At 44.0% G+C, this 142,498-nt stretch overlaps 4 protein-coding genes and 1 long non-coding RNA gene across 12 annotated transcripts; 3 read left to right on the top strand and 2 right to left on the bottom strand.

The window, feature by feature from the left end:
* The first annotated feature begins 1,286 nt into the window (after positions 1 to 1,286).
* BHLHE23 (basic helix-loop-helix family member e23) lies at positions 1,287 to 2,078 on the top strand. Its single transcript, XM_009474996.2, has one exon. The coding sequence runs from the start codon at positions 1,392 to 1,394 to the stop codon at positions 2,064 to 2,066; it is 675 nt and encodes a 224-aa protein (XP_009473271.2). The 5' UTR covers positions 1,287 to 1,391; the 3' UTR covers positions 2,067 to 2,078.
* A 42,668-nt stretch (positions 2,079 to 44,746) lies between these two features.
* SLC17A9 (solute carrier family 17 member 9) lies at positions 44,747 to 65,923 on the bottom strand. Its single transcript, XM_087749743.1, has 13 exons — positions 65,750 to 65,923; positions 56,821 to 57,018; positions 55,353 to 55,492; positions 54,567 to 54,666; positions 53,651 to 53,781; positions 52,727 to 52,823; positions 51,701 to 51,797; positions 49,426 to 49,513; positions 49,080 to 49,114; positions 48,397 to 48,512; positions 47,851 to 47,906; positions 47,457 to 47,486; positions 44,747 to 47,347 (listed from the first exon to the last, which is right to left on the bottom strand). Exons 1-13 carry the CDS (start codon positions 65,866 to 65,868, stop codon positions 47,184 to 47,186), a joined length of 1,371 nt encoding a protein of 456 aa, XP_087605869.1. The 5' UTR covers positions 65,869 to 65,923; the 3' UTR covers positions 44,747 to 47,183.
* Positions 65,924 to 69,744: 3,821 nt separating this feature from the next.
* Positions 69,745 to 77,983, bottom strand: GID8 (GID complex subunit 8 homolog). Of its 5 annotated transcripts, XM_087750223.1 has the most exons (7): positions 77,851 to 77,982; positions 76,489 to 76,618; positions 75,130 to 75,326; positions 74,432 to 74,629; positions 73,382 to 73,558; positions 72,742 to 72,758; positions 69,745 to 70,211 (listed from the first exon to the last, which is right to left on the bottom strand). In XM_087750223.1, exons 2-5 carry the CDS (start codon positions 76,604 to 76,606, stop codon positions 73,385 to 73,387), a joined length of 687 nt encoding a protein of 228 aa, XP_087606349.1. In that variant the 5' UTR covers positions 76,607 to 76,618; positions 77,851 to 77,982; the 3' UTR covers positions 69,745 to 70,211; positions 72,742 to 72,758; positions 73,382 to 73,384. The 5 variants fall into 5 exon arrangements, with proteins under 5 accessions (XP_087606349.1, XP_087606350.1, XP_087606347.1 ...); XM_087750224.1 differs by lacking the exon at positions 73,382 to 73,558 and having other exon boundaries at positions 77,851 to 77,983; XM_087750221.1 differs by lacking the exon at positions 72,742 to 72,758.
* A 2,401-nt stretch (positions 77,984 to 80,384) lies between these two features.
* On the top strand, positions 80,385 to 82,437 carry LOC148056555 (uncharacterized). Its single transcript, XR_015702947.1, has 3 exons — positions 80,385 to 80,450; positions 82,109 to 82,245; positions 82,402 to 82,437. It is a non-coding gene; the product is annotated as an uncharacterized LOC148056555 (long non-coding RNA).
* A 2,675-nt stretch (positions 82,438 to 85,112) lies between these two features.
* On the top strand, positions 85,113 to 141,674 carry DIDO1 (death inducer-obliterator 1). Of its 4 annotated transcripts, XM_087749845.1 has the most exons (18): positions 85,113 to 85,281; positions 90,001 to 90,184; positions 99,518 to 99,719; positions 101,980 to 102,090; positions 102,418 to 103,336; positions 103,661 to 103,979; positions 106,955 to 107,167; positions 107,956 to 108,181; positions 121,958 to 122,423; positions 123,392 to 123,551; positions 124,260 to 124,376; positions 124,599 to 124,706; positions 125,173 to 125,308; positions 125,424 to 125,970; positions 126,829 to 126,982; positions 128,054 to 128,143; positions 128,818 to 129,013; positions 136,494 to 141,674. In XM_087749845.1, the coding sequence occupies exons 3-18, from the start codon at positions 99,623 to 99,625 to the stop codon at positions 139,880 to 139,882; spliced, it is 7,248 nt and encodes a 2,415-aa protein (XP_087605971.1). In that variant the 5' UTR covers positions 85,113 to 85,281; positions 90,001 to 90,184; positions 99,518 to 99,622; the 3' UTR covers positions 139,883 to 141,674. The 4 variants fall into 4 exon arrangements, with proteins under 4 accessions (XP_087605971.1, XP_087605970.1, XP_087605973.1 ...); XM_087749844.1 differs by lacking the exon at positions 90,001 to 90,184; XM_087749847.1 differs by lacking the exons at positions 85,113 to 85,281; positions 90,001 to 90,184 and adding an exon at positions 97,920 to 98,099.
* Positions 141,675 to 142,498: the final 824 nt, after the last annotated feature.

Raw genomic sequence — 142,498 nt, 5'->3', positions numbered from 1 at the left:
TATGCAGCTCTCACCTTTAGCAGTGGCTGCCCTGGATTCTCCGTGAGATTTCTCCGTGGGCCAGACACTCCACCAGTCACGGGAAGGATTCCCCCTCAGTGACGATTTCTCACACGCTGCAGGCCATTACGTGGAGGGGTTTGTTTCCTTTCCGAGCTTAGCACTCAGTTACTGGTACCCACAACTGGGAAGGGCAGGGGGTCCCTTCAGAGCTGGACCGAGTCACCAAGGATCAAATTCCTTTTCCTGGCACACAGAAGGGAGGAGCAGAGGGAGTCTCTGAAGAAAATGGAAATAGACGGGGCCTTTGCCTTGGAAATCTCTCTGCACAACAGGTGCCGCCTCTGTCACCCCCACCTAAATCAAAGCGACCTGACCAGCAAGCCGTGCCCATGGCCGTCGAGACCTTGCATGCCTTTGCCTCCCATCGCAACACCCACCACCAGTGGTCCCTGGTCCCGTGTCTGGGCGGGAGGAGCGTTCACTTCTCCCGTTTTCCCTGGGAATGACGCTAGAAAACTCTCCAGAAAATATTCTGGTTCCCTAATCAATTCTTTATTTGCTTTGGGGCTAACCCGGGCTAGGTGAGAGGCAGTCTGAAGCACCAGCTCAACCATCGCCTTTTCTCGTTAATTTTAGGAAGGGAAACTCAGCTTTTAAAAGCTTCTCCAAGCCTGGAGTTCAGTGCAGCCACCTTTAAGAGCTGAACCTGCTCTCACGTCTCCGGAGAGTGGAGAGGCTGCGAGCCGGGGGCTGGAGGAGGAGGCGGCGGCTCCTTCCCGGCCCTTCCCGCGCCCGGGGGCGGCTTCGGTGAAGCGACTTGGCTGCTGTGCCGTCCGTGTCGGCAGCCTCCCCTCCGCCGCCCCCTCCCAGCCAGCAGACGCAAGTCCCGAGAGCGCCACGGCGATTCATCTCCACTCCCGCTCACTTCCCGGAGCTGCTTTGTCCCGCCGCTCCTCAGGCAGCGCCTCCTTTCACCGCCCATCGCGGGGTGTCTGTCGCCCCCAACGGACCCCGGGAGCCCTCCGCCGGGCGCATCTTCTCTCCCCGCGGTGGCGGGCCGAGGGGAGAGGCGGACCGGACCGGACCGGCCCTTCCCTTCGGGGCCGGCCCTGCTCCCGGCGCCCCTTTCCTCCCGCCGCCGCCGCCTCAGGCTCTGCCCGCCGCCGGCCGCCCCGCGCCGCCGCCGCGGCCCCTCTGATTGGGCGGCGGGGGAATCCCAGCGGCCCCTCTCCGCCATAAAAGGGGCGGCGGGGCCGGCGCCGCGCTCACTGCCCGCCCCCAGCCCGGGCGCAGCGCGGGCAGCGCGGCGGTGCGTTCTCCTCGTCCTCCCTCTCCTCAGCAGCGAGGCGGCGGCGGAGCGCGGCTCCCCCTCGCTCCTCGCCAAGGCGATGGCCGAGCTCAAGTCGCTGGGCGGCGAGGGGTACCTGGCGCTGGCCCCGGGCTACGGCCCGTCGGCTTTCCCTTACGGGGCTGTGCGCGGCGGTGCCGAGAGCCCGCGGGGGACCTACCCGGGGGGCGGCGGGGCGGACTTTCACCCCGGGACGCTGGGCAAGTCGGCGGAGAGCAGCGGCGAGCAGAGCGGCGACGAGGAGGACGGCTTCGAGGCCGGGGTGAAGGGCGGCGCGGCCTTCGAGCGGGAGGGCAAGCTGAAGGGGGGAGCCCTGGGCAAGAAGCCCAAGGAGCAGCGCTCGCTGCGCCTCAGCATCAACGCGCGGGAACGGCGGAGGATGCACGACCTGAACGACGCCCTGGACGGGCTGCGCTCGGTCATCCCCTACGCCCACAGCCCCTCGGTGCGGAAACTCTCCAAAATCGCCACCCTGCTCCTGGCCAAGAACTACATCCTCATGCAGGCGCAGGCCCTGGAGGAGATGCGGCGGCTGGTGGCCTACCTCAACCAGGGCCAGACGCTGAGCACCCCGCTGCCCGCCACCCTCAACCCCTTCGGACAGTCGGCCGTCTACCCCTTTGGCGGCACGGCCTTGCCCGGCTGCCCTGAGAAATGCACTGCCTTCACAGGAGCCGCTTCTGCCCTCTGCAAACACTGTAATGACAAGCCTTGACTTCTGGCTTCTTTGGGCTTTCTGGTTTTGTTTTCTTTTTTTTTTTTTTTTTTTTTTTTTTTTTTTTTCCTGTGCACTCTTCTTTCCACTACCATCAGCCCTGGCTTCCTACCATCAGTTAAGTCTGGGTTTTCTTTTTGTTTGCTTTTCTTAAATACCCCCTCCCCGTACCCCATTTGGAAGTATTTGGCAGTTTACATGGACCCCAAAAACACCCACTCTCAACTTTGTTTAGTTACCCCCCACATGCAACTCCATCTGTAGAGTTATTGCCTTCCCAGCGTGTTAATGGACTGTGAGCATAATGTTGCTTTTCTGCTTGCTCTGATCTACAAAGTTTCTGAGCGGTTTTTAAACTAAACTATAGAAAACCAGGGAGGGAGAGAGATGTGGAAGCAGAAACCTCGTGAGTTTTCTTTGGTATGATCAAGCTGTGTTAAAAGTAGCTTAAAAGCAGAGGGGGGGGGAGCAAAATCCAGCTGCAAAACTATGCAATGTTTCAGAATCATGGGGGGGTCCTGCGTAGCCAGCTGGGGTCGGACTGCAACCGCGAAGCCAAATGAAAATGTCATTTGGTCAGCTCCTGGGGGGGCAGGGCGAAGTTCGGTGCTCTTGATAAAACAATAGATGCTTCAAAATGAGATGCTTCTTATTTTTTTGCTTTAGGAGGAAAAAAAAAAAGAGAAATGAACCCGTTCTTGAACTGAGAGGAACCTGTGATTGTATGCTAATGCTTGCTTTTTGCCTGTTTCTCAGCTTGGTTACGTTTTCCAGATGATTTTCCAAAGTTGTTGCTCATCATGACAAACAAAGCAAAAGGTCACGTAACATATTTATATGTATTTATAATAAATAAAAGACATGAATAACCACTTTCTCTGTCCTACATGTCTCTCAAACCAGCTGGCAGTCAAAGCAAAACCCCTGCTGAAGTAAGGTAAAGCGGAGACGGACGTGGCAGTCCTTTGCGGAGGAGCAGCGTAGTGAAGTTAGGCAAATGATCAGAATACTTGGAAAAAGCTTGTGGACGTTCAGCTCCTTATCAGCAGGGATTTGCTTTTTCTCCAGTTTCTCATGAATCATGAGCGCACAAAAAAATGTTGTTTATGCCTGACATTTAGAGTTAAGTAGGTAGAGATTTAGCTTGTGTATTTTGACACTTGCTGGAGAATGCTGTGCTCTGAAAGTGCTGTTTAAAAGGGGTTATTGTAGCATCGAGCTTAGCTCCGAGGACATCCATGTAAAACATGGCAGGGAAGGAAATCGCTTAAAGACTCTGCTTATCCCTTTGGCTCAGTTTTATGTTATATTTACGGCTTGACCATAGACCTGTGTGTGGGGTTCGGGCTATTTAATACCATGACTAAACTAATAATCTCTTGCCAAGTATTAACTGTGTTAGTACAAGTTACAAAGCGAGTCCCTCGCTGGCTAAGTTTTTGATGTTGCTTGTGTTGGTTTACTTTGGTTTTCTGGTTTATGATGTTTAATGCTTTGGTGCCTTGTATGCTTCACTAGTCATTATATAATAATAATAATTGAGGTGCATTCGGTGATTTCTGTCCAGATTGGAATACCCACCCAATGTCAGCGCAACCGCATAAACTGGCACAGTCGCAGCCTGAGGGGCTAGAGCTGTCCGTGGCCATTTGTGTTAGGAGTGGGGTGTAACTATTTAGGGTTATTAAACCAATTTCCATGCCTGTCGCTAGTGTTATGCTAATTTGAAAAGGACTGCCATCCCTCTAAAGCCGCTTGTCTGTGGCACTTAATTTTAATTAATACAATTCCGAAAGGCTTTTTTGTGTTTGGAAAACGAAGTGTGTGATTAAGCTTCATTCATAAAGACATATGTTGAAAACTGGTTCCTGCTCATTTCCATTTTTGTATCTTCATTTCTTCTTTTTTTACAGAATAGTTTTACAGAACAGTTTATCTGTTGTACCTTTTTCCGTAAAAGAAAATCTTGAAAATACTCTTAAAAGGCATCTGATGAAGCAAAAGCCGACCAAAACCACTACGGAAGCAAAAATGACTGGAAACTGCAAATCAGCAAAGATCATTTAAAATTTTGCAGACTGAGTTGTTGCTAGATAATATTTTGAAAAAAAGGTCAGCTTAATGGAGAATCACGATTTTTAGGTAAATGTTTATTACTTCTGGTTAGAATTATAGAAGATTGAGCAGTTGGGAATATTTAAATGGAGATTAGTTTCACTGTTCATTTTTCACCAAAACTTAAATAGCTGGAGAATAAAGTATTTAACAGCTTGATACTAAATATGAGTTTGGTTTGGCTAAAGCCACTGGCAATAATGGAATTTATAACTACTTTTTTCTCAAATAATTATGGCAAAAAATGTGGCTCACTAATTTCAGAGCCTAAAAAAGTCCTCATAGTCTTAGAGACAAGCTATTTTTGGAACAATGGTTTTTAGCACGATGATTGTTTAATTCTTCTCCTATGATTTACGTGAGCAAAAAGCTTGCTCATATTACCCTATCTACCTAGAATCCTAAAAATCCACCTTCTGAGAGTCCTTGAAATATTCAGAAGGCTCTTTGAGAGCCCACTTTGAATTAAACGATCTCAGGAGGCTAAATGTGGCATTTCAAATGCAGAAGATAAGACCTGCATTACAGAAAATTTTGATAGAAAAAGTAGCAAGCTTGAGTATCTACGTACTGTTAAAAGGCTAGGTATTAAAAACAGAAGGGAAGAACTTATCAAAGCAATACTAGAGGAACTTGTAAATCACTGTTAAAATCAGCCTTAAAGTACAGGTTTGTTAATTCAAAAGTAAAAAGAAGTCCAATCATAACTTTTCCTGCAACAAGCAAATTAATATTAAACTAAAACACAGTGGACTAACTCTCGGTGAATCTGAAGGTTCAATCCTGTGAGTTGCTTCCAGCCACCACGGACTTTAGGATCTGAACTCTTCTCATTCAGACTTGAAACCCGTGCGGAGCCCTTTGCCTTGCCCGTTGGCAGGAGGGCATCTCTTCCGCTGTGATTTACGCTTTGTGCTGAGCTGCTGCTAAAACCGCTGCCAAGCGAATGCCTAATGCCACTGGAAAGATGATTTTGTTGGGAGGGGATAAACTAGCGTCTGATTATTGCATTTGTGCGCATGAAGGATCGGTGCTAACCTTGCAAACGTGCACGGTTATCCTGGGGATGAGATCCCGTAACTTGTCATTTGTTTTTCCCTTTCTCTGGCATATGGAAAAAAAAAATTATTTTGTGTACCGTGTAAGGTGTTAAGTGTCTGCTTCCAGCTGGTGTTTCACAGAATATGAAGGGAGGACTTCAAAATGCTGAAGATCTGTTTTTCTGCTCAAATGTTCTTGTTATGATGCCTGCTTTTTTTCCAAGATGGATTCACGGTGTATGCTCAGATGGAACTGAAATACAGATCATGTGTTCTAATGTACTCGTTATCCTGGTATGTTCATACTTCAAAGAAAACATAATGCCAACTTTTAATTAAAGATAATATATTGTTTTCTAACCTCATTTAGTTTTTCTTTAAACTTCAAGAACGATCAGCATGAGGCGTCATTAGGAAGAGACACAAAGAGGAGATGCTGTTCCAGTGCCCGTTGCTTTTTTAAGCTCTGTAATTCTAGTCACTAACCAAAGCTGATGGTTTACCTACCAGTATAACCTTACTAATAGGGGGTTGGAAACTGCTGTCCATTTGCACTGCGTCAATCCAGATTTAACATTAGCAGTCTTGAGCTTGTGAGGTAAAATCTTATTTAACCAAATACAGGGAAGCAACAGGTTTGAAGATGGAGCTCCCGGAAGGCAGGTGTCTACTTCAGATACCAGCAAAAAGTTAAATCAGCTGGAGTTCTGAGAAAGAAGCCCTGAGAATCATGCAGTTTTCCTTGTTCTTTAATCCGTATCGCTGATTTTCTGACGTATCGTCACAGTATCTGCCTATTGCTGCATTGCCAAGCTTGTTTCCGAGACTTTAGAAAGCGATGGGTCATTGTTCTCAGATCATTTCGGGATTGTTCTTTACAGATGTGTTTCTATAATTCCCTTTCTAAAACGGTAGTTGACGTCTTACAAGGGTGAAATGAACGTAGGGTCCGATCCTGCTGCTGTTTTACTAACTGGCAGCATTTCTGGTGATGCTAGTGACAGAAAGATGGGGCCTGATGCTTCAGAGCACAGCAGTGGTTTCCGAAACCAGCACAACGCTGCCTTCTTTGAGAGGCTCCAGTGGACCAGAAAAACCTGTACAAGCTTTATCCCTTTACTGCATCGGCCCTGCAGCAGAACTGTAGAGCGTTGGGCACGGTGGATAAAGACCTCACTGAAACGCTTTCGCGGTTCTCCAGACCGAGCCTGCTTATTGCCAGCTCAGCAGCGAGGGAGTCGCGGCGCGTGTCCCGCAAGGTTGAGTTCTCACGTACGGCAGGCTTCTAGTCGAGTTTTCCACAACTCGGATTATTTCGCTTACGGTTCAGGAGAACAAAACCAAGCATTCCACATTGTGCTTTTCCCTCCTGCTTCTATAGCGTATGTTCGAACAAGTGTGTTTCCTGGACGCGCTCCTGAAAATAAGAGGTCAGACTTTGCAGCGTTACTGAAATTTATTTTTACCTATGCTTGTTGCCTGCCATGTGAATTATCAGGAGAGAAATCATTGCTCTGATCTCAAATAGGTGAAAATACTTTTAAAGAATACTAGAATAGAGCAACCGATATTTTTCATTTTTAAAACTGCTTTTACTCTGTTACCTGTCATTTGATAGAATTTTGATGAGTATTGCACAGTAGAAAAGTTGGGTTTTTTTTGTTTTCACTAATCCTGATTAAGGCTAGAAAAGACTCTTGATTACAGTAATTTTAATAATGTAAATTTGTGATATGTCTTTAGTCTTTAATCCCCTTTGGCATGCCGTTCAAAGGGAGATGTAAAATTCGGGGATTTATAACATTTACATCAGTCATTCTGTGAATGCTTCTCAGGCAGTTTTTCTCCTACCTGAAAAAAAATACCTAGTGGGTATAGAACAAAGTATTTTGCTACCAAATTAGAAATGTTTGCATGTTTTTTGTAGGAAAATAGCTTAATATCAAGCATTTTCTCTTTACAATAAAGCATATCTGCATAAAAGAAAATGGAAGCAATTATCAAAACAAAGAATATATTTGAGAGGTCTTTGTCATTCATTCAGATGTTTTGACGTATGATTTTCACCATGAACTTTACATAATCTTCTCATAGTCAAAATTCATCATTCTTTTACCTGTTACCTCAAAATCTTATTTCTATTTGTATTTATAAATACATATAGTTTTAAAATGATCCAGTTAATTTTTTTAAATATTCTTAGCTTCATTTAACAACAGTAACATTTGAGTTAATGTTTAGTCCTGAAGCGCGAAACAGTTTTGAGCACAACTCTCCATTTCTTGAAGGACAAACAGATTAATCTTAAGTGTTAATGTTCAAATACATAAACTTGTAGAGATATTTAGGCAAGCTGTTTCAGACAAGAAAATGGGTTTTCATTTTTTTGCTATACTTAAGGTAGTGAAATTCGCAGAACAAAGACTTGCAGAAGACAAACCGCAAGTACGTAACGTCTTACACAGCAGAGGAGGAGAGCGTGCTGGGTTTCAAACTCCCTGCCCTAGTGAAACAGTTAAAATATATTTTTTTGTCTTTAAATTATTTAACAGCTTATTGTCATTTTTAAGTCTTCCATTTCATTGGAGATTCACGTTCATTAAAATCTGTTTCGTTAATGCCATTCGTATTTGCTTAATTTCTGTTTCCCCAAGCTAACACTGACGTTTTGTGTGCTTGTGTACACTGATATGGAATTGTGCTATGAATATAACCCAGCCTCCCTCAGCTACCAATGGGAAAAAAACTATCTGCTCTTTTGCCTTAAGTATTTCAAAGGGAAAAACATGGCTGAGCAAAAAACCATCACCCCAGTTTTTCCTCCAAGCCCACTTTTGTCTAAAGTAATGAGGCCATAGTCAGTTGGCTCCGAAAAGCGTTGTGATTTAGTGTGACGTACAGTGAATCAGTGCAGATCCATTCGGACTGCATTCGTTATTTTAATGAGACAGAGGCAAATCTGGTTTTTGGCCGCAAACCTTAAGATGCAAGCATAATGCGAAATGTTTGTTGATTGCCACAAGGCAACTGACATTACAGATTTTTATCGCCATCATTATGTGGCTTAAAACTCGCCACATCCCAAGATATTTAGCCCCTTCCCTTTGCTCCTGCAAATGATGGGAAAGTTACACCCCTGACATTTAAAAGCAAAAAGCTCACCTATTTAATTTCTGCTCTTATTAAAACCTTACGTTGAGTCCTAGGGCCTGCACTTTTTTTTATTCACACATTCCCAGAGGAGCAGGAAAACCCCCCACCGCAACGCGGTCACCCAAAAAAGGTCACATTCAGTTGGGCGACAGCGGCGCTAGGTCCCCACCAGCCTCTGCTTGATGTAGTATAAGAAATGACAATGAGGCGGGCATATCTTTGCACAAACAGTAATCACAGTAATGGTGCTCATCCGAATTTACTAGTGCCGAACTTTTCTGTAGTCTGTAGTAATGTTTCCTCTGCCGTGATACCAGTAAGGAATTTATTGTGCTTGTATTTGCCTTCAAGAAAGCAGCAGTCAACTGATTATTGAAGAAAAAACCTCAAAATTAGGCTACGCTGCTGTGGTGGCATGTGCGGGCGTGTTGATCTGTGTAAAATGCACATCCACATGCATGATCTGTTGATGCACATTTATAATGTCTTCACGTATATTGCACCTGTGCACGCATGAACGAATATGTCTATAATTTATTTACCTGATGTGTCTTTCTTCCATCGATTGTTGGTAGCTTTAGTGCAATGCTTTTATCATGTTTGCATGAAACTTTGTCCATCATTTGACCGTAGCACAGAAAGCGTCATTGCATAAAAACCACCGGTCTCCTGAAAAATTGCTTTGACCTGTTCAACCTGACAAACCCATGAATAATATTTGTCATCATTTTATTTTACCCTTAAAAAAGAAAGCGATGTCTCGGGACTGGACAGGGGGTTAGTTTCCCATTCTGCCGTCGGCAGCTTTGCGGGAAGAACGACGGTGAACCGCCATATCTTGGCTTTCACTGGTTTCCAAAAGCATGCACCCTATTTTTATTGATTTGCTGAAAGTAAAAGTAAACGCCACGCGTTGCGCTCTTCACGGAGATGTCATGAAGAAATCCTTATGCCACCAATTTGAGATTTACGTTACCTTAAGTATTTTTTATCTCCTGGCAGCTTCAGTGTAAAGCAAACGACGCAGCTGACAGCCGTGGTGGGTGCGCTCCGTGTTTACAGCAGAACTGAGGCTGTAGGGGAAAAAGAGGAAAATCTCTCGCAAAATGTTAAAATGGCTGCTGACTTGCAGGCCTCTGGGTTAGTTTTACATCCTTTCCAATGTCCAAGAAAATACAATTTTACTTCTCACAAGTTTTCTCCCCTTGGCTCTTTCCCTCTCTTGCCTCAATCAGTTTCCTGGAAGATTTGAGGACAGAAAACGCTTTAGTTACAGGAGCTCTATTACTCCTAACGGTCCTTTTTGCAATTGAATGTGGCACCGCGTGGAATAATCTCGGTACTGGGAGATCGTACAGCATAGGGAAGCATATTCCTGTATGACTTGACTCCTCTTTCAGGTGCTCGCTTGTAGCAGTTCACAAATACCCTTTTCTGGGGGCCAAGCAATGCTGCAAAAAGCACCTTTTCTGAAATGCTTCTCTCCTTTGCAGATGTTTGGGGTCCATCTTGCATTTGCTTTCATCGAAAGCAAAACCAAAATCTCTTCTTGGGCAAAAGATTTTCCCTTCCTTTTTGAGCTCTCGTGTGCACTTGTTAGGACCAGACTGCTTGTTGAAGTTCTCATTCTTGCAAATTATCTCCCCTGTAAATGCTTCTGCCCTCGGTGGGGTTCTGATGCTGCCTGCAAACAGAATAGTTTCTATATAAATATGTGAAAAATTAATTCTTGACCACACTGAGTGTGCATGTCTATAGATATTTACTTGCTTTTGTTTTTAGAGTTAAACCAAATTTAGAAGCAGCGCCTGATCATTTGAGTGAAATTCTGTTGCTTTTGACTTCCCTCTCCAGTTGCCTTGCCCTGAGGCACAGAAAAGATCAAGGTGTTTGCCCATGGACACACACTGACTTGAGTGAGTGGCTCACCGTATTTGAATTCAGATGATCTTAGCTTGCTGCTTTCCTAAGGAAGCCGCGCGCTACGCTGCCTCCTCGGCAGCATCGGCGCTGACATTTTCTCTCTCTCTCTCCCCGCACGCTCGGGGTCCCTGGGAAGACTGAGTCTCCGTTGTGGCGGTGGTGTCACCCAAGCCACCTCCTGGTTCCTTCTGGAGCAGTGACAGCCAATGGAAAAGGAGGTGTAGCTACATCTTGGCTATTTTCTAGTCATCTCCTGCCGCTCCGCTAGCCCAAGGCAACTTGCACCTACCCCAGGGACCAGCCAGTCCCCAGCTGCTTCCAGAGTGGAGAAGCATAAAGGTGGCTTCAAGCCACCTTTGTTCTCCAATCCTCGTCTTGCACCGAGCGCAGTCGAGTCGTAGGGGAGAATCTGGGCCAGAGTTTGTGAAATACTTTGCTACAGAAACATGCCCTCGCTGCAAAACGCGGCTTTCTGGTTCTCTGAGCTCCTGTCTCAACGCCCTTCGCTTCTTGCCCTGAAACGGGGGAGATGGCAAAGACTCCAGCCGAGACCCTGGCTCTGCCTGTGAAAGCACCAGTCTGTAACACGAAGTGTCATCGCAGGGCTGTCCCTTGCTGCTCTCTCTGCGTCTCTGTCGCTGTTGGAGCCACGGGCTGCTGCCTCCGAGGGAGTCCTGCACAGAGCTGGTAGCCCCGGGAAGCAAGACCCATACACGGTGGGAGGAGGTGCTGTCCTGGCTGAACGGCTCGTTGTTTTTCTTTTTACAAGGAAAACAGGCACTTCTAACAGGGATTTTTTTATTCGTATAGTCACATCCCTACTTTAGCCTTCGGTTTTGAAGCAGCCCCGGTTTGCTTTCACTGGTCGTGAGAGGATGATGCTTACAACCTGTAATTCCCCTCCCAGTTTGACACCCAACCTTTGGTTTTCATTCCACAGAGCTAATCCATTTCTTACACTAATTTTTCACCAGTATCCCTCTCCTAATGTCAGGGAGCCTTCTCATTTTCAAATGATACAAGTGCCAGCCTCATAAAATTCACTTTTTGTGATCAGCATTATTTGGGCAGTTGACTTCTGGCACTTCATTTCCATTCTCTGGCCCTTTCCAAGATTTCCTTCGTGACACCGACACTGCTGATGACACACACGTTTCTGCTGGCTGAAACACCTGTAATGGCTGGGTGTAGTTGTCTGAAATGAAAGAACTCTTTTCGCCTTCCCGATGGCATTAAAGACTCTGCTAGGAAACGACACGAGGAGCGCTCTGGTCAAAAGGAGATGACCCAGGTGACCAGGTAAGGCACAGAGGATATTGTATTCAACCCAGCCGAAAAGGTGTCTCTGCTCATTTGCTGAATGTGGCAGTTGTGCTCCACAGGAGTCTGATGCTCCCATCAGGTCCTGCAGTAGTAGGAACGCTCATCTTTTGCACTTTAATATAATCTAAAAACTTCTAAAAGCTCCTCCAAGGCGCTGCGAGTTGGGATTTGGCCAGCAGAAAGTGCCTCAGCCTGGTAGTGATGTGAGGGGCATCTGCTCGGACAAGGATGGCCCGTAACCAGTCCAGTCATGGAAAAGGCCAATATTTTTTCGTCACAAATCTTCTGATGACTCTCCAATGACTTCCAGTCTGTTTGCTACACTGGCTTATGATTCATTCACCACATGATTCTAGCTGCTGGCATGAAACACTCTATTTGAGTTAGACCAAAAGTTTGTTCTGATCTCTATTTCCATTCATTTTACCCCAAGTTCGGGGTTTCATTTGGCCCAGCTGTTAAAATTCAGGCTCGGCATACCCCAAATTTGGAGACACAGGATGGTGGAGTTTAACCCAAATATGAAAAACCCCACTGTGATCATTAATTTTGAGATAAAAAGCATTAATAGCGTGGGGTAGACTGGAGACCCTCTGTTCACATAAACTTCGTCACCACAATTGAGTGATCTTGATTTCTAGTATCTGTCTAGATAGCCATGGACAGGGCAGACAGAGTATCTTCATTCATTCAGGAGTTAAGAAGTGGAAATTACATGTCTTTCCTCTTCATTTTCTCTGGGAAAATCTTTTAACTAATTTATGGAGTAGTTAATCTGGTTTCGCACGTGTACAAGTAAATGAGCACGTCATGTGTCTTTGCGTGCAGGAGAAAAAATTATTTCCTGATGGCAAGATAATGGAAACATATTGGGGGTGAGAGAAGGGGTTCATTAGAAAAGCACAGCTTCACAAATACGATTCTTGCATACGAATCGTGACTCATCTGCTCCAGACCGAAAAAAAAATCACTGGGAGTCAGATTATTGTACCTAACTCAACATCTAAAAGTCAGACTACTAATTAAGCTTGGGCTGTCTCCAGACTGAGGAATAATAGATAACGGTTTCCCAAGGGTGCTTCATGTCACTGTAGAATAGGTGGACACGTCGCCTTCTGGGGACGCCTATCTCTTGACATTGACTGCAGAAGCTTCGCAGGTAGCTTAGAATAGATCCCAGTTTCCAGACACATAAACAGAGTGAGAGAAACCCCTGCCTTACCGCCGAGTGCTAGGACTTGAAGTGAGAGCTTAAAAGGTTGCTGTTTCCTAGCAGTCAGAACAACCTGGCCCCAATAAGAAGCAGCCCATCAGCAGCCAGAATAACCCAAGGCAATGTGAAATTAAAAGCAGCTTTCATTAAAGCTGCCGAGGGAAAGTGTTTATATCTGTGGGAAGCAAGTGTGGTCACTAAATAATATGGGATAATAACAATGAAAGAGATAAATGAATAGGGGTAAGTGGAGTAAATCATGCTGGCAAACCTCAGAGCTAAGCTCTTAAAGTTGAAGGTTGCGGACAGTGTCTGCGATCAGGAAAAGTCACGTTAATCCAGGTGAGAGCCTCTCTCAGAGGCCCGTTGAAAAGACCTACTGAATAACGCAAACTGAATTTATCACGCAAGATATTTGGGGGGGTGAGGTCAAATGTGTACTTCTCTGTTGCCCAGGGGCTGTGAGCTGAACACGGTGATGTTGTTTGCTGTGCGAAGATGATGCACAGACCCACTGCAAAAATCAGGCAGCACGAACCTAGTGAAAAGTCCCGATTCCATAGTTATAAGGCGGAAAAAAAGCACTGCACATACAAGGTGGCATTTTGTACCTGAGAACACAGCAAATAATAATGCGTTTCTGAAATGCGTAGTATGGCACTGCATTATACGCTTAAATCTGATTCATGTAATGTGAAAGTGGCCTAACGCAGTATGTTATTTGTCCTGATATATTCTGGAGCTTCCGTGAACAAATATTAAGGAAGCTGTGAAGCTGTCACGCTTTGTAAAGGCTACTCAAAGGTTGTAGATTTAGTAGCTACAATTCTAAAATGCAATTGTGTTTTTAAAGCATTTCTTTTCCCTGGGTAGAGCCTTCGCAGACACCCAGAAGATTTTTCAACTGACGTCTGTAACTCTTCCCTGGTTTAAGTAGGGCAGCAGAGAGGGCGCTGATCCACAGTTGCACTGTGGTTTACTATCAAGGCTTGACAGCAGTATTCCATACGTAACTACTGGAAAATACTCTTAATTTCCCCTCAAACACAGCAAGTCTGCCTTCCGAGAGATCTACAAATCCTGAAATGCAGTGATGGAGTGAGGGTGGAGAGAGTCATGGCGTTTAACCCGTGACTACCGCATTTTTCATCCTTACAAGGACGTTAGACGCAATAAAATGAATTCTGGTGGAAGTGTGTGTCTCCCTGAAGTGGGCAAATGATAGGTTAAGAGAAAGCAAATGAAAGGTAAGATTAATAGCATTTATCATGGCAGATAGACTAGCAGTTTGCTAATTAAAGATGTTAGAACATAGAAGCAGCCAAGGATCAGTGGCTTTTAATGAGGATGTTGTAGGGTGATTTAGGTCTAATTTTCTGCTTAATAAGGCTGGTTTAAAAAGTAATTTTGTTGGGATGTGACTCTCCTAAACCTGTTCATTATCAGTGATGGGACTTCACTTCAACACTCCAGGAAATGTTGTGTTTAATTAATATTGTGTCGGCAAGTGGATATGCTGACAGATGAGAAAAAAATTGATGAAGAACTTTCAAGGACATTGACTTCATTACACAGCTTCATTATAGCCTGAATAACTGGCTAAATATGTCATTGGAAAGATAATGTGCCACTTTTAACTCTTCTCTGTGTGTTGTTCATGTAAGCAAGCAGAGTATATTTTCAAAATAGCCACTATTGGAAAAAAACACCATCGAGTTCTATGACATTTTCTTGTTGCTTCATTCTCTTTATGAAATTTCTAACTGATGGTGGACTATTTAAAGCAAAATACTGTAGATTATTTACATTAATTCATCAACCATTTTGCTTGGACAGAATAAGACTTTAGTAATGACATTCTTCACCATCGGGTAATTTTCCACAGCACCCCTGAGACAAGAGTAGAAATGGATTTAGAAGATTTTTATTTCTCTGCACAAAATAACATCCTGAGGTATAGTGATGGATTGATCAGTGTCTCAATGTATCTGCTGATGGAGATATGTTCACACCTGTATGGCCCGTTTGTCAGCACGACGATGAATGTTTGTCTGCTTAAAGCCCACGATCTTGTATACACACATACACTTTATGCAACTGGGCTTATTGAAGCAAAAATTGTGTCCCAAAAGATCCTAAATACTTAGCCTCTACACGGAGGGGGATCAATGTTGGCAGTTTGAGTGAATCGCAGGAGGGTGGCACACAGGCAGGGAAGCCTTACCCTGCCATGAGAGCTGAGGGAGACGGGTCCTTACTGGCACTGGTACTTGAGCCAGGAACGCTTTTACTATCTGCCCTGCAAAAAACTGGGTACCTGGGAGGGATCTCAACTAAATCTTTTCGTCTCAGATCAGAAGAGCCACACAGCAATCTTTATTACCCACCAAGAAACACTAGTTTTAGCCCTGAGTTAGTGGGTTACTTGCATCCTGAACTGGCAGCCTTTGCTTCTGCATCATCCTTTAACTCTTTGATGGTTGTCCTTGCAGACTCATCTTTCCCCTGGCTGAGGTTAAGCTATGAGAAAATCACCCTATGGAACAGTTGGAAAAAGAGAGTCTACTACGTTCAATTAATTTTTGGACCAGGGGCCACTGTAGCAGTTTGCAGTTGTTTGCAGACCACCCCCCACCACCTCACCAAACTTTCAACCAGAAAATATTTTTTGTATATTTATAACACAGCAATGAAAGCTGTTTCAGACTAGATGATGTGACCCAAGTGTGACCTTAGCGACTTCGGGTTGGGCTCCTCAGGTCTCTATTATAAGGCTTTTTGCAGCAAGAAAAAAAATGCTTCAAATCTGATCTTTTAAACAGGGGTTGGGAGAGAAAAAGAAAAGTACTGAGCACAGGGTCTGGAGAAGTGTTTACCTGGAGGATAGAGAAAAGCATCCCAAAGGTGTCTCACAAGCTTTCTAGAGAAAAACAGGTCAAGCAGCAAACTGCTGACTTTTCCTCGGTTCCCGTTGCCTCTTCTTTGAGAAATAAGGCTGTTTAAAGAAGGAAGAAAGGAAGAAAAACAAAGATCAACCTTTGAGGCTGAAAGCAAAAGAAGAAAAAAAATGTTTTCAATCTTAATCATTAGGGATATTAGCCAAGAGAAGAGGGCCAGACAGGGGAAAGAGAAGAGGCGCTGACTGGAGGCGACAGCTGGAGTGTATCTGATGCGTCAGTTCTCTTTTAACACCTCCATTTTGTGGCTGCTGTCACCTTCAGATGAGTACTTTTACAGAATGGGATTCACTAAAGCATTCTGCCGTATCAGCCCCGTTACACACCGGAGAGCTTTGTCCCCGTAGCAGTATTTGCATTTCCGTCCCTATTTCCCGTAGCGACAGGGAGACCCACACACGGGAGCACGTCTGTGGCCGTGTAGCCACGGGCATGTGCGTAACTTGGCCTTCACCCAGCACCTGTGAACTTTGCCCGCATGCCAGCAACCGTTAATAATGACTCATTATTTTTTTACCCTCGGTAATAAGGAAAGCAACACTCAGCCCAACTGTTCAATGAAAGAGTAGCAGATAGCGTCCTGTCATCGTCGCAAAGCTGAATCCACTCCAGCACCGTATGTCTAGAGAAACGCAGTAGATATCCTGGGTTTGGAAAAGAGGAAGGGACTAATCAAAACCGTCAATCTCCACCCAGGTTTGCTGTGTCGATCCATGTATAATGACCTCCCTAATGGGTAATTGCGGGATTAGAACCTCAGAGTTTAAATATCGCACAGGGACATCTGTCATTGAAGGAAACCATCGCCTGGCAGTGGTACGATGCTCTTAGACGCTTATATGGATCAGCCCACAGGAGGGAAGGTGCCTGGGAGATGTAACGCTGCCTAAGCCTGTTAAACATGCAGATCCTGAGAAAGTGGCTGTAACTGTCCACTTGCAGGCACAGCTGCCCGATTCTTGCACGTGAGCATGGAAAGATGGCGTGCAGACCCCACGCGTCTCGGGTGCACATCACCCTTGTCAGGCACCCCTTGGGAAAGCAGGGACCTTGGTCCATAGTGGCAGCAGGGAATAGCTGGGAAGTGGCATATCTGGGTGCCATTAAATGTGCCACTAGATATGCTGTCATCTGTCAGTGATCTCTGGTGAAATCACACCTACTGTGGAGGACAGCAAGGGCCAAACAGCTTCTAGATGAAAGCTCAAGTCATATCCAACTTGCCTCCTACAGATACCCACCTCGAACACCACAGCTTCTTCTCTCTTCTGTGTCAGGACAGACTCAGGGTCGTGCACCTTCGGTAGCAGACATTTTCTCAATTGCTCATCTTTCAGCATTTTGGGTGGCATGACAAGCACAAACCCTTAGCCATAGAGGCGATCACCCAGTCCAGTCCTTCATATTCATCCCCACAAAAATGCTATTGGCCAAAAAGGGATTAAACAGCCTGTAAATGAGGCTCAGGGAATAGTTTGTGGCTTTAGTGGAAAACATATTTCTTTTTAAGGGCTGGGGTAATCTTCCCAAGGAACCTTTTCGTGGTGCTCCGGCAATTTCGGAGACCACCTCATCTCGTGACAGTAGCTTTGGGCCATCCCCTTCAAGAAGTATCTGTTGAAGTTATCAGAGCAGTGTCATTGCCTACGGGGTTCCCCATCCGTGTGCTCTGCCAACACCCACAGATGGAAATCACTGCGTGCTCAAGTGCTGGGGCATTACCATTGATGTCTAAATAACGAAAGCAGTCCACCTCTGTCTTAGCCGCCTAATGCACCTTGTCTCCTGTGATTTAGTTGGTTATGTGGCATCCTGGGTGAAATTCCACCCACATGGGATTTGGTCCTTGGTTTTCCAATGGTTGAACAGCCAGAAATATCACAAAGACTTCTTCTAAAATAACATCCTCCCTTACCGTGGTCCATGGAGAGATATGCCTTACCTATTTACCTGCATTTAATTGCATTGGTTATGTATTAGTGCTGGTGCATGCTCTGATGTAAATTATGCGCAGCGTATGGCTCCCCATTCTCTGCGGATGTCTTGTTTTTAATAGCTTTATCTGTGCTACTTGTGTAAATAATGAAAGCCAGGGCCCGGTCATTGATCCGGGCTAGCCAGCCGGAGAAGGCTCCATCTGTGCTCCCTCTCTCCTGAGCCAATTGTCGGGGCAGAGTAACCACCTCGTCCCCATTCCAGGACCTGGCACCCTGGCATTAATCTCAGGGCGACAAGTTCAGCCTGTGTTTTCCGACAAGCCCTGTAGTTACCACCTGCAACACCCATTTCGTCTGTGCTTTTATCACATTGCCCGGTACCTTCTGAGCTAAGCCAAACCAATGTATAAACCATGCCCAAGGGCAGAGACACTGATGTACCTCCGTGGGTCCATCAAGCTGCTCCGCTGCTTTCTCCAGTTATATGTTATACTTACCTACAGCAGGTCCATGTCTTAAATACCCAGCACCTTTTTTTCTGTGAATCCTCAGCCATAGACACCAGTAAATGTGTCAGATCTCAGGGTTACACGTCCAGTGTCGAGTGCCAGCCTTTTCCCAGGTGTAACCTTCACCTGCAAAGTGTGCAGCTTTCTTCTACCTCCCACTTAATTGCTGGTGAAAAATCCGGCTCCTTCTGCTTCTGGTTGCCTGATGCCTGCTGCAGGCAAAGAAGAGCCCAGATTTGCTTGGAAACAAATGGTTTACGGAGGGGAACGTCATTCCCAGGCTAGCACAGCTGAGAAGTAGATGCAAAAGTTTTTCAGAGCCTGTTAAGCTCAACATGGGTTGAGATCCACTGGAAACGTTAGCTCTCTCCATGTGGGCATGTATGTGGCTAAAGCTGTTTAAAATTTGGATAAATAAGTGGGATGTGGGGAGCTGATCCAAACCTTTGCTCGGGGCTGCAGCGACACAAAGACCCGACTGTGTGGATGCCCCACCGCAGGCACCGCTCTCCGGCTGGGATGCGAGATGCTCATCTCAGGGACTGCTGGCTTCTGTCTGACAGCCAGAAGGCTCAGGGTTTTATTCTGCTTTGGCTTTTCTTGTTCCTGAGCTTGCCTCTCAATTGTTCTCTGACAAAGGGGCTAATTAATTCATGTGCAGGGCGATTAAAAGACATTGGATGTGATCAGTTTTGCAGCACTGACAATGAGGAGGTACAGACAGCAGCCCCCAACCGGGGAAAAGACGCATTCCCACTTGCCTTCTGATCTCGTCCCAAACGGAGCTGAATCCCCAGGGTGTGAGACAGGTTCAGGCTGAGCTCGGGCAACTCGGAGGAGGCCACATTTTTGGAGATGAGCTGCTCAGTTCATCCTCACTCCTGCCCTGGGCTTGGCAGGGGGAAGCTTAGTTTTGTTATTGAAATCGAGATCTCATCTGCGGGGCCAGAAAATGAGAAACCCCATCCTCTATGCAGGGCATTTACTGGTTCTGCTAACAGTGTCTTGGGTCATCTCCTGCGACCGGGTACGTTGGCTTCGTGGTACCATCTGACGGGGAGGAGGTGAGGTGCCCAGGGCCAGCGGGGAGGTCAGCGGCAGAGCAGGGCATCATCTCCCACCTGGCTGGATCACGTAGGTATGAACTAAATAACGAAGCAGGTGTAAGTTTGGAAGCAAAGGGTGGTAGCAACCCAGCAACGGCAGCAGCACGTGCATGGCAGCAGCACACACACTTGTTCACAAGAAGAGCCTGTTGCTCGTCTGTGTGGTTTCTGGCGTATCTCAGCTGAGCGTTCACCTTCGGGGCTGGAACGGCGAGTCCCTCAGCACACGCTCTGTAAATATTTAGATGGACTTTTCAAACCAAATGCTATTAGAAATTTGGCTATTTGTAGGCTGTTGTATAATCCAGTACAATGCACAATTATATAATTGTCAGATATCCAAGAGTTTAATATTTTGTAACATGCCAAAATCAAAAATGTGCTCTTATTACCATCCCAAATGTACAAAGTGTTTAGTAAATACTGGAAGATACATTTCTTGCCCCAGAGAACATACAGTCTGAAGAATTAACATCGATTCTAGACAAATCAATGTTTGCTTACTAAAATCATGTACGGAATACTTTATAGCACCCGCACAGCTGCAGGGATATTGCAAGCTCTGTCCCTGCAATGCCATGAAACACAGCGCGACTCTGTATGCAAGGCTTCACCTTATCGTGCAGCTTTAAAATCGTGGCAATAATGTTACTCAACAACGTCTCCCGTCACTCATAGTGAAGGTAAAAAAATCAGACTTTTTCTGCAGGTCCCCAGTGGGTTTCTTTTAGGCAAGGACTATGTACATTAATACAAATCATATTTTATGTTACTCACAGGACATAGAGATAATCAGAAAGCTATCTTCATAAACAGAGGGTTATTCATAATCCCTCACATGGCATTTCAATTATCAGTCTGATGACGATGTGACATTATGGATGAGGTTGTGATTAAATTTTCTTGTGTAATGACCCTAAGTAAATCTTTGCAATTTTCATTTTGCAGAGATTTAATATAGATTGGTGGCCTGTTGTTTGGCCCCTGTTTAATCCAAAATCGCTCATTAAATTGGGACCAGTAAACATCTGATGATTGCATTTCATGGGCTGAGCTATGAATTTAACATATTAAATCTACATTCCAGATGGATATAAGCATCTGTTCTCATTATGGTTATTGGTGTTAATCTGAAACCCTGACCTGTTTCTCCTAACATTACTCATATTAAATTCCATCCCAAATTCTAACAAATATTGGCATAAGGGCAGAAGACAGCTAAAATACCTTCACGTGCACATAATCCGGTGAAAGATTAACAGCAGAAATTAGAGGACAAATAACATGAACTTCTTTCTTGTTCTCAGAAGGTGGCTTTCATTGCTGCAGTGTGTAAAACAACTGCTTTTGTGTTCTAGCATTGAAAAAAAACCCTGAAAAACCCCGGCAGCCAATTCTATCTGACCGTGTACTTGCTAATCACCAGGCTTGAGCCGTATCCTTTACAGAGCGACACATCCCTAATTTGTAAATCTGATTTGTCACTAAATCTCCGCGGAGTTTGACCCAGCATCTTGCAGGCACTTGCCTGGCAGTAGCCAGGCTCCTCTGCTTCAGAGCCAGTCAGCTGAAAGTCAAATTAATCGGTGACTTCCAAAGACCATTAGGAAGGAGATATTTGTTACAGGACTGCTGAGAGCTTCTCCGCACTGAATGATTCATGTTTATTGCAGCCAGGGCATTTATTTATTAGATTGCTCAGTGTAATGGGAAATTTAGAATGACACACATTGTATTACAGGGAGGCTTAGCAAAATATTATCTCCCTGTTATTGTAAATCAAACAATTCTCAATGTCAGCTCAGATCACCTTTGCTCAGCAGAAGTTTTTCCAGAGGGTTTGGTTAGTTCCTTAGGTTTTTTTCGTGTACCTTTAAGCAAACGTGGCCTCTTCCCAACCTGATGTGTGAGACCAGCTGCACGGCTCAGTGCCGCAGCCTGTGTTGGGATGCTGACTGTAATCCTGGACTTACTTGGGTCTTCACACCCAGGTCCTGCATAAAAGGAATCAGACAATTCAGCCTCGTGGTAAAAAAAAAATGAGCCAAAAGGGTGGATATAGTTTTTGCCTTGAAAAGGAGGAAACCAGTCAAGGTTTTAAAGGAGCAGAAGTAGACCTGTTCTAGCCACCTTGTACCAAAAGGCACAGCCCCCCTCCCGATGCCTCGGTAGCTGGTGGCCCAGGGTTTTCCTGGCTCGTTGGGGAGGGGAGCAGGAAGGATCCAGCCTCCAGGGTGGCGGGAGAGGGAAAAACAGTCAGGGAAACTGTAAATACCAGAAAAACCTGGCTGAATACTAGTGAAGCTGGGCTGGAGCCAAACATCTGAACTAAGCCCATCACTGGAGTTTGCGCTCCTGTAGCACCTTCCCCTGGTCAAGGCTCTCTGCGTGCAGACCGTAAGTGACTGATAGCAGGAATAAGGGTTAGGGGAAAGGCTTTGCTGGTTTTTAAGCACCAAATATTCACCTGCGACATATAAACACTGTCACTGCAGGACAAAGAGTTGGGAAATGTATAAAAGCCCTGGTTGTCAGTTAAGCAGTGAGATGTAGCGTTTCCCGATGGCTGCTCCCTGCGCTGGGCAGTCGCTCATCTGCAAAATTTCCCTGTAATTTTAACAGGTTGAAAAGTGCAGAAATGCAAATATATTCTTTCTAATGTGAACTGAAGTTTGTACATAAAACAAGCAAAAAAGAGATTTAAACATGTAATAGGTATTAGAAAGTGCACATCTACACGCAAAAAGCTCTGGTGCAGCCTCCTGTACCCGTTTCACAATGGGGGGAAAAAAGTCTGATCTCTCAAATACCATCTCAAAGACCACAAAAAGAAAGGAGGAAAAGGGACTGCAACATTCAGCGACTGAAAATGCCCACTGAGGTGTGTATTTGCCATCACTTGCGGTTGTAACAGAAGGACAAAAAAAAACCCCAGCCCTGTCATTAGTAATTAAGCTTGCATCATTCATGGGAGAGCTGTTGTGTGTATGCAATGAGGCTAATTATCTCCAAAGTACTGTCTGATTTAAAAGAGTTTGGTTCACGGGAACATGCAGAGGGGCTCACACAGCTAGGCTGGCCGCACTTCAGTCGGAGCAGTTTGACTTCGGCTCCTCGCCCTGACGTGGGGTTCGGAGGCGGCGGAAAGGGTTGTTACCGCTCATCAGCGTCTGCGGCTCCTGACAGCCGCAGCCGCGGGAAGGATGGAGCGCGGCGTTGGGATGACGGCAGCGGGTGCGCAAGTGCAACTTGAGGAGATGCTGCCTGAAACGACCGACCCAAATTGATTTTTACTCCAGAATATTTATTTTTCATACCCCAGTGTGGCTGCACCAGGTTTTTGCCTGGTTGCTCCCAGCAGCAGCGGTTTGGGTGTGTGGACACCACCAAGAGGGTCACCAGCTTGCAGGCTTGGGGGAGAGGGGTCCTGGAGGAGCTTCGCTGGCAGAGGGGGTCACAGCAAACGTGCGTGCACAGGCTGCCCAGGCTTAGTGACGAGACAAAGTGATGTTTGTTTGGGTGATTGTATCTAACGGTGCTTCCCACTGGCTGCAGACCACGGCCCCAGCACTGTGTGCGTGCAGGAGCAGACACGTAAGTGGTAGAACCTCTCATCACCTAGAGACTTCCACAGCACAACCATGGAGCTAGAGATAATCAGAATCAAAAATACCCTCCCCGAGAACAGATTCACACCATTTTAAGTAGAGGAAGAAGCCATCCATGCCAGGGAGGGTGGTTACTGAAATTCCCCCAGCCTCCAAAATGAAGATTTTTAAGAGAGGATAATGCTGAACGATGGCTCTGGGGAACTATCCTGTAGCTTCCAGCACAATGGACCGAAGATTTTAATTGCCTGTTAACTACTATTGTCGCACACAAGTTAGCAAAGCTGAAACCGTCTGACATAAATCACATGTATCAGCCCAATAAATCTTCTCCTGAAATGACAGCTTTGCAGACAGCACTAAATTAGAGCGGCCGTTGCCACAGACCTGTACTTACAACTGCCGCCTGCAAACCGGTGACAGATCTGTTGAGACCAAAACACTTGGCATTCTGCTAATGTCTGTCATTACCGTGATTGATACAGCCCCTCTATCACATTCTGCAGTTGTCTGCATTTGCAAAGCTTTATTAAATTACCATGTCTCCCAACTGTTATCCGGCATCGGTACAAGGAAATGACCAAGAGCAGTCAGGGACAACTTGAGGTTTTTCAGCTCCAAAGATCTGGGGAGGTGGAAGTGGTGAAAGCTGGGGGTTTGATGGCTTTTCTCTAACTAAAAAACTGAGTACAGAACTATTTGTGTGCTTACGGACGGGAGCTGACAGTGTCCCCACGTTTGGTAGTGGAGGGGTTGCTCATGATAAAAGAAATAGTTTACACTAACAACTCCCTCTCTACTGCTCAAGCCTTGGCAGGACCAAGGGACTTTCTGCTTCCTTCAATGTATTATAACTATAAAGGTTGAAGGATTCATTTTGCAAGCCCTGGTGCTCTCGGGGCCGGGGTTATCTTAATGACTCTCCTGCAAGTGTTCCCCTTGACCTACCTTTACTGCAAGCCCCAGTAACAGGTGCCATTACCATATATTCCGCCCCACTGAAAGTCCTGTCTTCATGGAGACTTTAGGAGGAAGAAGATACAGATATATTGTTTCTATAAATCCCCTGATATTATCTTTTATCGGTAGTAATAAATGTCCATATTAATTAACTTAATGGTTTTAACTGCAGTAATGACTTTGTATTAAACTAGTGTGCTTTCATGTCCTGTATAAAAGCTGCAATAATAAAATTTGTCTGCAGTATTTTTTTCAACTTCCATTGTGCTGAAATAAAGCAAACCCATTGCTGGAATATTCCAGCCGCCAAGGCCGGCAGATGAATCAAGCTTGGTGTAAATCACTTCCATTTTAAAATGAAAGTATATTCAAATTTGGAAAGTTTTAAGCAAGCCACAGATAGAATAGAAACAAAACAGGGCAACCACTTTTATTTTTTTTTTCTGTATTTTGCTAATAAACGAGTGAATCAAGTACTCGGTCTTTTTTGATCTGTTGCTGTGAATATACTGGGTATTCCCATAAATATTTGAGAATAATCATGGGCTTTTGCAATCGTTTTAGAATATATGTCAGTGCCAGAGAAGGCGCTGGCTGCCAGTAAGGGAGCAGGAGTTACTGTGTGTGGTGAGAGCAGCAAGTGAATATCAAAGAAATATCTTCAAAATTTCATTTGCATTCTCCAGGCTGAAGTTTCTTTACATTAAATGTGAACTTCTGCAGCTGGAAAGGTGGAAAATGGTGATTATCCACTGCCAGGGCAGTGGTGGAAGAAAAAAAAATTATCTCCATAAATTGACATCTGTGAAGAGTTTTTATTCATTCTACCAGAGCTATGCCTGAGCCAATTTTAGTCATTGGTTTTGCTGTGGACTTAAAACAGCATGACTGTCTTCACCATCTGTGTGAACTGGCCCCATTTTATAAGGGACTGTTACAAATGTTTTCCCCAGCTTTAACCCACTCAGGCAGATGCGTTTGTTCAAGGTTCCTAAACCCTCCTGAGAAAGCCTGAGACCCCTCCTGGCGTCCCAACGCCACCTACACGATTCCTTTCAAGCAGTCCTTATGTGCTTCTGAAATTGGAGATAAAGTCTCTAAAGTAGAGTTTCTTGACACGTAGTGCTGCTTTCCAGAGATAGTTTCTCTCTTGCATTTGATTTGGGAGATAAAAAAGGGGGTGCACCGGAGGGAGAGGTCAACAAATGGAACCCAGCATCCATTCACAAGGATTTTCTTCACAGCTGAATTGCACTGGAGAATGACTGAGGCTGGGTATAAACAGGTTTAAATTTTGCGCCATAACAGCAATGGATCTTTGCAAATTAAAACTTTTCCCCTAAGCTTCTTCATGCTTTCTAACAAACGCACATTGCTGGCACAAGCTGGTTAAAACAAAAGTGGAAGCCATGCTCAGAGCCAGGTCACAGGGAAAGCTTTCTAGTCTGGTCAATAATCCCAAGTTTCTTAAAGTGCAAATTAATCTCTAAAACCTTTTCCAAGAAGAAATTGCTAGATTGAATTGGCCTTTACAAGCAACAAAGTGAATTGAGAGGCAGTTGCCAGCCCTTTGCATGGCCACCAAAAATCAGATCCCATTCCTCCTGCTCTAACCACTGAGCCAAGCTGCTCTCCATGTCACGTACTTCTTCCTGGATTTTAAGCTCAGAAAGTCCTAATTTTTGTGTGCAGGGAGAGTACTTGCCGATAAGCTTATGGTGCAGCAAGCAACAAGGCTTTCCTGCTCTATCAAGATGGTTTTGAGCTTTTCTGAGCAGCTTCAAACAAACTCACACTGACTCCAGAGCATCTTCTCCCATCTCCTCTGAGAAAAAGGTCAGAAAACATTCAGGCTTTTGACAACTTCCTTAGGTCCTGATGCTTTTTAATCCCAAGGGCTGCAGCTGTGGTTGTAGCAGTTTGCAAGTCTAAGCCGCGGTTGTGCTCTGCAGCCTGGGGCAGCTGAGCTGGGTCAGTGGGCATCACCCCAAAGCCAGCTCCGAGCCGCGGTGCCCCGTGGCCGGGCCGCGCTGGCGTGCCGGGAGGCTTGCTTGATGGCTCCCTCTGCGAGCGTTGGTTATCCTGCAAGCTTTATGTAAATATTTTTAAGTGGCACATCTGTCTGAATTACAGCCATGCCCTCCTGGATTGCTAATTGTAGGTTTTAATTCAGCTCTGACGACCAGTTTACATAAATTAGGGAGCTGGCAGTAAGCAAGCTTTGAGGAGATGGGATATGGATTTAGTGAGGGCTGATTTTTTTCTCTCTGAAATGCTTCTCCTCCCAAGCGAGTGCCTCTTCCCGTAGCTTGAATCATTGTGGGGAAGAAAGAGTAATTCAGCTCTGCTTGCTGAAGGCATGCAGCACTGTTTTGTCTTTACCCCAGTGCTGGTGTGCCCAGCTCACACCAGTAGTCTAATTGACTTTAATTGGCTATATAAAAAGAAAAGGATTTGGCATTTAATTTCTATGGCATACCCATTTGGCAAGAGTCTGAGCCAGTGTAACTTGGCATGGCTCTGCTGGCTTGCCGAGGTGAGGCTCTGGCTGACGCCAGCGTGGCGTGCGTGTTCCCCAGGCAATCAGTGCTGGATCAAGGATGCACCAACCAACAGGTTGTTAAATGATCAATAAAAGTCTTCCAGCCCTTCCTCAGCTGCGTGGGCTACAGCACTGGTGTGCCCAAGCCAGCACTGGCAGTCAAATAAAGCACAGCCAAACTGGTTCAATATACAGCTGCATCCCCTCTGCAAAAGGGGCTGGGACTACCCACAAAGGCTTTAAAATCACCATTTGTTTTCCTGGCTCTTCCCTGTGCTGGAAGCATTAACACTCCCTCATGCACATTCTCGATGTGGGAAACTTTAAATTAAAAAAATTTTTGCACCAATTTCCAGCAATCATCAAGGTAGATCTTCTGAAATTAATGTGAGGAGGGACGGCTGTCTGCTTGGAAGCAGAAGTTTGCTCAACGCAGGGGTTTGAAGGGGATGTGGAAATATCCCTCCCAGCAGCCCAAGTCTCAAATTCGCGGGAACCAGATTTCACCAGGGAAGTCTACATCACTTGATTTGTATGTTGTCAGCCCCTGAGAGGTACCACACCACTGGGATGGATGCAAGCTGTGAGTCGTCCTAGTCCTTATTCTTGAGGAAAATATCTAAGCCCTTATATTAAATGGCAGCTGAGGTTTTATACCTGAGTGGGGAAATGGTCCTTTAATACAGATTAGTGCCCAAAATACAAGCAAAGACTAGAATACTAGATTTCTTTTTCAGAACTAAGCCATCTGATCGCGTTTCTTACTACCAGCAACCGAGCACGCAGAAGGCTTGTGAGCTACAATGCACGTTGCGTTCTCAGTTACATATTGGGTAGTTTAAGCTTCAAGCAGAGATTAACCAAGCAGGTGAGCATTCATTTTCTCCAAACTCTGGCCTTAGGACTGGAATGTCTTTGCCTGATATTCTTATCCACGTCATCCCCTGTCTTCTGCCTGAAATTAATAGGGTCATGAGCCATTTTTCCTCTGTCACATCCTCCTGTTCTTCCAAGCAATCACGCATTTAACACCACAACCACTGACACAACTGATGCAGCTGTTTAAGCATCAAGACGCGCAGGATTTGTCCCAAAGCCTATCAAGGGTCCCTTGATTGGATGGAAGCTGTGCTACAGCTATAGACAGGAAAGTCCAAGTTTCCTTCAGCAGCATATGCTTGCAAATAAAGTATTGCTGCCTTCAAGCAGCAGTAAACATGTATTGCCTGCTGGGGGAAAAAATCAATGGCTTTCCAGTAAATATGTGTATTCTGCAAATGAAACGAGCTGTTTTTTATTGTTGTCTGCCTCTTGCTTGCTTGAAACTCTCCTTTCCTCAGATATTTAACAACTTAATCCTGAGACTTACAGAAATACCCCAAAACGTGCTAGTAGAGATTCCTCTTTCTCAGTGAAGATGGATATGCAGTCACCTACCCATACTCTGTGTAAGACCATCATGCTGCACCTACAAAAAAATCCATCTGCCACCTGGCATCTCCGACCATAAACACCATAATATTTACTGTACCGTTAGAACCAGCTTTGCAAGAGAAAAGGAGAAACCCATGATTAATAGCCACGTATTTTATGGGTGGCTCTTTAGAAAGGTCAGTGGTCAGGCAGGAAGAGTTCAGGACTGGATTCAGATTAAAGGAAGGAAAGAGTATGAGAAGGACAGGCTGGAAATCTACTGAGATAATCAACCTGTTCAGATGCACACATGCTTAAACTGTAATTGTCTAATTAACTAAAATAGTTGCTGCAAGCGTATTTTGTGCTGTGGCTTTGTCTCGTCTCAATTAGATACTTCAGAGCTTCTAGATGGTTGGAGAATAAGAGGAATATGGCACCTCCTTGAAAAATGTCAACCTGGAAAAGCAAAACTAAATAAAAATGTGGAATTTGGAAATGTGGTTATTCATTTTGTCCTGTCTGAGATGAGACTGCCAGCTCCTCCAAGCGATGGCATCCTCCAAGCGATGCCTGCTTGCTTGCTTTTTCCTCCTGTAAAATGCCTGCCACGCTGTTGGGCCTTCTATTATAGTAAGAACATCCAGATCCCCATCCTTGCTGCCACTGTATGTTTTCTCACATCCCAGACAGAGCCTTAAAACAGAATATTGTCTTAAATCCAAGGAGCCAAACCCACCACTGATGCGATGGATCTGAACAGCACTGCAGCCGGTTGGATTTTTGACCCTTTCTTCCCAACACATACACTAAGAACGATGAATTTCATCCACTTCAGTGACAGTTCAAATGCATCCAGGCTGGTCCAGAGCTCATTAAAGCTGGCAGGAGTCTTTCCATTGCTTCAACAGACGCTGGAGCAGGCCTGCTGCCATGTGCATTGCAAGCGGGTGCCACCGTTGCTGAAGCGCGATCACGATACATCGCCACATCCAGCAACCAGACCTTCCAGAACAAAAGCTTTAGGTTTGTTTTTTTTTTCTCTGGCTGGCTGATATTTTTTATGGAATCACTCAAGGGCCAGGTTGTAGTTCTGTAATTGTACAGGGCTGTCATCCTCATAAATATTAAACACCACTTCCAAGTGAAACTGCAGCTCCTTTTATTGCACAAAGCGATGGATATCCCAGCTGAAACCATTCTGCTTCCTTGCTGGTGCCTGCTGAAAAGTGACTGTGGTTCAAAATATTTATCGATGCTTTGTTGTATTGGGAGAATGCTCAGTGACAGATGGACACTCTCTTTAAAACCTCAACGTATGCAAATCTCCATACAAAAGAGCCCAGGATGTTTTTAATATCACACACTTGCCTCAGGACATGTTTTTAAATCCCCACTTACCAAGGGCCCTGGCTTTTTATCAGTCAAACGCCTTAAGCACTATGTCAACGTGGACATCTGGCCGCGTGTTTAAAAAATTTTTTATTTGCTAAAATATTTAGTGATGTGACAGGGGTTTTAACTGGGGACATCAGGTCTAATGGCATATGTTTCAACCCAACTGCTCAGAGAGGAAAAACTAACGAGGTAGCTGTTCAGGGCAGTTTACCATTTGGTGTGTAGTAAGCCCCAGAAAAAAGGGAGAAGACCAAAACCAGGCATTATTCCTGACTAGTGCAGGGGTGTAAAGAATTGGGGTTAAATACACTGAAATAGCTCATTGGGATTATTCTGATTCCTCTCCATCACTTTGACGTGCAAGAGAAAGTCTCGTAAGGATGCCTGTGGGTTTTAAGAGCGTCTCCCTCGTTTTCAGGCTGTTGAGGTTGGCCAAGGAGGCTGGCTTGAACTGTTCCCACGTGGGAGCCTGAGCAGCAGTGATAAGGGGTTTGGGACTGGTGGGGATGGGTGGGAGAAGGTTACCAAGGAGTAAATGAGTGAAAAATAACAGACAGAAAAGTGTCATGAGTCTTTCAGGTTTCTTTCAAACCTCTCACACTTAACGCTGAGCTACTCAGCAGTGACAATTCCCACCCAACACCATCTGGAGAGCGAGTCGCAAAACTTCTCGCAGGTTTTGGTACTGCATCAGCACCCAGACCATGAAAAGGAGTTATGATCCCAGAAACACCAAGCATCAACCTTTCTTTCGTCCAACTATTCCTAGCAAGTACTCCTTGAAGGACATTGTCAAGTTGGGAACTGAACAGAAGGTGTTGAACAAAAACCAGCACCCTACAGTCAGTGATGCCAGGGCTGCTCACTGGAACTCTTCTGGAGCAATGAGTGCTAACGCCATGTCCCAGCCTGGTACCAGCAGCCCTTTTGCTTCCAGAACAGCCATCTTTTAGCTTTAAAAATTAGATATGCAAAAGTAATTTCCAGCCTACTATGCATGGATGTGCCATGGTACGTTTTATAAAAGCAGGAGCATCAGCTAATTGTTACTCACCTGCTAGAGCCATTCTACTCTCAATTAACACCCCTATTATTAGAAAGTTACCACATGTGAATTGAAACATTAGGCATGTTTGCCTTCTGCATGGGCAACCAGGCAGCCTGAATTGCTTAGAGAAATCCAGGCTTCCTCACCTCAGTGCTAATGCGAAATCCAAGGACAGTCATTTAATACTGCCATTAACCATTTCGTTGCTGTCACTTCAAAAGGAGTTGATGCGACACTGCTGCTGCTACAAAATGAGCTCGTGAAGGAAGAAAGTAATGTGGGTCATGTCACTGTTGTCATGTTTGATGGTAGGGATTGAAGGATCACTTCATTTGAGGGCAAAAGTTTCCTTTTCCTTCATTCAAGGAGAAAAACCAACCAGAAGAACCAACCCACTGTCTGACCCTTTGTCTTGTCTATATGTGATACCTGCACTTTATGTCACTGCATTATTCATGTTTACATTTGATTAACTAAGACCCCTTGGGGTTTAATGGTATTCAGTGCAGCTGCAGATATGTCAGTGTGCCGCAGAGTTTCAGGTCAATATGTTAGAATAAATGAGGCCACTTTCTCTTAAAAAAAATGCTGGCTTTTGTACTGGCTGGCGAATGTTGCATCACTCCATTTCTCTTGCAAAATGAATGTGAAAATAAATTTGGCGGAAGAGCTGCATATTACAATGCAATGTGATGATGTAAGGCTAATGAACAGTGAAATCAATGAATTTCAGCTCATTTATGCAGAAAAGACCAAACTGTGTCGGAGCCAAGCTCCATCCATATTGGTATCCAGCGGTGACCAGAACTCTGCTGAAGGTCCAACAGCCCCCAAAATGCTGACGTGATAAAGTCAGGTGCTGCAAAGCTGGTGTGAAATCTCAACAGGCCACCACCAGAAATAGGTTTGAATCCCGGAGCATAAGGTTCTTCTCTCCTCCAGAGCGCTGTTTATTGTGACCATTGAGGGAAAAAACGTGATTTAAATGGAGTTTATCAAACCTATTTTTACCTGGGAGGTGCGTACATATTACAGTGAAGCCTAAAAGGTCTGACAGGAGATACCTGGACCCTTATCTGACACCTCTTGTGACTGTAGAAAAGCAGGGTTTCTGCAGGGATGACCCAGCAGAAGACAACTGCCTGGAGAGCCAGTCCCTGCTCCACGCCGTCCTTGTGGTCCTCCAGGCATCTTCTGGGTTTGGTGCCTACCACTGCGGACTTCCCAGTTCTGCATCTGCTCTCCCCTTGGAGGGAAAGATTTCGGCTTTACCCTTTTTCTCTTCTGGAAAGAGACAAAACGTCAGGTCCAGATCCAAGGCACATCGAAAGAATGAGACACCATGGTAGGCACCAAGTGCTATGCTAGGTTTGCTGCTTGTTTTCCAAACAAGATGGTGATATAGCTCTCCTGAAGTTAAAGCTTTTTAGCAAACCCCTAAATTGCTTCCTTTTTAAAATAAAAAGTTATTTTTCTCCAGCATACATTACTTTCTTTGTGTCATGTGCTTGTCTTTGCTGCATTTCTCCTGAGAACAGTTGGTCACTCTATTTCTATGAAGTATTAATACCCCACCAGTGATATTTATGTACCCAGATCTTTTTTTTTTTACCTTTAGATGTTCAACAGCATGAATATTCTTATTTTTTATTTAAAACTAATTTGGAGTTCTCGCTCTCTAAGGGGTTTCTAATCACCAAAAAGTGCCCGAGGCTAAAACTGATTGACAGGAAAACGTTGTGGCTTCTGAAAAGTAAATTGGCTATTGACAGAGCAGTATACAAAGGAAAATGCTAAATGCTTATTATTTATGAGCTATTAGGGAAAACGTTATTAGCATCTGTTTCCCACATGGGCAAAAACACCTGTCAGACATCAGGAAACTATAAAACGATGCACAGTTAATAGTTACTTTGTTTAAAAAGTCATTAAAATTGAATGTCAGCTAAAACTTAGGAAAACATTATTCTTCAAACAACTTTTAATCTTGCTGTTCAAAAACAAAAAAAAAAAAAAAGAAAAGAAAAAACCTTGCCACATTTTAATTTCTGGGAGCAGAAAGGAAGAAGACGTTTGATTTGAAAGTGATGAGGTGACTTCTGGTACACAACAAATAAGGTATTAAAAAAAAAAAAGCAGAGGAAAAAAAGGGACAAGTTGGCTCCCCTCCTGGAGTTGTACAACAGAGGGAAAGCAGAGCAAGGTCAGGCATTTACATGGGTTTTCAGCACGCGTCGCGGGGATGTTTGGATTCCACTTAAACCTGTAAATAGGATACGTCTGTCTGTCTTCTGCCATGATGCTCTTCCCAGGTGGAGCTAAAGCGTAGAGTGGCGTTGGCTTGACTCCAGAGCTTCGGCATCGGCCACGGCCCGGGCTGTTGGCATCCCCTGGCTGGGAGCAGGAGCCATCGGGTGGCCTTCCTGCAGCGATAGCAATTACCTTAATGAGTTGCACCTAATTCACAGACTAATGGTAGACTCTTCTCCCAGGTGGGAGAAACCTCACGAGCATCATCAGACTTGAATCGCAGTCACCGCGAGTCAGGGCCAAACTCTGCTCTGCGCAGGATGGGTCACATCCAGATTGGACTTTCTTGCTGTGTCTGCAAGTAAAAAGGAAAATTGTGGCCCAGATGTCCTACAGAGACCAGCCAGACTCCTTTCCCCCAGTCTGCGTCGCATCTGAACAGGGGTTTGACTGTATTTTGATGAATTTTCAAACTGCAGAGTTGCAAAGAGCTGCATCTAAAAGCACCCCAAGCATCTCTCTGCCCTACAGCAAGAAAGGGGATAAGGCTGGGATAATCCAGGCGTTTCATACTCAGTATATTTAGGTTTAGTCTATCAAGACTGACCCTAATCAGGATTTATTGTTAGAATTGTTGAAGAAAATGAAGACTCATTTAGGGTTATTTCTGCTACGGTGAATCCAGCCAGCATTACAGATCAGGTAACTGGAAAACAAGAGGGTTTGATTCTTATTTTCGCAAAAGCCACAGCATCTTTTGCTGTTCTATGTGCCACCAAAATTTCTTTACCTAAGGAGCCATTTGCCTTTTAAAAATTCATATATGATTTTTCACGCAGCCTTATTCAGGAGGCAAACCTGATCTCCGTGTGTTATCCAAAGCTGAGCACACCCCCAGCATTTTAACAACCCCATAAACAATCAGGGTAAAACCAAAGGCTTTTTTTTGACACATGTTGTGATGGCACTTTTCCCTCCAGCTTGGTCGCAAATTTAGCACAGGCTGTGAAACCGAACCCAGGGGGTCTGGAATGGATGTAGGGCCTAAAGATGAAAATATGCTTAAAATATGCTGTTCTTAGTGTCTGAGCAAGTGTAACAGCAAAATGTACACACACAAGCTTTAGTGGTGAACAGAAACATGGTCCGTCTTCCCTCAATTGCACAAAATACCTGCTGTTGCGAAGTAAATAAATCATTTGTGTCCATACGATTTACATTCCGACCTGCGTAGGAATTTCATACCTGGAGTTTTACTTTGGGAAACAGAAAAAAAAAAAGATGATCTTTAAAACAGCCCCTCACCCCAAAGTCACCCTTGGTTTTAGTCGCGATGAATGGGATCTTACTGATGCAGGACACAAGGACAAACCCAGTGTGACACCAGTAAAAATGCCAAAGAAATATAATATAAAATATTGCTTGTCTGTTTAAATTATTTAATGTTATTAACATAATTACCATACTTGGATACCCTGAATGATTCACACGTTTTCCCTCCCCCAACTTCTCCTCCGAAGTTTAACTCTGAATTTCGACATCGCTTGTTTTCTCCATTTATTTCCTTAGAGCAGCAGAAGGGATTTGGCAGATGGTGTCTCACCATCCCAGTCCACTTTGCTCCAAACCTTATTTCTTCTGCATCTCCTTCTTTCACGCCACAGCCACCAAGTCTCGGTTTGGTGCCTACGTGTGTGTCCCAGTTTCCAGCTATCACATCCATGGGGGTACTGGGGGGGGTTTGGAAGGGTTTGGCCCAGCCAGGGCGGGCTCAGTTAGTGCTGTTGGGTATCAGGGACTCGCAGATCTCTCTGCACCCTCTCCGATGAGGCTAAAGAGTTATTGGAGGAGTTCAGTGCTCTAGTGCAATAAGAGGGTCATATTTTAGTATAAATAGTAGTATGAATTATCTTCACCTGGTGAAACTATTGGCTTTTATGACTAGGTTTTAGCACAGTTTCTTCTGTAGCCCATAAATTGAGAAAACGTCTGGTCTGCTCGAGGGAAACAGTGTCCTCACCGTGTGATGGACCGAGGGATCAGCTCCTGGTGGGGTTGGCCATCCCTGAGACACGCTGGCAAGGTAACAGCAAGGTAAAGGATGCCTCAGCCACAACCTTCTGGAAAAGGCTAGGTGGGGAGGCAGAAGATGCTCTTAGTTCATTATTAAATTAATTTCTGGGGTTGGTTAAAGACACGATTACACTGGTGACATTTCAGCAGCACAGGGCAAAGCGGTGACTTTCCAACCAGCATCATTAGCCGGGAGAGGCAGATGTGCTTCCCAAGAACTGCATTGGCTGATCCAGACCCCAGCTGCCTTCAGAAAGACATGGGGCTGCCTCTTGCCCTTCCCACCTTCTCTCCCAGTGCTCCCAGCAGCAGCGACCGCCTCTGCCTTGTCCAATCCTCCAGGCAGGAGCCCTCCTGGGTGGGTACTTCAATATCGGGCTGGAGCTCCCTTTGATGTGCCATTTTCTCTTTGAAATGCAATCTCTCACTCATCTAATCCTCATCACATTTGGGAAGCTTCTCTTCAGTCTTTCAGATCAGGATGTCAGGGGAGTAGAATTTATTTTTGAAAGGGGCCAGTTTGAAGTGTTTTGTTTTTAAAACATAAATGCTTTTTTGATCAAAATGTAAAGGAACCCTTTTGGTGGTTGTTTCTGGTTGGGTTGGGTTGAGGTGCTATTGTTTTGTGGGGTTTGAGGTTTTTTTGCTGGAGACCGTAAATAGCTCTCGGGCACCTTGGATCTGTTTTCCTAAACTTTCCCTTGGTGCCCACTGTATAGTCCATATTTCTCAAACCTCCAAATTGTCTTTCTGAGCATATGTGTGAGATCGCTCCAGAATGAGCTGTACTTACAGCCAACAGAAACCAACGCCGTGCCCACTCTAGTCCCAGGGAGTAAATCCTAACCAGCAGAATATGCGAAGACCTGAATCTGCTGTAATTTATCCCACTTGGTTCATTGAAATGATCCTCTCCAACCCCTGTGCCCGTCTCAGGAGTGACAGGTACTTTCTTCTTGAGGAGCCGCTGTGAAGGATGGGAGCTGTGCTCGAGCTGCTCCAAAATCCCCCAAACCTGCATTTTCCCTCGGTCAGACAGGAGTGCGGCCGCTGTGTCAAGCACAGTGTGGGGCAGCTTCCAGCAACGCCCAGGGTGCAAAGGCACGGTTTGCTTGGACCAGGCTTTATGCATGGATCCTGCAAACGCAGCGGCTGCTCCTCACCTGGCCGGGAGCCGGGAACCACGCTCCAGGCACGGCAGCGGTGGGGATTTAACTTTGAAACGACTTGCACTCAGCCTGTTTTTCCCCACGTTAACCTTTCCTCCTCCCAGTCTTGAAAGTTAGAAACATCTTTTGTATTCCAGAGGCCAAAGGGCCAAACTTGCCTTTAATTAAAATGCATATTCTTTAATTAAAGGCCCCATAACACATGAAGGGCATTCATTGAAATACGATGTGTGACATAGTCATTACCCTGCTGTTAATTACTAATTAATGAAGCTATTTCAATTAATAGCTTCCCCACTGTCACTCTGGCTTTGACAGGGCCCCGTGCTGAGAAGCCGTAGTGGAATCACAGGCGATCGTAACTCCTGGAACAGCACCAAAAGGCATCAGCTGAATATTCATGTCAGACGACGTTAACACTTTTCAATTAAACATAATAAAGTAAGAGCTCCGTCAAAAGTGTATATCAAACATGCATCAGCCTTTCCCTCTCCCCCTGTTCTCTTTCAGCTTGTCAAAAATAACAAGAAAGAAGTAGGGGGGAAAAAAAGTTCTTTTTTTTTCCTTTCCTTTTGACACTTCAGGCTGGAGCATCGTTTATCAAGCAAGCGGTGCTGCTGCATGGAGGGGAGATTTACGACGAGCCCCGGCTGCGGTTCGAGCACATGCGGTCCCAGGCAGCTCTGTTCTCTCCGAGGGCCAAGCGTTTGCATCGCTCTCCTGTTTTCTCTCCCTTTCCTACGGTAAAACCACAGCGGGGACAGGCCCTCAGGTGCCTTCCCGGCCCTGTGCAAATGTTTGGGAGCTCAGGAGCAACATGTTTAATTTCCGTGGTTAAAGGAATCGCTTCCCAAGTGCAGGTTTTAATTCCTGAGCTGTGTTGCCAAAGAGGCTGCTGTTAAGGGCTGGTATAAGGAACAGTGTGAAAGAAGCTATTTTGCAGTTCACGATAAGTTGTATCAATCCTAAAAAATGCAAAGCTGCGATGCGCTCTCTTGGGCACCATCTGGTTGAAGTTTTCCATTCAAAACACTTGGAAAACGAAACCAAGAGAAATTCCTGTGGAGTAAATCCATACTGAACCCCAAATGTTTTATTTTAAGAGCTGTTTTTTTCAGGCAGACCTTGGGGAGGGGGGAGGAATCTTTTAGATAGAAAACATTATTTACAGAAAACTAGAAATTGGGAGAAAAGGAAGAGATCGTCCAACTATCCCTGTTGTTTGGGTACACAGAGGTACAGGGAAGTCTCGTATGCTTTGTTGCAGAAAGCAAAAAAGTGTGGGGTAGTTCTGCTATGGGAACAGGAAAGGCAGATGGAGATTCCTCTGATTCCTGTGGGAAAAAGGAGGAAAGCAAGAGGGACCGCAAGGAGATGTTTCAATCCATGTCTCAACTTGAAGTTTGTATCTGAAGCCAAGCAAGACAATACTCATTACGTTGCCTGTCGGTAATGCATTGCTGAGGCATTAGCTAACAGCACATCATGTGATGGGACTAATAAATAAATCATGTGGTTTGTGTTTATTCTTTGTGTCAGGTCATGTTTTGGCATTTCGGCGTCCCAAACAGAGCTGTGGCACACGGGGTAATGTCCTTACAGCCCCGTGCTGAGCATCAGCTGGAAAAATTATTCCTCCAAATTCTTGGTGGCTGTAAGAAAATGCAAATCCATTTGTTACGTTTGTGGTTTGGCAATGGTAATGAAACGAGAGAGTTGTGAGACCATGTGGTTTATCAGCTCCGGTTGGAGGGATCCACGCTTTTCCAAGGAAGTTTTGCGTGTGCTGTGCAAAGGGCCGTCCCTCGGCGGAGCTGCAGGGATGCGGATGCAGCCGCTGGGACGATGCTGCTCAGGAGCTGGGCAAAACGTCGACCAATTATTTTGCCCTTGCACTTCAAATTCTTGCTTTGCTCTCTCTGGGTTACCTAACAGGGCTGGTTTCACCTGTACAAATGTGCCTAATGGCCCTGGGTAGAAACCTCTGCTTGATAAACATCATCCCTGAGAGCCAGATGAAAGCAGGGAGATAAATGCACTGCGAGGAGGGGTAATCTGGTGTTGTAAGGCTCAGGGACAGGCTATCTTCTCAGACATGGTGATCTACATCAGGAGAAACTCCACAATAGTTAAATGAGTAACATTCATGCGAGAAACAATGTGAAATCAGAAGCAAGGACACAAAGTTCAGTATTTAGGTATACCCCCAAAGATGGCTAGATAGCTTCACCTACAGAAACTCCCCCAAAACTTTTTCCCTCTCCGTGTACATCCCTCTCCACTGTGACCTTCCCACCCCGACCACCTTCCCACCCACGCCGCAATCCCAGCCTCCGGACCGGCTCTTTGCTTCTTCAGAGCAGGTCAGGAGTTAAAATCCCCCATTCCCATCTCCGGCTCCGAATGCTGGTATCCATCTCGGGTGAGTGAAGCTCCATCTTTCCTTCTAACATGACCCTCCAGCTGCTGCCCGGTTTTCCCACCCCCCTTACAGAGCCGGGCAATGGCCCTGTTTCCTTCCCCATCCTTACGGACATGTAGATGATTTTCTTTGATACTTTGGGATTTCCTGCTCTGGTCCTAGACTGAGATGAGAAGCAAAAATCAAACCAGCTCTTGAAACCAAGCATTTCAGACTCTCAGAAAAGTGTGGCTACCACAGCCAGTGCCTTCCTCAGACCGGAGGGCAGTATCAAAGCGAAGCCCCTTTCCTTCTCTGAAGCAGCTGCCAGACGTGCTGGCGATAGGGCAGGACAATTTTACCTGCGGGCGCTAGTCCCCAGCTTGCTTTCTAACACTTACTCTGCCTTACAGCAGCGTTGTTTGCAAACCTTGGACCACGCGAGGGTACAAGCAGATAAAGTGGTCAATACCTAGAAGAAAATTCCCAGGGATGGACAGGCAGTCCTGAATGCTTTCTTGTGCCCCCCTGCTAAAATCTGATTTTTTTATTCCTTTCTTCTTTTTCCTTACGGCCATTACCAGACCGAGCCCTGCTAAAGCCGAGTGTGAGGGGAGCCCAGCTGATCCGTCCAAGCATGACTGAGGAGCAATCATTTTTTGTCTGGCTGGTTGACATCTAAAGGCTGGTCTCCGAGGTCTCAATTAGGGTTCGGGGCTGACTCGCCTCCACCTCTCCTGGGAAGAGGTTTTGCCTCTTCTGCTCAATTATAGCAGTGTCTCCTCCAGGAGGAGGGAGCTTTAGCTCTACTTTAGTCGTTAACCTCTGAAGCATAATTCAGAGCCACACATTGCTAGGAAGGCTTCGCAGATTGCTCTTATAATGTAACAGGCCCTTGATCTGCTATGTTTGTGCAGGGTATGGAGGCCAAATGAATTAATTGGACAGGCTCCTATTTCGTTTGAATGCTGTGCCCCTCTCTCAGAGGGTGCTGTTGGTGGCAAGTGTTGCTACACAGGGGTTTGTACCTGACTTCCCTGGTGCTGGTAGTGTTTTCTGTGTCTGGCTGATATGTGTCTGGCTGTAGGCTTTATTATTAGCAGAGTCAAGAAACGGCAGAATTCACATAAAACACCCTTCATATATTTATATGGGAAATGCTGGTGTTACAAAAGATTCTGAAGCTCAGACACCAGTGCTGTGAACTTCTACTGTCTGCCTCTTGCCATTACAGATGCTCCTCCTTGCCTGCAAAAAGCAGAAAATGTTTCGGGATATGTTGAGAGAAGTATTGGCTGAGATCGGAGATGCCCTTCCCTGGAAATATTAATCCACCAAACACGGATGAATCTCCTGGAATAATCCTCTCTAATGCACGTTCAGAAAATCAATTCTGTGCTTTATTCTTTAATCCAGAAATCTCCAAGGAGGAGGGAGAGGATGAACAGACACCATCAGAAGAGGATAAAAATTGGCACTGCATTGAAGGAAAAGAGAGAAAACGGCGTCTTTACTGAAAGCAGTGACATGTTCTTACCAGCCCAGTAGTAAAGATTCACCTACAAACACCGAAGCCCTGAGCAATGCCAAAATACGCTGTTTCTTACTCATGCTATAGTTTTTGGCTCTGCAGAAAGGGTAGGTGCTAAAGTGAAACCTTGGTTTCCAGTGCTCTGGGGCACTCCTGGAGGCAGATGCCTTATTTCAGCTGTCAGCTGCAGCCCCCCCAGTCCGAACAGCAAAACCAGCCAGTAATACCCCAAATTGCATTACCTTGGTGTTACATTTACAAGCCAGATTTTCATGTGTCTGCTGCGTGTGTGCTGTAACTGCGACAGCGCACGCAGATGCAACCCACGCAGGCAGGTCTCAGCCGGGCTAACGACCACGGCGAATTCGGCATATAATTGCGTGTGTATTAGCATATCTGGTTTTGAAACAACAGTGAATCTGGTTCAGTTTCCATCCTGAACAGCTTTATCCATATCCTTTAAACCTGTGGGTAATACTTCTTAATGATGCTCTTTCAGGCATGGTTTCTATCTTAAACCCTTTAAAATACAGCTGGTTCCAGGCATGTTTATCTTCTAGCTCTCCCAAACAGTTCCCATTTTTCAACCCCAAGCTATTATGAAAGATTTCTAAAACCTGCCAGGAAGAGTTTGTCCATCTCAAGGCTCTGTCTCTGCTTCCAGATTTCAGTAATTTTATCCTAACTCGAGTCAAAATTACACAGTGTATTTCTGAAAATGTTGAAATGATCCGCGGGTGCTGAGAGAGATCACTTGGCAGCTGACAGAGCTCAAAGGACGAAGAGCTGCATCCAGATTTTGGTGACATAAAGGCTAAAGCTTTTCACTTAGCTCGTCACAGAGCCGGGAGCCAGGAAAAAAAATCTGATTTGGAGGTGAATCAAAATTTCCCCATAGTTTTTAATCCCCAAAAATGTATCATTTAAGTAAGAAATAAGTTAAATTTGAATTTTGTACTCCCAGCTGACTCCAGGCACAAAATCCCCAGAAAACAGGTACCCCTCTGGAAAGGTTTCTCATGGTCCCTGGATCCGGACCTTTGTGTCCAGGTGCAGAACAGCCCGTCTCCCATCGGCATTGGCTCTCCTGGAAGGACAGCCCAGAGCTGTGCAAACATCTCTCAGGTCACCCACTTGGTCGCAGTGCATGTCCTACTTAGAGGTTTCTGTAAAATGAAATTGCAAGGGCAGAGGTCTTACGCTGAGCTCTCGCTGGTCCAGGTGGCTCCTGCGGTGGGAACAGCAGCTTCCAGCCCTTTTCAAAGCACAGTTGTGCCCCAGATGGGCTGAAATAAAATGAAATAAAACAGATCACGATAAATTACTCATCCGAAGACCTCCTCTCTAATATCTGATTATGCTTTTGCTGATAATACTATTTGTTTAGGGGGGTTATTTTGCTAAATAACCAGTAAATAACCTGGGGCTGGGGTACAGAAGCAGAGGGCACATCCTCCCTCCCATGAGCCTGGGGACATGTGGGGGATCGTCTGCTCCCCCAAACCTACTAAACAAGCTTGTGGAGAGGGGCTGGGAGAGGGATGGACCACGGGATGGAGGAGCTGGAGGGAGGACGCTGGAGGAGGCAGCGCGGAGCTGCGCGCACTGAGGAGCAGCTTGGTTGCAGTGGCAAAACTGCACAAAGGCAACTTCAGCTGGGAAATTTGTGACAGCGGGTTTACGGGCACGAGCTGTCGCTTGTCGTGTTTGGGGCAAAATAAGAGCAAAAGCACAGAAAGGCATCCGTGACCAGCCAAGGTTTGCACCGGCTCTGGGCATCTGAAGGGCTGGGGATGGGTCTCATGAAAGTGTTCACCTCACTCGTAACTCACACAGGTACACAGGAGAGATGATAAATGAGTGGGATTGTATAAGACTTGGTAGGAGAGGAGGGGAAAAAAACAATATGAAAGGAATTCAACAGCTGCAACGAGCCTAAATGGTTGCACAGGAAAATCCCCTGTCAACCACAAATGGTTTGCCTTTAATGAGAACGCAGGACACGCGTGAGTAGGTTGCTAATTCCTTGTGTAAAATCCTACCGATAATTGCTACACGTGTACCCTTCCATTGTCTCCCATGGAAGGGGGATATTTTTTTTCCTTTGGAGCTGAAATTAAAAACAATTTATTAGAGATTAATTAATGCCAAAGTGCTGGGAGGTCGCGCCCAGCACCGTGTTTGGAAGAATAAGAGCAAGTCACCAGTAAATTGGTAGTTGTACAGAGCAGGGGAAAGCAATTTGGGAAGGGATTCAAGGGATCAGCTGAAGCTTTTCTGGCAGCTACTTCCTCAGTCAAATCATTAATTTTTGTTAATCCTTTGCAAAAACCTGGTGATTTGGGAACAAAATTTTACAAGTATTTCAGTACTGCTTTAGGAGGCCAAATCCTATTACTGGATAATGGGACTTTGGCCTCCCAGGAGCAGAGACACTTTGGTAGATGTGGGTTTATATGGGGGTTTCTTCTCTTTTCATTATTGGATTAAAACCTACCCCACCCTTAATCCTGCACCGGGAACTGTGGAAGCAGGGAGCTATACCGGTCTGGAAACCCACTGGAGCATAAAACCCCAGTTACGGTTCCTGCGGCTGACGGTCACGCTGTGCTTTGGGGTTATTCCCGTGACTCTCTGCTGACGGAGCTCAGCTGTCCTGGCTCGTGCCGTGTCCCCAGCGCTGCCATGGGGCTGTCGGGTGGGACAGCCTGGCTCAAGGCGATGCCCCGAGGATCTCCCTGCTCAGAGGCACCCCCAAAACCGGCAGCCCAGGAGCACCCGTATTTCAGAGGTGTTTTGGTAGAGGGGAAAAGCTCTTTTTTAAAATCAGGTTGTACTTGTGGGAACTAAGATTGGTTTTCACATGTTTTTCAGGCCACCTGCCCTGAGGACAGTTATAAACAAAACCAGGACAATTATTTTGAAGAGAGAAACAAAACAGAGAAGAAAAATCGGGGAGAGCACTTAAAGCTGCCGGTGGGAGCTTGATGCCCTGAACTGCAACTGCCTGCCATTGCCCCCCTCCATCCCCCCCATTTTTAATTACAAGCAGTCAAACTGTAAAGACCTTAATGGACATCTTAATTATTGCATTAAAGTTTGAAATGGAAAATTCCTCATTATGTGCCATGCAGTAGGTCATGGCTGCAATAAAGGGTGATATTTTGCTTGTTACGGCGCTGGGTGCCCTTTGCAGAACGGTGGTGTCTTTGGGGCATGTCCCAGCCCCGGGGAGCTGGCAGGTGGATGTTAGAGCAGGTCTCTGCTGTGAGAGCATCTGCTTGTGTTTTCAAGGCAAAAGTATCAGCGAGAAGTGCTCTTTGCTATTTCTTTTCTCCTCCAAACAGTGCTATTTTTCTCCTGTGTTTTGCTTTCCATCTGCTTGAATGTGTTTATTGATTTAGTGTTATGCAAACTGCAATAAAACAGTATCCTTCCCATTCTCTAGAGCCAGCTATTGAATATGCCCCAAACAATTTAACTACAAACCGACCCATCCATTCCAACCCACGGCAGCAATACAATGTACCTGTAATTAATCACCCCTTAAGCCCCGTCCCAGACTCCCAATCCCTTTCCCACCGTCCCCATCCCTGCTTGCTCAGGGCAGGCTGGAAAGCTGGGATCCAGCCTGGCAGGTGGGTTACCCTGGGACCCAGACAATTTAAGGAATGTGGCAGAGCTCGTTCTTTTCTCTCAGGCTTTACACCGCTGCAGGATACCATGAAGAACAGGACAGGGTTTAAGGTGGGTCTGTGGCTTCTTAGAGCTTTTCAGGTTGAAATAGCTCAAGTGTGTATGTCGAGGTTATCTACACCTTTATAAGAGGAGCAAAGGACAGGAAAAGGTGAGGATAAGTTGCATTCTGCTGAATTATCTTCTGCATCGTTTTCATACCGAAGTTTCATGTTGTTTTTTTCTGAGCACATTGAGGAGAAAATTATGGGACACTGCAGATATTTTCTTGATTACATGACCCTGCAGGTGAGGTTTTAAAATTCCTTTAGTGGCTATTTCTGCTTTTAAAATGTACTCCCAAACTTTTTCTCCCCCCCCATGCTAACTATACAATTGCCAAACATGGAGGGCAAGCGAATGCTGGGACAGCGGGTCCTGGGACTCCCCAGTGCTGGCTCCGTCGGCGAGAGCCACCGGCCAGGGCTGCTCCTCAGTGGGGCCAGGCTCCGCTCGCTGCCCAGCTGTGCCAGCTGTACCATCCGTGCCAGCTGTGCCAGCTGTGCCAGCCGTACCAACAGTGCCAGCTCTACCAGCCAAACCATCCACGCCAGCCGTAACCATCCATGCCAGCTGTGCCAGCTGTGCCAAGTGCCAGCTGCGCCAGCTGTACCAACAGTGCCAGCTCTGCCAGCCAAACCATCCACGCCGGCCGTAACCATCCGTGCCAGCTGTGCCTGCCGTGCCATCCATGCCATCCGTGCCAGCTGTGCCAGCTGTGCCATCCATGCCATCTGTGCCAGATGTGCCAGCTGTGCCAGGACCAGGCTCAGCAGCTCTCGGCCTGCCAGGAGCTGCCACATCCCAAATCTCACAGCTCCCTCTGTTGGCATCTCTTCGAACCGATCAGCGAGGATGCAAAGAAGTTGGCAACGTATTTTTTTTTACCACAGTCTCCAGGTGGAAGGCGACCTGCCTGCAGGGGTACACCCCACCTAACAGAAGACTTGGTTTATTTGCGTTAGTACTCTAACGACTGATACCGCACCATGTCTCCTGATGCTGTAGTGACCACAGCTCTGCTGAAGACAGCTTTTCAGTCATTTTTCCAAAATAAGTGAGAAGATGTAGCTGGACATACGCCAAGGTCCGACATACGAGTCTATGCGAGGATGCTGTGAAAATCTGCCAGCCCAGATATTCTCCCATCACAGCCTCCCCATCCTCTCTCACCAGCCCTAAGGAGTTAATCACGCTAAATATACTTGAGCGCTGTCTGTCCCTTACTGATCAGGCAGATTAGCACCTCTGCATTCAAAGGAAAATCAGACAGTGCGCAAATGATTCGCTGCCTTTATTTTTTCAGGTCTTTCTGCAACAAAAACTCTCCGACAGCAAGCTTTGGCACGGTTGCTTAAACAAACAATAGTACAGCTATGTAAAATGGTTTCAGTACGTCGCCAAAGATGTATGAATATAATGAAACCTAAGCCTCAAATGTACTTCAAATATTTAACTTATTAGCCAGTTTACAGAGAAAGATAATCCAACAACCCACCAAAGCGTTAGCTGGATTTACAGAGAAGGCACAGCCAGCAACGCTGACTTTCCTTTGAAGACCTCCGTTCCAGATTTCCCAGCTTACAGAGCCAAGGGGCGGCCAAGCTGCCTGGTTCGAATGCAAGTGATTTAAACTGATCAACTCTTCCACAAGAAATGGTGCAAGCAGCAAAGAGAACCAGAATTCACTCCTTGTGCTCCTGACCCACAACGCTGAGTGGCCAGGGAAGATGTTAAAAAAACCCCAAACCCCACTTTTTTATAGAAAAAGCCGTGCAAACAATCCGCTGGGACTGGACGAGGGGCAAGGCTGGCAGAGGTGTCTGCATGGCCTCGGGTCTCTTTGGCAAGCCTGGTTTGCATTTGCTGTGTGTGCCTTCCCCATTTTACCTAGCACAGAAGGAAGAAAAAATACTTTCTTATCTCTCTGGCTCCCAGTCAGGCCACACTGATCTTATATTCTCTTGCGAAGACATCAGGCAGTTGCACCTTTATCTCTTAATACCCTCAATAAGTAGCTCAGCTTAGTTTAGTGGCACCCATTAGTGTCTCTGCAATTAAAAGGCTGTCAGTATTTTCACTGCAAACCCAGCTAGTCACAAACTTAACATGGCTCCAATGTATCTTCCAAGAAGAAATTTGGCCAAAACAAAAGGAGAAGCAGGGGGCAATTATTTTTTTTTTAAGGACAGTGAATCTGAACCTATAGTTTTGCTGCGCAGCGAGGTCCCTTGGGAAATCCGCTCCCAGGTCTCAGCTGAAGTTTCCTGGTAAGCACTAGAGAAATCAAAGGGATCCTTTCAGCCTGCAAGCAAGGGGTGGGAGGAAAAGCAATGAATTCCTTTAATATGAAATGCCACATTTAAAATAGATCCTACAAAAGCAGAAACTGTAGGCTGGTAAATCCTTCCCTTCTAGAAATACTGTGGGTTTCGGTGGGAGTACCACTCAAAATAAGCATGCAGAATCAGGCCTCAAGTACATAAAATATAGAATTTGGCACTTAAATTTAAAAATATTTATAAATAACTTAAGACATTCAGGCTCAGAGGCGTGTACAGCCAAGTATTTCCCTCTGACACAGGGAACCGCAGGGATCCACATCCAGTACTATGCATCCCCAATGCAGAAATTTGCTTTACGCTTAATGTAGAAACAAAACCTGCCCGTTGCAGGCTCTTTGGGAAGTCTCCCGCACCCCTTTGAGAGCACGTGGAGGACACGTCTAATCAAGCAGAAAGCATTTGGGAGTATAGATCCATAGCACAGAACGTGACCTGTTCTTCCTATACATTCACAGCACGTGGCAAAACAGCTCTCGGGGGATTCCTCGGCTGCACCCACACCGCGAGGTCAGCCCAGCTCAGCCTGACCATGGGTGACTGCAGCTTTCCTCCGCTCCCACGCTGGGGGTGGTCTGCCTTGGCTCAGGGCCGGAGGAAAGCCACCCGGGAGAGGAGGGAGCCCTCGAGCACAGATGGGCTCAGCCCGTTTGGGCGATCTGCTCTGCAGCCTCCTGGTGCAGCTCGAGCGCGGTGAAGGCGGTATTGATGCAGCCTCGTGCCCCTGGGTCCACAGGAGACCCCCAGCCAGAAGACCTCCCCTGAAGGGAAGCCTTGAATTCATCTCACAACCCGTTCTCTTGTACACCTGGCTTGTACCTGCCGAGCAAACTGCAAAATGAAGGCACGCGAGGGAGGGTTAAGGTCAGAGGTACGATCGTTTCGATGATTCCTTTCACGTAGTTCAGGCCACACGTGTGGCGTGGCAGCCCGAGAGCCGGCCACCCTCCCTGCAGTCCCAGGAGAGCAGAGCATGGAGGGACCCGCTCCCGGCATGGCGGAGCAGCTCCCCTCAGCCAGCACAGCATGCAAACCGCGGCCTCCTTTGGAGACAAGACGGGTAAGCCGCTTTGGCCACGCGGGTATTTGTCCACTAGACACGGACTGGGGCAAACCAGTCACACGGGCCATATCCTCACTGGAGATGTTGAGCTGGATGGCTCTACAGGCCATCAGCCATGCCCTGAGCAAAAAATGACCTCTAGATTTCTTTTCTCCCATGGGTTCCATTCAGACCCGTTATGTACTTCGTCTCAGTATATTTTTTTTCCCATTAAACACCTAAAAAAAAAAATGTTCTTTGGCACTTGTGCGACAATGACACACAGACGTGACACTCTGCTGTCGTTCGGCTGCTTGCTGGACTCATCCCTAGAGGTCCATATATGCAGAGTCTGTGTCCACCCTCTGGGCCTCTCCAAACACGAGGAACGTACAGAGGCCAATGCTGTTAACAGCAGCCACCAGGTTGAAAACAGAAACCCAGGAGCCAGTCGTTTCAATCAGGTAGCCAGCCAAGTACACGCAAATGACACCTGGGACAGGAGGGAAGAGAAAGAAATGCCAAGGCTCTGGGGCCAGATCCTGCCCGCCTGTGAGGAGAGGACTCCCCAGGAAAGGATGAGCTGCAGGAGGGCACCTTACCTAGGAGGGCTCCACCTGTATTCCCAACACCTGTGAGGAAAAGAAAGAAATGGCCTATTCCAAACCCGCAGACGTGAGTGGCTTCATCCAGGCTCCCACCCGACCCCCGGTCTGCGTGCACAGCTGAAGGCCTTGCTGATGGCTGGGACAACCGACGCTCAGCCTCGTCCCCCCCTTGGTGCAGGTAAGCATTTGGCAAATTGAAAGGCACGTTCGTGCAGCCACCCGCCCCCAGCAACGGCAGGAACATCCCAGAAGGAAGCTGAGGCTACGAATACAGAGTAGACGTTGCACAGAGTTACTCCTGCTCAAACCTTAACGCTGACGAGCGCGTCCCCCCCGTCCCGTACACACTGCCTCTCCAGCACAACCGAAACCCCGCAGGGACCCTTACCGAACAGCAAGCCAGCACACGAGGGGGCCAGATCCTGTACGTTTACTGAAATGCCACTAGTGAGAAACAGAGAGGGGAAAACGGCTGTTTTAATGGATCGTGACTGCTTTTTCATCATTTACACGTTTAGTTTGTCAAACAAAAGGATGGGATCCTAGACAATAAATGGCACTGTCAGGAGAAAGGAGGAAAGAGGCTGAGAGTGAAGCAGTGCAGGAGAGTACCAGGAGGACAAGGATTCACCTCAAAGCATCCTGAGGGGCCGAAATGCAATTCCCCTCCTGCTTCACCTCCCTAACACCTGCCTGGTCCAACATGCCCGCCGGTACGCCAAGCCCTTCCCCACGCTAGAGCTTTGCTGGATCAATTCCAACCCAGTGGGCACCAAACTCCACCGGCCTCGCCGGGACCGGCGGACGATGCTCAGACAAGCGCCAGCTCTTGCTCTGACACTCACGGCGGAGGCAGCCTCCTCTGAGACCCCGAAATGCCAAGCGTGGGGTAAGAGCTAAGGGCCACAGCCACTGCTGGTATCACGGTCGTTACCTGTGGTTGAAGGTCTGAAGTCCTACAGAGGCGGAGGCGAACACTATCGCTTTGCAAAAACTGGAGGTCTGGCCCAGGCACAAAGCAAAAATGCTTGAGACACCGGAGCCAATGACCTGGAAGAAAGGGAAAATTAAATACCACAGCACATTTTCTGTAAGGAATAAAGCAATTCCTTTCACGGACAAACTGTTCCCTTTTGCAACGGCAAGAGCTCATATGGACGAGGTGCTTCTCAAGCCTTTTTTTTCCGCAGTGTCCTGCCTTTCTGTGTCAGAGCTCTGTCCAGAGGGATGTGACGCTGCAGAGCAGAGAGGATACGCTGTGCTCTCACCCAGCATTTCTATTTCTGCTCATCCTTGTATTGCTATTTCCTAGTATCTAAGGGGTCAGTTGGAGTGACAGGGTATGGTTGGCCTTTGCCTGTGAAAGAAAACCTCTTGGGAACTCACAAATCTCTGTGCTCAACGTTACCCTTGGTCCATGCTCTGTTCCCCGGTCAGGGCTTTCCTCTGGATTTCATTTCCCATACGCACTGACCACCAGTCTGTCTGCAAAGCTAGAAAACCTTTCCTCTTTCCAGCCATAACCACCAACCCAGCTCCATAAGAGGCCTCATCTGCCGCGCAAGCAGAGCGCAGCAGGTAGCTCAAGTGTCGCTCCTGTGCCTTCAGCTCTCTTACCTGCATGAACTTACGAATGGTGATGGTTTTGTACCCTGGAAGAGAAAGGGAGAGTTGCAGTTAAGCACAGCTCACCAGGTCTCCTTGTTCTCCAGCCAGGAGACCACAGTGGATTTCAGATGGCCAGATTTCATCTCCAGGTGGATATTGCAACTGAGATCAAAGGGAGCCCCAAACCCATGGGTGGGATTTGGACCCTGGCGTATTTATTCTGCTTTCATATCAGAACCTCATGTTGTCTGTTTGCTGGGTCTTCTCCCTACCAACAAGCCCACCTCCTCCCACCCAGATCCTCTTCCCGCGTCACAAAAAATAAGAGCCAAGGAAAAGCCAAAAGAGCTCTTACCCTGGTTGATTAAATGATCAGACAGAAATCCGCTGAACAAGCTTGTTGGAATTGCAACCAGCCAGGGGACTACATTAAACACCCAACCCTGAAAGGGGGCAAAAATCAAGAGAGGTTTGCTGTCAGAGCTGAGTTTGTTTGAAAATATTTTATTTGATAGTCTGTGATATCAATAGAAAGGAAAAAAAATGAAGTGATCAGGACTTCTTGCAGGATCTCTACCCACTTCACACAGCAAGCGCTCAGCTACGCCCTGCACCACTCCAAAGGTGGCAGGCGCATTACGGGGATGTGGCATTTGTAGGTTTGTTGTCTTTCCTTCTGCCCCGGTGACCCTGCCTCCGGCGGGGAGGCAGAAAGCTCTGTCTGCTCTGGGCAAGAGGGATTGAACGTGGCAAAGTTTACTGTTCAGCAAGGTGATGTGGCAGAGAGCTACAGAGCCCTGGAAAGCAAGCTGTAGATTTTACTCTGCCCCGTGGGTCATCAGTAAAGCTGTCGGCAAGATTTCCGACATCAGCTTCAGCCTCATTAGCAGCGTTACTGTGAAGCTGAGGGAACATAGCTGGATTTTCTAATGCCAGGATTAGGTAACATTAGGGGTAGCAACATACTGTGGTCTATTTTCAATTAAGCGAGCTTGCTACAGTTGTAATCACAGATGATTACTGGTCATCTGGATTACAGCTGCTCAGAGGCGTTTTGGTGCCCAGATCCCAGGAGGAGCTGAAATCAGTGCGGGTTGGGCTGGGTTTCATCTCAGCTGCTTGAACCTACCCATCCATCCAGCGTCCCCCACATCTCCCCCTTCGCTCAGAGCCCATCACCCCGTGGAGGCATCCCTCCCTTCCTCGCCTGGCTTCAGGATGCTCGGGAGGGCTGAATCATCTTGGGTTTGAATAATCCTGGTTCAACTGCTCCTGGAAATCCTCTCAGGGCCCTTCTGCATCTTTCAGTGCCTTTGAAACTTTGGGTCTTGGTCACTTTTGAGAACATTACCCCATAGGGCTTGTGGGGTAGTATCTCTGGTGTCTGTTAACACCAGCTGGGGTTGCTCAGCAAGTCAGTCCCAACGCGCTGAACCACCCTTGTCTCATCATAGAATCACAGAATCATAAAATACCAGGTTGGAAGGGACCTCAGGGATCATCTGGTCCAACCTTTCTAGGTAAGATCCCTACAGCCCATCACACAGAGATGAGCCAGACCCCTCCGTCACCTCCATCCAGGGGGGCTGGAGGCAGCTGCTTCGGCAGTGGGGAAGGCAGCTCACCTGCAGAAAGGGACTTTGACCAGTAGGTGCCAGAGGTTTCCCACATTAAGGATTATCGTCCATCCTTTAAAATCAAGCATCCTCAAGCCCCGCTTTATTAAAATGTATGAAGCGCTTATCAGATGCAGGCAGGCTATATAGAGCATCTTACATAAGGGCACCATGAGATAATGCTTAACAGATGGTAAATTACTGCTGCACAAGCGTATTACTCGAGGTGCACAGATCTTGTCACAACAATATGTTTGCTGGTTTAATACATGATTTTAATATAAATATCAAGTATGCCATAAAGCGCCTTACACATGTAATATGAAAAGGCATTTGTAAGCAGCTCTGGAAATCATAAAAACCAAAGAGAGCCATTGTGGAAAAGATTTGTCTGAGATTCTGAGAACGAGATCAAAATACTAGCTCTCCAGCCGGACAAGTATTGCCTAGGTTTCTGAAAAAATGGGAACATCATTTGTGCTGAGGAGAGGGAAGCTTTTATAGTATTTTTGAAGTACACATTATTCATGGTAATTACCATTTTCACAGGGAGGTCTGAGCTATACGATGGGAGTACAGTTAAAAACCCCGTGAAAACCCAGGAGTGAATGGGTTGACGGGCATTCGCAACAGCATAATGTCATGAGCTCTGTGCCATTTGAAAACCATTCTTCCTTCAGAAGAAAAGCAGTCTAAAAACCAAATATAAGCCTCTCTCCCCTCCCTGGAAGGTGCCCCAGCTCTGCCTCACTTCAGCATCCCTAAACAAGCAAGTAGAGACCAGCCTCTGCCTACCTGGAGGGAGGCTGCTTGCTTGCATCTCCAAACGCATGTGCAGGGGGGAACGGCTCCCAGGCCCGCAGGGAAGCCTCCCACCTCCTCCTGCCTCCCAGCCCGCTCACCCCAAGTCCCTCTGCCATCCTCTTCCTCCCTAACCAGCCTGTTTCAGCCGGCACCCAGCACAACCTCATTTGCACGGAGACCGGCAATGCCTGTGTCTCAGAGCCAACTTACCTTCGACTCGGGGAAAGTTTCCTTAAAGAAAGTTGGCAGCCAGGAGAGAAGAGTGAAAAACGTGCTGGCCGTGGAAAGCTGAGCGATGATGACAGCCCTGAAAATACACAGCGGGGAGGAAATAATCAGGAGTGACAGGTCACACCGGGTGGGAAACGGGCACTCGAGCAACCCAATATTTCAGTTCCTGGGCTATAAATAAATCCCTCACAGCGCTACAATTGCTTCCTGAGATTTTTTCATCGATAACTACTCCTTTTGGCTTCCCACTCGCGGCACCACTGGCTCCTTCGCTGCCTGCACCGCGCAGCACCCGGCCGGGCGCCTGACGTCAGCCCCGGGGTTCAGGCGAGGTTCACTGCAGCGGCGATTGTGCGAGTGCGTTTCCCACCGGTCCCTTCGAGCGCTGCAAGAGCTGTCCTGCTCCAGGAGCGGTTGTTTGGGGTTTTCTAGGGATTTGTTATCAGCAGATGCTCCATGGTTATTCAAGGCAGGAATGGGCTTGCTGCCCTGCAGCCCCATCGCCCTCCTCCCTGTCTTTAAGAGGCGCTTGGGAACATGCTTGGATGAGCTTCAGTACCAAAGGCAGAATCCCAAAGAAAAAATGGCTATTAAAAAGATGTTTTGCCATCAATGAGAACACAGCCTGTGCCACCCAGCGCCCCCGAGCAGCACTTCTTCGGAGCCCATTACAAGCAGCATTTCTAGCAAGACCGATGGAGAATATCCCTCCGGAGGAGCAGAAAACCCACACAGGGAACAGACTGCGAAGGAGGAAGATTTGCCAGTAATATTCAAGCCTGACATTGCTGCAGACAGGACATAAACCGCCTTTTGTCAAGCTTACCTTTTTAGTTCTTTATTTATACAGAAGGGATTAGAAAACCTGGTCATATTTCCCAAATATATAAATAAGTGGACAAAATACAGGTAGGCAGCAGTAATAAGCACAGAGAGGAGAAGCAGCCCTTGGAAGGAGGGTGCTCCCCAGCCCTGCCGGCACTCGAGGCCACCGCAGCTGCCTACCATATCGGCGCCTTCTTAAACAGCTGCTTCCAGGGAACTTTGGTCTGCTTGGATATCGAGAGGCCTCTCATTAAATAATCTATGGGGATGATGAGTTCTGCAGGGAAGAAAACATACAAAGGAAAGCTCTGGTCAGTAATTTTCTGTGCAGCTGGAGGGAGCCCTGGGAGACTGCTGTACAACTACCTTTAATCTCTTCCTAACTCTTTTCTTGGCAATACCAGCATTGGATGCTTGTGAAAACACCTCGTCATGTTGACCAAAATTTTTCCACTGCATGCACACACTTCCCCATCCAGCCACCTTCACTCATTTGTTATATCTCTTGTTATAATTAAACAGAAATCAACTTGGGCAAGGACCAGGTTCGGATTTTGTGCAGCACCAGGCAGACACCAGGCTCCTGATGGGCTGAGCTCCTACACGCCACACTCCCCCTAACAATGCTGTAGCCAGGTGTAACGGTTTGCCCATGTGTGGAATTACTCCCAGACAGTTATTTGGGAAGAGATATTCCGGATTAACTGGTTTTTAAAAGCTCTATGTGTAGATGCTCTTAGTTTGGAATAAGTATCTTGCCCTGCTTTAGCTTAATCCACTTTGAAGATCATGCTCTGTTTGGTGTTTTCACTGGTGCTTAAGAGTACTGAGGAGTCAGGTCAGGCTCTCGACAGCAATATAATCCAGCGTGGGACTTGAAATAGGAAATCAGCAATGCAAGAGCTCAAAACCTTGTTTCTGGGTTTAGCATCGTGGGTCAGGCACAGCATGTATTATAGAAGATATCTGAACAAAAGGCCTTTGTGTAAAACCAGGCATGACCTTGGGAACACGGGATTTACAGCAAATAAGCGGGAGGCAGCACTCAGGTCCCGCAGCCTCCGGAGCGCCGGCGGCCGGAGGGATGCAGGCAGCTGGACTTACCTTTCTCACTCAGGAGGTACTTGCAGGTGCAGTAAACCCAGAGCAAAGTGAGCAAACCAGAGAAGTAGAAAACGCTCTCCCAGCCATACCAGTCCAGGAGGAGAGATCCTGCACCGCCGATCACCAGCGTCCTGCAAGGGAAGCCACGCTCGGATTTACAGGTCTGGCTAAGAGCGTTCGGACTGCACGCATCAATGGGAGAGGCTCCCTGGGTGGATGCTGCCTGTCACTAAATGCACGTAAAAGAGCCATCAGGCACTGGGTGTGCAGGCGCTGCTCGCCTGCCCCGTCACCCTCGGACACCGCAACCTGCCCTGCTCCCTGCGTGGCATCTCGGCATCCTCAGCTGGGGAGGAGAAACCACCCAGGGACCTCCCGCTCGCCTGCCCCGCACTGAAACGCTCATCGGGGAAAGAAAATCAGGATGCTGGTGTGCAGAAAGCGTCTCAGAGAATGTATAAATCAGCAAAAGAAATGAGTACACTGGAAAACTAAGTGATTAAACGCAGTAATATTTCTATTCGACTTTTAAGCAACCCTTCCATTTAGAAAGGTAATTCTCATGGAGATTAGCAGAGATGGGGAAGTTATATTATCCCCGTCTATCAGAGAGGAGAGGTGACCAGTCTCAGGCTGACCCTTGCCCTTCGTACTGAATCAGGCTGTTTCCCATAGTAATTAAATGTTGCAAACACTTTTCAAAGTCTGGCTCGAAAAGAAAGAAAAAAAAATACATAAATCCTTGACATGCATGACAGCAACTGCCTGAGGCTTGCTCAGCTGCAGCCGGTATCCTCACGGACCCAGGAATCCACATGTACTTGGCTGAGAGTTTTGCCTCCAACTATTTAATGGCATTTCATCGCATACGATGTCCGGAGACCGTCACTCGCTGCTCAGAGCCTTCTGAACTTACCCAAACTGCGAGCCAGTCCCCACTGTGCTGTAGGTGAAGGCTCGCTCGCTCTCCCGGACCTTCTGAGACAGGAGGCTGGCCAGGGACGGGAAATACACCCCTGCGGGCAACGGGAGCAAGGCAGGGAGCCGTCAGGCTCCTGTGCCCTCGGGAGCAAATCAAAAGCAAATTTAAGAGATCCAGCAGGAGTTGAACACCGAGACAAAGCAGCAAGACCTTTGGTGAATTCAAAACAGGGATATAAACCAAAATAAATTAATCCATCGCCATGAGAGGTTTGTTTGTGCCTTTTCTGTAATCCCATTTCACCATCACCGCTCCTACTGTAAATCCATCAGTGCCAGTGCACTTCCCCCAGTCCTGTAGCTCGGCAAGAGGGAAGGAAAATCATCCCAAATTATCCAAAAGTTTTGGCAAGGACCAATTTTCCCCAAGTGCTTTGAAGGAGTTTTAAAATGCAGAAAATCAAACAGGAACAGTTTTAAAATGCGGAAAATCAAACAGGAACAGTGGTGATTTCAGCAGGCAGCAGCCCGTGTCTGGCAGAGGGATTTCTACAGGGGAATGATTTGTCAGCCACTTTCTCTAGAAATGTCACATTTTTTTCCCGTGGAAGTTCTGGATGTGGAGGCAGTTTTGAGGCAGAGGATTGCTCGAACACACAGGAGAAGGGCTCATGCACTGCAAGCCATGACCTGCATCTGAATGTACTGCACACGAGCCCCGATGCAAGGAAGCCCCTGGGCAGACAGACATACAGACACACGCTCAGGACAGGGCTCTCACCTTGCAGCAACCCCATGAGGAACCTGGAGGAGGTCATAAAAACGAGATGGGCAGAAGTGACGTGGGTGAGCAGCGGGGTGAGGACCGTGAGGAACCCCCAGGCTGATGCCGAGAGGAGGAGGACCTTCTCACCTCCTATTCTGGAAGACAGAAAACACGTTATCAGAAACGAGGGGAGGGCAAAAGGGCAAAGCCCCCCAGCCAAGACACAAGTGCTCCTCCCAGTTTAGCCCGTTTTTAAGAGCAGCCTTTCAGACAAACCTGTTCTTCTCTTACAAATGTCTTTAGCCCTCTGGGGAGTAGCCCTGACCTCCGCCCTTCCCACCTCCTGCTCCCCTGGATCCAGGCATGTGCTCCTCACGAAAGATTTCATAGGAAAGCCCTCCTCAGTAAGAATGGGGTGGCTGGGGAAAGGAACTCGAGCAGGTAATTACTCAGATCTTTTCTTACAGCTAGCTGGGGAAGTTGTTCTTTAATTGATATGGTAAAATGGAGACACTTGGTATTCCCAAACATGATGGAAACTGTGATGGGGGCTTGCTTGTGAAAAGACTGCATGAGAATATAGGGTGGAAAAATGAGGTGCTGAACTGAAAACGAAGATAGACTGTGCAGATCAAATAATAGAAAAAAGCTGTATTCCTTGCAAAAAGGAAACATTTTCTTCTTGTGGTTAGTGATTGCAGCTATAAACCCTTCCAAATGGCTGGCCGGCACTGCTGGGATTAAACGGTTTGTTAACGGACAAATAGCACTCCTGGTGAGCAGCAGCTATGAACTATGCAAAGAGCATCAGCATTTATCACTTTTCTAAAATTAAGTCTGCTTTACACCCACTATTTCTTTCATCAGCTTAACATGTAAGCTTGTGGGTTTGCTTTTTTTATTCCAGTTACTGAACCAGTGCTAAAAACCACTTCCACCAGAAAAATTATGCTGGTATAAAAGTGCTCTTCACTGTTTCCAGGTGAAAAAACCCCTCTGTTGGTCTGTGTGTCCATTAACAGGACTGTAGATGCCTCCTGGCAGCTGCTATGCAGGAACTGTCGAGGCTGCAATGATCGCAGTAATGCTCTGCAATGATCGCAGTAATGCTCTGCAATGATCGCAGTAATGCTCTGCAGACGCTCCCGGTGTTTGCAGTCCTTCAGTGCACGCTGCCCTGGAGCACAGCAGCAATTTCAAGACCCAGGAATCTAATCGGACAGTCAAAACTACACGTGTGCTTTCTGAATCAGAGCTATGGACCCTGAGTGAGGCTGACGGAGAGACCTCAACTGCTTTCAGAGCAACCTGCAGTGCCCCATCAAGCTTCTCCCCACAGACACGCTTCACCCTCCCACCCCATCACCGTCCCAGGGTGAAAATTTCACAGCCACTGTCGAGACTCGAACTGAGAGGTCAAAACCAAGCTAAGCGTCATTTAAAAAGCCCAAGCAGAGGAAAACATGAGAATAATTTCCAGTACTGATCACTGATATGTCCTCCGATAATCTGTGTCAAGCAGTAGCCCCAGAAGAAGCTGCTGAGCACTATGCCGGACTGCTTCTTGTCCCAGTCGAAGTGGGTGCTCAGGGCGACGGCGCAGATGGGCACGGTGACGCGGGCGCAGTACAGCAGGCACGTCCCCAGCAGCAACATCACCGTCCAGACGCGGGACTCGGGCCTGCAAGGGTGGAGAGGAAGATGGGGAGAGGGCAGATGGAATGGTCTGCCTGGTAGATCCATGCACGGCGAGGACTTACGGGTCAGACTGGTTTCCTTGAAAGCCGTAACGGGTCTGTCTTGATAAAATAAAGGTCAGTGCAATCCCCCTGTGGCACAGTGGCTCTGACACAGAGCATATCACATCTGGTGACTTTCCTGAATGATGCTAAATTTCATCCCAAGCATTATTTGCCCCCAGCAGCAAAATAATGTCTGTCCATAGGCTGCAAGGTGGAACAGGCTGCTCAGGCATCGCTGACTGTAGGTGGAGGGAAAGGTAGTGGGGGAACCTGGTTTGTTTGCTTTTTTCCCCAAACAAAAGCTTTAGAAACTGTTCTTTAAAAGATAAGGATAAGAAAGGAAAGGTCAGTGCATGAGGTTGGAAGCATTTGCATGAGACACACCGTCTGGGTAACAAACATTTGGTATTTGGCATTCCTACCCTGTCCCCACGGGAGGTGGCATGTGTGTTACCCTTCCTCAATACGGGGGAGACGCAGGAATGCTTTAGCGAGAGACAAGACCTGATGGGGCTGCATAGCCCAGAGAGAGGAGCAAGATAATCCAGCCTGGCTTGATAAGAAGTTTAAGATAATATTAGTAATAATATGTTGACAGAATATATTTTTTGGTACATGAGTACTCAGCCCCAAATGCTCCTGCAGAAGATACAGGCTGGAAATAAGTAGGAAGGCAATTTTTTCCTGCTCCAAGTCAGCGATGTGCTTCTGGAGCAGAGACCCACATTTTGCTGCAAACGTCAGGCCCCAGGCGCAGGCGAACTGCTCTGCCGTCCCGCAGCCCCGCTAACGTCACGCCGGGTCCCCCTTTGCCCGGGAATTACGGAGCTCAAAGCTTAGTGAGAACACCCACTACTTCTATTATTTGTATTTGGTTATTTTACTGCCCGGGGGCCAGAGCACAAAGCACTGAGCAAACAGACTCTCTCTGCTCCAGAGATGACTGGGGAATTCACTGTACCAGGGCATTAACCTCTGTGCTTTCCACCCTACTAAACATACCTGCCTTCTGCGCCGGGAACAACCTGGGTCACGTTTTGTATTGAAATGAGCATTTCTTTCTCTGTACTGGAATTATGATAAACGCAGGTTAATCCCACACAGCACAAGACCATTTATAAATGTGCCAAACGGCCCGTCACGGAGGGAGGCAAAGGAACAATGCAAAGTAAAACACGCCGGGCAGCTGGGCCCGCTGGAGGTGGATTTATTGCTATTTCCTGATGAGGCAGATAAGCAGCTCCGTGCCAACCTCAGGCAGGAGGAACTGCAAGTGTTTCAGTTGGTGCTTTGAAAGTTGGCACCATCTTTACTGTGCACACGTACAAACGTACAAAATAACACAGGAACTAGAAAACCCCACGTATCTTTGCTGGAGGAATAAGGAACCAAGGGTTGACCCGCCTCAGCCACTTGAATTGGCTGATAAACGCTCTCAGAGTCCCTCCTGGTCTTACGCCAAGAGGAAGATATGCCGCAATCATATCTTAATTTGCTGCAAAACCAAGGGTGATTTGTTTTTTTAATCACCTGCCCCAGCCAGCTCTGGCAGCAGCGGCTCCACCGACTTCAGCTTGCTACAGCAAAGCACAGCGAAACCAAAGGCTCCCCAACGCCGAGTGGCCGGGTCAGGCCAACCCCAGCAGGACGATACAGGCAGGCGGCTTTGGGTATAAATCCCCCCTCAGAGGCAGAGGGCAGGTGGGGGGTAACCAGCAATGGAAAATGACCTGGAGAGCCCTCGGAGGGGTGCCTGGAGACGATCGGGGATCAGGTGCATGCAGGCATAAGCGACCGACCCGCGCCTGCCTAACCAGTGCTTCTGCACCCGCAGAAATGGGCTGTTGCCAGTCCGGGGCCATAATCTCTCCCATTATCTACAGCAGCATGGCACTGATTAATTTGAGCTATTGAACCTGCAACAATTGCGGTGACCAAGTAAAACGCAGCAGCCTGCGATGTGCGTAGGTATTTCCTATTATTTAGCCACCGAGACAGTTTTCTAATTGTGCTTTTCCCCCCGAAGCAAAGGGAGACCTTTATGAGCTTTCTCACTGTCTGGAGTGGGGCTGAGCTCTGCCTCTTCTCCTGGCCGTTATTCTGATGAGCACAGCAGCATTTTAATGGGATATTAGATCAACTATTCTTCCTTGGCCCTAAAGCCCATACGGCTGTGCAAGGTGTAAGGTGGAGAGAAAAAGACCTGTGCAGCACAAGTAGCCTTTACTCTGCTTCTCTTTATAATATTGCCAAGGGCTGTTCCCTCCAGTGGGTGTTTGCAACTAGGAAAAGCAAAACCCAGGCGCAGCAATGCTGGTGTCCAAGGACGGTGCAGGCGGGGGGAGCACAGCTTGGTGCTATGGCTTGAACTCAAAAAAGCAATGAGCAGGCTGCAGAGCAGCTCTGGCTTCAGAGGGGCAGGAGGGGATGCTGTGAGCTCCCAGCCTTTTTTCTCGCCCCGACGAGGCAGGCAGAGTCACCCAAGCCCCCGGCCCCTGCGCTGGGGGCACGCAGGGGGATTTGGGGGTGGCGGGGGGAGGCAGCCAGGCCAGCAAGGCTGGGCCGCCCAGGCACCAAGTCCGACCCGCCTGAGAGCAGGGCACGAAGCGCCACGTGGCTCCCTGCAGAAGCAAGGCGCAGCTCGGATACAGCAGCGGGAAGGGATGGCCAAGCAGAGCCGTTCTCCCAACAAGCCTCCTCCCCAGCTGATGGTTCGACAAAACTCCAGTGCATGATTTTCTCTTGACTTTATTCTTTCTCAAAAGCACTAGATAAGCCGCTGGGTATATGACACAGTCTGAATGCTCTCTTTGATTACTACTCCATTCTATACATTTATATTCTTTTCCTATACATTTGAATGCATCAGGAGAGACTTACGCTCAAAAAACAAGTGGGGAGTATAAAGACGACTTCAGACTACCACTCGCTCCGTAGGTAGCATATCCAGCTAGGAAAATCCACTCAAATAATATGAGTGTCAAATGTAATCACTAGCTGCCCACACCCACCTGAAAGCACGGCAAGAATTATTTCTCTGCAAGGACAATGATGTGCTTGCATCAGAGGAAAGAGCTTTGTAAATGCATTTTCTCCTAATTATAGTTATCACAGAGGCTGCCGATGAGTCAATGCTCTGCTCAGTGCAAAACAACAACAGCAAAGGTTACAGGAGAAACCTCAACTAGCACAAAGGGGAAAAATTAAAACTCTTTCAAAAACTAAGGAATAATAACAAATCAAACAAGAGTTTTCATAGGTAACACCAGCCATCTGAGAAGTGGAGCTTCACCAGTGTTAACAAACTAAATCTAATGGCTCCCTGATGAGGGAGGTAGAGGCAATCTGTGCCGGCGATAACCAAACTGAGTCAGAGTAAAGTGCATCTAAAGCTAAGGAAGCGACAGCCGTTGGTGTCATCGGTGTCACCGTGCCCGTCTCACCGGCCACGCGGACAGACCGAGCATCTCCCCCCAACCCTGCGCCGGTCCTGGCCAGCCCCCGGCTACACGGGGCAGCGACCTCCGCGCGATGGGGCAGCCACCTCCATCCACACCGTCGGCAGGTGAATCACCGGAGCTTGTCTGGAGCCACCTAATCGACTTAACTGGGTGCCACGTGACAGCGGCGGCTCCCCGCTGCCCAGCCTGTGCTCTCCTGACCTGTCACGCCTTCTGCTTACGAGAAACAGGCACCGCAGGTGCATCCCCTTCTGCATGTCACTGAGACCCTCTTTACCCAGCAAAGCAGCCATGCAGCTAGAAAAGACTTCCTATTTCATAAACCTCCACCCACCACCCAGACGGACTGTAATTAGCTCGAGCCCTAATGACTCTTCCTGGGTGGCTCTTTGTACGGCAGCCCTAGATTTGAGCAGCCCAGCCTGACGCCCCTCGGTTCTCCTCCTCCAAACGCAGCCCTGGGCGCTGGGGGGTCACAGCTTTGCCTCGAAGCATCTAGTGATTCCCACCCAGCTCCCACCAAGCAAACGGGTCCCCTGCTTAGGGCACAGTGGTTACGATTGATTTTTAAGGATGCCTGAGAGCCCCAAAGGGGCAAAACCAAGCCGAGCCGTCCTGCGGTGGAAGGAGAGCCAGCAGCATAGGGTATCTTTATTTGCAGTGTGTTTTCCTGCTGGAGGAATTTCTCCGGTAGATGCCACAGAGCAAATATTTATTCAACTTTATTTCTCATGACTTACCTCCCTCCTTTCCCGCAGTCTGCAGGTCAGTCTGTTTGCAGACACTGCAGGTCACTGTTAAAATGGACTTGCTGGAGTTTAGGCTATCAATTAGATTACAGTTTAGTACCCCCTTCAAGGCACAAGTCTGCACCGTCAGGTATTTTCAGGTGGTCAGAGAGCTGTGTTAGACAGCAAGACTACGAACAGTCTGTCCCAGCAACAGCTCTTGGCCAGAAGCCATCTCCGAGGTTTGTGGGTGTTTTCCATAACTGGAACTGGAAGTGGGAGAAGATCCGGGAGCTGCAGCTCCTGATCTGCATCGGAGCTGCGCCATGGCCCAGGTGGGCGCAGGTATCATTGGCGGGGCATACCGCCCACCCCCAGGGCATCTCTACCTCAGTTCTCTTCTGTAAAAAGAGACTAAAAATAGCTCCGGGGGAGATGCACGCAGGGTACATCAGCCGGAGCCACCTCCAGCGCTCCAGCCCGCTTGCTCGTCCCAGCCGCCAGCAGCGGACACTTGCCCATCCCTGCAAGAACCCCAGGAGGAGCAGGATGGGGATGAGCCCTTGTGGTGGTACCGAGCTCCCAGCCCCGCTGGAGGACCACCAGCTCCAAACCAAGGGCACCCAGCGGCCCAAGCATGGGGCCACCTCCCAGGGGAGCGTCCCCAGCACGGGCAGCCGGTGCCTGCGGTCCCCCCGCGCCTGCCGCTCCACAGACGTTCTCCTCCCCGTTCCCAGCCTCACGGCAGCATCCCCCTTCAAAAACCTCTTTTCCAGCTTACCTGCCTATGGCTTTAATTTACAGTAATCTCCAACACAACCACGGCCTGACTGACGTGGCATAAACACAGCAGCCGTGCAGACACTCCTGTGCGAGGAGATAATACCCAGGTAGTTATTTTTAACCCAGTTTGACAGTCCTCTCACTTCTCTGTCTTCGTTTTTCTCAACAACAACTTCTCTTTCCCTTGAAAATCTAACATGCTTGTCAAGAGAGAGAGATTTTTTTTCCCCCTCCTTGAGTTGATTTTGTTGTGCTGCAGACCGGCTCCAAGCTAATGATTTGTCGCTGTCAAAAGTAACTTTGGCGTTTAGAGGAGGGTTTTTTCTTTCCAATCCACCAGCTAACAGCCAAGGAGAGCCGCGCAGAGGACACAGGGCTTTTTTTCCTGGGAAAGCTGCTGGTTTCCTGTCAGCCTCCCGTGCACAAATTCCCTCCGCAGAGCCACAGATGGCAACAAAGTGGTGTTCAGCAAGCATGGCTCTGGGTTTATTCCCTCTCTTCATTTCTTGCTTTCGGCAAAAGCAAAGATGAAATTAGATTTCAGCAGCTCGTATGAGCTGGGAATAGTTGTTAAGTCCAGGTGGAGGCGGCGGGAAGACGCAATAATGAAGCGCACGCGTGCTTTGCACGCTGATCTAAGGGCATACATGGATCAGCCAGGAATGAAACGCGTGTCTTGCTTACATGTTCCAAGTGAAAAAAGTTCTCAGCAAGGGCGTGATTAAAACCAGGGTGAGGAACTTGTACAATAAAAAAACCCCCAACCAGAAAAAAAAAAAAAATGCAACTAAAGCAGCAATATTGTGCTGACAAAAGATCAGGACACAGAACTCAGAAAAACAATGTCACCGTTGGCTCCGGGCAGAGCGCGTGGTCAGGCGACTGGAGACCAGCTCGAGGCCGGTGGTACAACTCCTTTTATCTCCGGAGCTTAAAGAAACTGCTGTGATAATCCCTTGTCTTCAGGTGTAGCCAGAGGCTGGGAGATGCCGAGTGGTTTTGGGAGTCATTTGCTTCCCAGGACGCACTGACTTTTCCCTGTGGTATTTCTCTCCTGGAGACACCATCCAAAAAGCGATCCCCATGTCTACTGCTGGATCTGCCCGTGGCTTTGTGCGCAACCTTCAGCAAGAGATTTCTCAGCGCTTCGGTCTTCCCCCAATTAAACCAGAAGTGCTAAAACACATCTACTGCCTGAGGAGTCCTGCTTTGGCAGGTTAAGATCTCCATAAAAAAGTGCTATCTAAATGTCCAGATGTGCTACGTAAACGTGAGGGCTTTTTCAAGCCCCAGACAGAAATCCCTGAGCGTCGCTCTTGGAAGAGGAAGAGGAGGTGTGTGATAACAGAGCCGCTGGAAACCTGCAGAAAAGTTTGGGAAAGGCAGCCAGAGAGGCAGGAGAAAACGTAGGGCAAGAACAGTGGAAGAGGAAGGAAAAGCCAGCTGAAAAAAGGGAGGACAAAAGAAGCAGCAGCATGAACAAAGATGGAAAAATAAACCTGCCAAGATAACTGTTTATCTCTCCTCGCACGGACGGTGCGGACAGGTCTTGGAAGGCTGCCTGGCATGTCTTTTGTTGGCGCATGAAAGGAGAACCCAGGTCACTTCCCCCACTTGATAAAACCTTGCCTCCATGGCAATAACTCATTACTTGGAAATGGTGAGAGCTATTTATTTGCATATGCTGTTCAAAAGCCGTCCACCGAATTGACGTTAAACCATCCACTGAGGTATTTTATACAACTCCACCAACCTGCTCGCAGGATCTGGCGGATCGCTCCCCGTTTCTGCTCGCCCCTTCCCGTGCCCACCCTCCGCCTGCCGCGTTTGCTTTAGACCATAAAGCCTCCGCAAAGCCTCCCCAAACAAGGGCTGCGGCCACGTGCGTGTGCCTACGCCGAACAGGGAGGTGATCTCTGCCTCTGTGAATTACTGCGATACAGATAACGATCTGATGGGAGTTATGGTCATCCCGCTGCTCCTTCGCGTCAACCGGATTCTTTCAATTACTAGCAGCACTTAAGATCATCAGAATCACTTCAAAATACATCTGTCTTGATAAATGAATCATCTCTTTTGTTTTGGAAAGTGAAAGTGTTATCAATGGTTTGTATTTTTTTTTTTAAGACATTTGGGAAACTGGGGGGGTTCATTCTGGCCAAATGTATTTAATTTTTTCCAGAGGAAAAACATCTAAATGGAAACTTTGTTTCATGAAAATTCAGCGTGGGGTTCTTCCTGTCCCACCACTCCCATTTCACAAAGACTTAGGGAGAAGTTAAAAAGGGGGAGACAGAGAGAAGGAATTTTCCTAAGTGCTTTTGGGGGAAGAATCTTCAAATTTTAAGCAACCCCAGTGCCAAAGGTCTGCTTTTGAGACCTACCCCCTTACTCCTGAGATGAGCGTGGTTTGATCAGACTTCCAGGTCCCTGACCGCAGGAGAAGTCTCCCTCAGGACGGCAGTTTAAAGGCAGCTATCGGCCTGCCGCCACTGCAGGAAGCGACTGATGATAAACCTCAACTTACCCAGCGGCTAATTGCTGCTGGAAGGGGCAATTCCTCCCCTCGGCCACGCGTTCCCGTGCACTGGCACCGATGCCACCTCTCCCGTGGCTGCCCCTCCGCTCTCCTGCCGGGGCGAGCTCGCCACGGGCTCACACCGGCCCCGGCGGCGGAGGGCAGCCGGGAGCCCGCGGGCAGGCCGCCGCGGTGGCAGCCAGGCGTTAGTTCCTCTTCATGGCAGCGTTAAACCGAACCAAATTTCAAAAGCGCGAGGGCAAGACGGTGGAGTCCAGGGACTCCCAGTTTGGAAAAGCCTCTGACCATCACTTCCAGCTGCCCCGTGGCACTTCTGAATCACCGGCTCACCCCGCCTCAGATGGGAGAAGCGGCAGATCCTGCGGTCGGGGTGCGGGATGGCTTTCCCAGGGCGGCAGGGAGGAGCAGCGCTGCCCCAGGTCTCCCAGCTCCATCCCTGGTTCGTAGCCTCTGCTCCGAACGCAGGAGCACCCCGCGCTTGCGTGTGCCCCTGCTGTTAAAAGTGGACAGCTTGGGCTTGACAGGGTTTTTAACTATTTTAATTACTCGAAGAACAGTTCATGCTGTCTAGCTGCTGCCCAGCTACTATTCCAGACTTTATCTTAATTAATTACTGTCACCAGTACAAACATCCCTGCTGGAACACTTTGATAGGAACCTCATGGCGCTTTCCATGGCGTGTTTAAATAACTGACTACAGGCCAGAAATAAGCTCAATGGGCTTTTTTTCCCCTGTGTTTTGCAGTAATGCCGTATCTTCCCCCCTTTCCCCTCCCGCCTCTGTTGCAGCCCGGCGGAGTCAGGCGGCGGGGACTGCCCAGGGCGGTGGGACCGTGTCCCCGGTACCGGCCTGCGGCTCCCCCGGGGGGCAGCGCCGGGGCCGGAGGTGGGGGGAGGCTCTCGGACCGGCCGCATCCCGGCGGGGAGCACCGCGCACCTCCCGAAACCGCCTCTCCGGGGAACGGTTCGGGCTGCCGGACCCCCTCCATCCCGAAGCTGCATCGGGAGGTGGCGGAGGGGGCCCCCGGCTGAGCTCGCCCGAGGCTGCGGGGGGTCCCGGGGCCGGGAGGGGACCGGCCGGGGGCTGCGGGGGTGGGGGGGTCCCGGGCGAGGGCTGCGAGCAGCGGAGCGGCGTTCCCGGGAGCGGGTCCCGCCTTACCTGGACCAGTACGGGTCCGCGCCGCCATCCCTCCTCATGCCGCCCTGCTGCGCGGCGCGGGGGCCGTGCTCGGCGCTGCACAGCGGCGCATTCCTGCCGCCGCCGGCACCCGCGGCCATGCGGGCAGCGCCTTCCGCCTCCGCCGGCTTCGCATCGCGGCGGCCGCCGGCTCCCTCCCCCCGCCGGGCCGCGGCCACGTGTCAGCGCCTCCCGCCGCCCCGTTCCGGGAAGTCCCGCCGCCCCCGCCGCTCCCCGCGCCGCCCGCACGGCGGCCGGCGTCCCGCCGCCGGTACCCGCTCCCGGTACCCGCTCCCGGGGCAGCCTCGAACCGGCGGCAGCCGGAGGGCGGGCGGGCGGGGGGCGGCGGCGGTGGTGGTCGTTTGCTCCACAGAATCACAGAATCATTTGGGTTGGAAAAGACCTTTAAGATCATCGAGTCCAACCGCTAACCCAGCGCTGCCAAGGCCACCACTAAACCATGTCCCCAAGCACCACATCTCCCCGGCTTTTAAATCCCCCCAGGGATGGGGACTCAGCCCCTGCCCTGGGCAGCCTGGGCCAGGGCCTGACAGCCCTTTGGGGAAGAAGTTTTTCCCAATACCCAACCCAAACCTGCCCTGGCGCAGCTTGAGGCCGTTCCCTCTCGTCCCATCGCTTGTTCCTGGGGAGAAGAGACCGACCCCCCCGGCTCCAGCCTCCTTTCAGGCAGTTGCAGAGAGCGATGAGGGCTCCCCTCAGCCTCCTCTTCTCCAGGCTGAGCCCCCCCAGCTCCCCCAGCCGCTCCTCCCCAGCCTCGTGCTCCAGCCCCTGCCCCAGCCTCGCTGCCCTGCTCTGGCCACGCTCCAGCCCCTCCGTGGCCGCCTTGGGGTGAGGGGCCCAGCGCTGAGCACAGCATTCGAGGGGCGGCCTCCCCAGTGCCCAGCACAGGGGGACGATCCCTGCCCTGCTCCTGCTGGCCACACTGTTCCTGATACAAGCCAGGGTGCCACTGGCCCTCTTGGCCACTTGGGCACACTGCTGGCTCATGTTCAGCCGGCTGTCGACCACCACCCCCAGGTCCTTGTTTGCCAGGCAGCTCTCCAGCCCCTCCTCCCCAAGCCTCCAACCATCACCCCCAAACTTGTGGGTTTTTTTTCTCTTTTTCTGTTTTTTCTCCTCTACCGATAAATACTTAACCCCCCCACCCCAGCAGGGTTAACAGAGGGGACCGAAGAGGGGCTCTCCTCTCCCTCTGACACCTGGAAAGCACAACAGGACATGCAGCGTTGGCAAGACGGCCCCCTGCTCCTCTAGCTTTCAGAGGTTTGCCAGCAGAAGAGCCTCTGTCTCTGCTTTTTAAGGATTAGAACTGAATATGATATTCCCCCCAAAGAATCTAAGGAAAAAATAAGTAGGAATCAGTACTGTTACAGCTTGACTTAACTCCGTTGGATAGAGCTGTTGCCTTGCTCTAAGTGTCTGAGAGAGATACTTAGAGACTCCTTTACGGAAATTGATAATTAAAATGATGGTTATCTCAGTCCAAACCAAGAGGACTCGTGACTCGCTTCAGGAATCTGAATGAGCAGGCGGAGAAGCTTGGTGAAGACAGCGTTCAGGTGATTCTGTGGCCGACAGCAGCTTGGGTACAGGCACGGCAAAACTTCAGGTCAGCAGAGGATGGAGGAGCTCCCGCACAGCCTGAGCGAGGTCGTGGTCATACACGGCCCTTGGGAAAGGCGCCGGAGCTTCTGGGCTGCACCAAAAAGTACAGGGCGCAGGTGCAGGGCAGGCATCTCCCCTCTGCTACTCCTGCAGCCAGCAGCCTGTAAATGCTCATTAAAATTAAGCCCGTAGCAGACTAATGTTTAGCTAACTCCCCCATTCTTCTCCCAGCAGGAATACTTTGCAGGTCCCTGAGGAGCAGCTGGCTGCTTACATCAAGAGGGGTAACAGTATTGTTGAGCTAAACCTTAGAGATTAAAATAGCAAAAGGTTCCTCACAGGCTACAGAGACAACTCCAGAAGGAGGTCGCCAGGGCTGACAAATGAAAAAAAAAAATCATAACATCATACTTCATCCTTTGCTTCAGCATTTCTTCCTCAGAGGAAAGAGCTCTCCCCCGAAAGGCCCGTGGCATAGTCACACAGAGGCTACCGACAGAGGAAACAAATACAACAAGCTTTGGTACAAGTGGAAACTGAGGGGAACCATGTGTAGTAACCACCGGGCTCGGCCTTCACCCAGCTGTAGGCTTTCCTCCCTTCGGGCAGGGAACTGGAAACTGTAAAGAATTTTGATTCACTCTGCTACTGTGCCTGTTTCCAGAAGAGGGAGCCAAGTCATGGCAAAATGCAGCCAAAAATCAAACCCATTGTTCAACATTTTTTTTTTTTAAATAGCATATATGTTTGGAGTTAAGTTAATTCAAGGCAGAAGGGGAGACGAGCGCTGATGTAACTGAAGAAGTGGAATGCATGTAATAAGCTCAGAAAAGAACTGAAGAGGTCTTGGGCACGCTACAGTGGTCGCAGACACAGCACACCTACTAACCCACACCCGTGTACGAGTTAATACAAGTCTCGCTGCTGCAGGATGCAAGCACCCCCAACACAGACACTGTAACATTGGCTACTAACTTATTAAAATTACGATGCAAGTCGGGAATTAAGCCCATCGCACAAAGTTTTCTTTATTTGTTGTACTCTTCGGTTCCTCTCCTTGTACTGCTCAGCATCACCCCTTCAATGAATAGCTGCTTTGACTAAGATTTGCTTCTCACGTAAGAAGCTAGTTTCACTGTCAAAAATAGCTGCAGTTAAAAGAACCGTTTGAGTGTAACATCCATCACATGCACATAAATAAGTTTAAAAAGCAAAACCAGACATTGCTCCTTTTACTGCTGCATAATTTTCTAGAAGCGAACCTCCCACCGAGCTGATTAAACAGCAAATGGAATCAGTTCAGAAGACAGGTGCTGACTAAAGAAAATAATTTTACACAAGAACACAATCTCATCTCCTTTTTCCTGTGCTCAGCTTAATCTGTCGAAAGATTAAACCAAACAAAAGATTATTGGGTTAATATCTGAGCTGACATTTGCCATCACTGAAGTTTATCCTAACAATTATTGTGTTATTTGAAGATTTTATGAAGTTAAGCACAGATCAAGACCGGATCCTGAAGGGGGGTGAAAAGGACGGTCCAACCGCAGCTTGGAAGCTCCCTGCTAACCAAGAGCAGCTTCAACGCGACTTGTCCACAGCCTGAAGGAAATGCATAGGGTTTCTAGTGCCAAATAATGCAACTTTGCAAAACTGCTGCAGGCAGCGATATGCTGAAAACAAATGATCAGGGAAGCTGACAAATTGAGACTGCTTTTAAGTGAACAGCAACTGCCATGCAGAAATTGTTGCGGGCGGGTGTAAGGCAGCAGCTTGTCGTTGGAATCCCCACTTAACGTGAGGAGCGCGGCAGAGACCGCACAGGCCTTCCTGGTTCCGAGGTGCCCGTCCGTATCAACGTGCAGCCCACCGGTGCTTTGGCCAATCTTGTCCTTATTGTAATTACACGAAGGCAGGAGGCGAGAGGAAAAGAATAAAAACAGTTTCCAGCACCTAGACGTGTCCATTGAGAATGGACAAATGCGGGTGAGGGTGCTGTTCCTAAGCTTCGTGCTCTGTCTCTGCACGGCTGAGCACATAAAGGGAAGGAGCTGACGAGCAGGGCTGGGGACACCGTTGCTCGTGCAACAGCTATAAACCCCCCTCATCTCTTTTCGTTAAGAACATGACAGCAGAAGCAAACGCTGACCGGCGACATTGCTTCTGGGTGGAAGAGAGATCTACAGGGCAGGTCAGAACCTGCCTCAACCTGCTCTGGCCTAAAGGCAGATTTAGGGCAAAACATGACTCCATACCCGTTCGCATTCTTTGAGGTAAGCACCTCAAGGATGCTTTCAGCCGCTGTTGACAGCAGGAGGCCCCGTTACCCGTGAAGATAAGACACACAGGGATCACGCTCCAACTCAATTTAATAAGCTTCGTAACGAACTTGGACAGAAAGTGGTTTGAAATAAGTCGAGCAACACTCATCTACTAGTCAAGGATTTTTTTTAAGTAATGCTTTTAAGCTTATACTCAAGCATACAAAGCATAAATTTTACAAATTAAAAACAATAAAATCATCCTAGAATAATGCGATGGCTTCCCCTCTATGTACAAGGAGTGGAAACGAGACAGAATTCTTTCCAGGTAATTTCACACATCTTAAATGCTACATAAGTGCTCTCCACATTCACTTCAATTTTTCTTTTAATGTGGGTGGAAGGAGCTGAAAGTGTTTCAATGAAATCATCTTAAAGAGAGAGATACTTCACCTGGTTTCAAGCTGCATGTGTTTGCCTCTTCAAAAGTCTTGAGAGGAAATGCTTTACTTAAAATTCTGCTGTTAGTCTCTGCGCAGCAGCCTCTGTTTTTCCAGCTATATAAAATTAAACGGGTCAGTCAGTATTTCGCGGAAAGTACCACCCGCACTTCATCTTCAGGGAAACCCATTATCCCCCGCCCTTCACAAATGACTCCATTGTACAACAGAAGCAACCAGCGTTTAGCTTAGATTTGACAGGCAGAAAAGACACACGGGAACAGCGAAGACGACAGTTATTAGGGAGGTGATAGATTTTTGGAGAAGGAGAGAGATTTGTAGCCTAATCAAAACACACTTGACATACAGCCTTTCTGCAGAGGCATAGCAGACAGGATATTTTACCACCCAACTTCTTCATGTCCATAGCATTAATGAAATAAATCTTATTTGCTTTCAACAAAGGAAAGGTTGGGGGAGGAGTGAGCGTAGTGTGCCATGTTTAATGACCAGATTCGTTTGCCACCGTTGAGTTTGGAACAAATCTTCTTACAAAAGTTATTTTCATATTGCTCTACATTAAGTGGAACAAAATATGTATTTTTACACTAAAGCAAACTGATCGAAGTGGCATTTAATAATATTTGTTAAAGTGGTTATCTAACAAAAATGGGTTAACAAAATCCCATTCATTAGTAGTCACCAAATAAGACATTTCTCATGCATATGACAAAAGTTCATTCGTGTACTGAGAGGTCCGTTTACTGTGTACAATATTTCCATAAATTATAATATGTTTCACAGCCCCTACCATTCAAGAATATTTCAAACAGATTATATATTATATTTGTATATGCAAACTATTTTATATACACTAATATAAAGATCCTTAGAAGTACCATTATCACTACCTTTCTGCTTTCGCTAAAATGCATAGCTTTCGAATATTTTCTTGCAGTTACCAAAAACTTTACAGATTAAAGCTGCTTATCAATGTGGCATGTTCATAAAAACAAAGTGAAATAGTTCTATACTAATTTTATATTAAACCCCTTAAAAAACTGTTTATTTTTTAATGGAAAAAAAACCAAGCTAGTGAAAATTCAAGTAATCTATGCTCAATCTTTGCCCAAATACTATATGAAATTAATGTAGCGTTCTAGAAGTACAGTGAACTTCTCAACCAGGACTGTAATACTGCACTTCTCATGGAGAAAAATGCTAGTCATGCCACAAAAACGCACCACTTTCCACTTCATCCGGGAGAAGCTTTAGATGAGATTTAACAACACAAGTGTCAGAACACAGGAAAAGCTGATCAGTTATACATGAAGAAATTAGAGCTATTCCAGTTTTGTTTCTGCAGTTTGTTATTAAACAAAGTTACATTAACCATACAGTTTCTCACAAACTAAAAGTTATACATGGTTTTTCAGACATCAGCCAACTGCAAAAAGACCCCCCCAAAAAATTAAAAAAAAAAAAACAAACAACCAAAAAAACCCAACTGTTAAAAGTTTGGTGTTAGAATAACCAGCCTGGGTGAAGGAAAGCCAGACCGCTGTTGTAGTTGGGGGGGCTACTGATAGCTTGTTTGTTATGTATAAAGTTTAAGACCTCCATACACAAATGCCTCAAAGTGGAGAAGAGAACGATCAGTAATAAATGAGAACACATCGTTATATCCATCATCTAGCTTAACCTTGGCGCTCCGCATCTCTAATAGCTGCTTAACAAACAATGGTTTCCCCCCACAAAAAATAGCTACACAAGTAAACAGTGTTCACAGTAATGCAATCAGTAACAGGTTTTGTTAGTTTCCGTAAGTCAGGTGTATCTGCAAAGCTTTATACAGTTTAATGCATAAGTATTCCAGTAAAATTAAGTGAAAACTAAGTTTCATTCTACAGGGTAATATCTACCATACAAGACTAGATTATGTACAGTATGGGACTGGTGTGACAACTGCCAGTGTCTCATGATGTTAAGCTATTTCACCCATCAGCTCGGTCTTTGTTCAGCAAATCTGTAATAACTTGATATACGGACCTAAAAATCTAGAGATCGATTTGGCAAGATTAGTGCTTACTACCACTGGATATATACCAGCGTACAGTGCTGCAAAATCGAGTCGACCAGAACATCCCATACCCAGAAGATTACAATTTGTTGACGTGAAAGTCTGGACTTCACATGTAAAACATTAAACCTATAATCTTAACTGGAGTGAGGACAGCCAGTAAACAAATACAGGTGAAGATGAACTGCATCTCTTCAGAAAGGTACGGAAGAATTTAGAAAATGGAAATTTCTGGTTTTAGGCAGCCCTGCTCTGCTCAGCTCAAGGCAAAAAAACAGCCCAAGTAGCTCTAAAACTACGATTCTTAGTCAAGCAAGCATAAAGGCAGATCCTGCACAAGATGATGCATCAGAGGCTTCAACAAGCATCTCTCCCCCCACTTAATTTCCTAACACAAGCATGTCTTTCAGCTTACAAACATCCAGCGGCCTTCAAAGCTTTAGGAGAATCACTGCAGGGTCTAAGCTGCAAATTTAATATAGGGGGGAAAGGCCCCTGTCACAAAAACCCTCAAATGCCTCTGGGGGCCATTTTGGTCATTCGTGAAAATTAAGGAAAAAAGCTTACTTCCAACAATACTCCTCCTGAAAAGATGGGTCACTGATCCATTATGAACATAGCTCTCACCATATAAAGCACCAAAAAGTCAGAAACAAGGAAAAAAAAAAAAAAAGTCCTTAAATTATGATTTACAAGTTTGTACACTATTTCCTACGCAAAAGGTTGACCTTACTGCAAAGTTTATAGATGAAAACTTGACCAGTTACTTTTAAGGGGAATGTATATCTGGCTATAACTTAAAGGTAGAAAATATTCACTGTTCTATATACACATTTCAAACAGGAGACAGTTAACTGAATAGTTGCCAATGTAACTCCCTATTAACCCCCGGCCACTAAACTAGGCATCAGTAGCCAATTAGAAAGCTTGAGTTCTGTACTTTTAAAAATGCTATTTTTCCTGTCCTGTTTAATGGTTTTTTTTTAAAAATGTATTATAGTGCATAGCCTAAGTCAGACTTTCAAAGAGATACAGCGCCTTTCAATGCAGTTTTTGCAGCATTTAAAAGGGACTTTTCCCCCTTCAAATTAGATGTTCATTGAAAAATCTGAATTGAGTGCTGTACTGTAGTAAAAATATTTCAGTCACAGACTGATATAAATGTATACTGTGCAGTACTAAGATTGTTTGATGTCCATCTGCACACATTTTACTTGGGTTCTTCAATCGTCCCCTTGCTGAGGTCTGTCATTTTGGGATATTTCACTTTCTTCTGGTCCAGCTCATTCTGAGCCCACAGTAGTAGTTTCAGTAATTTTGCCAACTTGGGTGTTGATTCACGATTTTCATAGTCTAGAACAGCTTGATTAACCTCACTCCATACCTGGAAGAGAAATACTGGAATTCAGTAATAGTTTTCCTATGATTAACACTGCTAACATCACACAGACATTGAAAAAAATCACACCTAGTGCGCTAATTCCTCAGAACATGGTGTCGTGGTTTAACCCCAGCCAGCAACTAAGCACCACGCAGCCGCTTGCTTGCTCCCCCTCCCTGGTGGGATGGGGGAAGGAAAAGTGAGAAAACTCGTGGGTTGAGATAAGAACAGTTTAATAATTGAAATAAAATAAAATAGCAGTAGTAGTAATAATAATATAATAATAACATACAAAGCAAGTGATGCATGATGCAATTGCTCACCACCTACCAACCGATGCCCAGCCCATCCCCGAGCAGCGGTCCCCACCTCCCGGCCAACTCCCCCAGTTTCTATACTGGGCGTGACATCATACAGTATGGAATAGCCCTTGGGCCAGTCTGGGCCAGCTGTCCTGGCTGTGCCCCCTCCCAGCTTCTTGTGCACCGGGCAGAGCAGGGGAAGCTGAAAAGTCCTTGACTGGTGTAAGCACCACTTAGCAACAACTAAAACATCAGTGTGTTATCAAGGTTATTCTCATACTAAATCCAAAACATAGCACTAGACCAGCTACTAGGAAGAAAATTAACTCTATCCCAGCCGAAACCAGGACAATGGTCAGGACAAAGCTCCACAGACTATGAGCCTGGAGAAAACAAGGAAGAGCACCAAGTAGTTGAATACATTAACACCATTTTTTTGAATCTTGCTCACGAAACACTTCTGTTCTTTTGCATGCCACTACATACATTTTTTCTAAACATTTCAAAAATATTTGGACATCATTTTCACCACATACAAATAAAAGACGTCAATTTCCTTTTGAGAAAGGACTACCTTCTGTCGCTGCATCATGTTAAGCAAGTCTCCAAATGGTGATTCTTCGGGATTATCAAAGGCAAGCAAAGCCAGCGTACGCTCCATTTCTGTCAGGCATTCCCTGCTCTCCTCGCCTTGTTCTGCTAATTGGGTCTGAGCAAATTCCAGAGCTGCTTCTGTCTCACGCTGCCGAATCAGTTCAATCAAATGCTGCTGCTACATACGAAAGACACAGCAATATTAGCTAAACAAATTAACAAATCTTCAGTATTTCAAGACCGTAATCTTCAAACATTAATGTGTAATTTGAGACAAACACTAACCCATAATTTGACAGTTTGAGGTCAATTCTTCTGAATGTGAGACAAGGCAGACTTGTCTACAAAATCTACTGAAAAAGGTAACCTGACGCTTTTGAGTAACAGGTTTTGAAAAGATGTGTTACTAAAGGAACATTCAGACTAACAGTAATTGCAAGTTGGTTAGTCGCAGGCCACTGCTGCTGTTCTAAGTTTTCGCATTACTAATTGTATATGATGGTTCCTGCACCATGCCACAAAGTTTCCAGCTGCTACAAAACGATGCCAAGAACAAACACTTGAAATTGCAACCACGTTCAGTCACAAACCTCCCAACATACTCATAAAATCTGCACTGCTTTTTCCAGTCTCTCAGCAACCTCTAAAACAAAGATCAAGTTTGTCACCTGTCCTTACCTGCAAATGAAAGTAAAGATATCTGTTTGTATCTAACAATTCTGGATGGAGGCTGTTTATTAACGCAATGGCTTCTTGAATCTGTCCTTTCAATATCATTTCTCGAATTTTTATTCTTTCATCGAGAGTCTCTAAATCAACACTGGGTTCAATTCCAGACTCCATTCGAAATTTCTCTGCTGCTTCTTTAAAGCCCTCTGAAATAGAAACATTTTACCTATAAAATATATTTTATGAAACACTTTTAAAAAAATGAGCTTAAAAAGATTTGAGTATTGTTTGTGCATTTTGGAGGTTTAAAGATTAAATCTGAACTTCTGAAAAATTCTTATCTGTTTAAATAGGCATTTATCCAACAGGCATCTAACAGAACATGCTTAATTCATTCTTAACTCAAGTGCCCTCATGCTTTAAGGATGCGTGCAACATGTAGTCCAATACCTCTTAACTTGAAAGCTTGTTTTATACTTAAATAGAGCGGTGTACTTATTCCAAAATGGGATTTTCAAAATCACATTTTCAAAATTTGGGTGGTTTTGCTTCTCCCTCCAGCCCCCAAATCTGTTTACACAGACCTAGCAGTTTTACTGAGAAGAAATAGAAAAGTAATTTTGCTTTCTTGTACTAACACTATTTTTTTTTTAAAGTTGCAACAACTATTTTAAATCCTAAGTCACACTTTAATACACACAAAAATGATTTATGCCACTAAGATGCTCTTCCTTCATCCCAGAGGCTTCACCTACACAGCAAGGTAAACAGGGGTGTAGATCAGGTACGGATGCCTCCGCCCTAGTACAGCTTACCATGATGGTATGCACCATAATTGCTAGGGGCAATTTCCGAGGGTTTTTGATTGTTCTAAATTAGATTTGACGCTGAAGGGGCTAATATTTTTGGTCTCAAACTATTTTGACAACAGTGCTTATCTTTCTAGCCAGTTAAAACTTGCTTCTGACAGTTGTTCTATGCAGCTTTCAGAGTGCTCTTTAACAACTGCCACGTATCCTGAACTCTCGTTTTAATGGCACAAAAAAGGACATCATGCAGAAGCAGGTCGTGTTTGTTAACAGCATTCCATGAAATACTTTCTTTTCTGTATCTTTTAGCAGAAGAGTTAAGGTTAATAAATGTCACTTCTATTGCATGACAACTGCTCGGTTTCTGAATCTTAGTCAGTCTGCACTTCAGAGAACACAAGAGCAGTTGTACATTGCTAAGAGAAGCCAACAGCGATCACTGACTCCTTAAAGCCCTTAATTTCACTCCAGCTAGTAGCATATTCTTGCCAAAACTGTCTCTCTTGATAAAATAAGCATCATGCATTTAAGAGCCTCCTAGAATTACCGCTCATTTTACCTGTAACAAGGTAGTTCATGATAAGGCGGTTCATGTCTGCCCTCTGGATATGCAAGTTATTAAGTTTTTCCATCCATTCATCTTTCGTGATTTCATCAGGTTTTTCTGCATAACTCATCCTGGACTCTTACTACAAGAAAAGAAAAGCATCTCATTTAACGTGCTTCAAGAAGAAGTAAGTTTAATGTGTGTAAGCACTCTGTTACTACCATCTTTATATCTTTTTTTACGAGATCTTTTAAATTAATAGTCCAAAAGAGACCCTTTTATGTCAAACCACAATTTTACATTTTTCTTCTCCTTGTTCCTGCACTCTTTCACATCTACGAGCCAGTCTCTAAAGCTGCTTTCATCAATCGTCAGAATAAAAAATTCAAATACCATCTTCTTGTACTTACTCTTAAATCCACTCTAAATAAATCTTGTTTACAAGTTATACAGGACACACAGCATCACAGTGTGAAACAAGTGAATCAAAGAGTTTGACAGCTAGCCAGAAAAACTGTAACAAACCTTTAAAGCAAAGCCTATGTAAACAATATTTGCTTTAAAGTTTTCGCCAAAACTTAGACACGACAGCTGCAGATATTGTATAGCTACAAAACTGTTCGTGATACATTATCCAATGCACAACTGAAAGACTTACACTAGCTTAGCTTCACTGTCCCCAAAAGTACTCCTGTCCACACTACTAAAATGTTATCTCCTGGTATTTTTCTCGAGTATATCTTTTTCGGATTTGGAAGCAAAGCGCCTTTCTAAAATTTAAGCCGGCATTTAACCATTTCTACCTTCAAGTCACGATCACAGGGGCAGCGAAAGGGGGAGGAGAGGCGGCAACAACAACAGCAACAGGCACCGCCACCCCTCTCAGACAAACACCAGCGGCAGCGCGCCTCCTCGCCACCGGCCCGTTTCCAACAGGTTTTTCTTCCTCTAAACTATCGCCAAAGCCACACCGGCCCCAGGAAAGTTGGACAGCGGGAGGCAGGATCAGCGCGGGGCCGGCTGAGGGGCCGATCGCTCCCCTGCCCCGCATTCAGGCCGCTCCCAACCACGCGGCGGGGGAACAGGGCTCCCGCCGCAACGGGCCCCCGCCCGCCGGGCCCCCCCGACCTTCTCCCACCGCCCCGCGGCGCAGCGCCGCGGCCCCCGCCCGCCACCGGCCCGCCGAGGCGCTGCCCCCGACCCGGCCCTCCCTGGGGCCCGGGCCACCGAAGCGCTCGGCCCCGCTCGCCACAGGCCCAGCGCCTCCCCAGCGCCCGCAGCGCTCGACAGCAGGCCGACCCGCCGGGCCACGGGAAGGGCCCCGCCAGCCACCGGCCCCCGAGGGAAGGAGCGGGGCCGCCGGCGCCATCTTACCGAGCGCGCCGCGGTGCCGGCTCCGACGCACGAACGCGGGCCCCTCCGCCGCCTCCGCCAGGCCGCTGGCGCGCGGATCTCGCGAGAACAGGCCTCTCGGCCAATCAGCGCCCGGAGAGGGGCGAGAAAATGCAACCATAGAGTCGGGCCTCGGGACAGAGCGTACGCCTGGCCGTGCAGGTACACCCCTCCGGCGGGGAGCTGTACCATAGAGACGGCCGGGGCGGGGGCGCCTCAGGACCATCGAGAGTGGGCCCGATCCCGCCAGGGCTGCGGGCCGGCGGGGGCGGCCGAGGTGCGGGGCGAGCCGGGCTGCAAGATGGCGGCTCCGCCGCCTCAGGCAACCGGGGCGTCAGTGCCAGCCCGTAGGGATGGGGGGCACTGGAGCCAGCGGGGCCGCTGCCGCCCAGCGGGGTTGAGGGCCGGGTCTCGGCCCCTCCCTGCCGCCCCTCAGCCCCTCTGTGGCTCACGGCCGCAAGGCAGGGGTCGGGGCAGGGCCTTGCTGGCTCCGCCATGCTGCCTCCCCAACCACAGGATCAGAGTCGTTTAGGTTGGAAAAGACCTTTAAGATCATCGAGTCCAACCGCTAACCCAGCGCTGCCAAGGCCACCACTAAACCATGTCCCCAAGCACCACATCTCCCCGGCTTTTAAATCCCTCCAGGGATGGGGACTCAGCCCCTGCCCTGGGCAGCCTGGTCCAGCGCCTGACAGCCCTTTGGGGGAGAAGTTTTTCCCAATACCCAACCCAAACCTGCCCTGGCGCAGCTTGAGGCCGTTCCCTCTCGTCCCATCGCTTGTTCCTGGGGAGAAGAGACCGACCCCCCCGGCTCCAGCCTCCTTTCAGGCAGTTGCAGAGAGCGATGAGGGCTCCCCTCAGCCTCCTCTTCTCCAGGCTGAGCCCCCCCAGCTCCCCCAGCCGCTCCTCCCCAGCCTCGTGCTCCAGCCCCTGCCCCAGCCTCGCTGCCCTGCTCTGGCCACGCTCCAGCCCCTCCATGGCCGCCTTGGGGTGAGGGGCCCAGCGCTGAGCACAGCATTCGAGGGGCGGCCTCACCAGTGCCCAGCACAGGGGGACGATCCCTGCCCTGCTCCTGCTGGCCACACTGGTCCTGATACAAGCCAGGGTGCCATTGGCCCTCTTGGCCACCTGGGCACACTGCTGGCTCATGTTCAGCCGGCTGTCGACCACCACCCCCAGGTCCTTGTTTGCCAGGCAGCTCTCCAGCCCCTCCTCCCCAAGCCTGCGGCGTTGCGTGGGGTTGTTGTGACCCAAGTGCAGGACCCGGCACTTAACCACCTCTGCCAGGAGCTACCGCAGCTGCTCGGTGGCTCGTCTCCCTCCCTGACGCTGTAATGACGTCCCAGGTGACAGCACGGACCTCCTTGGGAGAGGGACACCAACCCTGGCAGTAACAACCGAAGCAGAAATCGACTGATGGGCTGGTCCGGTCCCTGCTCCGGTGCGGTGTGCGCAGTCACTGCCGTGAGAGGGTGTAACTGCTCCCACACGGGCACAGCCGGGTCCGCAGCAGCAGCGTTGTGCTAGAGCTGTGCTCGGCAAGCGTTGGCCATTCGGGCTCGCCCTGCCGCCCGCGGAGTTGGCCCTGCCAACGTGCCAGGATGATGGAAAGGGAGAAGGGTCCGCTGTAGGTCACAGCCTGGTCTATTAATGTACAGTTCCACCAATTTCCACTTCTGTTGATACGCTGGGCTGTGAGCTGCCGTGGCTGAGGGCTCTGATTTATGATCTCTGTCAAAATTTGTATTGACTGCTGAGGAGAGTAAAGAAACTCGCTGTGGGGTTTGTGAGTCAAAAAATCAAGTCAAAAAATCAAAAAGTCAAAATCCAGCGGGGTTTGTGAGTCAAAGCACTCTGCTGAAAGGCCAAGACTACACCTCGATTTGTATATTTAAATGGAGAGCGGGCTTAAGAAGTACAACTTTTATGTGTGAAATGCTGCAAATGATACTCCTCAGAAAATGTGATTTCACTTACACAGACTAGGAATATGGATACAATTACTAATTTCTCACTCTCGGTGTTGTAACTGCCATAAAGCGCAGCCTCCAAAACTCACTTTCATTACAGTTGTCTCTACGCTGAAACTGAGGAAATCTACAATGTAATCCATAATTTATTATTTTAACTTATTTCCCCCAAAAACCCTCCAAGTTTATAAACAATGCAGAGCTTCGGACAAAGAACTTCCAATATTTAGTAGCACGTGCCAATTAGTTGTTAGCCCCATGACAAAGAAAGCTACAGCGTGGCAAGTATTCCTGTTGATCGGAAAGGGCTCTTCCTCTGGCTTTAATCTAAAAACTAATCCCAATGAATTGGAGTCATTGGGAAACACCAACGTTCAGGCTCTATTTTTGCACGGGTAGGCTTGTAAATCGCTCTCCGGCTTAGCTGTCCCGGCTGGTTCGTGCCAGCTCCTCCCTAAAAGGTGGAGTTTCCCAGGAGACTTCCATAAAGAGGGAGAGAGGAGGAAGAAGCCCCTCTCTGGCAGGGTTTCCTGACTTCTCTATAGAGGGAAACGCACCCCAAGCAGAGAGGAGGCAACAGAGTGTAATTTATACCACAATTGCTGTTTACAGGTAAAGAATAGGTGTAATTGCTTTTTAATAAGTAGAATAATATGTTAAATAAGTAAGCTAAAATACGTGTGAGCTGCCGTTTGGCAGCGTACCGATTGTGTGGTGCTGACACCGGTTTTGTTGCAGGTTGGGATGTTCAACCAACTGCAACAGAAATTCCCCTTTACCCCTTTATTGTCCCTGAGCTAAAGAAAAGTAAAAATGGGCTAAAAGCAGCTCCTGAGTTGTGGTTTTGCTTGTCATGAAAAATAGTTGGGGGGGGTTAAATATTTTTAGGAGTTGTCATTTTTTCTAACCGTAATGGTAACAAAAAAGCAGCTAGTAATCTCTCTGTGCAGAATATTGTGGCCAGCTGCATTCTCCTCTCTTTTTCCTTTCCTGTGCTTTCCCTAACTTTTTGATGTTTCTGGTAATGTCAGACCTTTGAAACTGAGCTTTCATTTGGGAGGAGAGGTTCTATGGCCCCTTCAGTTGCAACAAACACACTTGGAGTGTTACTGTTGCAGCATTTTCTTACTGAGTCTGAAAACAAAGCAACTTCCTAATGCATTAATTGTTTTGATTTGGTTTAATAATAGTAAATAGTACTACTTGTAGTGACGCCTTTTTTGATGGCAGCACTAGCCCAACGTGATAAAATCCTTAGTATATAAAAACTTATAACACTATTATTGTTTTATCTTGAGACAGGCCTTTTTTTCCCTTACTAATGTCCTGGGTGCAATGAAAACTCTGCGTGTTTGGGGGGTTGAGCAGTATCTTTAGTAATAAATGATGCATATTTTATACTAACTCCTTCCTGATAGAAAGCTGCCTAGTCACCTCCCATATTCCTGTTCGTAACGTGTATCTTGCTGAAAAAATGTTTCATTATCCCACGTATAATACCTGCTGTTGTCTTTAGTGAAGAGGAACCCATGTTCCCTGTGCTTCATAGCCTGGAATACTCAGGGATTTGGAAATAGCAAACTTGCATGGCTTTTCTTTGTTAAACCTCACAAAATTAAGAAGGGGGTAGGCAGATACAAAGCTGTGCAGCAATTCAGGGCAAAAGCTTCCTACGTCATTCCCTCTTTTCCTAGCGCTAAAGCCTAACTTCTGTTAAAAACCCTCACGTTCTCCTCGAAGTTGGGACCAAACCTTTCTTTTCTTACTCAGGGAAAACCTTGCAGGATACTGGTGTGACTCCAAAGTTGGATTAAAATGCATGGACACAAACTACTTTGCTCTTGGGAAACTATGCCATGGCTTCAATATGCCACAGCCGTACAAGAATCTTACAGTAATGAGGGCAGTAATAACATGGAAAGTTGGATTTTTGGGAAAGACTCTAAAATTGAGAAAAAAAGAAACATATAAACTGTAATTCACTGCAGTTTATAGAATTTTTACATGAATTAGGATGTGATAAATCCTAATCTCAAAGAGATTTGGATGACTGATATTTGGAGTTGAATGAATCCCAAACCAAAATCACTAATTCCTGGAGAAGTCCCAAAAATACCTGCAAAAGGGGGGGGGGGGGGGGGGAGAGTTTACCTAGAATTAGAGTGGAAAAGAAAAATCTGTAAGTTTCTGTCAGCTGGTAGGGAAGGGGATTACATTATGTATATGAATATGATTAACCCTCGGTAAAGTATTTCTCTGTGTTCATCTAGTCTTTATGAAAAATGAAGTGTCAGGAGCCTTGGAGAATCAAGGACCCAGAAGATACGCTGCCTTGACACCTGACTTATCTCTTTTGAGCGGTGTGCTGAACTCTGAGGACAGAGGCCTTTTTCCACAAAAAAAAAAGGTAAGGCTGGAGCACAGCCAACAGAAATGAGTCTCTTCTGACTTAAAATGATTAATTCCGTGTTAAAAAAAACAGACAAACACCAAAACAATGCTAGGGATGGAGGAGGGAAGAGAACTCATCCCTATGCTTTCCATGGGCTAACTCTGTCTCTAGTTTTGACCTGTCTGCTGAAATTGGCTGACCAGAACATTCAGTGAGGAAGAACAGAGAGAAGGGGTGAGCGTAAAGTAAGTACTGTAATTTAAGGGCTTTGCATCTTCAAACACTGGAAAAGGTTGCTGTCTTGGTGAAGGGAAAGGTGGGTGAGAGCAGAAGTGACGCCCCAGACGTGGGGAGGCCATCGTTGCACAACGCGAGGCTGATGCCCGAGTGCCTATCGCAAATAGTAGTTTTATGGGTTACGACTAAAGACCTCTGTGTAAGATACTACAAATGTAAGTAAGGCCAATTGGTAGCCACCCAAAGTTTAAAAAAGAATAATTAGGGAAACCCAAGGGATAAATAAAGATGCAAGGGCTGTAGAGGGAAGTCTCAGCATACTGACCGCTTAATAGCGGAAAAGGTTTTGGAAAGCAGTGGAAAAAAGTTTTAAGGAGAGTAGTGCTGAGGGATTTGTAGATATCCCAGCATAAGCTTCTCCGGTGTTTAAGAAGGAGAGATAGATAAGGTGCTTATTAGACTGTTTTAGAAGCTGATTGATAGTCATTAATCTCTGCTAGGATTTCCCAGCAGTGTTTTCCGTTCAAACCAGTTAGAAACTATCATCATGTTACATGAGAGGAGGCCTAAGCCGAAAGAAAACTTGCATTATATGGATCACCAAAAAAGCCCCTTCTGCTTGCTGCCAGGACAATGCAGATTCAGACCAGTAACCCAGGAGTAAATTTCCCAAATTAATGGAAATTAGGCTGTAACGGGAAAAGAATTAGGAAGGGAGCGAGGCAGGGCAACAACTGAGGTGCTGATGGTACCGTTTAAGTGAAGGTGACACAGGTGTTTAGTCAGCAAAGGCAGATACTCTGACTTGGGCTTTAACACAGAGACGGAGGTTTTTTGTGGGTTGGAAGTGTAAAGTGCTTTAGGTGGCATTCGCTGGGTGTGCAAAGTGAATCGGTATTACATTAAGATGGTGTAAGCCCCTTACCAAATGCGTGTAAGAGGAATTTAATACCTGTTTCACAGCTGGATCCCCTATTGCTGGCATCCCCCGTTCACCGTTGGTGTGCAATTCCTTGTTTTGCATGTTCCCTTTCCCTGGGTGTGCAATTCCTGGCTTTGAGCACTCCCTAAATGCTGAATTTGTCTATTAACGTGTTGTTAGCTTTTCCCAGGGCATAAATAGCAGTGCAGCTTGATCTACCAAATCATAAGGTATTTCCCCTCCACGTGCTTTTCATTTATTGTAGCTCTGTAGCTGCAGAACAAAAATTAAACTTCTGCTTGCCTTTAATCCTGGTGTCTTGTACTTTTCCACAGGAATCTGTTGGTTTTTTGTTTGTTGTTTTTTTTTTTTTTTACCTCTTGGTGTTCCTGTGTGAAGTATCAGTACTGCCCAGTTTTACAGGTGGAGAAAGAGGCTGACTATGCTATCAGGCAAAAAGCTCATAGTAGCTTTTCCAACATTATCCTGAGTTTTTACCACCAGAAGTCTCGTATATAGAATGTAGACTTCTAAAAGATGTAATCAAATTAGTCTATCGAATCCTGTAATTCCATAGAATTAATGCTAAGTATGTTTTTGTTTCCTCATGTTTTCATTCCTTAGTCCATCTTAGTAAACACTGCACCTGCCTGGAATCCAACAGAAATCAATGGTATCAACCCATGAGGAAAAACGTGCAGGATCAGGGGCAATCAAAGAACCAAACCTCACCCCTCCAAGCGCCTGAACGGCTCTGCAGGTGCCCAGGGCAGGAGTGTTTGCGTGGCCTCGTGCGCCCTCCTGCAAACCTGGGGACCCCCAGTGCCTGTGAGATGGAGGCGTTTCTGGTCGCTCATGTCACAAATGCTGACAGTAGGAACAAAACATGTAAATGGGAATTAACTCTCTGTAAGTATTTGTAGCAGCTTGGATCCTGGAGAGTTGTTTGAGTAGCCTGTTTTTAAAGGGTGTTAACTGGGAAGGTTCCACATGGTAGATGAGCTGATCCAGTGAACGCTTCCCTCCCACAGTACTCCATAACCTGGTCCCAGAGGAAGGCAGTACTGCAGCAATTGCTATTTGATTTTCTAAAACAGATGGAGTAGAATAGGAAAAACAAAACCCTAATGGAATAAGCACAGGCAGGGAGCATAGCTGATGTGAGCAGTTGGGTCTGCTGGCAGCAGACGAGCTCCTCTGCCATCTTAATCCTGTGACAAAGCCGTACTTGTCCTGTGAGAGAAGTCACTGTAAGTACAACAGTATTTAGCACTGCTGCTGTGCAGCTTTGCTTTAGCACTTGCAACCTCACGAATAATGAATAAAACTGCAGCTCCTGTGAGGTAAGATCACCCCGTATTTTTGCTTAGAAAACCGCACGCCGGCGTCGTTGATCCCACAGAACTCGTCTGCAGAGGAAGCCCTGAGGTGACCGGGGCGGCCCGCCTCCCGTTTCCCTCAGTGGCCGCAGGACGGGCAGCGTGCGGCGGCCTAGAGCCGACGGGACGGGGACTCCGCGGGCAGCCGCGCCGCTACGGCCGTGTGGGGAAGGGCTCGGCCTCCCCGGGAGCTGGAGGGGGACGGGGAAGGGCGGCCCCGGCCGCGGGCAGGGCTGACGGGCCGCCGCCGCGCCTTTCCCGCCCAGCGCCCTGCCCTCAGGGAGCGCGCGCCGCCTGGCCGGGAGGCGGAGCCAACGCCAACCGAAGTCCTCCCGGAGCCGTGCGCAAAGCGAAGCGCTCTAGGCGGCCGTTGGCCGCCATGTCGGTCTCTATGGTAGCGGGGGAGGAGCGCCCCCGCCCAGCGCTCTGGAGCGGTTGCGAGGAGGAAATGGCGGCGCGGCTCGGCTGAGACCCGCGGCGGCAGCGGCGAGATCCCCGCACCCCCTCCCCGCGGTGAGTGAGGGAGGCAGCCGGAGAAGCATCGGGACGGGAGGAGAAAGGGAACGGGGCCGCCGCCGCGGCGGAGGGGTCGCGGAAAAGGGGCGGCCGCCTCCTCCGGCCTGGCCGCCTTTGGGCTCGACTAGAAAATGGAGGCGGGCGGGTGGTGCGGGTCAGGGCGGCCGGAGGGGCGCCGGGCGGGCGCGGCGCGGCCTGTTTTCAGGGGACCGTCGGTGCGGCTGCAGGGCGCGGGCACGCCGGAGGCCTGGCCCGGTTCCAGAGGAGGTCGGCGACTCAATGCGGGGGCCCCGGAGGAAGCTAAAAGCCGCCGCCCCATAAGCTCATAACGTGGTTGGGCCGGAGCGGAGAGGACGCCCTCCCCGGGCGGAGCGGGCTAGAAGGCGGGCTCCTCCATGTTGGGGGGAAAAGGAGAGGACGGTTGTGCTCTGAGGCGATCGACGTCATAATCAAGCTGACGCCGGCAAGCTTCTCCGTGACGTCACGACCGACTTTAACCGCCTTTCTCGTTCAGTTTCACCGTTGCCCTAGTACCGGACGAGGGGTTCTCCGCCGCGGCCCCGATGGGTGGCCGGGTGCGGGGGTAGCGCCCGTTGTCGGCGCGGTGCTCCACAAACCCAGCCGCAACCTCGCTGCGGGGCGGGGGGGTCTGCGGAGGGTGGGGCTGAACCTCACCTGCCTGGAGGAGACGCTTGTTTTCTCTGGGCGATGGAGGTGACCTCCGTATTGGTGAGTTCCACCAGAAAAGTTGAACTTTATCACGATCTGGTGACTTTCTTGTAGGGGAAAAGAGGAGGGGTTCAATTTTTAGACAGTGGTAATTGTTGGCTGGCCTTAAATACTCAGTAAATTCCCTGCCGATAACTATTCCCCATCCCTTGCACTACTGTACTTAAATACTGTCTCTTGGAGGTGATGGTAGTTTGGAGCTGCTTATTTGGCTTGCAAAAGCCATGCTTTGATGGTGACCAAATTTTGTTTCATACAGTTAAGTAGTTTTCAGTTTATACCTCCAAGTGATAGCTGTATTTTAGTAGTGGGTTAAGAAAATCTTACCATTGTAGCTTGTCATTTTTAACTTGCAAAGAACGTTACAATCTTTTTAACGTGTTACAAAATGTATGTGTGTTACACTCTCCCTGATGTTTGTATGTTCAGTAATCCAAAACAGTGTAACACGCTGTTTTTCTTGCATGGGCTTTCATGTTTTCCTTCTAGGAACTTCAGGGAGACAGAAAATGCTGATTCCTTTTATTTAACTCAGAAGGATGTATACAGCATTCCTAATTTCCCTGGTTATTTTTTTTTTTTCCTGGATAATCTATTTGAGATTTTTTGCAGAAATAGCTCTTTTGAATACTTAATCATCACAGCCTTGTTTAAGTAAATTCTTTGGTAGCTGATTTTCAACTATATTTTGCTTTATTTTATCAGAACTTTTTCACTGTTTGCTTTTTTGTCTTTCTCTTTTACACAGTTCTCTTGTAAGTGGTAATTTGAATTGGTTTAGCTTCAACTGTTGTTGCTACTTCTATAAACAAAATTTACTAGCTGTTTAAGCAATTCAATTGCTGGTTAATGAAAAATGATAATGTGTAGTTACTGTACAAGTGTAGCATATACTGTGTTAATTGTAATAGATATTTTGAGTTCTGCTCCACTTTTATGTATGCCAGCTGCTTGTTATCATTCTTTGACATTTGGAACTTTCTATAGGAATAAATATAGAAGTGTGCTCAAAATAGCTGTTCAGTTAGGCCTTAAATTTTTTTCCCTTAATGGTTCCAGAAACATATTGCATGTAAAGGTTTTTTAATGCACTTTGGTGGAAGAATAAAGGCTCCTGTTAGCCTTCAGCCTACTTTGGGACCACATGACTCCAGTGATTTGCAAATCAAATAATTCCTGATTTCAAGACTAGCATTTAAATAATGTTTTTTTAACAAAGTTTTTGTGTTGGTTTTTTAAGGGATATTTTAGTTGATTTCTATTGGTATGCAAATGAAGTTTTTGCTCTGCTGCAAATGTATGTACACTACGAAATATTTATAGATTTTAAAACTGTTCAAATATAAAATAATACATATAATTTACACAGTGCTTCAGAGGGTGCTTTTCATATAACTAAGAGATGTTTTTTGAGTTAACAAACAAACAAACCCTGAAACTCCCGAAAGCAATGCTAATAGAATTGTATGAGTCCAGAATAGTAAATAAAATAGAATAAATGTTTTTCAGTGTCTAGTGAACTCATCAAAAGGCAGGGTTTGTTCTACTTAATCCTGCTTCACTACTAAGATTTTCTGACAGAAGATTGTTATTTGTTTCCAGTTCAAGATAGTAATTGTCTTTATAGTTGTAATTTACAGCTGTGGGATTTTAATCCTGCACAGCCTGAAACTGTACAGAAATCTTTAGTGGGGAGAAGAAGGGCAAGGATTATAGGGGTTAGGCTGAGAGTTTGTAAAACATAACTGATAAAAATGGAAGAAGGGACTGTACTTAGCAAGAGTAAGATTAGATGATTTTTAGTTGACAGAAGTGGTAGTGTCTATCTGCACTAGTTTTATGCTGGTGCACTTTTTTTTGCCTAGTGTCTCTCATAGTGCTACAGGTAGTAGGACAGTGGTAGGAGATTAAGCAGAGGATTTTAATATAAGTAAGATTTATCTAGTTTATGCAGGAACTGGTTGCTTTTTTCTGTGCTGTCAAGTTCTCTCCTCCACTAGGAGAATCTTCAGTCAACTCTCAGTTAACGCTTTGAGGGTTGTACTACGATTAAATTGTTATCTGATACAGTTTCTGAAATGTGTGAATACTTCGCAGTTACTAATGGTGGTAGTCTTGAGAGCATTGATAGACTTTGAGGTTAAGAAAAATCTTAAATTTCCAGTTAGGGAGCTAAGACATAAAGATTTAATGTGCATTATGTGTGTTCTCATAGTAAACCCTAATCAAAATTGGGAACTGAACTGTGTTTACTGCATTTTTAATAACATAATCAGTATGCTGTAATTACTGTGTTTCACTAAATTCTGAAGGAGAAATTAATTTCTGTTTTACTTCATTTAATGAAGCCTTTTTGATGGAATAAGAATGAAAATGATAGCCAGTTTCAGATGTTATGTTTTAGCTCACTTTTTACAAATTAAATAAGGGAAAAAAAGTGTAAAACCACAGGATTGTTTTTTTTTTTTTCTTCTTCAACAGCTGTGCTGATAGGGTCAGAAATTATAATCCTGCAGTTGTTTTGAGTCCATTTCTGTATATACAGTTTGACTGACAACAATAACCAGAGGATACAGATAGTTTAATTATAATGTAAAACTAACATTTTTTTTTACATATAACAGTTTAGGATGTGTAACTAGTTTATGTACTGTTATAATGCCAACTTGACAAAAAGCCTGTACAGCTTTACTAGTTTGTGTAGAAGTGTTTGAGAAGAGGGATTTTTAAGTGCAGTGTAAGTATTCGAGCTGAAATTTGACAGTTGTAGAATTGTAATTGTGTATGTTTAAAAATAAACAAGCTGTAGGATGTTGAAGAGGGTAAACTGTAAGGTTCTCAGACTTGGTCCGAATAACAGTTGCTGTTCAGTTAACAGCCCAATAACTGTTGCTGTTCAGTGAACAGCTGAGTTCCGCACAGCCATGATAAAGAACTAATTTCTTTGGTACTTCAGCGGAGGAATGCCAAATGGTGTGAATCACCTTTCCAAAGCGCGTTGTTTCCTGTGCAGTTGCTGAAAATGCGTTTTCAGTGCTGCTGAAGAGGTCAAGTTCAGTAGCAGAAATTGAACATTAGGCAAATAAGTAGTGTGTATTTGTAAAATATTTTCATTCAAGGTGATGGAAAAGGAATGGTAAAGATGCTGTATATTGAGTAATACCCAATAACAATCAAAGTTTGTAATTGATATTTCTGTTGCCTAAACTTAGGACCATGGCTTGTAAAATTGGCTTGTACTGGAGCCTTTAGGGGTTTCTTGTACAGAGGTGGTTATGTTTGGTTTTTTTAATCTAAGCTTTTGACCCCAGAAAGCTGCTTCTGTTTTTTTTTTCTTAATCTGTATAAAAGGGAAAAAGAACAAAGCAGAGCTATCTCCACTGCTTGTGATTCTGCTCACAACTTTTCCTAATGAGCAAAATCTATTTGCTGTCTCATTTTTGCTCATATTGTTCAGACCCTGAGAGTAGAAGTAAACCTGACCAAAAAATTCAATTTTATTTTGTTGTCTTTGGGTAAATCTTCATTGTTAGGGCAGATACAGGATTAGCTTACTCAGAAGAATGTGAATAAAGGCTTCGGATGGTATTATAGTAGTAAAAAAGACAAACGTCAGTCCATTAGTAAGCCAATAGAGTGTATCTGCCAAGTCTTTTAAGCACCCATGAAGCTCTTGACTAGAAAATACCAATGGCAGGTATACAATACTTTTCTTTCCTCTTAAAATTAGTTAATATTTCCTCAAATACAGAAAACACTAAACTGAATATGAATTTTGTTTATCAAACACAATTATGGGCCTGCAGGTTGGAGGATGTGCATAGTGTAAGTGCCTTAAGGTTTGACTTTTACTAAAGTTCCGTCAGTACAGTTGTCAGTCGCAGTTCTTTCCCCAGCTACTAACAGACAGAGCGGTGCTGGCAAAAGCTCTAAGGTGTACACAAATATCCTCGAACCTGTTTGCTAATATAACTTTTTTCATTTAAGGAATTTGAGTGAACTTTCAAAGTCTTGCTTCCTCCTGAGATAAACTGCTTCCCTACTTGGAAGGGCCCGTACTAGTGTGTTGATAGACCTTTCTTATTATGTGTGCGGCCGGCCACACTGATAAAACTCCACTGCACCAGGATACACCTGCTACCCCACCCTGCAAACAGAACGACTCATACAGGTAAAAGTACAGTTTTGCAGGTGTAATTACACCAATATGGGTCACTTATGCCAGCACGGCTCTGTTGGTTAGGGATTGTACCCCTTAACGTTCCTGACTTGTGCAGCTGTGACAGTGAACATCTGTAGTGTAGATACAATCATAGTCTCGTCTGTTTTTAAATAAAATTTTCATGTTTGCCAGATTTCTGGTGGGCCTGCTGTTAAAGTGCCTTGAATGTTTCTATGAGAAATTGCTATTTAGCTGAATTTAGCTGTGGGAACTTCACTCTGGTTCAAAAAAGCACTTTTTGCTACTTATCCAGAATAAAATACGCTTGTAATACCTAGTGCTGTTCTCGTTCTGCTGCACTACCTACTGAGTGGTCCATCCCGTCTTTCCTTTTTCTTTTTTTTCTGACTGTTCTGATCCTGTATGATGCAATCTGAAATGAGAATTTTTTTTTAAATGTTTAGCTTTGGGAGGTGATTTTCTAGTCTGAAAGACATCAAAATAAACTTCAGTGTGTGTATTTTGTTTTGCATAAACCAGGGAGCTACTTCTACGCTATTAGCTTGGAGTAGTTATGTCATACTGTGGGGTCGCTCAGTGTCTTTTCTGTCTAATTGCTGCTGTGCACTAGTCTCTGCTGTGTGTGCGTGGTAGTGTGATTCTGTGCATACACGTTAAATTCAACACTTCCAGGAGGTCCCACAGTCACTGCAGCGTGCAGGACTGCTGTCCTGTGTGCGTGCAGTTACCCGTCACGTGAGGCAGTGGCCTTCTTATGAGGCTTACGTAAGGTAAGTGAGTAGCCTGCAGAAGTCGTGGAAAGGATGATGGTGTATTTATTAGTTTCAGACATATGGTAGAGAGGGTTTAGAATAATGGGTGACTAAAGACATTTTCATTTGGGTAGGTTCATTTCTTTGTTATTACAAGCACAGAGACCAAGTGAATGTATTTATTTTTTTTAAGGGAAGCTATTTCTTTTACTTCTTGGAATGAATATATTTGCTTAATTATTTCCGAAATAAGCTGTCAAGTTGGTTTGCTATAAAGTTTATTGTTAATTTAGAATATTTCTTCAGTACCTTTCTCAAGTGGCAAAAAGTGATCTTGTGAAACTTATAAAGTCTCATTTTTTCATGAGAGAAAAATCTTGTAGAAAATTGAACACTTGCTTCTGCATCTTTCGAAATTAAAAAAAGCAGTTAATGTTTACATTTTAAGTCTCATTAGCTGATTGGCATCAACACTGCATATTAGTAGCAGTTGGTGTCATGTAAATGTGCACTTAATGAGCTCTCCTGTACCAAGGCAGGACAAGTGTTTTGCACCATACCCTGGACATTTGAAATAATTTTTCAACAACAAACACAAAAAAGCTACATTCAAAGTCAGAAAGTCTGCAAACCACAAAACTTCATTGAAATGGTTTTTCTGGTTTTCCAGGTGTGTCTGATGGTAGAAACGTGGTAGTGACGGACACTACTGAATTATTCGTGGTACCACATCATGACACCACAAGGTCTTAGAGTACCTTCAAAGATTCTGTGACAAAATGTCAGCAAGACTGAGGAAGGGGTTTTCAACAGAGATGCAGAAGCCTCTGAATTAATTCCCCCCCTCCCCGGGAGATCTGGTCCCACTGGTGTGCTGAGGTGTCCCTGGGGAGCTTTTCCCTCACGTTGGAGACTGTTGTGTGGGTACCATCACACACTTTCTTTCCCCATCTTCAAAGGGTGCAGATTCTCTGTCCTCTGGTGCAGCCATTTCTGTCCTGGGGCAGCCTGATCTCCCATGCTAGGCAGGTCAGTTCTTTTCCATTACTTCTGGTAGGAACTTAGATGAGGTACTACGTAACACTGAAAAATGAGGCTTTACAAGTGTTAGAGCCTGCCTTTGTAAAGGGAGATGGGGAGGTGAGGGAAGAAGCAGAAGGTCTGAGGGGAAGGATGGGATGTAAGACTGTATTGTAGATGTCAGTGGTGCCATCCCTGACAGATTAATAACATGTTGTGTTATGAGCATCTGGGGGTGAAATACTGCTGTGATACTAAAAGCTACCTTAAAACTAGATCTTGGTGATACTTTGTCCTAATTTGGCTCTATGGGACTGCTTATATTTGCCTGTAATTATTACTGCTTCATGCAGTATTTAAGAAGAGTACACATTTCTTAAATTAGGATGGGGTATTTCTGAGGAACATGGCTGTGTTAAAGAATTACGTGTTACTGAATCTACACTGTGCAAATTTCAAAGCTTGTTAATGTGTTAATTTTTTAAATAGAAATAATGGCTTGACTCTAGAATAGGAAGAATTAACTGCCACTTCTAAGTTGTTAGTATTGCGGGCATATGAAGTGGTAGGTTTGTTTATAATATTGGAATTAATTTAGTGTGTTTAATGATAGCCAGCAAAGCGTTTACAGATAAATGTTACAGTTTTTGTAGCATTATTTCTCTTTGTGTTTATTCTTCTAGGTCTATAAACATTGAAATACTTTGATTTTATGCAAATTTTGTTTTTAACATGATCTTTCAAATGTAAACTTCTTCTGGCATAAAATCTTTGTATTTACCAGGGATATCTGGACTTTTGACCTTGAACTGCAGCTTGTCTCTAGCAGTCAAGTGGAGAGATAGTAAATTATTTGGGGTGCAGGGGAGGAGTTCCGGTTCACAACAGTTTTCTTTCATCTCCCCATATCCAGACTTCAGCCTTATGACTGCTGCCTCTCTCACTCTTCAACTCTCATTGCTTCTCTCTTGTCACAACATTCCCATTTCACACCTTCTTGAAAGGCGTTTTCCTTCTTTCAGAAGGAAGATACTTAAATCAGTAAGCAGTGGGTACGTTTTATATGAAAATAAGAGACCATATACTAGTTGTACTAGGTCATCTGATTTTCTGTTGGTTCTCATGGCGGTAGTCTGCTCTTGCATCTTTGATGGATGAGCAGATGGAGGGAATTGCGCTGCAGCCCTGTGTGTACGTGGCTTTCTCCAGTGCAGAACCTGTGTCCTGCTGTTCTTGGGGGTCAGCGGATTGTACCTTTTGTCCGTCGTCTGAATGGAACTGCTTATTTCTGTACAAAGTAGGTTTTGCCCTACTGACTTCCTTTGGGCTGCTTTTGTAATGCTTGTTGATGCAAGGGATTAATTTTGCTGCTGCTTACTAGAAAGAGTGCAGGTTTCCCAGATGTCATCTTTGATAAATAGGGATGCAAAGTAATTTTCAGTGGGAGTGGCATCAACTAAGCCATACCAATGTTTCTTTTATGTGCATCAGAAATTACGTCCTTATGTGAGTTCTCAGACAATTTTTTTTCCTCATTCTCATAATTTATCATAGTTAAATGTGGTATTAATATATTTGCTTATTAGGAATTTGTTAACACTTAAAGGAGGCATAGGCCAAGCCCAGTGCCTTTTTTTACAGGGAATAAAATGAGCAAATAGTGTCAGTTGTGATTGGAATCACTGTTACATCACTCTGGAAAGGATGCTTTCTGTCCTGTTCATAACATCCTGCGGTTTCTTTGATATTTAAGAAACTTATCCTGGATGTTCTGGTTCGAGCCAAGTACCTTGCATGTCAACCCTTCTAATTCTGAAGAAACTCACAGAAAAATAAAACTAAAGGCCAGTTAGAAGTCATTGTAATTGAAGCTAATATCTTAAATACCGGCACAGACTGGATTTGTGTCAGGACGTGGAGATGAAACTGGTCACTGATGAATGATACCTGCTTGTAAAAGCTAGAAGGTATAAGACTCTTATGCTTTGAATTTCTTTGCAGATGCAAACAGTCTTCTCACTAACCCTAGTTTTCTGAAAGTTGTTCAACTCTTGGCCATTGCGGTTGTTTGAGATTTCTGTCCTGTCCTTGGGACCTGGCTGTTGAATTTCCATAATTATCTAGAACATTACCTGGAGCTTCAATATGAAGACTTTAATAAAAAAAAATAAAAAGCACCTTTGTTTTTCTGTCACAGTAGAAGTAAACGTTTGCTAGGTAACAGGTCACGCTGAAACAACTCCTGCAGGTACTAGGTAGGGTCTATCACAAGTCTTAAATACGAGGTGAACCCTGCTTCTTGGATGCTTGCGTAAGGGTGAGTATGCGTGAGATCTTTCAAAATCAGACATCCTTCTGTAGAGTTTTAGGGTGAGTAGGGAATAAGAGAACTAATAGGTGCTGTATACTAATCATTTGGACTAAAGTATTCATGCGAGGTGCTTGTATAACCTCTAAATAATGAGATACCAGAATTTGTGCAGATTACGGCAAATGGGCTGAGTATTGAAGAGTGCTGACATCCAAGAACATGGGATAAGGTGCAGCCTGTTTTGTCATCTAGCTGTTGACAATGAGGATTAACATTAATGAGAGGATAAAGATCACTAGTCTTTCATATAGCCTCCTCAAAAAACTAAATAAAATAGCTAGTAAGCTGAAACTGAAGAATTTACCGTGAAGTCTGTCTTTTTTTTTTTGGTACACAAATCCTTAGATAAAGGAGAAATTAAGTTATTTCTTCTGGTTGTTTTTAGTTCATGTGAAAGGTTTTATTGCTAAGCTGTCTCTCAAGATCCTTCTTTAGAGCGAAGTCTTCCCAGTTAACTGAGGCAGGGAATTCTTTATGCAGTCAGTGGACCCATTGAATGTTTTATTACCTCTTCAGGGAAACGAGAGCAAAACTAGAAGTGGAGATACTGATCTGAATGTATGTTTGTTGGTAATTTGTTGAATTGGCCTTTGTCTAAAAATATAAACACACAAAGGTGGGGAAATGTTGGTGTTCTTTAAAAGGTTTGCTCTGTCATCATCAGACTAAGCTGTTCTGTTGAGGCATCTTAAAAAGGGCTTAATGAAGTCAGCAGCAATGGATCCAGCTTCAAGCTGCCTGTCCTGCAGTTAGCATCTCTCAGCTCTGTTACTGGCATAGATAATCTCTCTTCCTTTTTGCCTGAGATGTGTGAACTGTTGAGTTACAAAGGTGGCAGTGGATAGCAGTATGCTTTTCTTGAGGTTTTGAGGTTTTGTCTGAATGTGAGAGGGATAATACATTTACAGGAAAGTGGAGTGAGATTACAAGCTTTCTCTATTTTTTTTTTCCTTTTGTTGTTTAATGAAGGCATGTTGGAGGGTAGATTTTTAAATATGTATTGTGCGTTTGTGAACAAGTGGTATTGCAATAGCAGGATTTGCAATTTGGGACTATCTTTTCTGTCTCTTGTTATATTGGCTGCTGGTACTGTTCTGGAATTTCTTCAAGCCATGTGTACTGAACAACGTACAGGTTTGCAGTAGTTAGAGAATCCCCAGGGACGCTGAATGTGAGTGGTGGCTTCTGTAGTCTTACAGAGTGGGCAGCCCTGGGTGTTCGGGTTTGTCACCGCTTGAAAATAGTTGACCAAATTGAAATTGAAAGCTTGTGACAGTTTTGTGGTTTTTTTCTAGGGTGGGATACTTCTGTGCTTCTATTGCTTCTGGAATTTAGGTCCAGAATGAATTCAAGTGCCTAACCTGTTTTGGGAAAACTGGAACATTTTACCTGCAAACTGATGGGGGAGGAAAAACCTAAACAAATGTTTTCTTGGCATTTTCTTTCTCAAGATATTGTGCATGAGCTTGATGCTCCAGTTTTAGCTAAGTGACTGTTCTGTTTCACCAGAATGCTCACGTTATTACAGTTTGCAAGCTTAAAACAGTCTTGACTGAGGGGGCAGTTGAAATCCATCCTTCTGGCTAAGATCTGATGAGCGCTTGCTGCGTGGATGATGGTGTGCACGTGTTGAATGAGATGGCAGCAAGGTGCTGTGCCAGCTCAGCCCGCTTAAGGGGATCTTGTTCTCCATCCCTGTTCTTGCACGTCTTTACACTAGTTCCGAGGTTCATTTTTTATATCCTCTTGGATCACTCTTTGGCGGGTTCATTTTCTGCTGAATTCACAAGCTGTGTGTTTACTAAGGAGCCAGGTGACTGTTTCTGTGGCAGAGGTGGGTGGGTGGATGTGGCGTAGACCATGTAACTGAGCACGGGAGAAGGGAGCAGGACAGTAGCAGCCCAGGTAGTGTTAGGGTTGTACTTTCTTCTTCGTAGTCCATAACCAAGGATTTAATAAGCATTGTGAATCCTTTGTTTAATGAGGACCTGCTGTGTACGTTATGCAACCATTTAAATCAACCTAGGGTTTGTATTGGCAAAGCTTACTTCATCTGTGAAGGGAGAAGAGGTTTTTCCTTTAAGAAACTCTTGATTTGTGATTCTAACTTTATTTATAGTTGGTCTTAAAAGCTTACGCATTTTCACAGTGGAGATTGCTCATCACAGAAGTTCTTAACCGAAGCAAAACCAGAGGACTTTCTGAATAAGCCACAGTATATATTTATCATTATTTTGCCTTTCTGTCCCATCATTTATAGAGATTCTTGCCTCAAATTTTTCAGAGGTACATAATATCGTTTCCAAAGGAATATCCTTTCTAAAGGAGACATGACAGAAAGGCAGGATGATGCTGATGGGAATTGTCTGTTAGGTGAACTACAATAATTTTCAGCTTCCAGCTAGAACTTCCAGTTTCGGCAATGTGATTAGTGCACTGTATTAGGAGGAATAAGATTAAGTTGATCACGGATGTTCAGTTCCTTTAAAGCAAGGTATCCAGTTTGCTGCTTCAGCTTACATTTGTGTCAGCATCTCAACTGCAATTGAGTAGTTAACTTGAGAACAAACAGAAGAAAATGAACAAAAAAATCATACTGAACTGGGAAGAGAAACAGATATCTGAAGGCTTCCAAAGCTGCCTTATGTTGTAGTAAATATTTTTGCAGGCAGTTAGTAGAACATTTGCTTAGAAGTGCCAGCAGGCTTGCTACGTTTAAAAGTGTAATTGTGAGTTAAGACTTTGTGCTTTTATGTTTTGATAATATTTGATTTTTCAGCTTCCTTTAGGCATTTAATTTTACCCTGTGTTAAGATGCAGTTCTGCAAGAGCAGATTCATGTAAAATAAGTTTGAAACTTATTCTATTTTTGATGAAAAATAATTTGGACCAAATGGGGAGAGGAAAAAATGGAGATACTAAATAATAAGAAGAAACAACCAGGCATTTTACAGCAAATGTAGGGGGTCTGCAATTTTATTGTTTTAAGTGTACTGAATTTTTATACCTCTCAAATTTGAAATTATTTTAAAATTGCAGTTGTGTTAAAGTTTTTTTCCTGTAGGTAATAGAGGTAATAATACAGGTAATAATTAACGAGAGAACATCTAATGCAAAAAGAAGCATGATTCTTGCACAGAATCTCTTAGCTTTCAATTATTATTTGTGTTAAAAATGCTATTTTACGTTAAATCAGAGCTGTAGACTGTGCACTGTGCAGCCTTGCCGCTGGGTGGGGTATGACGAACATTGTAAAATGCATTCCGTTCAACAAGCCAGAACGTCTCCCCAGAAGAGAGGACGTCGATTCCGGTTTTGGAATGCGGTAGTGATACCGGCTCTGCGGCTCAAATGTAATTGTAGAGAGCGCGTTGCACGCAGGGCCTTGAATGCACAGGTGCATAACTGTGCGCTGTGGAGACAAACCTTTAGACAATTCTTTCTTTGGTATGTTACTGGATAAATTATTCAAATAGGATGCAATTTTTTGCATGTTCTAGACACATAGTTTGTTTCATAGTTTAATATTAGAGTTGAACAAGAAGTGCTTAGCTGACTTTCCCTCTTCTTTAGGCATATCACTTAAAATTGCATGATGTGTGATCAGTTGGAGATTCTGAACAGGGAGATTGAAAGGTTATTACAGAGCAACAGCGTGGAAGAAGGCACTTTAAACTCAGACTGTCTTCAGCCATCAGTGACTGACTCCCTGGATATAATCACTGATTCAGACAATGGAGCAAAGTGCATATTAGAGCAGGTATTCAATGCCATAAGATACAGCACTAGGGACTTTAAAACGAGTTTATTCTATTGTCTTTTTTGTTTAAATTTTTTCTCCTATTTTTGGAGTGGGAATAGTTAGCCGAGGGAAAGAATATAGATAATGTATGTCATCTCCTATAGAAAAGGTACAGGGGAAGGAAATACTGACATAGATCTACCTATATACTCACGTGTTTTTTCCTAATTCTGCTTTGCCACAGTCATGCAAATTTTGAGATGTATTGTTCATGAAATAATAAAGTGATCCACTGATGAAAATCAGATTGGGGAGGGGTTTGTCTTCTCTTCTCTCGTTTTTTTTGGGATGGTGACATGGCATTGGAGAACACCTAGAGGCGATCATTGCTTAGGAAGTAAAAAGTGTTTCTAAAGAGCAAAGATGCTTTAAGAGTTGGGGGCTTGGGAGATTTGAAAAAATAACCTGATGTATTCTTTAAAAAGAAAAGTCAGACGGTGTATTGGCACGTCTATGAAGGATTATCTAATCTGTTCTTCAATTTGTCTGTCTCCCCACCTGGAGCGTTAACGATTAGTTTTTACTCTTTTGGAAGAATTATTGTTTTAGTTATTTCCCACAGCTACTATGGCAGTTCCCCTGCATCTTTAATTGCAGAATGCTGACATGCAGAGTCTCTGTCCAGTATGGCTCTTTTGTCTTCACTAATTTATTTTATAGGCTGGTTCAAAAGTTACTTTTTCTGCCCAGTCCATCTGGCCCTGCTTTTCCTCCCAAATTCTTTTCAAGTGGTGTTCTAGCTTGGTAGACTACTTTGGGTTAAGTGCATTTATTTCCTACTGATTTTCAAGCTCACGTGCTCAGAAGCAAGCAGTCAGTGTTGATGTTTGATTGCCATCTGCAATGTGAATCGGGACCCCGGGACTAAACAGTTGTTCAGATGATTTAACTGAATGCCTTCTGATTTTGAAATATTTTCCAAGGGTTAATTTTGGGGAAAATGTGGTGTTACTGATGTCCTCTGCTGTCCTTGAAATAAAGCTTCTGAAATTTTCTATGTTGCAAGTCTTATTAGTGAAAGGGACAGTGGTAAGGAATATTCCTTAATTCTGAAGCTCAACTAGAAATTTTTATCTGTTACTGTTCTGGAAGTCTTAAGGGGATCTAAATGAATTGATGAGAGTACAATTGTATTTTGTATTTATTTCAAAGGTCTCAATTGTTGGTAAGTGCTGGAGGTGGTATTTCTTTACTTTGACTTTTCTTTCCAGTTTTGGTGTCTTTCTGAAAGTAGAAAACTGTCAAGAAGGCAAAATAACAGAATTTGCTTTATAATGTAAGAGAGGCAAAACAATTCCAAATTTATGTAAACAATAGTAAGATAAGTTCATAAACATATCAGTGCCTTATTTTGTCTCTTTTTCTCCCCCCCCCAGGAGCCAGCAGGAGAAGGAGGATTGATAGTATTTGGTTCTGCTGACAACTCAGAGACTCAGTCCAGCACTTCTGAATCAGGAAATTCAGCATGTGCTGGAAGGATAATGCTGAATGACTCTGATCCTTTGCTGCCCTCCTCTGGCTCTCCTTTTCATTCAGCTCTGCAGGGAGAAACCGTTCGAACCTCTAATGCTGTGTCAGGTAAAGCATATAGAGGACATTGAAGAGACTTCTTATTTCTTTACATTTTATCTGGAATTTAAATCTCAGAATTTGGATTACCTCTGCTTGTATCTTTTAACATTTCTTCATCTTCCAAGGTAAACAAAGATGTAAACTTTAACTGTTTTGACTTGTTCCCTTACTTCCATTGCAGCCTTTTTCTGGTGTGAATATAATTTTAGCTTTGTTTTTTTAAAAAAAAATTAAAAATTGTAGTTCGTGATTTTTTTTTTTACAGGGGAACGTAATGGAATTTCATATTGGATTGAAGCAGTTTCAGCTTTTTACCTCTGTACTGCATGCTTAAAATTCACTTTTTATTATGGCTGTAATGTTAAAAGTAATCAGTTACTACTTAAATTGATGTTCTGGAGTCTGCTGCTTTTACAGCGGCATTTATAGTATCTCACTGAAATGACTCTTAAGTTACAACTTAAGTGTTAATTTTTTTTAACATAGCTGCTCGGATGCTAATGTTTCCATAGCATTGACAGTTACGTTTCTGTTGTAGCATTGTTAAATGCAGTACTAGAAAGCAGAGGAGTTGCACTGTAGAGAGATCATGTTTGATAAGGCAGAACAGTAATGAGCTGATGCAGCGTATGAAATAAGGAGGCATTTATCACCAGTGTACACTGCAAGATTGGGAAAAGCTTACTAAAGGATGCCTCTGAAAACTTGTAGCTGTAATATGTACAGCTGTTAGAAAGATCTTTTGATTCTTTCAGCAAGTACTGTTATTTAGGAATTCTGTTAATGTTCCTTTTGGCTTACCTGTGCAATTCTTGAGTCAGGAGTACGCATACAACTACTGCAAAAACATTCTTGGGGCAGAGTTGGGGGGTGTTTCTTTGTTGTTGTTTTCAAAGTACTGTTTCTGTTTACCCAGCTCGTTGAGGGATACTTACTACTGCATATTACAGTTTCACATGAGCAATGTAATTGCAAGGACTGCAAAACATAGCTTCTGCATTCATTTAGGAGAGCATTTACATGGCATGCAACTCATTTAAAACATTGCACCATAATGTAATACTAAATGCAGTGTCAGATTTATTTTGTATTTCTCTCGTTTGCTTCTGTCTTCTCAAATCGGAGAGTCTCCTACTATGCTGGAAAAAGACTTTTAAGAAAAAAGGGATCCTGGTTGTCAGCACAGATTTTTTTTTTTTTTTTTTTCCTCCTATGGCTCTGTCTGTGATAGTTGGAGGTTCTTTAATGAATTTTTTTTTTTATGGGGGGAGGTGTTTGGGTTTTTCTTTGTTTTGTTGTTGTTGTTGTCATTCTGGTAGATCGTATAGTTTGAAAACCTTTTTGTAAATAACCGTGTCAGGGAGCAGCCTTTCTCAAGTTTCATTCAACACAGATTTTGTTTGTTTGTTTGTTTCCAGAGAGATGTTGAGAAGATTATTTTGTTCTTTTCTGTATAATTTCTTCTATCCAATAAACCTTGTTAGGGGAATAATGAAGGGAAAGTGTGTTGCTTTATCTTGAATATCCACCAGTGTTTCTGAAACAACTTAAAAATAGCAGCTAAACTATTTAATAGACAAGATACAGACCTAGTTTATTTTAACAAGGAAGACTAGGGTATTTCTCTGGTTTTACATTTTGCTTAAAATCCAAAGCCTCGTTACTCTTTGACTAACCTTGTACTATCTAAACAGCGGTAGCTTTGAATTCCTTTAAGCTGGCTGTTGTTTCTACCTTGTTTCTTATCCTGCTGCAGGTAATCAGCAGTCCTTTCTACCAGAAAATGTTATTGATATCAAATACCATCCTCACCTTTAAGACAGTAACTGTGTCTGGGCTGTCTGTTCGGGTGACTCCTTGTTCTGCCCCATGGTCTTTCACACTGGTGCACGCATGGTTCCCGTGTCCACGTAAGGAGTGGAACTGCTATAGGTTTTTCCCCAAACAAACCCTAGGGAGTAGGTTCGTACCACGAAAGGATTTTTTTTTTTTGAGAAATATCAGAAAATACCAGAAATATCAGAAATCCTAAGGCTATTTAATAAAATATGTCAGTATAGTGTCCAAACCCATATGTTTAACTTAGTGCTTTGTTTTTGAAGGAATTCAGTCAGCTTTTTGTTGATATTCAGTGACTATTAGTGGCTTGAAATTCAAGTTAAGTATTTGTTACAATAACATAATAAGATTACATCAGAATATTTAATAATTACTTAGGTTGTGAGTATTTTTGAGTCTGAGTTTTGAACCTTATGTTTCTCTTCAGCGTTTCAGGGTGGGGACAGTGGTGTCCGTACTATGGAACAAGCTGTAAATTCACAGCCAGTGCCATTAGAATCTGAATCTAATACTGACAACATGGAAAATAGTTCTCCTGGTAAGATTTCTTCCTTTTAAATTGAGCAGAATATATGCTTATTTGTCCATTGTGTATACGTGTGTGTATATGTGTATATATATTTTTAAATAACAGAAGAGTTTGTAACAGCTGGATTATATTGGCACGATGTTCAGTGATGTACTTAATTGCTACTGCTGTTGTATTACATTCACAAGAAAGCATTTTATCTGTTTTCAGGGTCATAAAATGAGGTGGGGAGAGAGAGAGAGATTATCACAAAGAACATAATACTATGTTGAAAAAAAACTTAAGAAAAACTATCTTGCTTCACCGCCAGTTTAATAACTGTTCCCTTGTTTTTAGCATCAGTTTTGGATGAGAAAGGTGAGCAAAGCAACGAGGAAGAACAAAAAACTATCAAGCCTACAAGTAAAGAGTTCAGGAAAACCTGGGGGTTTCGAAGGACTACAATTGCTAAGCGAGAAGGTGTAGGAGATGCTGATGTGGACTCTATTGATCAGCAGCCACAACAGCAACATCAAAGCTTAAACCTCAGGCGTAGTGGACGGCAACCAAAGCGAACGGAAAGAGTGGAAGAATTTCTCACAACAGTAAGACGCAGAGGAAGGAGGAGTGCTCCTACAGCTCTGGAAGATTCAAGTGAACCAGCATCCTGTCCAGCTACAGATGCTGAAACTGCTTCAGAAGATAGTGTTGAGAGCACTCCAGATATAAAACCTGCGACTCGGAGGATTGCCACTAGGAGTAGTAAGGATCAGAAAGGCTCTAAAAGCAGACGCGCAAAAGAGGAGGAAGAAGAAGAGGAGGAGGAGGAAGAGGAGGAGGAAGAGGAAGATGATACTTCTGATAGTGATAGTGATGGGTTGACTCTAAAGGAACTGCAGAATCGACTAAGAAAGAAACGTGTGGAGCAGAAACCTGTGCAGCTGACATTGAAGGATATACAGAACCGCCTGAGGAAAAGGAATTCAGAACAAGAGCCTACAGAAACAGGTGATGTCCAGTCTGAAAAACAAGTTGAGTCTGAGTTGCCGGTCAAACAAGAGCCTGAGACTGCAGACAGCACTGAGATTGCAAGTCAAGTGGTTGTGTCTGAGGAAGACACTGAAGATCTTCAGGTTGAGAAGGAGGCAAAGCCTGCCCTTGACACAAAAGGGATCGCAGATGAAGAACCTGAAGAACTGCCCAAAAGCAAACCTGAGTCTGAGATTTATGACCCAAATGCACTGTATTGTATTTGTCGTCAGCCTCATAACAACAGGTGAGCAAAGGTTTCAACTAAAAACACAGTGCAAGTAGTTGGAATTTTTCTGTGATGAAAAATTAAACCAAATGCTAATGGTTACTTTTTGAGTACATGTAAATGAGCTGTTGGGTTTGTGTGAAGTTTGGGGGGGGGGTTTATAAGAAATGTTTAAAAGAGGGGATAAATGAATCCAGAAATGAACAGTGAGGCAGAACAGTATACTGGTACTTTAGCGGGGTACTTAAGATCTGCTGCTTGAAATATCTGTTGAGGGTTAATTGTCTTTTCATTTCACGATGTTTTACTGTTTCTTGGGTTTTGTGTTTTTTTTTTCTCCAGGTTTATGATTTGTTGTGATAGATGTGAGGAATGGTTTCATGGTGACTGTGTGGGTATTTCTGAGGCTCGAGGGCGATTGTTGGAAAGGAATGGTGAGGACTATATCTGTCCAAACTGCACCATTCTGCAGGGACAGGATGAGCCTCTTTCAGAAATAGACCAGCAGGATGCTAAAGCAGGACAAGTAAATGTGGATGGCACAGAATTCACAAGCATAGGAACAATTGAACAAAAATCTGTTGAGGACCAAGGAATCAAGGGTAGGATTGAAAAAGCTGCAAATCCAAGTGGAAAGAAAAAACTAAAGATATTTCAGCCTGTAAGTATTTTAATTGTTTCTTATTTTTCGTGTTTCACTGAGTACATTGAGACAATGGCGTACTTGTATGGCTGTAAATCTGACTTGTTTTTTAAAGCTAAATATGAAGCTGAACAACCCGCTAAGTATTACTGTTTAGCAGAAGTTTATCCATAGTTCTGTCAGTACAGGAACTAAAACTAAGCAAGTGTTATTTTGAAGTTGGGAATTCAAAAGTTTTATGTAGGTGTAAGGAAACACCACACTACATGCTTTGTGCTATTCTGCCCTTCATAAATACTGTTTTGGAAGTCAAATAATAAGGTGTTCTTCTAATAAAAATATTAGAATTCTGAGCTGGTTTATACTGGCTTTGAAATAATCTCAAACAATTTTGGACATTTTTCAATGATAGTGAAATTTTTTACTTAACATTGACAAGTGTCTGTTGAAGTGAATTCCAGCTGTACTTCCTCTGTCCTTCCAATTAGTCTTTGAAGTTCTGATTTTTGTCCTGATGCTTCTTCAAGCTATTGGTACATAGAGAATTGTTTTACACTGCCTTTTTTAACATAAAAATACGTATTTCAAATTATTGCAAATTTTAGCATAAAATATAAACGAAGCTTAAATTTTGTAATAGCAAGCTCCATGCCTGATTCAAAATACAGGCATTCTTCACCTCAATGTACAGGAATTTAAAAACTTTATGCTACAGTGGTTGTCTTTGTACTGCCTAAGCTACTGTAGTAACGCCAACATCTCGAGCATTTTCCTTTCCTTCTTACTATGCCTTGAAGAGCATGTTTAGTGTATTTGCTGTTAGAATGCTACAGCTATTCATATTTTTTTTCTGTATAAATTTGCCCTTTGACACCTAACCTTTAAACTTTGAAATCATCCCTAGAATAAGTATTACCAGCATCTCTCTGGAGGAATCTTTCTGTTGTAGTACATTTTCTGCAAAACGTTTATGGAACAACCCCCTGCCCAGTCAATTTAAATAGCAGAGCTATCCATATCAGCGTAGTCAGCTTAAGGTATAGATCAGAACAGTTTGAGCTTAATATATAAATATTTACTATTTTAAGATAAATGTGTAGAAAACAGTATTTTTCTCAAAAATGTTTTCAAATACAGTTTCAAATACATTTGTACTTTTTTGTACGCAAAAACGTTTTTGAGAGTCCAGTTCTGTTGGCAGTGGTCTGCATTTCACTGACACTGTTAGTATTAATTTTAAGTTCTGCTTCTGAGTATCACCAATTACTCTTTGATATTAGCATGCTAACAAGTTACTTAAACGTGTTGGGCATCTCTCCTTTAGTGAAAGAAAAACATAAGCATCATTAACTCATTGCCTCTTCTGGAAGAACTGCTAATATTTTAGGTATTCTTTTGGCATTTGGAAATGGAATGGAACTGCTCTATGTGTGTTTGCCAGGTGGTACCAGCTTCTGAGAGAACTGAATGGTCAAGGCTGTGTTTTAGCCCATGCTGTCCCTCGTCCCTCAGTTCAGATCCCTCTTGTATAAACAAGCACCACTCCCACTGCAGAATTCCCTGCCCATTCTAGGCAAAAAGATCATTGCTATTTCATATGTTGCTGGCCTGAAATCCCTCTGTGGTACAGCGACTGAACAGTCTAATTATTCAGTTTATCTGTTCTCTTACACCAGTATTCTGAGCACTTTGAGAAAGACTCCTTTTTGTTGCTATCCGTAAGCAACTCTAGCTGTAGAGGTTTGGTTTGTGATTAGAACTCCTAGAAATTGCATAAGTACAGACTTCAGCACTGCAAGTTGTGTAATCATCTGAGTAAATGCCCTTAAGTAGAAATGACAGCTCAGTTAGTCTGAAGTTTGAGGTGCTTCTTAGGGAACGTGAATTGATACTTCTGTCTTGTACTTCATCGTTAAGTGTGGACATGATAGAAAAGTATTCTAAAGCATAAGCTTAATTTTTATGGGATAATTCCCAAACCCAGGTTTTATCAGAGTGCAGCAGATAATGCTGTCTTACTGACTTTCGATTGGGGAAAAATAAGCCACACTATGCAAATAACTTTTTTTTTTTTTTTTTAACTGGAAATACTCCTGAAATCTTACTTTTGGTAATTACAAATTGCAGTTTATTGATAGGGGAGAGGCTGTCTAGAGCTACAGTAGTTCCATGTGATAGGTCAGTTGTATAACATTTTTAGGAGTAGGCTAGAAGAGTGAGACTAAAGGTATAATTCCTAGAGGTGATATGTTGGAGCCTAAAGAGCTTTCAGATATTTCTAGACTTTGACCTCATGTACTCTGTTTTCAAGGAATGTCCTGTTTTCTAAATCTTAACATTTGAAGTGGAAGCGCTTAAGTATATAACACTGATATAAATGGAGAGTAACTGTGAAGTAGAGGAAAATACAGATTGCATATCCAGACTTCTCAATGTGTAAGAAGTATTAGGCTATGGCAAAATTGTCTAGGAGAATGTTTGTGTAAGTTGGAGACTTGCTGAATTAAAATTGGTAAACCTCTAGAGCAAGAATTATCTGTACACCTGAATAGCTGAGTGCTTCCTTTTGCATGTGTGCACGGTTGAGGACAGCTGCTGCTGGTGATCTGTCAAGGAAAATGTGTTTCTTGAGAAACCAGTTCTGCATCATTAAGGAGATTTCTCACATGATGTAGAGGATCAGCAAAAAGCATTTGTGTGCTTACGGGATCCGAAAATTTAGGAAACCAGCCTCCTTTAATTCACTGCTAGCAGACCAAACACTTGAAAATACAATGTGTTCTTAAAATTACAAAAGTGAAATTCTGACATTTGTATGGGTTGTTTCTGTTACATCATGAATGAAAGCTGTTTTCATGCTGGCAATTGTGCAAGTCGCTAACAGTCATAGCTGTGGTCTGCGCATATGACACGTAAGCATTTCCTCATGTTGTATAGGTACGTTTCTGTTGTTTATTCTTTGAAATTTGAACTCGCTCCATTTCAATCTGTAGGTAATTGAAGCTCCTGGTGCATCAAAGTGCATTGGTCCTGGCTGTTTTAATTTGGCCCAGCCTGATTCTGTGTATTGCAGCAATGACTGCATTCTCAAACATGCTGCAGCCACGATGAAGTTTTTAAGTGCTGGCAAAGATGGAAAACCAAAACCTAAAGAGAAGATCAAACCAAAATCTGAAAAACCTGGCATGCCAAAATCTCAACTGCAGGTAAGCTAATGTTTGTGATCCAAAACAGTTGTCCTGAAGCACAGTGGCTTATTTCTGTGCTCTCCTTTTTCAGACAAATAAGATTGTCAAGTCCTGCATTGAAGGAGGAGCTTTCCCTTCTTTTGTTGTTGTTCTCCTCTTGCCTTTTTCTGTGCTAAAAGCATTGTTTCATTCTTCTGACAATAAAATGTTTTCCTGTCACTTTCTAAAAATCTTAATAATACGTAGAGATAGTTTCTTGAAAGGGCCTTCTAGATGGCAGCGGACTATTTAAAAAAAAATTTTTAATTAATTCCAAATTAATATACCTTTAAAAAAAGTATAAGCAATACACCTTTTTTATTTTAATTTCTTTCCAAATCAATTTTACCTGTTTTTAACTCCAAATTAGTGGGTTTGGGGCAGTAATTTGGAATTACTGTGAATTGTGAACTAACACGACTGCATTGTGTGTGTGCTTTGGGAAGCAAAAAGATGAAATCGAAGCCTTCTCCTTCCTCTTTTGAAACCACTATAAAATGGGCAGTAGTTTTTCAAACAAATAAAAAAACCCCACAACTTGATGATAAATACCATTTTTTTTGAGGTGGTTTCTTTGCCATTCTCTTTTCCTGAAGTTCCAGTGTGTATTACCTTTGCTTTATAGACATGAATGTGAAATTACACCATTTCAAGTGTATTTACAGGAGCTTGCTATAAAAGAAATTTGTGTATGTAACTATATGCTTGGTTTTAGAATATAAAATATTTGATGATTATTAGTAATTAAGCTTCTTTTAATCGTACAGGCCAGTATTAAGCCTCTTTCAAACCAAAAGAGACAATTTCCTGAGAAAAGAGAGATGAATATGAAGAAGACTGTTTTGACCACTGCCAAGACTGAGGCAAACACTCAACCTATTGCTAAAGAGCCAGCAGCAGAAAACAGCACACCATCCTGGGCAAGCGATCATAATTACAATGCTGTAAAGCCTGAAAGGACTGCTGCCATTTCATCTTCACTGTTGTTCAAATGTATGTATCGCATAGGGATATTCCTGAATAATCATTTACATTTTCTTTGAATACCCATCCATTCTTGGCTCTGCAAGACTAGGGAGTTTAGGATTTGGGTTTTTTTTTTCTTAATGTGGCACCAAACTACTTTTCTCCACCTTCAAAGATTCGCACACAGATATACACAAATGGGAGACACTTTTAGAAGTTTCATTTGTATCATATGACAGTTGTATGATTAAGAGCCTGTCAATCTACCCAGCTGATTTCTGGATGAAAACTACATGATTAAGCTTTAAATTTTTCCCATAAAGACAATAATGGTTTCTAATCTAGAAAAGGTAAGTATTGATACATCCGTGTTAAGTTTTACGGAAAGGTTGCACAGTGTGCACCATGAATCAGCAGTTGACTGTACTAATTTGAATTGTATTCTTGTAATTTAGATTTGGCACCTGTCTCTCAGGTCTTGCATTTTCAGTGCTAGTGCCGAGAATGAAATCTTCAACGTGGTATCCAACGATACTTTACACTTCTGCAAACAGCTTTTAACTGTCAAGTGTATCCAAGTTCTTCCTGCTGCTTTTCTTCCTTACATGAAATAATTTAAGGACCATTCTTTACTTTTAAGTTTGGGGGGGAGGCAGTACTCTTCCCCCCCCCCCCCCCCTTTTTTTCTTTTCTCCCCTTTCTATTTATATGTTCATACTTCACACATTATCCACACACACACGAACACATCTTAAGTGGATATTAGGCACAGATATTGCCTTGCATATTTTTGCAGGTTTTGAATAGCATCCTTGTAACTCTCATAAAGGTAAGTAAATACTGCTTTGTAGCCTGAACAAGTCTTGCTGCTAATGACGTTTTTTGATTGACCCCAGCTAAGTAGTTTTACAATGCAGTGGTGGAACTTCAGATGAAACCTTACATTTCACATTTACCAAACACATGACCTGGTGTCTAATGTTTACTCACTTGAAGATTAATGAATTCAGAAATTCAGTTCTCGTAGCTGTCTTAACCACACTTTAGCCAATTTTACATTTTATGTTCAGGAATAAACCTAGTTACTAAACACTTACATTATATGTAAAGTAACTGATAAGTTTATAAATTATCTTTAAGATGAGATTTTTTTAGATGTAATTTTTGAACACTGAGGGAACACCAGCTACCCTAAATTGCTCTTTATTATTATAGCACACAGTAGACTTACTAGGTATATTTTAATTGTATTTACCCACATCAGGTGTTTAAATGGTTATAATTTTTCCCTGCATATTTTTGTTGCATATTTTGTTACTTGGGCCCTGTGCCCTTTTTATAGTGAACTCTTAAGATAGATATTTTGATAAACTTGCATTTTTTTAAGCTTCTTCTAAAGAAACTGTAGCTTTTTTTTTGTCAGAAACAGTAGTGTTTTAAACATAATAGGAGAGAAGGATGTAAATGAAACTATAAGGGCTTATTTTACATGTCAAATTTTTACGACACTTTCTGTCTCATAACCATATCACTTAAAATGTCTTTATATACGTTTTTTTTTTTTCCTAGGAGATTGAGGCAGTGACTTTGGGTTTTTTTTAAGGAGGGTTGCTCTTAAGTTTTACCACACGGGAGGTTATACAGATTTAGCCAATTCCAGTAGAAAATTGGATTCCTGTAGCTAAATTGTTAAATTGGTTCAAAAATATGTGTATATACCAGACTTTAATAATGAATAGAAAACAACCTAGTTCGTGTGATGAAGAACTCATATCAAATGCAAGGAAGAACTTCAGATTGCTATCATTAAGGTAAGTTGTACTAATACGTGGAGACTCTGTGCCATTACTAAATTCCCAGGTAAATTGGGTGTGTATTTGTGAAAAAATTTGTCCTGCTTTTTGATTGGATGGGTTGGATCTGTAAGCTTCCTGAGAAGCTGCTATTGCATCATCTCTAAGAGTATCCTACAAGATTTTATTTATTTAACAAATCTTCATATGCTGTTCAAAACATAGAAGTTACAGCATTATGGAAATTCGTGAGAGTCATCTCGCTTTCACTTTGGGTATCTAAAAGTTGAAACTCTCTAAGTCTGAGCTAGTCTGTCAGGAAAAACACCTTCAGTGGCAAAACATGTAATCTGTTTTAGACACTCATCTTAGACCAAAGTGACTCACTGTTTAGAAATACTTATTTCTGAACATTGATTATGAAAGACATTTAAGATGACTAGTTCAGACATCTACGTGTCTAATGTTTGGACTTAAGGTTGCCTAGAGGAGGTGAAGGACAGGATTCTTCCATATACAGTATTTCAAAATACAGCCTGTTTCTCCCAGAGCTTCAAGCCATGTTCTGCAAATCTTTATTTGTGACTTCAGTGCACGAGGCCCTTTAGGAATTAAGGAAACTTAACGTGACTAGCAGAAGTACTCTCTAACACTCTTTCCATCAGTCAGTTTGTCATATTTCAGACATGGATTTACTTTATATGTTTACTCTGTACTTGTCAGATACACGATTTTGTTGCTGTTACATATGACAGTAGTTCTATTAAGTAGTAGCAAGAAGAGAATCAAGCCACTCTTACAGGTGTACTGGGTGATAGAGGCAGGCAGTATATTTGCATCTGAACCCGGCCACCAAAGCCCCCTTTTCTCCTTCCAACCTGTTTTGCATTTAAGAAGCAAAAAGGCTATTTAGTGCTAGTAGTATGCAGCTATGTAGAGCAGTGATTTCTTTTTCTCTGTTACCCCATTAGTTCGTGTTTCTTCACTTCCTTATTTTTCCTGTAGCTTTTTTGGGGATGAGTTAGGGCTGTACTTTGGGAAGTGACTTTGTACACCAAAATCTGGAGCCTGATTAATGACGCTGTCTAACATCTTGACGTTCCCAGTGGAAATAATCCGATTCATTCATTTAATAACTAGAGTGGGAACTACCTCGAACTTGCTTTGATAAGTAAATATTAAGTACAAGTACTTTTAAAGTTGCAGGCAGTATTTGAACTACACGTACAAGAGGACATTAGGTGTGCATCACATTCCCTTACAGAAGTGTTGCTTTTAATTTCGTTAGGAAAATTAGTATTAATTTAATACACAGTGCTCAACTTTTATATTGAATTTCAAAAGTTATCCTAGCTTCCAAATTGATAAAGTATATGGATTGTTGAGTTTTAGGAACATTGTTGTTCAGAGATTCAAGTTGTGATAGAAATCCTGAATTTGTCATGCGAGCTAGTGTTAATTATCAATATTTAGGTCGTATCAAAGGAGATGTAAAATTCATAACAAAAGCAAACCAGACTCTCATTTATCTAGGAAGATCGTCTAGGTGTTTGTGGGGAAGCACCACCCAAAACGATTTCTGAAACGTTTCAGTTTTGTTAGCAGACTAACATACGTTTTACACTAATAGGAAACACTGGAGGAGGACAAACTTTAAACAGGATAATATAAACACATATTTTCCAGAAGGAACCACAAAAGCAGTTTGCGTCCACTGCTTATTTGACTCTGCTGAGAGCTTTTATATTTAAAGTTTCATGCTAATTAATGTAATGTATTGCATTTGTAACAATATTTGTCCATTATATTCACTGCTGCCCTGTAAAAAGAGGGTATGACACAAAGTTTGCTGATGCAAAGGTTTATCAGCAGTATCAGTATCTATGTTTGAAGCACCTGAACTCAAGTTTTCTGCTTGATAGAGCAACACTTGGAAGAGACTTTTTTCTATATTTTTGTTAATTGTCAAATAGAAGTCAGCAGCAAATGTATCAGCAGTTTTAAAATAGAAAATGAATCCAAAAGGAACAGAAGAAGATAGCCACTTGCAGTATACCATTTTTTAAACTACCCAGTCATAAGTATACTAAGTACTCGTCCATGCTTCAAATCTTTGTTGAAGTTCAGCTGACTTATTAGACTTAAAAGAAATACATGAACCAATAATTTACTTATCTCAGGTGCTAAAGCTACTTAAACATCCTAACTGCAATTATTGATAAAAGTAACTAAGCACACAGGAGAGTGAAGAGGGTTTATTAGATAAAAAATAAACATTAAATGTGTTTCTTACTCTTGTTTTTGTGGTAGAACTTCTCAAGTAAAAAGGACTTCTTTGTCACACCAAGGCACTAAACTTCTGTTTACTTAACCGTAGACAGATAACTAGTATGAGTTTATAGCTAGCTATTGTCTTATTTGCTACTAGTATTTCATAGAAATTGTTAATGAGTGGGACTTGGAAGGGGAAGTGTTCCATTAAGAGAAAAGCACAATGTTTGTGGTACCTCTCCTGCTTTACAGCAGTGAATTATGGAGAGACAACCTCGCGCTGCCACCTCCTGGAAGCGGGAGGCCGGGTTTGTAGAGCCCTGGCTCTGGCGATACAAATTCCCTTTCGTTAGCCCCTTTCAGTTTTCTTCATTTCTCCCACAGCTAAACTTTTCCACACCCAAGACCTGTTCACCACGTGAATAGTGTTTGCTTGTATAAAGATCCCAGATACAAAGGGCACGTGGACTGCTTTGTTCCTATACACCTCTAACAAAATACGGAGATGTAGAGGGAATACAGTGATGCTGGGAGCCAGTCGTCAGCAAATGGGATGTGCATACCAAAACGCATAGATTACAGCGTACATAATTCATGTATTTTTTTCCTTGTGTCTTTTTTTTTTTTTTTCCTTTCTGTAATAACAGTATGAAGGCAGGAAAGAAAGAAAATATACTGCTATAAAGAGGGCAGAGGGAAGATGTAGTACACTCAAGACAGAGGAGTTATGGCTCAGGAGGTAGAAGTGAGGTAGGAAGCTGTAAGTACTGTTGTGAAAATAAAAAAGTAAGGCCTTGTCTGCACACAGACTGGTGCCAGTTTAATGCTTCTTGTCAGGCCAGATGGTACCAGTTTAAACTGTGACTCTTGAGTGCAGTGTATGTGGATATACTGCTATTGGTTCAGCCATTAGGAAATACTTAACTACTAAAAAATATTTACTTAAACTGAGGAGCTGTTCTTAAGTCATAAGTATGTTTGTCTGCAAGGGCTGATTGTAGTTAAACTTGATGCCTTTGTTTTGGTGTGAGTGCTTCCCCCTAGGATAAACTAGCCTGTTACAACTAAATTACTCCTGGCATCTGAATTAACTCCTTGAAACCTAAGGTATCTTTGCTTAATGCTATATTCTGCAGTGTAGGCCCATACTAAGAGGCAGTTAGTATTGAGTAGTACCAGGGGAATAAAAAGAATTGTTTCTTTTATGTTACTGGCAATTTTCTGCGACGTGTGGTTGCTGTATGTGTAGGTCTAGTCTTAACCCTTTGTAACTAGAGGAGTTTTCAGAAGGGCTGCTGACGGACCAAGTAATCATCAGAATCCCTAAGATGAGTCTGCCAGAACTTCTGAGAAATTGATGTTGGAGATCTGGCTTTGGAAAGGTTACAGGAGAGGAGGGGCTGGTGTAACGCAGCTGCGGTGCTGAGCTTGCACCACGAGAATGGCAGGGGCTGTGCTGGCGCGTGGGCTGGCACGTGATCCATGGGCTGGCTGTGGAGTGAGGCAGACCAGCAGTGGCTGCTGAAGCCAACATCCCCTGGGACCCAGCCAATTAAAAGGAGCAGTGGGATCCTTGGGGAGTGATTATCATCTCCTGCCTGTGAACTACTGGAGCTCCCCTTCTCTGCTCTACAAGGTATGTTACATCTGTCCTGTGGCTGTCAGCCACATGAAGATTTTTGCCGTGTCTCTTAAGTTAGGAAGGCTGGTCCCTGCTGCTGGCATGTTTCCTATTTTGCCTTTCAAGCACCTAGCACCCCCGAGGCGCTTGGACGACAGAAAGCCAGCACTCTTGCCGTAACGGGTGCTTGGCTTCAGTATAAGGAACCATTGCTGAGAGGAAGGGTTGGGGGGCAGAAACCTGGTACACCTTGTGGATGCACTATGAATATTAGGGTGGTCTGTCTCTTGTCATCAACACTGAAAGTGATGAAAGTTTGATTAAAAAGAACTCACCACCCTCTATTGCTGTTTTGCTTTCTTTTACTAATATTACTTTAGTTCTTTGAACTTGCTCACTTGACTGCATAGCCAGTGAAAAAGGTCTTCCTCTGCTAGTCCCCAAATAAAAGGGTTTTTTTGAGGTGATCTCTTGCACTTTGGAGTCAAGTTTTGCTGCTGATCTTGGTGCTGATGATTCGCTGTGTCTGATCTGTATGAACTTGGAACCTGAAGATGGCCTGTCCCTGCAAGGAGTGATGATACCAATCCATAAACGGTCTGGAAAATAAGGAGCCCTTTTTTGGAGCAGATAGTGCCTCTCTTTCACTTGGGCATGGTGTAGTTGTGAAGATGTAGTCATCTAGTGTAGATGAGATAAATTACTATAATTTCATGTAGATTAAAACAAACAAAGCTTTGCGTGTCTAAGCTACAGATTTGCATGAGCATGGCTACAGCGTTGGCTTGAATGCAAGCAAATCACCACCATGGAAAAGGCCCTCGTCTCCGAGTTTCCTAAGTTAACTTTACAGCCAGATTTAGTTTTTGTGTGCCTGAATGTAAAGGCTTGGCACGCAGGCAGCTTAATTCCGAGCTTCTCATTGTGGTGCAGTTTAAAACTGATAGGGGCTTTTGAAGAAAAACAGCAGGGCAAGAGGCACACCTCTGAAACACTGGTGTTTGATAATAAAGTTTGATTCGGTCTTGAAAGTGGAAGCAGACACGTTGTTCTGTAGGCAATTAACAGTGACAACTAACACTGAAACCTATTTAAGAATAGTTCAACACTTCTGAATTACTTCGAACTAACGCTAAGCTATCTTTGAGGGAAATGACAAAAAGTCTAGCAAAAACAGGTTTCAGGAAAGCAAGAGTTGAACGGCATGGAACTGAAGCGGTTACAAACTACAGCTCACCTTCGCAGCCTGGGGCACTGAATGCTCGGTGCCACAAGAGGGTGCTTCAGTGGCACCTAACGGGATTGACTCTGCGACAAGTTACTGAGGCTCTGAGATGTCAGGCATGCATCCCAGCAGTGTGACTATGCAAAGGCTGCTCTTGAGGAACGTCTCGGAACTGGTAAGTAACTTCCCGTTGTAGAGTGCTTTATAACTGCCATCGAAAGCACCAGCTCACCCATGTATCTTGTTCGATTTTTTAAGTTAGTGCATCGAAAGGTTTCACTTCGGAAGAACTCGTGGACTGAAGTTCGATATCGGCCAATGCATTGGGGTGGAGGGGTTAGTTTAAATTCTGCTCTGTTAAAATTATTTCTATCACGAGACGTGCAGAAAGGTCATAGCGCAGCTGCAGCGAACAAGTCCACTTCGGGCATAGCGAGGCTGAGTGGCAAAGGGAAGCTGTTGGAACACCACCAGTTCTAAATCTGAGAAGCCTTGCCCATCCTCTGTTTCAGCAGTTTTACAAAGGGGAAAACGCAGTTCCTAAATTCTCAGATATTGGCAAATAGGGGTGAGATTTCGTCTTCTCTGAGCCAAGAGAGTGTCCTTCTCTGCTGCGATACGTGCCAAAGCAGGCTGCCCTCACCTCGTCGCGTTCAGCCGGGGCAGCTGCCGCCCGCTGGAGCGACGGCGCAGAGGAGCGGGTGGTGCAGCTCCCTGCAGCTGAGGCAGGAGCTGCGGGGCCGTACAGCCCTTCGCTGTGCAACTCCGTGGGCCAGTTTTCGAGTGACCCGCAAAACGCTGGCTGGGGTTGTCGTGAGTTCCTGAAGAGATGATCGCTTCTGCTTGGTCTTCCCACACCCGCATTCCTACCGGGTGTTTAAGCTATTGAAAAGGCCAGTGCTGTTGCCTATCTTTAGAGATTAGCTCTTCTCAAAATACATAATTACTCAGCTCTGGCCAGCCTTTACGCAGGCTGTCGGAGAATACCTTCTAACAGGTATTTTTGCTTTTTCAACAGCTGCAAAGCTACACTAGTGTGAATTTTCCTCCCTCTAACTTGACGTTACTTTTTTCTTTCGAAAAGGATATAAAAATCCTTTTAAGCATAGTAAATGATCCACTTTAAAAAGGTGGATCACAAGTAGCTGTACTCTGCTTAAGTCATATTACTCATATTGTGGTATTTTACAGAAATTTTATTTTTTTTTCTTACAGAAAAATGTTAACTACCACCTTCCTTACTGTTGGTGCCCCACAAACTTGTATGCTGTGCATACGTTTGAAAGTTAGTTGTGGTTGGTTTGGGTGGTGGGTTTTTTTTTTTCCTTCCTAAAACTCTGTATTTTAGTGAGAAGAGCATGAAAAGTAGCTGCAGAGCCCACACATTCTTCAGCAGCCTGCGCGCTGTGGGCTTGTAAAGGCTCGCCGATGTGCGAGGCAGCGTCTGAGGCGTTGGGTTGCCGACGTCCCGCTCCCTTGGGCCAGCGCTCCCACTGCGGAAGGTCCCGTGCCAGCTGGACGAGGCGGCGCGGCCATCAGCCTGTGCTCCCCACACGCTGCCACGAGGAATTTTATCCTGGGGGGAAAAAAAAAAGGTGGATTAGTGTAGATGGAGGAGAACACAGGGGAGCGTTAAGACAATATTAGACACCAGAGGCGATAGTTCTGGTGCGTGAACAGCCTTATGCCAAATTTTTAATTCTGTAGGGAAACGTCTCATAATTAGTACTATGTAACGAACAACCAGCTTGCGTGGCTGCAAGACATTTTTCACAAAAGTCTTTTTAGTGTTCTATAGCAGTAGCTGTGATGCCTTTTTTTTTTAAAAAAAATTTTTCAAAGAAAAAAATCGGAGCCTTACAGACTCATCACAAAACAGGCTCTTCAAGTGTAACTGCCTATGGTTTATATGCAGCATCGTTTAAAACTTCTAGCGTCAACTAGAGCAAGAAATTGAAGATCTTTAAAGCATGATTTGAATAATTTTAAAACTATACAAACAAAAGTAATAGCACATTTGTTCGGGTATTTAAAATTTGGAAAAACTAGATAATGTCTCCAGCAAAATAACCTGTCACAGATGAGATAATTTAAATAGAAACCAAGGGTGGTGGTGGTGTATTTTTGAAGTGGCTTTCTAAAGCTACTGTTCCAAAGAGACGGCGGAGAGGGAAAGGGTGAAGAACCAGCACAGGCTTGAACGCTATACAGAAATATTTGGAAGAGATCAGAGGAGGAGCACAGTTTCCTTTGGATGATTTTGGTGCTGGTGGTGTAAAACAGCCTCCCCGTGTAGGTGAGGGATTATGGTACGAGTGCATCCTGCAAATCCTTCGCGCAAAATCAGACGGCGCTACGCTGTGGCAATCGTTCTGAAATTGGGCCTGAACAACCACAGTACAATGCTGAAACGTCGGTGCCGAGATGTACAAAAGGGAAGGATGCGTAGCCATCGGGCTTTCGACAGGCTCGGCTGTAGCACAGTAGATAACGTGGCAGTTATGTCCTCCAGCGCTTACAGAAGTTTCATTCTTAGCTGCGTGCTGTAATATTTGGTTTAGCTGCACGGGGAATTTCCATAGGGGAGGGGTTCTGTATCTGTTGACATCTAGTGGGGGAGGCTGTAGTTATGGCTGTAGTGAACGTACCATAGTGATGCTATTTCTTAGGCCTTGCAAGGAATGCACTTTTTTCTGCCAGAGGATTCATTGCGTCTCACGCTGGAAATGAGCTGACTCATCAGCTCCATCTGAACCTCTCAGTCTTTTTAGCCCATGCCTCTTCTTCAGTCAAGAGGAATCCTGTTGCTGTTCTAGTAGGTGGCTCACAGGACAAAATGGGGGAAACCAGAAATTAACGTTTTGTTTTAAATACCGTTTCTACCATCAAGCCAAGGGAGGTACACCTGTGCGTTCAGGAGTGCCGAATAGAAGAGCCACTAAACACCTTATTCTGGCACTAAGCTGTCTGCGGTGAAACTCTCTGTTACTGTTAGGCTGGATAGGCTAATGTTCAGTAGCCGTCTCTAGCCTTGTATTTTAAATTTGTTTAAGAGCATTTATTGTAGGTACGCTGGAGCTACTGATGAAAAGGACTGGAAACGTCACAGTATAACATACAGTGGCCAGTATGTACAGTAGGCATTGACTGCGTCTTCAAGTTGTTCGTGGACTGCAAGGCCAAGCGATGTGAAACTCCTGGTCTGAGAGAATCCCTGTTCCGTTACGCGCCCTGCCAGCGTGCTGAGCGACTCTTGGCATCTGTGCAGAAGTTCAGTTCCACACGTGTTGGCTTACTGCTCTCTGAAGAGAGCACATATTTCCGTTAACTCTTCCAAACATACACTCGCCATATTTTCATACCTATCAGAAGGTAGCATAAGCTGTGGGGTGTGCTCGTCTTGCGGCTAAGTCCATCGAAGAGCGAGCTGCCGCCCGAAGAGGCAGTCCTGCTCCTTCCTCGCCCTCGGCTGGGTGCTCCTGGGTGTTGGATCCAAGACCCATGTAACGACACAGTGAGTTGGTTCAGCTGGATTACGTGGCAGTACGTTAATCTTGTCACTAAAAACCAAAACCTGATAGGACAAAAATTCTGGTTTCTCATAGTCAAAATAGGATAAGAGGTTTTTTAGATCTACATCTGCAGCCATCGCAGGTTATTTGCATACGTAGGATTTAAGTAGGCTTGATTCTTTGCCAAAACGTACACACGATTTGAGTGTCCTTCAAATACATGATGTGTCCTGTAAATTTGAACAGGTAGCGGGTAGGTGTTCTGAATCACCGAATGACCTACATGTGGCTGGATTCGTACATACAAAATCCGTACCATCCATTTCTCCAGTCGACGAGTACCGCCAGGTAGACAGCTTTAATTGGTATAAAGTAGTATTGTAGTTTGAAACTGTTCAACTTTCATGAAGCTTAGGAAATACTTGCACATTTTCTGTTGGCTAAAGAAGCACAGAATTACATGCCTTACTTTGGAAACATTTCTGAATAGTCATAATGTCAACTTGCAGAATAAAGGATGCTTCTGCATCTTTCTTCTTGGACACATTGATTCTGCTGCCCTTCAGCCCTGGGAACGTCAATCTGCCTTTGTACTAGTAACTTTTATTTATTTTACAAGTACATATTCTTACTGTGCTGTAGCTGTAACATGGAAAGGTTTGTGGTGTGGATATAGGTCTCATATATACAACGTCTGATTGACACAAAACATCTTGGCTGTGCTATTTTTAGTTTTATCAATGTAGCTCTTGTTAACTAATTTGAACTAATCATTAAAAAGATAGCGTCTAGAGAATTAAATACAAATTTAGAACTTCACGTTTTGTACTTCTGCTGTAAACCAAAAGAACTAAATGTCTTAGTACTGAGGACTGAATTTTACTGTCGTCGTCTTGAAACCTGAGCCGTGCTGTCCTGCCTTTGCACGATGAGTCACAGAAACGTGCTTCTGGCCTACAAATCTGTGCAGAAGATACAATAAACCAGGAAAAAGAGAATGGAAGTAGAGTAATTCCTGCAGGTTTATCAGTGCGCACGTTTCGGATATTCACCTTCTCTCTAGTCAAGACTAAACTCAAAATAGCTTGGCTTTTTACCTCTGTTAAGTTCTGGGTGCCTAATTTGACCAAAGCAAAGCCATCAGCGATAGTTGCCGATCCCCCTCCTCCCTCCCGATGGCCAGTACCGGGTCAGCGGGGAGCGCTCTGGGGAACGGGGGGCACCAGAGGAGACGCTGTGGGTGACACGGAAGGGCTCCCTGGCTCAGGCTCTGACAGTAACCAAGACCAGTCTCTAGGGAAAACTATGGGAATAGCGTGAGAGTAGTAATTTTAATCTACTTTACAGCAAAATCTTCACATTCTTTGGAATTATTTAATGTATTATGGCAGCTGTTTCATTTTACACTTCAAATAGTTAAATCTCACTCAGAAAAATTCCTCAAGGTGTCTACTTGTAAAATGCTTCTAGGAAAAAAAAAATAAGGATAAACATACAGTGTTTCTGGATCTTCTGGCTTCTCCAGCAGAAGTTCAGCACGCACCCTTATACTTAGCCTTACAAAAGTTCAAGGACAGTTTCGTTTCTTAGTTCATCTGAACCACCGGTTTCTGTGGTTGTGTGAAACTGCCCCCAGTAAGAGCCCATTTAAAGAAAGCAGGGTAGAAGCCTCTTCCCGCTGGAAGCGTGGGCGGCCGTGCGGGGGTACCTGAACTTTAAGTCTGGAGAAAGGTTGCAGGCCGTTTCCTCCCGTACCGCGGTACGTCTCGGAAGCGTTCCAGAGCCCCCATTTGAGGGGTGTTTCCTTCGAAAGCTTGGGCTGATTTGTGGCGTTTCTTGAACCAGACTTCACGGCGGTGCTTCGTCCCCTTCAAGTCCCTCTCGGAACAGAGAGAAAGACTGGACGATTTAGACCCTCCTAGTAACTTCTGCTCTTGTTATAGCAGATCTGGAAGGAGAAGAGGGACCGCTTGGTCCTTGGTAAAGTTATCAAAAGTTAAATTCCTGGATCTTTCCCAGGAAGTGTCCTGTATTTTGCAGCTAGGGCTTCTGGGCTAATTCATCTACAAACCCTCACGAGCTATAAAACATCAGATTCAAAGTTAACTTGGTAACTATTCAGTGGTTATCTACAGATTTGTGAGAAAAAAGGCTTTTTAGGGAGAAAACTGGGCTTTTCTAACTGAAACAATTGTTTTTCAGGAGTTTTTTTTTCTAGTTTCCATCAGAGCCCTTCCTTGTGTGAGCCGTCAGGACTAGCGTTAGCCCACTGTCACTTTAATGTCTTGTAAATGATGTGTGTTTTGGGGGGGCTGTGTGGTTTTTTGGTTTTGGCTTTTTTTGCTGTGTTGAATTGTTCCTGTCGGTGCCAGAAGGTGGACAGATGAAATGCAATTTAAACAAATGCTTGCTTTTAAAGTCCCATGCAAGTATAACTTCGACGTGGGTAAAATCTGGAGCCTTTACTTATACGTTGTAAATTTTCTTGTATATGACGTGTATCAATTATTCTATTAACATTAGAAAAAAATGTTTAAATGGAAAATTTGAATAGTGTGAATGGAATAGTTTGCAAACGGTGGGAATTAGATAGCCACAGCCTGCACAGCAATATTAATGTTTAATTATTCTATAAATCTAGAACTTGGCTAGGAACTGAATAGGAAGATCTAATAATAGTTTATGGCAATGTTATCAGTATGACATTAATGCTAGCAACCAAGTAGATTGAGTATGCGTTTAAATTTTTTAAGCAACTTCTGCGCTACGTCTATCTTTGCTTGCTCTTTAAAATAGAAAGTCTGGGCAAAAGGGTTTATTAAACTTCAATAATACTAAACTTCAGGTAATAACGCAGTTTCAAATTCACGGACTCTATCATCAGGTCAACCTCTGTAATAAACAGGTTCTGTAAGGTGCTATGAGAATTTTTCTGTTTAAATGTAAGATGTGGGTTGTATTGCTGCTTTTTTTTTTTTTTTTTCTTTTAAATGTGTGAAAGTTTGGGGTGTTTTTGAAGCCTATCCCACTCAGGAATCTTTGAAGGTGGTGCCTTTTTTTAATCAGTTTTCTTGCTTAGATTGTAAATAAAATTCTCAACCTTTAGAGCCAAAGTGGAACTCTTAAACTCTTCAGTTGGCCTCTGAGACAAAGTGCTCTCCGAAGGATCACAGACATATTTCTTCAAAAAAATTATGTCAACCTCTGCATGGTTTTTTTAAAAAGGCTAGTGGAAGTAAATAGCTTAAATTGCTTACTTGATCGTTATTCTCTGGAGATGTCATTTCACAGACTTTTCTTACAGATTGGTAACCGATCTTCATGAATAGGAAGTTGTAAAGTTAAGCCTTTAATATTGTCTTTTCTTCTTTCTTTTAACAGCTCAAAGGGAAGAGAAAAAGCATGAAGATAGAGCAGAGCCTACATCGGCATCGAAGAAGGCTGTTGCATCTATAATGGAGAAACAGACGTCTTCTCTCCCTAAAAATCTGCCTTCAAAGAAGTCCCCATCCTTCTCTAACACAGCACTAACTAAGCAACCACTTAAACCTGCTGGGAGTTTCAAAGTTGTAATTCCCAAGAAACCTTGGCCTTCATCAGGCAGTATTCCTTCATCAGGCAGTGTTCCTTCAAAACATTCATCTCTCTCTCATGGTTCATCAGTGTCCAAAAAACCAGCTACATCTTCCAGTTTGGGCGGAGGCCTCAAAAAGCCTTCGCTGTCTTCCATTTCTACCGCATCTGGAAGCAGTCAAGCAAAAGCATCAGCTAGCCCTATGCAGTCACAGCCCAACTCTCAGATTCGACAAAATATTCGACGGTCCCTAAAAGAAATTTTATGGAAGAGGTGCGAATTCAAACCACTTATTTTATATAGGAAGCTACAACTAAATGTACATGTGTAGCCTGCAGAGTTTTGTTTACTTCTTGATAAGGGATACTGAGGGATTGAATTTATACTACAAATGACTACAAGTATAATTGTCATTTCAGGTTTATATTAAAAAAACCTTTAAATCCTGATATAAATGTGCATGTGAAAAAGCCTTTAAAAAAAAAAAGAAACCTCACTTCCATTTATATTGAGGCAATTACAGTTGAAGAATTAAATTACAGCATAGAAGCTTTTATAATGCAGGTGCTCTGAAGTTTTAAAATCTGGTGATGGCAGTGTTTGGTGATGTAGAGGTTGGAGGGAACACAGTATAGGAAATACCGTAGCAAAAGGTTAAAGGCTTACTGAAGTAGAGGTTTTCCCCCCTCCCAGCATAAAAATCAACAACAACAAACCCTGGTCAGTAGACAACTGTATCACTTAGGAAAGAAAGAAAAAAAAAAAAAACCAAAACCAAAAACCAACGAAACAAGCAAAAGCAAATTGTCCCACAACGATTATTAAAGCTAATGGCAGCCATCAATACCTATTACAGACCACCGCGCTCTGGTGTCGTCTCTGAAATGGAAACGCTGTTCACAGTGGAAAATCTAGGACTAAAACTCGGGTGCTTGGGCTCCCTGTGTCGTTCACGGCAGAAAAGCTCCTGACTTCAGTGCCGTGCAGAGGAGCAGTTGTAAGGGCTGACGTCGGTTCACAAAGGCCGTCTTCTGCGGCCAGTAGTGAAAGGTCGCCGTAGTTCACAGTTCAAGGTCCTGAGATAGACTTTGGCTTTGAGATGTCTTTTACAGGAGTCTTGAGCCCTCGCTGGGTGAGGAGGGGCCCAGGTTAACTCCTTCCTCGGCACAGTGAGTTTTGTGAATGCTGCCTGAAGATTCATGCCTAACATAAATGCACATACCCTTTTTTGTTTTTAACAGAGTCAACGATAGCGATGATCTGGTCATGACAGAGAGTGAAGTAGGGAAAGTAGCACTCAATATTGAAAAGGAGATGTTTAACTTGTTTCAAGTTACGGACAACAGATACAAGAGTAAATACCGTAGCATCATGTTCAATCTCAAGGACCCCAAAAACCAGGTTTGGAATTTCCTTAAACAGTAAACGTGTACTGAAATATACTTTTGGTTTTTAATGATATGTCAAACTCTACCCTCAACATTAAGAGTTTCAAGATAGAGACTTATGAATTATACTATAAAACATTATTATAAAGCCATTCAAATCTTTAAAAAAAAAAAAAATGTATCCAGTAGGAATTCAAAGCCTACTTTAGTTGGTCATGTGTATTTATTAAGTTTGGGCATTTGGTGTGAAATATTTATTTACAGAATGGCTTTCTTAAATACAGACTTCATTAATTTCTCCTCTTGTGACAGTCTGTAGTATGTTTTGGATACTGCCCATGTACATGATCATATTTATGCTTTAAAAGAAAAAAATGGATGCTGGTGCAGATGAAAATATCCACTAGAGAACACTTGAAACTTGTCTCTTTTAATTTCTACAGCATACATGAAACAGGAGTGTGGCTGCTCAACTTCTGACATTCCTATTCAGTAAATATTGATAGGTATTGATAATGAGGAAAATTCGTACTTTGTGTTTGTTCCATCCTTATTTTCTGCTTGCTGCACCTTTCCAAATTGGCTTATAAGTAGCCAGTATTTTTAATAGAGAATTAAGAAACTGGAACAGGTTTTGCCTGTTCAGGACTGCAAATCTTGTTAGTTACCCCAGCAGGTTCTCGTCAGCATGGCAACAAAACAGAGTCTCTTACGTTTTCAGGGACTTTTTCATCGTGTCCTTCGTGAGGAAATCTCACTGTCAAAACTAGTGAGAATGAAACCAGAAGAACTTTTATCTAAAGAACTGTCTGTATGGAAAGAGAAACCAGCTAAAGCAGTAAGTAACATAATTTTCCCCTGTGTCCTTAGATACGAATTAAGAGTGAGTTTGCCACCCCTTACCACCCATGTTATGTTAATGCACCATTTTCTTCCTAATGAAATACTAGTAATGTTCAGTTTCAATATAGTTTTTCTCTACCACCGGCCAAATGATAACAAAGTACAGAATAAAATTATAAATGTGGACTTTTTACCAAAACCGTTTTGTTTCTTTCAGATGATAGAGTCAAGAAGCAAATCTCATGAAATCAAGAAAACATCTGTAAAACGGGAACATGTGCAAGTTGTAAATATGGAAGATTCTCCGCCAGTGTCCGATTCTGATGTAAGTATTGGCTATTGCTTCAGCACGAAGGCATCGAGGGAGATAAATGGTAACTGGGGCCTCAAATTTTTCATCAGAAGTGCAGATTGTTTCGATGAACCGTAAGGATATTATCACCTAGTAGGTGTGCTATGAGCATTTTTCCTTTTAGTTTGAAGGAGTGCGACAATCAAATGATGGACATATTTTGCATGCACTTCTAAAATGCTGTGTAATTTTCAGCCCTTGCTGTCAATTTACAGAGAAATCTTTTATTTCTGAATATTAGCTATCAACTTCAGAACATGGTGGAATGAAATGAGGACAAATACTATTGGAGAACTCTATCTGATATGATATGCTTTAACTAAGGCCTTTAATCTTTTTTTTTTTAAAGAACTGAAGTTAATTAATGGTTTCCAAAGTATTTTTTTATGGTTGAAATCAGTCATCGACTGGAATATTTTTTGTATTTATTCACTTTTAGGAGCAGCAAGAGTCAGCCCGAACTGCACCAAATTTAAACAGTGCTCCTTCTCTAGATGTTTTTAGCAGTATGTTGAAGGATACAACAAGTCAACATCGAGCCCATCTTTTTGACCTGAACTGCAAAATCTGTACAGGTATCTACGTGCAAAGTAAAAGAGTTGTTACGTTGAGTGTTGTTTGTTTATTTGTTTTTCTCCAAACTATTTCATTGTTAAATAGTAATCAAAAGCTTTTAAAATAATTTTATAGGTCAGATTTCAGCATCTGAAGATGAAGTACCACCTAAGAAGATGAAGTCAGTGGCTCCTGTTAAAAAGGTGGAGTCGAAATCAAAACCAGAAGTTCAGCCGAAGTATGAAAGTTCTGCACCAGCCCCAGCGGCAGAGCCTGCCAAAGAGGCCGTCTCTGAGGATGCAATGGAAACTGAAGTTGGACCGGTAGCAGAAACAGTTTCTCAGTCAAGCGTAGAAAGAACTTACGTTCCTACAACCCAGGGCCATAACAATGCAGATTCTTCCGTACCTGAAGAGGCTTCTGCTTTTCCTGCCTCTTGTGCTGGCGGAGTTGTCACGACCGTAACAGTTTCTGGCAGAGACCCTAGGACAGCAATGAGCAGTTCCTCTGGTATCGCGGCACCAGCCCTGCGTTCTGGACCTGCATCTGACAAAGTTTCAACAGGGGAAACAAAACAGGAAACTTCAAAACCAGTTATGACTGTCCCCAAATCGATATTAACAAAACCATCATCCTCACCAGATCCAAGATACTTAGCAGTTCATCAGTCACCCAATATCAAGTGCGTATACTTAATAGTAAGCTACGCTACCGAATCTTTAACGTGGTTCTGTTCAACGTCCCGTGTCCCATTCCCCTCCCCCCAGTCAAAAGGCATGTTCAACTTTACAGTTCAGGTAGCCTAATTCAGATTTTTAATTTACCATCTCCTCATTTACCTTCTCTAGTTGGCAAAATTTTCCGAGCGTCAGTGTATGTTGGCAGCAAAGATTCTACAATGTGTTTCAGCAGATAAATGAAACTTGAAGGCGTTATGCAGACTTAGAAGCCTGCACGTACATTAATATAGAGAAAGCGAGTACATGTGAGAGGTGGTTTAGAGGCATTTCCAGATTTTCATCCTATATTAAAATACTGTTATATCTGAATTTATGAATATGAATGAAAATTAAGCAATTGATCAGCTTGAAAGGAAGTAGATTTCTCTACAATAGTAAAATTAAATATTGCAAAGTATATCCTTACGAAACGGCAGTTAAAAGATTTTTGTTCATAGCAAATTCTTTTGCTTGAGAATATCTTTCAGATGCATATGGTTGACTCAGTGGGAAATAGGTAATTCAGATTAATTTGTTATAGAGTCAGGATCACAACAGTTATAGTGCTAACCTAATTTTATAAAAGTCGTATCTTTTGGCATCTTTTTGCCTGTCTGCAGCTGTGAGTTTATTTTCTGTTACTCCTTGCTTTTTTCAGTAATACCAAGTTAGTGGAAAACATTAACAAAGCGTTTAGTAAAAATTCTGTTATTTGTTTAAAATAAAATATTTGATCAATAGGAGGAGGGAGGAAAAGAATAAAAGAAGGGCCCATTCTCATTTGTATTCTATAACCTTTCTGTTTTGGATTTGTTTTGCAGTGTTGCAGAGCCACGCTCACCTCAAGACAGCGATACTTCCCTCTTTCTCTCTCGTCTCAACACCATTTGGAAAGGATTTATTAACATGCAAAGTGTGGCCAAATTTGTCACTAAAGCTTATCCTGTCTCCGGGTGTTTTGATTATCTTAGCGAGGTTAGCACTGACATGTTTATGTCTTTAGAATAAATCTGTACTGCAGTTCCTGTTGCTAGAAAGGCTGGGGTCAGTATGTATATATATATATATATATATATACACACATAGTTATATAGTTATATATATAGTTATATATAGTTATATTGGAAATGTAGCAGTGGTAAATGGCATTCCTTTAGCAACAGGAAAAGTAGCTCAATTAAAAAAAGCGCCTTTTAAAAATTCCTCACAAATTTGTGAAGAATTCTCATGTCTTTAAACATATTTATACATATGTTCAGATCTAACATGGAATCATACCTTTATTTCAGCTTCATTTTTTGAAAAGAAGTTTTAGAGCCAGTATTTTAAAGTAGATGTCTTGTTCTGTTCTTGAACAGATGGGTCACCAATGTGATTTATTACAAAATTTTGTTTGGCTGTTTATGAAAAATATCATCCTTTTTACTAATTTTCAAATAAAATCAGCTGGATGATATTGTTCTGGGAGGGTGTACATTCAAATAATGAGACAGTATAAAGGTTTGCGCTAAAACAAATAAGCTTTTCTTTCTTTCTCTGAAGTGCATTTTACGTGACTTCGGAAGTTTAAAACACCAATGTGTTAGTAGGGTTGGTGGTTCTTTTTGGTATTGCTTTTGCTGAAATGGGTTTCGGTGTCCTCACGAGAGGAAGCTCACTAGAATTCATGTCACTTGTCGTCACGAGTGCAGCATTTCCTGAGAAACTGAAAGTGTGGAGAAAATCTGAATTTCAAATAGCAGCTTCTCTATTAAAAAAAAAAAGCCAATAATGGGCATACAGAACTATAGTTATTTTGCTGCTATCCTTGTTTGGGAATGCTTTTTCTGTTCCATGTCTACTGTTAACCTTTTGGTAACATGCCATAATTAAACACCGTGAAATTTAGAAATAGCCTGTCTGAAATTCGAAAAGTACGTATGAAAGTTTGCTCAAATATAATAGTGCATTATCCCCTAGGCTGCTGGGATGGGGCAACCTGCACTGCTTGTAAACATGAGTCTCTCTTGGTTTTTCTCATACTGCCATGTAATACTTCTTGTTTAGGATTTACCAGATACAATTCATATTGGTGGGAGGATCTCACCGAAGACAGTCTGGGATTATGTTGGCAAACTCAAATCTTCGCTTTCTAAGGTACTCACTTACAATCCTTTGTAAAACCCAGAAGAAAAATACAGCAATATAAAATGACAACTTATTATAATATAAATTAGTAAACAGCAAATAGTGACATAGATCACACCTGGAAAACTACCGACACCACTTATTCCTTTGCAATTTTTGATTTATTGAAGAAACATGTTTATTGAGCTGCAGATCCTCTTGATCTCTCTCTCCTGCGTAGTAGTTCAATCTTCATACTATTTATTCATTTTTAATGACTGAACATAAATAATCTATTTATTCAGTATTGAAGACTGAAAATCAAATTTTAAAGCAAAGGAACTTATTTAACGTAGGTAATAGATTTTACTATTAAAAACACTTTAGAAGTGAAAAAATGATGCACAGAATGCAGATATAATCATGAAACTAAGAATTTTCCATTTCTTTCGTATTAATTTGAGCCTCAAGATGTTTAGTTTGATGTAAGAGACACAATTTGTATTTCTGAAAATGACAAGCCTGATTCTGTTTAAATGTTACAAACTGAACAACAGTACTCTCTTAAAGCTAGAGTATTGCCTTGAAACCATAGTTGGTGTGATACATGCACAAGTTATTTTTACCCCTGGAATTTGCCCTTCACCATTTTATTTGCTATTATGTTACAGGTTGAATTTTTCCACTTTGCTTTTGTATTACAGGAATTGTGTTTGATTCGTTTCCATCCCGCAACAGAAGAAGAAGAAGTTGCCTATATCTCTCTCTACTCCTATTTTAGCAGTCGTGGTCGTTTTGGTGTTGTAGCTAATAACAACAGACATGTCAAGGATCTCTACCTGATCCCCCTGAGTTCTAAGGACCCAATTCCTTCCAAACTCTTGCCCTTTGAGGGACCAGGTAAGCACAAAACAGGGGAGGTTAAATGCTAGGTAAAATCACAAAACACAAGTCAATCTGAGGCAAGTTGTTGTTGAATGTTTAATGTAAGCATTATTAAATTTTTTTTAATATAAACCCAATTTTAAAGTATGTAAATAGGGAAAAATTGGAAATCCAGCTCTATTTAAGATAAAATTGTCTGAAATTTACACAGCCTTTCCAACAAGATGCTTATATGCTGTTAGGAGGATGAGTTTACTTGTAAGATCAAGTATGTGGAACAACCACTATATTGAAAAAAACCCAAAACCCAACAAAAAAACCCCATCCTATCTTCAGCAGCCCACAAATCCACAAAACCTAGGCCCTTACAAGCTGTTCACCATCACTTAAATCAAGCAGGAATCTTAGCCCACAGAGGAGTCAAGAAATCTATGAAGACAAAGGTAATATTTATCGTGGTTTCACTACATTGTCATTGTCTCATGCAAAGTATTATGCTGTACGTGCAATATGGTGCACAAGGTGTTTGAAATGTTTTGTTCTAGCTGGAGCAAACTCTAGCCAAATCACTGAGTGCTGAAAATTGGTTTGTTGAGGGGGAAAGGGAACCATGTTCCTTAGGGTTAGTAGGTGGTAGACAGTAGTTGGTATAGGCAGGTTATATCATAATCTTCTATTTTTAGATAAAATTACCAGTAGTAATGTTTGGCTTGAGTTTGCTCCATGTTTGTGCGTTGAACATGGTGACAGAAGGACTGAGAATGAATTCAGCCACGAAACACCCTTGTATTACAAAATTTGAAGTCGTCTTCATCTGAGGAGGGAGGAGGTGCATATGCTTAGTTTCCAAATAAGTATCTGGAGTTTTATATAAAATAACAGATTGAGAAGCTGAAGAACTACACTTTACAATGAAGGTAGTGCTTCACTGTCATAGCAATGGTTTGCAAAATCTGAAACGGTAGGTATGAAGCAGCAAACATGCAAGGAGCTGACCTTTCTGAGAAGCTGACTGTCCTCTACTCCTCAAATACAAGTTTAGGACTAAACTCAATAAAGCATCCTCAGAGCTTATATGCAGGAGCAACAGTGTCTGGGACAGGTTTTCATGTTTTAATGGCATATGACTTCAACAACAGCAACAAATGATACATCGTTAGTTAAATGCTCTCCCTTCCTCCATGAGACTGCAAAGGGCACTTGCTCTGCACCCTCAGACAAGGTTTTTCTCATACACTCCCAAGTCTGTCTTATCCGTGCTTGAACAGTGCACAGTCTAGGTCGTTGTTTTTAGGCTATAGCTAAAAAGGTAGGATTATTGCTATCTACAGTATAGCAATATAGCTATAACTGTTGAATCTTGGCACCTCATAATCTTTAACTTGCTGAATTCTTGAAAGGTAGGCAAAACCTGTTATTCCCAGTTCATAGCCAAGAAGTGAAAACACTAAACGCAGAACACTTTTGGCACAGGGACGTAGGCAAAGAGTCTTAACTCACGGACTGTTTTTTCCAGCCAGAACAAGAGAAATACCCTCTTTTCTGGACAGTAACACAAGAATGGGATTGGCCATTGAATCAGCTGTAAATGTCTGCAGTCCTTTTCTGGGCCAGTAAACAACCTGCTGTAGGGAGGCACTCACCCAGTCGTTGCCTGCTTGCAGTCCTGTGGAAACACCAGCTTTCCTTTTTACATTTCCTTTTGCATTACAGGTTTCATTTCAAATGAAACTCTTAGATTGGAGTTTGGCAAATGTAGACAAACTCGACTAAGTATTAGTATAGAAATTTGTAATGTCAGCCTCGTTTTGCTGAGTTTCAAGTGCAAAAGTTTTTCAAAACTGGAGAAATACAGGTACCGTTTGCAGGTGTTGTTCACGGAGGCAAATTTTATGAGTCAGGTTTTCAAATTGAAATACATATTTGTAGGCAAAGTGGGTTAAAGGACAGCAATAGAAACAAGGTTCCAAAGGCAGAGAGGCCATATGATTTAACGGCTTCATAGAAGACCCTCTTAGACTTCTGCCATCAATTCACACTTCTTGGAAACTTCTGTAGCAGCCTTTACCTCATAGTTGTGCTAAGTTGTGTTCATATTTTAAAACCAGACCCAGTATGGGGGGGCAAAAAAAGCAGGTAAGCTGGTTTTCTGTTTTTGTGTATGTATTAAAACCACAGCATAAAAGACATGTAATCCGTACTTTTTAATGACGTCTGATGGAATTTACCGCTTTTTCTTTCTTTCACAATCAATAAAAATATTTTACGGAAAGTGGTCATTGTGTCCTTAAATTTAATCGTGTACCTTCACACAGAGTTTAGCAAGGACTGAAAAAGCATTATGCTTTAGATAGCTTAAGATGATTTGATAAATGTGACTGGAGGGGGGAGGAGGGAGAGGACAATAAACCCCTGCCACTCCAGAAATCCTAGTTAGAAGATATTCCAGCTGTATCAACCAGTTCCATCAGGCACATATGGATTATGAATTTCTCCTGTTTTCTGATGGACTGGATTTGGAACACAACTGAGGACTTCTGAACTGCGCTAGTACCTAGAAGATCTACAAAAAACTTTGACGTGGGTGATTTAAAAACAGAGGAAAATGGAAGGTTATCCATATTTATACTTAATTCCTCTCCGGCATTTATTAGCAGATTCTGTGTATCAATGGGCTCCTCTGCATTGTCTTTTTGCTCTGGTTTACTGTATGTGCGTTTACTTGTTGCTTCACGTACACACTTCATGTCATTCAGCACTTTCATCTGTAGATCTCAAAGCACTTTGTATAAGATAGTATAATCAGACTTGTTACCAATAGAAAGTGATTTATTGAGGGATTTAGTGGCAACATTGGGAACCTAACAAGTATCTTACATAGTTAAAATAAATGAATTTTAATAAGACAGCCATATATCAGCAAAGGGTTCCACAAATGTTGATATATCTCTTTTGGTAGTGTACAATAGGAAGTGTGTTTTTTCTTAAAAGTCTGAAGGCATGAAATCTCATGCTGTTTAGAATGCTCTTAAAAATTGCAACAAATGAACAAAATTTTAACTGTACTGTAATTAATGGAATTAGGTGTCTTAATCTCAGCAGGTATCATTATGAAAAGTAGCAGTAATAGAAGAACGTGGCATTACGAACCTTATTTTCTATGCCAGCCAGTTCCATTCAGCAAGCCTACCTCAATGCGCAGCAGTGTTGCCATGCTGGAAGCGATCCGTACCCCTGAATTCAGGGTGCACAAATTTGATGATCGTGGTCAGCTGCTCTCATGATTAATTGGGACAAATATTTAAATGGTATTGATGAAATTTAAAGAATATCTTGTGCTGGTCTCTGCAGTTTAAAAATGTACACCATGGGTATGCTTAGTCCATTCCCGTGGTTTTCTCATTGATGTACAGAAATTAGGCATATATCTTTATCAGTACAGGTAACTTCTTACCAGCTGATGATGATAGGGAAAGATGTGGCCATTATATGCCTAAATATGGTAAAACTGATTTAATGAAAAAATTTATTTAAGGGTAAGAAAACCAAATATTCATCCAGTACTAATATTTAGTATATCCTGGTTTAATGGCTTTAGTTACAGGATGTAACTCAGTAAAACCAGCATGTGGACTTCAAATACGTAATAGGATAATAACTTTTTTATGAATAATTTAGCACTGAAAGCTACTAACTCTGCCAACACAGCTTGCAGCACTTTTAAAATGCTTGCTTGTGAAAGACAGTCGTTGAGCAATAGTTGGAGACTGCAGCCAGCATTTTCGTTATTACCTAAAATGAGGCCCTTTCCCTATTTATGGATATTGGAATAGGGTGGGAGTGCCCATTGAAATGCTGGTCTAGCTGTATGTTTCCATGCAAAAGAAGCATTTAGTATTTGATCACTTTGAACTGAGTGAATGTAGAAGCCAGGTTAGGCATAACTTCTAATACTTGTGTAAGATTACAGTATCAAAATGTAAAATTGTAATGGATTTATTCTATGATGACTAAACTCTAACCAGCTTAAATTATAACTAATGTCATTAACTTACTACCTGAATTTATTGTCTTGAACGTGTATTAAAATTTTGCCCTGTTTAATTAGTGACTTGACCTCTGTTTCTTACAGGGATTCAAAACTGATTTTTCACTAATTGCTGTTTATTAGCTATCCTGTCTGATGGATTTTTGAAACGTGTTTATTGCAATTATTCAGTGTTTGAGATTCATTGCGACTAATTGCATAAATCACAAGTCTCTGCGTAAAAGCAGATAACCCAAACATTAGCCACAGAAGAGCAGCAAACGCCTCCTGGGAGCGTTTGGGTGAAGCCCAGTTTGTGAGGTACTCTGCACTGGTCAACACCGACCAAGTGGGGAGTCGTTATTCATATACTGATAAAGAAAAAATACAAAGCACGTTCACACCGAGTGAACCATTTCTAACTAATGAGTCTATCCTGAATGGTTTTTTCTCAGCTGTCTTTCTTTGGAACTGTGCCTTGATCTTATATATTAATATTGTTTCATTTAAGGTAGTAAATTGTTGTGAACGCAACTGCTAGAATTGCTTGTAGGCTGCGAGTGCAAATGAGTATTTGGATAAGTCAAGGATTTATGTGGCCCTTTTTGAATAATCTTAGATTCCCTGAGAATGATTATTTGTTTAGTTCCTGTCCTGCCTACTTTCATGGTACATCTCAGCACCCCCGTCCCTCTGAAGGGGCAAATTTGTGCATGTACTGAATTATTAGCAAATCTTTGTTCGGGTGACATAGCCGGTTAATTTTCTTCATGTACTTATAATTTTAATAATTTTTTTCTAAGTATGAAAGAAGGTGGTGAAAATTGGCAACACTTACTAACACAGAAATCTTCTACCTGGAGGAAAAAAACTTTTTGGCAGTGAATTTTAGATGTACAAATTGGAAATAATATGTACTACAAAGTGAAAAGTAAAAGCTTATTTACAACAGCACGTCCAATACCCTCTTAACCACAGAACTATGTAAAACTTGACCGCTGTGCAATAATATAAATTCTGTTTTGGATCTAGAATGCATTCTACAGAATAAGTGCTTTCCAAAAACTTTCACTCAAATTTAATTATTCTTGTTTCTCAACATAATTATAACGAGAGCCATTCCTGATAGGGAATCTCAAGCAAATATTTTACATTGGTCTCAAAGTTTCGTTATGATTTTGTCTGGTCTTTTAAAAAGACTATTTCTAGGGAGTCACCAGACTTGGCTGTTTTCTTCATTAAGTGATTAAAACAGTTTCACTGTACTACTACCACTTGCAGTCAGAAGAACACAGACTTTTTAGAGGAGGGTTTTTTCCCCCAATTGTCAAGAGATTTCATAAAACTTTGAAGTTAACTTATTTTATTGGAAAAATTACTGTCTTTGTCTATTATCTGTAGTTTGTTATTTGGAAGATAAGGTTTATATGGGATAAGATTTGAGCGTAAGAACTAGACGCGTCGGTGATTTAGGGGGACATTCTGTGAACAAAAGTTACTGCTTAATGAAATAGATAGCAAGTATTGAAGAGAAACAGTGAGTTTAAAACATAAAGCAGCTATGGTTTTGGTGTGTTATTTAGCAAATGGCAAATAATTCCTGCAGTGTAGGCTTTCATGGAAGAAGAACTCTTGACTTAATTGGTTCGGCTGCTTGGGCTTTCCCGTGGCATCCGTTCAGCCGAGTTTTTGTCTTGTGCTTAAGTAGGTGCTAACCGAATTTAGCTTAAGCGGTAAGAGCGATGGTAACTTCTCACTGACAGAACTTCACGTTTAACCTAAAAATATCCTAAACTCTCTTACTGATGTCTCAGTGTGAAGTTAGCAACCAAAGAACTTAGAAAAGGTGAAGTTCATTAAACATGACATAAATTTAGGAAAACAGCTGATGTAATTTTCTCATTAGGTCATAAATTTAAGAGTCCCCTTAAAAATTCGAATTCAGTTGTTTCAGCAAAGTAACGTATCTGTGAATGTGGTTTGCTAATGAAATATATCTGCAACTGTGGGCTGCGAGGGTTTTTGTTGGTATGAAAAAGTTTTCAGTGCTAATAATTAGATAATTAAAAGTTGTTCCTTAATGAGCAGTTGGTTTAGTTTAATAAGAACAAGGAACATTTTATATACAAAACTCTTACTTATGGGATCATGAATAGAAGGAACAATGTAGTCAGAGTCCTCGCCTTACCGTTTAACCACGGTGACTATTATCTGTTACTTTACAGATTGGTTTGTGTTTCTGTATTACTGCTTCCTAGCTGGATGCAAATAATAACTAAGGGCACATATGGGGAAAGACAGTGCTCCTCAAAGGAGGGCCTTTTAAAAGTCATTAAATCCAGAAGTTAAAAAAGCCTCTCTTTATACAGACTTTTTGCATTTGCCACCAACTGTATGTTAAAGGATTTATTCCCTGCCCTTCCTTCTGGAGATGTTTATCTTCCACAAGTGCCAGTGGGAACTGGGCACGTAAAAGGAAGAAATACAATAACATGGAACAGACGTACCGACCTCTGCGTTCGTCCTCTTTATCAGAAACTTCCCCGCCATTTTTGGATATACTTCTCCAAGGATTCAAGTCTGAAGCTTTCACAAAGGAGTAATTCCGCTCACAATGGTTTTTACTTCTAGAAAGGCCTCCGGCATCAAACTGAATCCTGCAACAGAGGGTTTAAAGTCGCCTTCCCCTCTGCAAACCGGCTTCAAACCCAGCGAGCCCTTCTCCTGCAGCCTCCCTGTCTCCCACATGCTAAACTTGAGTCTGCTTAGCTCTCCTTTCCCTCTTTGCTGTGTTCCTTACCGGTTTCCCTGCTTCTGTCAGGCTTTAAAATAATGTCTACCTGGAAAAAACCCAAACAAACAGGGAGCTGGGTTACAAGCTTTAATGCTGTTTCCAAACAGAGTTTGTTTGAGGTTATCTTTTTAGCGATTACTGGTATTTATTTAACTTAGAGATAGACAAAATATTTACAGGCTGGTGTAAATGTCAATGCAGTTCTTTAGCACAGATTATACCAAATATAGTTATGAAGTTTAGCCCGGGTTTTCTCACTTTTCAATATCTCTGTGTATATTTGCAAACTCTTTAAAAGTAAATATAGGAGTTTTCGGGGGGGAGAGGTAGGGGTGGTTGATCAACAACAACAACGATGTAACAATACGAAAAATATAAAAACTTTCTTTGGTTTTCGACATTTGCAGAGACGCGTTTTAATAATCATACCTGTTGCTGCCATCTTTTATTAAAGATATCAAGGAAGGAATTAAAACATTTCTTTACAACTATATACAAATATATATGCTTATGGACTAATGAAAATTGCCAATAGGTCATCTAATGGAATTTAGAGTTATATTTACGTTATCTGTTATCTTTTGTAGCTGCCACTATATAAAATAGTAAGTTTTTACTGAAAGCATAATTAAAAATTAGTTTTTTACATATACAACCTTTGTGCTCCCTTTCAGGTCTTGAGTCATCTCGGCCAAATTTAATCCTCGGACTGGTTATCTGTCAGAAAGGGAAACGTGTTGCCACCGGCATGGAAACAGAAAAAATAGAGGAAAAGCGAAGCAGAATTCAAGCACATGAGGAAACGGAAACATCGCTGCTCTCTAAAGGGCCGCTAGCCACTTCGCAAGAGAAGAAAACTCCAAAATACACGCTTTATTCAGGAGATTCAGCTGTAAGTACAACACCACCCGGATCTCCTCCGCCTCCACCCCCGCTTCCCATTCCAGACACCTCGGCAGTTACACCTTCCGTATTAAAAATACTGTCCTCAATTAAAAGTGGAACCACAACTACCGTAACACCACCGATTTCAACTGCTGCTTCTGCGAGCGTTACTGCTACGCATTCTTCATCCTCAAAAACCGCCACACCTCTCGAGCACATCCTGCAGACGCTTTTTGGAAAAAAGAAAACTTTTGAGCCTCTTGCTAAGGATTCTGAAACTGTCCAGTCATCAAATCAGGAAGGTCAAGCTGCTGCTGAGGGAGGAATGTCAGCGGTTCCTTTGTTAGATCCCATCGTGCAGCAGTTTGGGCAGATGTCAAAAGACAGAGCTATAGAAGAGGAGGAGGACGACAGACCGTATGATCCTGAAGAAGAGTATGGTCCGGAGAAAGCTTTTGAAATGCAAACTGGTGAAAGTGAAAAACGATTTAATGTGGAAAAGCCATCCAATACAGCAGAACTAGAGGATGAGGCCTACGATCCAGAAGATGAAACTATCTTGGAAGAAGCAAAAGTTACCGTTGATGATTTACCTAACAAAATGTACACAGACACTAAAAGCAATTCTTCGGAAACATCTGCTTCATATGTGCCTGATTTATCTGCATCCTCATCCTTGGTAGAACAGCAAAAAATGTTGGAAGAATTAAACAAACAAATAGAAGAACAGAAGAGACAACTAGAGGAACAAGAAGAAGCCCTCAGGCAACAAAGAGCAGCTGTTGGTGTTTCAATGGCTCATTTTTCAGTGTCTGATGCTTTAATGTCACCACCACCAAAATCTTCCCTAATAAAGACTGAATTATTCCATCAGGACCAGCAAGCTACACAAAAAGTAGATTTACCTTCATCTTTAAATCAGCAAGCACAAGTTTTGAACCAGGGCTGTGACCCAAGGCAGAACAGAGATCCTCGACAAGCTAGAAGGATGGCGACAGAGACTAATGACAACGCTGATTCTCGATTAAAGCCACAGGTGGTACAGAATGAGATACCCACAAGAGAAATTGCTCCAGCAAGTTTTCCAAATGCTTTGCAGACTTCACTTGGTAAGGACGACAAAACCTTAATTGCTGCTGCTCAGCCTGGTTTTAGTGGTGATAACTGGGTTTCAAGTGAAAAGGCTTCTACGGTGTCCCAGAAGGAGGCATCTAATAGCAAATTTGAAAACACTGTTCAAGTTAATTTGGAAAACATGAGTCAAACAGCTTCTGGAGAACCTTCTACATCCAAACCTTTACGTAAAGTGCTGCTTCCAACACCTCCAAGTACATCTTTTCAGCCTAATTTCTCCACACCCAACGACAGTCAGCCTTTGCAAGATATGCACAAAGTATCATGGTCAAACGAGTCAAAGGAAGTAATGGGAAGGGATTCTTTTTCAAATACAATGTTTACTTCTCAGGAAAAGGCAGCTGGTCACTTTGAACCGGAGAGGGGTCTTTCATCAGTGCAATATGATGAACAAAGAAATCCTCAGTCTCATCAATTTGTAGAACAAACTGAATCTCCATCAGTTCAGAGTGAGGGCGGACCTTCCCCACAGCACTTTGAAGAAAACCGAGCTGGACCTCCCTTTTCTTTATCTGGGCAGAAAGGAGGGCCTCCACCGCCACTGATGCTCAATGCACCTGGAGGACCTCATGGACCTAATTTTAGAGGACCGGCGCCACAGTTCTCTGAAGAGCATGGTTCTCCAAATAACGATGGGCAAAGAGGACCTCCATCTGGAAGATTTGGAGGTCAAAAGGGTCCCATTCCTTCCTTATTTTCTACACAGCATGGACCTCCATCTCTTTTTGGTGATAATAGGGGCCCTGCCCCTTCTTATCATGGTGTTCCAAGAGGAATGTCACCCTCTCAGTTTGAAGATCGTAGGGAACCTCACATGGAACAAAGGGAATTCTCAGATTCCCAGTATAATGAAATGATTAGGCCTCCAGGACAGTTCGAAGGACCAGATCCACCTCAGTTTATGGGAAACAGAGGACCTTCGCCTTTTCCTTTTGGCGGTCAAAGACGACCCCCGCCAGCTCAGTTTAAAGGACAGAGAGGAGGCCCTCAATTTGGAGGGCCAAGAGGCCCAGCCCCGAGTCATTTTGGGGGACCAAGAGGGCCTCACCCAAATCAGTTTGAAGGGCAGCGAGGTCCGGCTCCAAATCATATACCTGGTCCAAGAGGACTTTTGCCACAGCCATTTGAAGAACGGAGAGGGAGTCCACCACCCAGATTTGCCAACCAGAGAGGTCCAGCACCACTTCAGTTTGGAGGACCAAGAGGAGCCACACCTGCACTGTTTCCAGAAGAAAATGAACCTTCTAGATTTCATTTCCAAGGTCAGTCACCACAAGGTATGAAGCCAAGCCCAAGACCACTCCTGGACCTTCCAAGCCATCCACCGCCCCACAGAAAAGAGATGTGGGAGGAAGCTGGACCATCTGCATCTCTTTCCAATATTTCTGGACAAGGATCTGAGTCGGAAGGACAGTGGTCAGCATCTGACTTCCGAGAAGGCAAAAATCCTGAATTTAGAGGCCAGGCATTTGAAGGGAGACAGAGAGAGAGATATGAGGGAGGAAATAAGGACAAGGTTTCAGATCAGCCAGAGCCTCAGCAAGCAGATAATCGACAGGGTAGGCCCTTTGAGGAAAGACGAAGGGATCGAGAACATGGCAGGCCTTGGGAAAGAGACCGCGGCAGAAACTGGAATAGAGACAGGGACTGGGAGAGACACAGAGACAAGGAGTGGGATAAAAATAGAGACAGAAACCAAAACAAAGAGAGAGAGAAGGATTCGGAGCGGGCTAAAGAATGGGAAAGAAACAGAGACCGAGAGAGAGCAAGAACTAGAGAGAGAGAATCCTACCGAAGACGTGACAGAGAGCGATCGAGAAGCAGAGACAGAGATCGCGACAGAGAGAAAGACAGGGACCGGGATCGAAGCAGGGAAAAAGAAAGGGATCGCGACAGAGATCGAGATCGTGAAAGAGAAAGAGGAAAAGATCGCAAAGATCGGAGTAAGAGTAGGGAAATTGGTAAAGAGATGAAGCTAGAAACACCGAAGGAAACTCAGAAACCAACAGAAACGGAAGCTTCATCTTCCGCTAATCAGTCATAGAAATATGACTGATACTGTATTTCCCACAAATAGTGTACTTTTCCAACACAGCAAGGACTGAGTCAGCATCTTCTGTATATACTGTATATTCTCACCTTCACAAAAATGCTGTTGTAAAACTAGCCTTACAAAATGTACTGACAAATTAGCAATTTTTGAACAACTGTGAATGAAAATACTCGAATAGATAAACGGCAAGAACAGACTGGACTTTCACTTGCTGCATTTTGTGCATAATGTTTTTCTTATAAAGATTCACAGCGTTACCTGTACTGAAATTTTGTTTTTCTACTTGCATCTTTATCTTAAAATTTCCATTTACAGTACAGAAATGGAAAAAGTCTAAGAAGAGCATATTGCTTTTTAAGATTATAAAGTTATGTTTTCCAGTAACTTGAATTGTAATTTTATAAGAGAATTTAATCCAGACCTTAGGAGCCATACCTTTACATCTCATTTACGTGATATTTTGGTGTCAAAGTTGTTCCTACAGCACACGCTTTAAAAAAAGGAGTCCAATGTTGCCGTCTTGTTTATTTTACAACAGAAGGGTCGTGTGTATTTAGGAAAAGGCTGCAGAAGACCAGTGTTAATAATTACTTGTGACTGACGGAGGATTTGAAAACGGAATGTTGTAAGCTTAAAGTGCACTATCTTCCTTTTTATATACAGGTTTTTTTGTGTTTTGGAATCCATCTGTTAAGCGTACAGCGAAGAAGCAAGTCGTACTTAGTTTTTTTCATGAGGCTGAGGGGTTTTAAATGTCGCATTTTTACAAATCTGTAATTAAAGAACATACAAGAGTAGCACCTTTATAACCAGCAAAACTTAGAAAAACATCAGACATTTATTTGAAAAAAGCTAAGACTACAAACGAATTGGGATACCAAAGGAGAGAAGACTCAGTTGGTTAAACAGGCCATTAAATCTGTTACTTCGATTGAACTGATTTAGTGGAGCATTTTTTTGGTTTGGTTTTGGTTTTGCAGAATTTTGCCATAGACTTAAGAAACGTCCCCGTTTTATTGTACTTTTCATTCTAAAAGTGTTTCGCTCCTGAAAAAAAAATGTCACTGTTTTTTTGTTAGACCCTACTTAGGCTGGTAGTGTATATAAAACTGTCCGCTGAAAAAGGTGTAACTGCGTTCAGCTGGAAGAGAAGAGTGGCGGTACTTCGTGTTGTCGTTCGAGAGGGAAGTTTGCCACTGTGAAATACGTTGCATTGCTACTTCTCATGAATTCTTCAAGTACGTAATTCTAAAAGTATGAAATAAACCCCGCTAATTTATTTGACCGTGTAAATGAACAGTTGGGTAAATATTTTGATATTTTTATAAAATAGTTTTGGAAATGTAAAATTACATTCCTATAAACATTTGCAGCTTGAAGACTACGTGACAAGTAGCGTGTATGCCATGTATCTCCCTACAGATTTTACAGTTCGTATTGGTGCATCTTTGAAGTCCTTCTACATCAAGGATTTGCTGGTTGAAACGATCGTCTGTATTCTGAACCTGTAGACAAAATGTTAAAATGCAGAGAGGTGGTATTAAATGCAAACATCTACTATGGTGTAAGATTTTTTTCTTAATGAGATGTTTCTAATTTAAAGACATACATAAAAGTATGCAAAGAGTAAGTGTGTTTGTTTAGGTTTCCTTGATAGAAATTTCTGTAAATTGTATTTTATATGGCAAAATATATCACTGTACATTAAAATACGGGACTTCACAGGTTTTTGTTACTGTAAGTAGAATAAACATCTACAGAGAACTGTTGTCCATTTCTTAAATCTGTATGTGTATATTATTTTCTAAATATTGCTACTTCTCAACAAACCGCCAGAGACTGATGGCACACAGGTTTCACTGCCTCGTCGTCCAGCGAAAGACGACGTTTTGCAGGACATCACTACCAATTGGCGTTTAATTGTAGGCATTCTGAAAAGCATATGAAGATCTGTGCTTAGGATTAGGGGAGTTCTAAAACATCCCCTAATTTATGCTGAAGCTTGTTGTTTTATTTGAATTAGGAAGTCTGTGATTTGTAGATTTTACACCAAAAAAATCTAAAGAAAAGAAAAAGTATTAACTAATTCAGGTCAGCTTCGAACGTAAGAAAAACTCGATTCGCACCATTTATGAATTCCTTGACTTTATATTGTTATGAGAGAGATGTGTGGCTTTTCATCTCCTAGGAACCACTCCATCACAGATCAGTTTGGGGAACCTGTTCACGATTTCGGACCAGTAAATGCATCCTCCCACTGATGTAGCAGCAAAAAAATCAACAGCATACAGACAGACAGACACTAATGACTGACTTTGTTAAACCACAGCTTTATGTAGTTTATAATGACCTAGACTTGGATTTTACAGCAAGGTTCCTGTCTTCTACACTGCAGCAGACAGTAAAGCTAGGCTGAAAAGAACATAACAATTTAACTCAATTTACAGAGACTAAAAATGGTACTGAATTATTATCATGCGTTGCAAGAAAGAGAAAAATAATTCTCTGGCTTTGTTCAAACTTCCGATTAACATGAAACAACTTGCTATTTTGAGCTTTTACCTATGTTTGTGCTAAGCTAAATTAACTTTCAAAGAGTATTTTCCT

This window comes from Nipponia nippon, unplaced genomic scaffold (genome assembly GCF_047370975.1).
Source record: "Nipponia nippon isolate SJK-2023a ecotype South Korea unplaced genomic scaffold, ASM4737097v1 scaffold_13, whole genome shotgun sequence".
In the NCBI taxonomy this organism is placed as follows: Eukaryota; Metazoa; Chordata; class Aves; order Pelecaniformes; family Threskiornithidae; genus Nipponia; species Nipponia nippon.
This window is presented reverse-complemented; position numbering and strand designations above follow the sequence as displayed.

Coding starts and splice junctions, on each gene's coding strand:
- BHLHE23 (XM_009474996.2), top strand. CDS start 1,392: ATGGCCGAGCTCAAGTCGCTGGGCGGCGAGGGGTACCTGGCGCTGGCC.
- DIDO1 (XM_087749847.1), top strand. CDS start 97,932: ATGATGTGTGATCAGTTGGAGATTCTGAACAGGGAGATTGAAAGGTTA. Junction 124,377..124,598: donor AAGAGAAACCAGCTAAAGCA/GTAAGTAACATA, acceptor TGTTTCTTTCAG/ATGATAGAGTCAAGAAGCAA. Junction 126,983..128,053: donor GTTTTGATTATCTTAGCGAG/GTTAGCACTGAC, acceptor CTTCTTGTTTAG/GATTTACCAGATACAATTCA.
- SLC17A9 (XM_087749743.1), bottom strand. CDS start 65,868: ATGGCCGCGGGTGCCGGCGGCGGCAGGAATGCGCCGCTGTGCAGCGCC. Junction 55,493..56,820: donor GGAGGACATATCAGTGATCA/GTACTGGAAATT, acceptor TCTGTCTTCCAG/AATAGGAGGTGAGAAGGTCC. Junction 53,782..54,566: donor GGGACTGGCTCGCAGTTTGG/GTAAGTTCAGAA, acceptor CTTCCCTTGCAG/GACGCTGGTGATCGGCGGTG.
- GID8 (XM_087750219.1), bottom strand. CDS start 76,606: ATGAGTTATGCAGAAAAACCTGATGAAATCACGAAAGATGAATGGATG. Junction 75,327..76,488: donor CATGAACTACCTTGTTACAG/GTAAAATGAGCG, acceptor TTTCTATTTCAG/AGGGCTTTAAAGAAGCAGCA. Junction 73,559..74,431: donor ACATGATGCAGCGACAGAAG/GTAGTCCTTTCT, acceptor TTTCTCTTCCAG/GTATGGAGTGAGGTTAATCA.